The following is a 139,014-nucleotide window of genomic DNA, read 5'->3' as shown; positions in this document are numbered from 1 at the left end:
TCAGGTGGTCTCGCTGTAGCAGACTGGGATGGTATTAAGGATCCCCCCCTGTTTGAAATTAGTCAGGTAATTTTTACCGCACACACACTGCACTGAGTGTGTTGCTCTCATACAGGTCACGTCGCCTGAGTTTAACATGCAGGTAGGTGTCGCTGGCTCTTAACTATTTTCAGACATAACAAAGTTCTGCATTTATAAATCATACAGCAGATGTGATCCGTGTCAAATGTGTAACTGTAAGAAACAAATGATGAAAAATAATACTGTTGAAATTGGTGTATATAAAGTGGATATGCACAGAAAGCACTTGTGGTCATTTTCAAATCCATTCTTCAGGATTTCTCTGTGAGAGACTTTCATGGCGTGGGCAGGCAGCCAGGCTCTCTGATGTGATGCAGATGTTGCCCCGGCCTTGACCTCCTGCCCATACGATGCCGGGGCCAAAATGGCACAGGTGCCGCACCACCTTCAGTCTTGGGCAGCCGGGAGCTGCACTGTGCAGGATGTGAACGGTGCCAACTCTCATCCTTTGCTCACTTTTCTCATTATTACGAAACTCTCCCTTGATTCCTGCAATCATACACCGCTGTCCTTTTGATGATGCTAAACTAGTGTGTTTGTCCTTTTTTTTTCCCCCCTCGCCCTCCCCCACGCTATCTCTCCTTTAAAAACACTATTAATTCTCTGCCATAGTGGAGTGTTTTCCAGTGCTATTTCCTGGCCCGGTGCCTGTGCCTTGCTCTCTCTTGGCTGGGTTTGTCTGGTTGACTGCTCCACAGGAACAGACTGGCACTCTAGCTGAGGGCTCCAGGGTCTGCACACACAATCCACTAAACATGTCTCTGTGTGAGAAGCTGCACTTATTCCTAAATATGAAGAAAGACTCCAGACTTCAAAATATAAGTACATTTTATATTATTATACTTTGTAATGTGCTAATATTATGTTTAATTAACAATATTCTGTATCATTAGTAGTTGTAGTATAATCTTTGGTATTTGTAGCATAATTATAAGTGCAATATGCATCTTTCCCTTCTTTGTATTATAATATGGATGCATGCTTAAATACATGCAACACATTCCACTGACTGACAAATTGGCACATGTCGTACGAGTACAGTGCACATAAAAATGCATACAGTACACACTACATATTAAAATCACACAGTGACAGTATAAAGAACAAATTGATTCTGATGGTTGAGGGACTTCAGTGCTTAACACATTCACTCACAGGGCAAACAAACATCTGTTACATTTGTAAGGCCTATGGCCCTCCTAACCCACTGATGTTGAACCAAGCCTGCACATATGCCAGAGAAACAAATGAGGTCTCTCTCTCCTCCACTGAAGATGAAACACTGCATCACCAAAGCATGTGCATTTGTCTAATCAAGCTTTTGCCTGTGGCTACATTGAATGTAAATGAATAGGCTTGTGTGTGCCAGCCTCTATTTCTGTTCAGACTGGCTGGTGTTTGATGATGAAATGGTACGGTGAACATCAGACAGAAGGGGGCACTAGTGCTCCAGTGTTGCTCTCCTCCCCTGTGGAGCCCTCTCTTCCTCAGAGCTCCTCACAATGGGGATCTGCCTGTGGGGGGAAATGTTGCTTTTTTAGGTCTGTGAGCCCATATCCCTTAATCCCCAGCCATGATTGACAATCATGATTTAGGGTATATGGTGTCCCATTCTAATCCACGAGCAATGATTTCATTTGCATACCTTCCGTACGTGGCCTCATTTTGGAGGAAACGGCTGCCTTTGTAAGTGATACAGAAAGAGAGAGGGAGAAAGCCGAAGAGAGTGAGTGCAAGATAGAGAATAAGGAGGAGAAAGAGAATGGATGGGGGAATGTTTGTGTTTTTTTCTTCTTCTTTTTTTGCCAGAAGGAAGATGATAGCGGTCTCCATGCCCAACCAAACCTTCCCCATATATATGCCTTTCCTCTGCAGCACTTTCCCCTGACACACAGTCACACACACAATGCATGAGCATGAGCATATTCAAACTCTCAAGCACAGTCACAAGTACATTCAGAAATGTAAAGATGTATGGAGAGGCAAGAACACAGAGGAACACACAGAGATGCTCCCTCACACGATGCAAAACTAAATTGCTATTTGCTCATTTTATAACCAAGTCAGGCTTAATTATAATCATGGGAGTTTGGGAGTTACCGTATAATCTCTAGAAGGTATTAAGAATTACCCAGAGCACACCACAGTGAAAAAGAAACAAATACAAATACGTACAATTATTTCCCAGTCATAACACCCAGGGGAGTCGGAATCAAATAATGCTCAGTGTTTGGTATGCCCACAGAGACCATTCATCCTCGCTTTTATCTAGTGAGGAAGTGGAACACAAGTGAAACACTGGATAAAAGGTCAAAAGGGTCACATCTAAATGCGAAGTAAAGGTACAATGATAAAGATATACAAGGTAAAATGCATTTATTTTATCCTCAGATACAATCTAACACTGAATCATCATTTTGACTTGCGTTGGTTCAAATTAATTATATGTATCCTGTCTTTTATACTTTTTGATAATGTACATAAAGTCATTTTAAATAAAGAGTAAATATATATAAATGCAAAATTCCAACACTTTTTATTTGTAGTTGGTGGGATTGCTGTGTAAGCATTATATGTTGTTTGCAGGTTTAAGATCTCTTTATTTAATTACAGTAAATCAATACTGAATAATGAATTTGGAATTCTATATTTATGTATATATATAACTTGTAATTATATGTTATACTTTTCTGTTATTTAAAAAAAATCAGAAGCAGTTATTTGCTTTGAAATTAAAGTTTTACATTCTCAGAAGGCATTATTTAGATTCAGGGTGTGGGGTAATATTAAAATTAAAATAAATATTAATATAATTTCAGTATATTATATTTTTTCCTGACCTTTAGTAGACATCCAAAAGTTCATAAAAGATACCAAATATATTAGGTTGTATTTGGATAGAATGGTGCAGAAAATATGTAAAACATTTCAACTTGATAAAATGGTGTAGGAATACAAAAACATATGTAAAAGTATTATATATGGTATATAAACGCACTAGTGTAAATGAAAAGTTGGACTCAGGGGATACAGGGTCTGTATGAAACTGTCAGTGTTGAATAAGATGATTTTAACAACATTAAAGCTTCTCGAGGGGAAAGAAAAGCAGAAAACCTGGTTAACAGGCTGTCTATGGGGGGGTAAACCTCATGATTTAACAAAAGATTGCACTAAATGCACACATTTACATGCACACATCAATCCACACTTAAAATATTCGAATAAATATGCTGTCATTTTCAAAACAAATGTCAAATACTCCCTCCGATATGTATCTGATTTTGATTCCCCCGAGGCAACGCCCCCAAGGTTATGCTCACAACAGAAGGAAGAGATAGTGAGGGATCCTCTTCCCCCTAAGTAATCACCACCACCACCATATATTGTGCCATCCATCCATCCGTCCATCCATTCCTCCTTCTTTCCTCTCTGACTGACTGAGCCTGGTCAGGTCTCTGTGACAGAGGACTCCCCTTTGGAACAATAACAGTCTGATAATCTCCTCTTATCTCCAGTGTGTTTAGTGCCTGGTTAACAGGCTGTCTATGTGATGGGTGTCTCTCCACGCCTCCGCCATAGGGGAATGATCGTGTCATCATGAACCTGAAAAAAAAAGAAAAAGAGGAGCACTCCAGTGAAGGCTACAGTAGAGCAGAGCAGATAGGCGGAAAAAATAGAGGAAGGAAACTGAAATTAAGTAGAGAAATCTTATTGTATATTTTTGAGCAGGAGTTGCACAACAACAAATAACGTACAAGATTAATTTGGGAATTAATGGATAAATGAAATCCACAATGTGCCACAAAACTTTTCTCTTTCTCTGACAATAAATCCAGCATGGCAATGAGGGCAGGTGTGTAGACAGAGCTGTGTGTGTCTACCTGTCCTGAGTTTCCTCACCCTCTCAAACCTCTGGCTTCACCCAGCCCAGTTCTCCTCCTGGATGTCAGTGTGGGAGGTGGCGTGAGATTTGGTCACCCGAGGGTGTGAGCACTTGAGCATCGCACCCATCATCCCACCTCCATGGGCCATCCCACCCTCTCTACAATTAGCACTGTTTACCAGCCCTGGCCTAATTGATTCCCTCTCTTTATCTTTTTACCTCCTTAATTTTGTTATTAAGTGTGCGGGAGAGGCGCGAAAGCTCCTCTTTTTCCCATTTTGAGAAATTATACTCTTGTACTTGATCCAGCTAACAGGATTTTCTTAAATTACTTTATAAAAGACCATCTTTTAACTTTCTTCTTTCTCTCTCTATCCATTCATTAGCAGGTCTGCCTCAAGGCCTGCTCACATCAATTTCTTGGGTTAAAGTTACAAACTTAGGCAGCTCAGCTCGACGCTCACGGTGGTTTGCGGACGAGAGGGGGTGGCTGGGGGTGGAATGGGGACGAATTATTAATTTATGAAGTATTAGAAAAATAAAGAGATTGAATTAAGAGTATTGGTCCTCTGTTATCCAGCATGGCTAGCCTCAGGGACTTACTGTGGTGGAGGACATTATGCAAATGCTCCCCCTCTCTCTCTCATAGCCTGCTATCATCCATGCTCTCTTCCTCCCTCCCTCTTTCACCCCTTTCTCTCTCTCTCTCTCCGTCTCTTTAGCAGTCAATCTCTGCCCTCCTATAATCTTTCTCTCTCTGTTTCTGTCTCTTTAATCTTCATCAGTCAACAGAGACGGAGACAGTGTACAGAGAGTGTCTCCTCCGACTCACTATTCTCCCCTCTCTCCAAAGTGTTGGCTCCCAAAATCTACAACAGCAAAATTAAAGGTCAGGAGGAGGAGGGATCCTGCTCTCACAGTTCCTAATAAAAATCAAGGTTTTAAAGATGCTAGACAGAAACCTTTACATTCTCTATCACTTGATCAGCTGGATTCCAGGGAAGTGGGACTTGAGGCAGCTGAATCTTTACTTTACAAGCAGCTTTAAATGATATATCACGTGAAAGAGCGGCTCCACCGACTTCACACACGTCTTGAGCAGTACTACTGCACATGTGAAAAAATGTTGTATGAACCCATTTGACGCTCTAAAAGGGAGCGGTGCAAAATCTGATATACGCTGCCTCAGATGATGTCACTTGAGGCAGTGCTGGTTGAAGACTACAAGTTTGAAAATGAAAAAAAATCCGAGGGGTTGGAAAGAAGAGCGGAAAAAAGTGAGCTTTACCAGACCTCGCTAGCCTGCTCCCCATCACAGCCTGATGAATTGTGGGTAATGTTGGTGCCCGCTTTTGGCAAGGAAGAAGAATGCGTGAAATAAGAAAAAAGACAATAAATCAACAGTTATTTAAAATGGCCACTGTGAAGTTTATTACGGAAGGTAGGAAGTAGGAAGAGGGGTGGAAGGTGGATAGGCTGAGGGATGGCATGGAGAATGACGGAGGTGTTTGTTTACACATTATGACACAGAAACTAAGATGAACAAACTCCAATATTCATGTATTGCCATCATGTGTTATGTATCCATGGTCTGTGGTATTATGAAGTTAATATTTCAAAAAATTAAATACAATTGAAGCAGTAAGAATCCCAAAGATATGAACACTTACTTACACTCTCACACACACTCTTGCATACATGCCAGATACACAATCATTTACATACACACACACACACACACACACACACACACACACACACACACACACACACACACACACACACACACACACAAAGTCTGTGTCATCTGTTCTGTTGTTTTTATTCTAAATCTGTTGCAGCGATTTGTTTTTTTTTAAAACCTAAATTTAAAAGCCTAACCATGGAAGGGGCTGCAAATTATCCTCAGCTACTTATTTAACGGTCCATGTTAAATAAACTGACAAATAAAATAAATAACCACAGAGTCAGTGTATCCAAAAGAATGTGGAAGAAAAAAAAACATCAAGACGAGAAAATGACTACTAAATGCCCTCATTTTCACAATACAGCTGTAATCCAATCTCCATATCTGTCTATTGATTTTAGGATTCTCCTCAAAGTAGATGATTAAGCCAATAAAACACCACAAGATACTGAGTGTTTTCTTATTTAAGACCGGCAAGTAAAGACAGGTTAAATGCACTCATCATCCATGATCCATAAAAATCCAGATAACCTAAGCTGTCAAGCAAAACTTTGGTCAATATTGATGTTTATTCAAGAAGGCTGATGAGGCCCAAGTCCAGTTAATTAAGCCTTAATGCAAGAGGAAGAAGATGAGGAAGATGAAGAGGCAGGCTGGATGATAAGAGGAGGATGGCCAAAGGGGAGGCGGAGAGGAAGAAGAGGAGGAGAAGGAGGAGGGCAGCGAGGCATGGTGTCAGTAACAAGGCCAGTAATCTTACAGCAGGAGGGGGAGAGGTTCCCAGCAGCACCGGTGGCATCCTGCTCTCGCGGCGTACACGGCACTAGGGGTAGAACAGACAGGTTTGATGTTAGCAAATATTAGCTTTGTGCAGGACGTGGGTGTATTCTCTTTGACACGCTCATTGCATATTCAGAGACAGATGTTTCCGAGGAGGAAGAGGAGGAGGGTGGGTGGCTGAATGAAAGGCCTGAGATGGCAGAGTTGCTCTCGGAGGAGCAAGTAATTGGCCCCTCGACAGTAGCGGCGACAGAGAGAGGCACTTACACACACACACACATACATACACACACACACACACATACACCCCTTTCCCCTCGCTCATCTCCTCTGCCTCTCTTCCCAGATCTGATAAAGGTAAACGTGTAGCAAATTTGTCATTTGATGAGGGAGGATTTCCACAAACAGAGCTGACATGATGAGCCTGTGATCTGCCTGTATGAGAGTCAGCAGGGGCCCAGGCAGGCAGAGATCTCAATCCTCCCTCTGCCTCTTCCCCCCTCTCGCTCTGTGCCTCTCTCTTCCTCGCATACTGTCACACACACACACACACACACACACACACACACACACACACACACACACACACTTGGCAGTGTTCACACTGAGCTTCAGTCTCAGTAATTGCTGCCTGCCATCCATATCTTTCCCCTTCTATGTCTCTGAGTCCCTCGCTCTGCTGCTGTCTATCTCTCCTCCTCAGAGACATCCTCCTCTCCTTTTTCCCGTTTCCTCTTTTCTCCATCAAATAAAGGGCCCGGCCCTCGCCTCAGCATCACACTCAATTTCTGACTCTTTCACTTATCTCTGGGCTCCATGCCTGCAGACTGCTCAATTATCCACACTCACCTAGCTTCTACTTCTTCTTCTTCTCACCCATGCAAAGAAAAAAAAAAAAAGTCAAATATTTCCAATGCCATATTGACGAGTTAAAGGGGTTAATGGTCAAGAGCTCAGTCGTAGACATGAGCTGAGTGATACAGTTGCAACACATTCAGGTGATAACAGCCCCAGTGGAATAATACAGGGATTTATGAGCAGGTTTTAGGGGGACTGGTATCAGATGGATTCAGAGGGACTAAGTTAAATGAAGTTTAGTGGCGATGGCCCATTCAGGCTCCTCAGCCAGAATCTGACCTCCATTACCACAATCATTCTCACGACAGTAACCCCTCCATAGAGATTATGAACACATTCTTTCAAAACGATCACAAGACTCTTCTCTGACCATAAAAACACATCTTCCCCATCCCACCACACCTAATTGCTCTGCACTTCTGCAATCCTCTTCTCGGACGTGTACCCCCTCCCTCCATCCCTTTCTACTTCTTTTTCTCTCTCTTCTTTTTCTGAGTCTTTTCCTCTCCATCTGATCAGAGAAGGAGTCACTGGGTTTGAGCCTTTCCACTCAGAGGTAATGGTCCTGCCTCTGCCTAGTCCCATGACTCTAATCCTGGGACTCGGGACCCGAGCTACTGCTCTCCTCCATGCTGCCTGCTCAATGCCCCTCTGTCTCTCTCTGAACTGCCTCAGCTGAGGTTAACCCTTTACCACAATTTAAGAATGCAAATGAATAGTTTAGCTCCAATAAAGGTGACAGGGCTAAAGCAAATTCTATAGCAAATACATTAAAATTGCCATTACGGTTTATTACAACTTGGGTCTTATTTTCGTAGCACTGGTCATCATTCCTCTCTGTGATAAGAAGATTGTACAAAGTTAGAGTTCAACTTTTTGGGAAACATAGTCATTCACTTTATTGCCCAGAATTAAATGAGAACTCCACTTTCAAATGTGTATATCAAATATGAAGCTAGGGCACTCGGTTAGCTTAGCTTAGCAAAAGACTAGAAACAAGGGAAAAAGGTTAGCCTGACTTTGTCTGAAGTTGAAAAATAAATCAATAAAGTTTGCTTTTAACTGTTATATCATATTAAATTTGTGATCTAAAAAAGTGGCAACATCACTAAAAGTCTGATGTTCCAGTCCAGATGTGTTTTAAACAAACTTCCAGGTTTGTCCAGGTTGCAACCCGGCGATTGTCAAACTCATTTGGGAGAGAAAACAAAGATGAACATTAAAATTATTACCCAAACTGTCTGAACAGCCATCACAGTTTACAAACCAACTTTCAGGTAAAATGTTTGACATATTGTTCTTTCCAAGTCAAATTTTATATATACAACCCAAGATCACAAAATTGCCTCAAAGGGCTTTACAATCTATACAACATACAGCATCCTCTATCCTTACACCTTTGATTTGAGTAAAGAAAAACAGACCCCAAAAAACGCGTTGAGGAGAGAAGAAGGGAGAAACTTCAGAAAGATCCCTCTTTACCGCAGACTGACATTCACTAGTTGCCATTTATACAGAGTACAGAGAATCCAACCTTTTCTCTCCCAATACAATTTTTATACGTCAACTCAGGGTGTCCACAAATACAGAATACCAGTCCAAAACTAGTGCCCCCTTCCTCACAAATTATGTAAGCTAACATGATGCCAGGGATTGTTGCGGCAATAAAAACTTGATGGCCCTCTAGTGACCGTAGTAATTGTGGTGGGAGCAGAGGAGGAAGTTGGGTAACATAGAATTTGGAGCGAGAATACTTGACAAAACAGAGGACTTTCACACAGGAAACCATTGTTTGTTTTCCGTGTAACACCGATAGTCAAAGTCCGTGAGTCTCCCATGACTTTAACAGTGTGTTTATCTTTATAACCATGACAACAAAGATCTTCTATTCGTAAGGAAGTACTGGTGTTACTACGATATTATCCTAAACCTAACCAAGTAGTTTTTGTGCCGAAACCTAATCAAACTGTGGCTGTTCCTCAACCTTAGCCATGTGTTCGTTATTGTTACCACGACGACAAAGATCAGCCTGCTGCTGGTACGCACCTATGGGTCGTATATAAGGGTATGAACAAGAAACCTATGTGGTTGTTTAGGTTGGAGGATTGTTGGTTCCAGCGTGTCATACTGGTGCTTCACTCGTTTAGGTGATCTGATGTCTTCTGTTTCTTGCCCCAACAACTTAATTTTATAGTGACATGTTGTTAGATCTCAGCAATTAACTTGGTGAGTACAATGTTATCATAAGAGGTAGAAATAACGGCCATAACTAGGAAAATACAACCCAAGTTGTAATAAACTGGAATTATCCTTTAATACTCTAACCAGGCCTGGGGCTTGCTCTCTTATGTACATTCTTCCTGTTTATTAAAGCAGAGCATCCTGAAACATCATTAGAAAAAAAAAAAAAAAAGCTGTGCTGCCTGGGAGAGGTCTTCTGTGGAAGGGATGAGGGAGGGAGAGGACGAGGGGGGGAAGGGGGGGGGGGGGGGGGGGGGCTCAGAGGAGAGCTGAACTTTGTTAATGGAGTGTTTCTCCGTGCAAGTCACTCAGCTTTGAAAGCCAAGCCCCCCGGGTGAGGACTCTGAAGCGCAGGAATCAGACATGCACAATCAGTTCCACTCCTTAAATCTCCTTCAGAATCATATCTATTTGAGCAGCCTTTCCTTAATTTATTTCTCTATCAGTTAGTGGGTTGTGATCTGGCGAAGTGCTTCGGGAATAGGAGGCACTGCTGAATGGTGAAATGGAGAAGGTTCCTCTCTTTCTCTCTTTCTGTTTTCTGCTCCCTCGCTGATTTCCACACACACTCGTACTCCCTATCTCTCCCCCTGTGCCCTCACCATCCATTTAGGCAGCGCCTCTGACTAATTTGCCCATCACGCTTGCTGTCTGGTCCTTTACGGTTGAAGATGTTTTGACGTGTCTCTCTCGGCTCGCTTTCTCCACTGGCACTGTCTCCACTATGATTAAGAATATTCTGATAATAAGCAAATGCCAAGAGTCACCGAATGGCTGAGGAATCTGGAGTGCAACAGCGTGAGAGAGTGTGTTCCTCTGCATCAGTGGAAAAAATGTTTAGAGTGAGCAGTGCATGCACAGCATTTTCACTCAAAGCAAATGTAATCCAAACTGCAGAAAGAGAGGGCTTCTAGAGGGCAGATTCTTTATGCTGAAGATGAAAGAGACGCACACTCACAGTGTTCATTTATACCTCAGATTTCACATTTAGATCAATGACAAATAGATTCATATTTCTTATTAATTACAAGCATTTGATCACGGGAGTTTGGTGGATTTGTAAGTACCTGCATGGATGAGGGTGCCACATGCACGCACCCACGTGGCCTTTCTACAGGACCCGAGTCAACGCCTCCTGCCATCCGGTGGCTCACTCCGGAGGTCGCCCTGTTTGACTCTTCCCACAATCCCCTTGGAAAAAAGGGCGTGTTACTGACAGGAAGAATGTGCCAGGCCACCGCGGCAGCCCCCCTCGTAGCCCTCAACCCCCACAGCCCCAAACCTCCACCCACTGGACTCACCAAGTGATTAGTTGGGGATTAAAATATTTGCTGGGCAAATATCTGCTTTGGCTGTCTGACCCAACATCATAGTTCAAAGACATGGGCTTAACCAACTTTTCTCTTTACTTGACAAACCATCAAGACATCCCCGGACCACACCCAGTACACAGGCCATGAATCATTTATAACCTCCAGAGTTCAGTGAAAACGATGATAATTACTCTCGTTTAATTGTAAAACCTTGTATTTAAATAGTGAATATATTTGCTGAGTGTATTTCATATGGAGCTGAAATGCTGAGAATGCAAGCGAAGTGTTGATGGATCATGTGCCCCACTGAAACTGGTAATTAGGGGTCTAAAGAACATAAGCATGTATACTGTGGATTACTACGAACAGATTCTCAGTGGCAGCAGGAAAACACAAACCTTGTGCAGTGATGGAAGAAGTATTTAGATTTTTTTTTACTTTACCAAAAGCTTCAAAACCACAATGTAAAATACTCATCTACATGTAAAATTCTCCCGAGTTAGCAATGTTGTAAATTTCCGAAAAAGAACATCTTTGGATTTTTGCAACACTTCTAACTCGTCTGTCTTGAAGTGCCCGTCATTATTTTGTACGTTTCAATGAAAAATCGAATGGGTTATAAAAATACCTCAGCAAGATGAGACGAGAAGAGTAGCGTTGGTTGCTAGGTAACAGACATAAAAGTTGATAACCGACGTTAGATTGAGTATTTAGGATTTCCTAACCTGAGGATGAAGTAAGATAGGATAGGATAGTTAGCTAGGATTTGCTTCTGTGATGCCAAATTGGGAACAATTGTATCTTATACTCTTCTTATCTTAACTTGAGACTGATAGGAAGTTTCTGTAATACGGCCCCAAATGTCTGATGACTAAAATCTTTTATTGTAAAGTTTTATTGGTTTATTTTTGGGAGACTGTTGTCGAGATATGGGTGAGGTTTAGGCGGGTGAAGGAAACAGGGTCAGAACTGACGTCACATCTGAAGGGAGTGGTGACTGTCGCTCATTTGCCGCCAAGAGTTGCACCTGAGTTTGATTCGGGTTTGAGTGGGATCAGACACACCAAGAGAGACACGCCAAAGGCAAGACATTTTGGAGACAAAGAGACTGAGAAAATGGAGTTTGACACATGCCACCACAAACTGTGTGGTATGCACCTTTTAAACTGAAAATCCACATCGAAGATCAGACTGGACCAACAGAACAGCTCCCGTGGCTTTTTTCCGGAGCGTTTGTCTGGACCAAGTGACCTGGTCCCAGGAAATAAGACCAGTGAACAAGTGGTGGGTCAACTGCACACACAGCCCAGGTAAGAAAGGTTATATTCACCCAGGTAAGCCTGGGTCACACAGTGCAACATGCAGAGAGAGGCACCAAGCTACAGGCTGGCTAGTCTTATGAAGAAATCTCAAACCAATAGTTAGCGCAGCAGTGTAACACTCAGTTAAAATATATAGTTAAAAACCAGCAAAATTTAAAAAGCATGTCATAAAATTTGGATCAAAAGTCTGTTTTGATCTGGCAGATAATCACAGTATTGATGCATACACAAAGGGGACATGACTCCATTAACAGGCGACCAAATGAAATGGACCATTATGTTGATTAAAATGATAAATTTCTCCAGGTTTGAAAATTGCTGTAAACATTTGGAATAATGTAAGTATACAACTCAACAAAATATATGACAAAGGTTAAGTCGTTTTTAGCCATTTTAAAGTGGAAAAGTTACATATAATATCTTTAACTACTTGTACTTAATATTACTTGTCAATCATTAAAAAACCTAATATGTCTTTTACTACACAAGCATGTATTTATGACAAATTATGTGTTTTCAACAATATAATGAATGGTATTTAGCCTTTGTTCATAATGAGGAAGACTGTGGCACTGATATCAAAAAAGTACATATATATACTGTGTATATATATATATATATATATATATATATATATATATGTATATAATCACAAGTACTCAAGGAGAAAGTTATAGCTGTGTTTTCATGTACTTAAAAAAGTCTATTCTGTCTCAGGTAACTAAGCCTCAAACTGAACTGCTGGAGACACTCTGCTAAGGCAGCTAAAGCAGAAACATCTTTCTTTTTTTTCCTTTTTTTTTTTTTTTTTCAAAATTTCCACATAAAGTGCTGAATGCAGGGGAGACCAGGAGAAGTTGCCAAGTACATTATTACCCCTCGGGGCCAAACAACACGCACCCCTGAGGACTTACATCACTCAGCAAATTAAGAGCGGGCTCTGTGGCTGGGGCCGTCCACCTCAGCAGCCTCCGCCTCCCTGCTGAACAATACAACCTGCACTACCACCGCAGAGCATTCATCTCAGCTCTATGCCTGGTCTTGTTATTCCTTTATTATGAGTCCTGGCCACTAACTCAGGGGGCTAATATTGTTTTGCTTCCGACGGTCATTTGGCACTGAGTGTTCTTAATTTCTTGCGCCCCCACTCTCCATCCTACCTTTTCTTTGTGTCTCCTGAGGGTGGGGGCATACAAGGCATGTCGGCGAAATGCAAAGGTTTAATTACTTTTTGTTGAATTAATTAAGGAGGAAAAACTTGTTCTTGGGGAACAAAAGTGAGGCTGGCTGGAGGCAGTGGTCGAGAATGGGCGTGGGGCACAGGGAAAGCGTCATAGTAGCTTGGCAGCCTCAGAGGATTTAATTTAGAGTGGGTCTCCTGGAGGGCCCATCTACCGGAGCCATGGGCCCCAAATCGACCACTTGGAGGCTCTTATTGGTACCAAGCTTACAGCTATCCATCACTGTCATGCCACCCTCCGAAAACCAGGGCACACTGGGGAGAAACTGCATCAACACTTGTGGCTCTAGGAATCTAGAAGTCACTGTCTGCAGGGTGGGAGCTTTAAACCTGAAAGCTCAACACAAACCCTTTCCTGCGCCTGCGGACACTTTGCTGTGATTTTGTGAAAACAAACAATTCTCTAAGTGGGGAAAAATATAACTCTGATTTGTGATGTTACTTTGATGCATAGCCTGGAGCTGCTCCATTGACAGAAAGGAAAGTGAATTTGTTGATACATCAAATGTTTGTTTTAGTTTTCACACCCTAAGGGTGTTGGAGTTTCAGCTAGATAAATGCACTCATACCCCCCAATAAAATCTCCATGGCTACTGTCACTTCACAGATGAGGAGGAGAAGGGGAGGCCTGCTTTCTCCCCAAAACAAAAAGAAGAAACCTTATTTTTATGGTTTCAGGGCAGTTCATCAGTCAACAATCTATGAAACCTTCATGTACAAATTTTGTCTAATTCTGTCAAATTATAACTAATTCAATTGTTTTAATTTAGATCTACCACCATTAAAAGATCTTTTAATAATAATAATAATAATGATAATAATGGCAGTTGGAGGTTTCTGCATATAGGAGATATTAATGGGCATTCTGTGTGTACTAGGTTGTACTAGGTACACAAATTATACATTTAATCTGAATCTCTAATCTGTTTATTGCATAGTTTGGGGCCTTGTCCAAATCTTCCAGCCTCTCTGTTTGTCCCTTTTATCTGGATCCATTAACACATGTGTGCTCCACTGTGCCTCTACACCCTGATTTTATTTAGGAAATACTTATCTCTCTGTTTCTGAGACTTTTTTTTTTATTATTCCTGTCCCTATTTTGAACCCTTATCTGCCGAACACACCACAATGTAGATGTCCAATAAAGACATGAACCAAGAGTCTTTCAAGCACATGAGAAGATACTTAGCTTGGCAAGCAAGATAACTGCACTGTGTGTTGCAGTGTATTTGTTTTTTGTGTTTTTGTGCTTGTGGCAAAGGGGGAGGGGAAGACTGTTTGAATACTACATCCAAAGTGTGCATGACAGAAATATCACCAAATTAGATGTCTCTAATCCCTCGGGAATATGAATTAGCCTGGAATGAATCAGTCCTCAAATGAGTAGGTGTTTTGAGGAAAGAGAGGCACTGATATAACACACTGAAGCCAGTAAACAACAATCCACAATGAAAATACAAAAAGGAAAGCGAGTGAGGCTGCCAGAGGAAGATGCCAGTGAGATCTGAGACATTACATTCAGTATCACAAACAATGAGGTAGCGCCATTGTCAGCTGAGGATTTTTCGTCTCGTGTTTCTTACCTTTTGACTTAATGTATACAAAATCTTCTGAAAATATGGAACAGGTTTCTCTTTTGTTTGTTTTGTCAGTACATCTAATATACGATTTTTTTTTTTTTATCTTAGTTCCAAAGTGATATTTATAGACAAACACTGAATGGTATTTTGTCCTTTTAGAGAGAGGGACGGAACAACCTCGTGCTGTTTAAACTCCTTTGATGTTGAGAGGGGGGAAAAAATGATTTTGAGTTTTTGTGATTTATTGGAAGTGGGTTAAATGGAACTGGTGGATGTGTTCATGTCGTCACTGCCAGTGATTCAGTGATCAAAGCTACTACTTCTGCAGCCTTTGGGTTTGTCAATGTGTGTGAGCTGAAGAGCTGGTGCTGAACTAATGCCTACCATCGCCGGGGTGTAGAGTTTCTCCTACCGGGTGGCCGTACAGCCCCTTAGCTCTGTGTCGCTCTATGTGTCTGCCCACCCACAGTATGGAGGTGTTCAAATCTCCATTGGGATAAATCTGCATCTCTCTGGCCCACGGCTCCCTAGCTCTCCTTCCTCTCTCCCTGATTCTTTCTCTCACTCACACATAAACACACAAAGATCCACTCCTCCCCAGTGATGGCTGGTACGTGGTGGTGATGGCAGCCAGAGTTAGCACCACCTCTACAGATTATCCTTTTAAGAAGCTCCAAACTGTTTTGGAGGGGTAAACAAAGTGCTGTGCAATTCTTTACCTTTCTTTTCTTCTTCCCTACACTACACTTCATACACACATTCACAGACTTAAGCATCAAAACAGGGAGGTGTCCATGTTGAAATACACTGGGACTACCCTGCCAAGGTTCTGCAGCCATGCTAATGAATTGCCAATTAAAAGCAGTGTAGCGTAGCCTGTAATCTAAACGTGTGCACTTTTTTTTAGAGGCACCATCTTCCCCCTTAATCACACTATCAAGTTGTAAGATCAATAAAGCTTAGTGCTTAAGCTCTGTTTTATTTTAGGGAGGAAAATGGAGGCAGTGTACTCTGTAAATGTTCTTACTGGCACATGTGAATTTCTTTGCACTCAAATTAAGCAGGATTAAGGGATGTTGGGAGGGGGACAGAGAGGGACAGAGGGGGAGCACCGGCTTCTTCAGACCACAGCTCATGTGACAATAGCTGAGTGTGGTCAGCCAGACTATCTGTCCAGCTTTGGGCAGTCGTGGGAGCTGTATGTTTGCCCTCTGTTAGCACACAGGGAGCCGCTCACAGCAGTGACACATGCAGAAAAACAGACATTAAGTGTCTCAGTAAGGTTCTGGGCCACTGTTAGCTTCAATGGACCTTGGCAAAGATTCTCCAAGTGTCTGAAACCTACCCTGATAATCACACTGAACTGCCATTTCGCTTCACTTAACTCATTCAACCTGATTTCTGTGTTCATGTTAGCGCATTTCTTATTTAAAGAGGCATTTGCTTTTCCTTTTCCCATTAAACACAGGCACTTAAAGGTGGTATACATACGTTTTTGCTATTGCTACACAGTCACCGTTAACAGCTTGAGAGTTCAGCATCAAACTTCATTCCTCCACCAAGGGCTTAACTTTTTATCACTTCATTTATTCTACTGAAGTTAGCATGCTAACCAGCTAGCCCCGGCACATCCCATCTCGTACTTGCGATAGGGAGTCACTGTAGTGTCCAGTCTGCCCTCATTCCAGCATGAGAGGATGGAGAAGTGGCACTACCCAGGTGTATTCCAACCTCTCATCTTGTTAACGCCACAATGGCTGAAGCAAGCGACCATTATCACCACCACCACCACCATCACCTTCTCCTGGCAAAAAAAAAAAACTGTTGCTCCTTGAGGAATATTTTACAATTATTGCAGAGATACAAACAGATCTGTGATGCCATTCCCGGGGACCATTAAATCCATTTACGTCACCATCTTGAGGAACACATACACGTACAGGCTATATCCCTATAGGAATATCATAGGATTATAAAAGTAGTTACTAACTATGTCTAAAAGCTAGGCATACCCATGTTTTTTTTCTGAAGCTAAGCTAATCCTGAAAGTATATAAAGAAAAAAATGAGTACAAGGCAGCTTGAAGAATGGCTAGTGCAAGGCAACAGCTGTACATAATAGTCAGCGATGTTCAGTGTGACCAAACATTCGCTTGAGGACGCCTATAGGTTGGTGTGCTTTAAAGATGGTGGAGTATAGAATAATTTTCTGAGTAAGAGAACTTGGGGCAGTTGTGCCTCAACCAAAACAGATTAAACTCTTCAGCCAAGCCTCGTTATTACCTTCCTTCTCCCTCTTTTTCTGTCTTTCTTTCTCTTTCACACACACACATACACACACACACACACACAAACACACATCCCTTGCTCATGTTGACCGAGAGCAAATGAAAGCAGGCAGACCCAGAGAATGGATGAGGCTGCGGCCATAGTGTGAGGAGGGGAGGAGGCCCCAGTGTGCTGAAATAGCTTAGGCTCCAAAAGAAATGAGATCCAGGCACTTATTTGTCAGGGTGTCTGCCTGCTCTTTCCCCGTCTCTGCACTGTGTGAATATGCATGAGGATTTGAGAGGTATAAATAGCGGAGGTGTCCATATTGCCACTGCGTTTTCCATCAGCACAGAGAAAGGCTTTAATGGGCTTATTATGAACCGCATTACATCACCAACGGCCAATTACAAATTCCTTAAGGGAGAAGGAAAGGGAGAGCTTACTCTTGGGCAAAGTTTGTGCAGCTGACAAGTCAAATGGCTCATGTTTTGGTTAAAGCGGATGCATTTGTCCTGTAGGTACCTGCAATAGCTGTAATGTAAAACCATCTTGCTCTATTGTTTCTAGAGAAATGTTTGTTTAAGTAGCTGTTGACGTGAACGCTTGTTACATGTTGATCATAAGAATATAATAAAATGCATACCTTATGCAATGTAATAACACTCTTGTAACAAACTCTTGAATGTGTTTATAATATCTTATGTTGGTCCAGTTTTGAAATATTGATCTCAGAATTTTCTGCCTCCACCCCAATACCATAAGGATGGGTGGAATTTCATTTGTGATGTTTATACAATGACTTTCCAGGAGCAATGTCCTTTTTACTCTGGCTAACCCACAGACCTCACTGTAAACAGTTTTCAGTGGAACTACAGAAGACAGTCCCTCTCAAAACTCTTGACAGTGTGTGTCTCCGGATTAGCCAGAGTAACTGGGACACTGATTCTGGAAAGAGATGTTCTTCAATTTTTCAGATTAAAATATTTCAATGCTACATGTTCCACAAATGAAATTCCAATTACATGCATTATATTAAGGTGGCAACAGAGAGATGAATGGTGAGATATCATAAAAGCTAGGAGAACAAAACCAAAACTATCTGCCTGGTTAGATACCATTGGAGTTAAGTGACAAAATGTATGTTGTGTTGTAATTTGAGTGAACAAACTTTCCACTACAATAAAAATCTAACTATAAAAACATTAGCCTTCTTTGGCTCTGAGGGAAGTTGATGAAAATAAAGATGACTTCATCAGGGTTATCTCAGCTTGGCATGAGAAGTCAAATTTTTATCAGGAAGTCTATGTGACAGACTAGGGTTAGGGAGTTTGGAGACTGTAATGAAAGAAACAGTCCAATTGAATTATGAGAAGTGTAGGATCCTGTGATTTAGGAGCTTGACCAATACTAGAAACTAAACTAAACTTTTTTTTGCATCTGTCTCTTGCATGTCCCCTATGTTAATGGAAGCGCAATATTAAATCAATGGAATAACTTTATGAAAACTTCACAGTGAATTTGTGACATTTACATTGCATCTTGCATGCCAGTGAAAGTGTGGGCTTTAAGTGAACCTGAAGTTGCAGCGACATAACGGTATAACAGTAATGAAAAAAAGAAAATGACGGAAAGAAAGTATTTTTGTTGTTAGAGGTTTTTGAATGTGCTTCTGAATACAATCTGAATACAATCTTTGCTTATGGTGTTTAAATTTGTTTAGCAGCATGCACCCTGGCCCACTTCCACCCATAGTTCCTGTTGGGGATTCACTCAGTCAGACTTCTGCTCCACTTTCTCCTCACAGTTCTGTCTTTGACCCACTTTGATTCACTTCAGTCTCCTCAGTGTCCCATTAGAACCACCTCTGAACATGGCGACACTGGATGAAACAAAACCGAAGGAATTATGGATACATAAGTGAGAAATATTCTGTGGAGATATCCCATGGGGGAAATGAAGAGATGAGCAAGAGGTTGCCTCATCAGAGGATGGCAACTACATGGTAAACGGTGCATTCAAGGAGAGCATAGAAGGTCAGAAGCAGAAAGCTCCCTGTATGGCTGAAGAGAGTGAGTACAGCCGTGGGAGATTAACATGTGAGATACAGCCAGAGCCAGTGTAGGAGAGAAAGAGAGAGCGAGATAAGTTGAGGAGGGTGGGCGAGGAGGAGATGAAGCAGTGATCTCATGATAAGCCTGATAGAAAGAGGGCTCAGAGTTCTCTCAGGGAGCAGGTCAAGGGAGGTGGATGGATGCGGCAGACAGCACATCGAGCACCCCTGCCATCAGCGGGACCCCGGCACCGGCAGAGGGCCTGCCTCCGGGTAGGTGCCAGTGCAGATGCAGATGAACGTGCGTCGGCGAGAAACAATTGGGCAGGGGGCAGCGGGCTGGGCATGAGGGGAGGCAGATAGAAGGAGAGAGGGAGCTAGGGAGAGGGTACCATCCCCGCCGCTCTTTATCGCAGCCATTGATCGTGGCGTGTGTGCATTGATCCAAGTCGACCATCTGCTAGAGTTAGATAAGCGTGCGAGGGCCTGGGCATTGTGCTGTCACTCATGGAGTGTGCACTAAGAGAGAGAGAGAATGAGCGAGATAGAGGGTGAGCGAGATAGAGAAAAAGGGAGTGGTGATGTTGAGGAAGGAGGGGTGCTGTGGCTGCAGGGAATTATGGGGGCAGGATTAGCCTCCTCACTTGCAGGAAACAGAATTTTAAACGGCTGTCTCCTGGCTCCCTCACACAGACACATGCACACACACATACACAGCAACCCCCCCCCTGTGTCTTCTCTCCCTGCCCCCACCCTGACTCCTCACACACACTCTATTACAGTGAACTTCATCAGAGCAGCTCCGGTGTGTGTGTGTGTGTGTGTGTGTGTGTGTGTGTGTGTGTGTGTGTGTGTGTGTGTGTGTGTGTGCCCCCAGAGGCCACATGGTGGATCGTCTCAATGACTTCAGTGGCCTTGAGCTTCAGCCCTCATCTCTCGTCTACTTTCTCACTCCTCTTGCTTTGGTGGCTCCAACCGTCATAAGAAAGGGAACCCCACTTCATTGAGATGTCTCAATTCATATTCAAGTCTCATCATCGTCATCATCAAAATCGTCATGGTGACTCTTATCAGATGCCTGTGCAATACGTCTTTCAAGTTGCTTTTTTGGAGATTTCCGATACGATTTGGTTCCTAGAGATGAGTCTGAAGACATCAAATTTGGACAAAGCTTACAGCCTAGTGCAATTACTGATTACAAAGCATACAACCAATTTGTCGCATATGGAAATATACAAGTAGGTGAAATCTTCCTTAAGGACTCTGAAGTGAGATTTACATTTTCTTGATCATTTCTTAAAAATCACTTTTGATCCACCAGCAAAAAGAGTCCTTGGAAGCTACAATCCCCACTTTTTTGAGTTGTTCACATTTGGCTGCCTTTTTGTTTTACTGGCTAATCCAGCAGGATTTAGAAAGAAACAATATGGTGTATCACAGTCGGTATTTGTGTACAACGGTAAGCCCATGTGCATTCGGCTGAGTGGCACCTGTCCCCTTCCCCCTGGCTTGTAGTCTTTCTAGAAAATGGAAAATACGGAGGATTCGGGAAATATTTCGGTTACCAGGGAGACCTATAAAAGAGCAACTGCAGCAGCATCAGGGCCCGACCTGAGGGGGAGAGTGGCAGCAGAGGGAGCGTGTGTTCTCGCAGCGAAGGAGCCTACCATGCCCCCACCCTCACCCCAGAGCTCACCCTATCTTCTGTGCAACTGTCTTTAAGTCTATTCTGCTCTGTTGTTGCAACTTTTTCTTTGCTCCATTTTCCTCTTTAGAATTTGCACATTGAGGTCCAACGCACAAGACCACTGCTTTGTGGAAGGGTGGGGGTGTTTTTGATGTGAAGGCGAAAGTGGTATGGAGGGATTAGTGTGGCCGGTTGGATCATCTTACAGCCGCCGACCCCCCCCAGACTCGTGGACAATGGGGGATTAAAACTTCTCTTATTCTTCGGCCCCAAACGGCAGGATGACAAAGACAGTATTCCTCTGGGTCTTTTAACACCGGGCTGCACAGCTGAAGTTGTGGACAGGGCGGGGGTTGGGGGCCTGGGCAGGGGTCTTATACAGAAAATTAATCCTATGGAATTTTCTCCTCATTGCAAATGGAGATTTTGTAGCTTTTGCCTTGCTATCTTGGCCAGTCCCACATAACGCATCAGTGTCACTCAATAGAGGATAACAGCATCCGGTGGAGTGAATGTTTATATCTGAGGCACCCAGGGGCCAGACACAGCTGATACACATCTACATCCATGCAGCAGCACAGCTTCAAAGCCAAGGTGTCAATGGCTCATTTGGAATAGATGTGATAGATTAATTATATTTCACTTACACTGGCGTCCCACAGCACAGCTCCTTTGCAAATCACAAGGCCCAGGCAACAGTCAGCATGTCCAAGACACTGAACAGGCCTTGATTTCTTCCTCATCATTTCACATAGCAGTGCAGGACTGTTATTCTCTGCACAGGGGAGTGAAGGTGCTTCTCATCTGAAATTGACCATTAAATGCAATGTTATGTATTGTGAATCCCAGGTCATCACACAGATTGTCTGAATGTCAATCACCTGACTATTATAATCCGCCTGCCGCTCTGTGACTCCACCACACGACAACAAAAGGCTACTTCTAGGTTCAATTATGGCTGGCTCTAAAAATCACCCCGCCATCCCTGCCATCATCACATTGTATTGTTGTTGTGTTGTTGTTGGTTGGCTTTATCCCACCAGAGGAAACTCACAATGTCACTCCGCTCTCTTTCACTGATGAATGGGAAAATGTAATGTAGTCTTTGGGGGTTGACGGCGAGCAATTTCCAACAACAAATGACAAACTACCCCCTCCTCTGCCCGGGTGTGTGGCAAAATTGTTTCTCTAATAAAAAAAAAAAAATGCATCTTTTGATTGTGAGGGTGGGGATATTTTAAATATATGCATATTATCTTTCTCTCTTTCACCCTAGCCTCTCTCACACCCTCCCCCCCTCTCTCTCCCATCACCCCCCTTCCTCTCTCTCTCTCTCTTACACCCTCTTCTCCTCTCTCTGTCTCTTGCTCTCTCGCTCCCCCTCGCTCTCTTTGCAGTAAATAAAAGATTAAAATGACTGTTCTAAAAACACCGACTGGTCACCAGAAGATAATTGTTTCAGCTTTGTTTACTGTGCGTGAATGTTTTCTCCCTTTTTAGTCCTTTTTTCTTTTTCATTGTGTCCATAATTAAAATTCCTTTATTTTCAAAGTAGTTCTAAAAGAGGGAGCTAAATTGCCTTTTCTGTGTTTACGTTGTCATTGGCCCACTGTCGGGAAGGGTAGAGGAGGGGGAGGATGGGAGACAGCAGCAATGTCCTTGGGCTGGATGGAAGATCAACTTTTAGTGTATAGTAAATGGCATATAAACTACGAATGTGTGTGCGTGTATGTGTGTTGTGAGTACATGCCAGGCAAGTAAGTCAACGTGTATTTTCAAGTATATGTACATTCAGACATGAACATCTGCAGTGATCAGATATTGCAAGCTCACTTTAATGCTAAAATTTACCCCCCCCCCCCCCCAAAAAAAAAAAAAAAAATCAAATCTCACTCTGGGCTTCTGAATTAAATTCCCACCTGTCTTCTGAGGAGGTGCATGCTGGGTGGGCTAATCTAATATCTTCAAATTGGTCGTTATACACAATTGAGGTGTTGATGGATCCCAACAACAACAGTATGTAAATGTGAATGAAAATTACAAGAGCCACTCTAACACCTTATAATGAACAATGCGTCTCCTCAGAAACACACTGCACAAACACTGACCTGAAACATGCTTATCTGGCACAGGCGGCAGAAATGAATTTCCGGAAGCCTGACTCTCATGCACATTTGATGAAGCCACAGTGTATTCTCCCCTTCGCTTCCCACAACCAGGCTATAAGTCTACGCCTCCTCCTCCTCCTCCTCAAGCAATGTTAGAACTGAGAACACATTTGACGATCAGGGAACTCATTAGAAAAAGGTGACAATGAGGTTTCGCAACTCCGAATTTCCACCAGCCAATTTTACACATCTCCCTTTGCAACCCAGAGCATGGCCAAGGAGACTGACGTGGGCTGCCTCTGAATGACGACCAGACTCCTGGAGAAAGAGATCGGAGGGCCTTTTGCCCCTGGTTCAAGTCAGCGACAGCCAAGACCAACATCACATTATAAGCCCTCATATACAACTCACCCAGAGGTCCGAGACCAGGAATGTTCACGCATACATACCCTCCACACGAATACAGAAACATACAGACAGGCTCCAACATACAAGCACAGTCCCCTCACCCCTGCTTGCAGTGCTATCCCTCTTCTGCTTAGCCAGGCACCCATAATTGAATCTCAGGTTGGGATTAATTCTAGGAGCTGCACTTGACTCGGTCAAAAACAACTATTACAGGAAGGCAATGTATTTTTTTACACAGCACTTCACATTGATTAGGCAATGTGCAGCGATGAGAGATGCATTGGATTCTAGATGACTGTCATTTGCATTAAATGAGGGGTTTGCCGCATCCAGGGGAGAGGGGCTGCCTGACACCAAGCGGAACAGACTGAATAGCACTTTCCATAATGCACTGAGAGCGACACACACACACACACACACACACACACACACACACACACACACCTGCATGCACAAGTGCACACACAAACACAAGCACACACACTGGCTTTGATGCCCATATATATGACAAACACCAAACACAGTTGGTTATGTTGTATGATTGCAAGAGTTAAACTCAATAAAATCAATGAGGTGTTTTCTTCTACAGAGCACTCTAGAAATTGGCCAATGGGGTTGGCCCAAGGTTTGCAATGGAAGACGGTAGAAATCATGGACAACTCAAAGTATCTTGAGTTGTAACTCCTGTGTTGTCATTCCAAGGATGAGCTCAGTGAAACATAGTGTGATCTCAGGGGAGCTAGTGGTCCAAAGAAAACTAAGGTCTGTTTCATTGCATGGTGAAAAGAAGAAGAGAGGTGAGATGATGGAGGGAAAGGAGGGAAGGCAGAGCTGGTTTGGGGGGGGGGGTCGGGGGCGCGGGGCGGGCGGGCACGGGTGGGGACTGAAAAAGGCCCTCTTTCAGTTTTGAATGAGAGCAAGAGAACGTTTTTCTTGCCTCCTCCCGTCGTGCTGTCAAACTCGATCAGCACTGAGGAGCAGTGACGCTGCTCGCCTCCCAGACTCCCCCTCTGCACAATGGAGTCTGCGAGGACCCACCATGCATTTCACATTCAATTTAGCCCTCCCCGGGACATGGCTGTCAGGGTCAGCATCGGCGGTATGAGACAAGACTGGGGGTGGAGGCCAATGTCTTGAACTGTGGCAGGTTTCAAGGGGAGGAGGGGTGTAATGACAATGCTGATGGATTTGGGCTCATAGTCCAGAGAAGGGGTGCTGGTGTTGGTCAGGTTGGAGGGAGGTTGGCGGGGACAGAAGATCCAAGGAGAATGGACAGGAGATTTGGGGTGAAAATGGGGGTGATGGAGGGTGGCCTCTTCCCAATAATAAAAAACTCCAAAAGAAAGGTCTGGCCAGAGCCTTTATTCGATGGAGCTTATGCTGCTTTCCATGGGGTCCTCAATGGGAGCTGCGAGACTGTTACTCTGCCGAAGCCCATTAGCCAGCATTAGGAGCGTCCACGCACCCGCACAAGGAGATTTGAGACAAACCCTAAACAGCCCACAATAACCACGAGGTACAAGCCTTGAGCCTTAAGACCTCGGCTTGGCCCAAAAGGGTCTTGAATAGACGCGCCCCAAATCATGTTGTTGAACAAATCAGGTATTAAGGAGAGAGGAGTTTGTCCGAATTTACTTTCCCTAAAGACTTTAGTTAAGCTAGTTACTGCGGAGCTTTAGTTAGGCGTCGGTTGCTTGTGTGTGATTGTGCATGTGTGAGGGGCCATCATTCTTCAGACATCTTACACTATGACACCCTAAAACCCCCCTGCAACATAAACCCTTCCATCTCTACCCCCTCTCACCCTGACACGTATAAACACAGCCGCACTGAAGCCTAAATTCACCCACTCCAAACAATGGGCCGCTATTGGCAATTAAATGGCATTTGGCGATTCAGGGTGCAAGTTAATGGTATTACTGTTGCGATTCTTCTCCTGAATGGCAAAAAGGATTTTCCCTCTCCACCAATAAAGCACTACTCACTGTCTTACCAGCATTACATAGCTTACCTTGGGCTTATGATTCACGGCCTTCCGATTACCATTTGAATATTTCCTTTTTTCCGAAGCGCTGGCAGATGTAGTTTTAGGTGATGCTGGGCCTCCAGCTATTCATGAGTGAGGAGGCCGGGCTGTCGTCACCCATCGCAGGCCTGTCGGTCAAGCCGGCCAGTGCTCTCCCACAGTCTGTCACCGGACAACCACCCAGGTAGATAGGCTGCACTCTTTTGCTCACACTGCTGTCTGGATTTGTCACTCACACCCTATAGAAGCTTGACGTATCAAGAAGAACAGTGAAACACGCATCAGTAGCTTTTTACAAATACCGTAAATGCTTTCAGGTGTGATCGAAGCTTTTCAATTTGAAGAGTCTTTAAGTAAAGATAGTTATTGACTCACAGAAGCCTTTTTAATAGCCCATCACCTTTATGGTATTAAAGTTAGTCAGTTTTCCCCTCTGTTTTTTTTTTAGTGAAGACCAGTAGCAACAAGAACAAGTGGGAGAATGAGGCAGAAATAAGAGGAGGCATTTTTATTCTTCACCAGTGGTTAAATAATTTGCCTCCAATAGGACTCTCATCTCTCCCTTTCTCCACATCTCTTGTTTGTCCAGAGATCCGGTTTGGCAGGCGCCTTTTCTATGGACAAGACGCTTTGAGAGGAATATGAAAAGGCAGATTTAAAGGTGACGGCTGGTCAGAGGGGAGAGAGAGAGAGAGCCTGGTTATCACAGCTATGCGACTACATTTGGAAAGCTCCCTCCCCTTTTCACCCTTAGCTGAAATGAACAAGAGAGGAAATGCTGAAATTTAACAAAGTCACAGCGAGAAATGTCTGGTCCTAACAAAGATGAATGAAATGATGAAAGGGCCCGAAAAGCTCCAGGGAAATATCTAATGTATTTCTCTACCGCTCTATTCATTCACACATTTATTCTGGTCCGAGGCACATTCTGACAATATGTAGTGAGCCTCAAACTTTATTACAGAGCTACCGCCAAACCTCAAATGCGTGTGTGCTGAAATATAATCTCCCCACTCCAATATGGAACAAAAAATTGAGCATTTTGTTGTAGCAGCCAATTAAATAATGATTCCCACTGAAGGAGCAGGGATGATGGTAGGCCAAGGACAATACATAGGAAAGGCTTGCAGATCAGTTGAGGGTTTGTTTATAGATTTGGTTCCCACACGCACTAGAGGGGCTCCCTTAACTTGACAGACCAAACAGATCAGGCGGAGAACAGAGCAGACCCTGTCAATAGTGAGGATTATGGGAACGGCTGTTTGGCCTCCAACCATTTCGCCCGCCAGAAGACACAAGAGGGCTCCAGTTTGATTCAGTTCCACTCTTATTGTCAAGTGTCTCTGGCGCTAACAGGCCCAGGCACTAGCAGACAGACTGACAGAGATTTGGACATTGACCTACTGTAGACTGAATTGCAATGACTCGGATTGTTATTTTTTTGCCATTTTAAAATAAAAACATTTGAATGAGCTAAGCTACTATGCGCTCAAAGTCTTCAGTATCACAACATTGACTTTACATGAACCATCATCACACCGGTACACGTTTACTTCGTGTACCGGTAAGAAAAATGTATGCACCCTGCCTCCCGAGCACCCTTCGTTAAAGCTGCCTTCACCCTAATCACCAATATGTGCATTCATGGGCTGCAAAAAGATGGTGTCACGCTGGCATTGTTCTGTTCCTCTGGGACCGGACGGGTATTGCAGTGCAGTTTAAGCCATTTCAGCCACAGCTATGATCTTAATTAGCTACACCTAAAGCCCATCTCTTCCCCAGACAAGTCTAATTAAGCCCAGCGCCTTTCCCCAGCCAGAGCCCCTCTGCTGGCTAAAAGGGAACCCGCAATCTCTTGTCCAAGGATTACGACCTGGGATACATCACAAGCAATCATCTTCCCCCCACAGCCCCAAAACCCTTGGTCGCTGCCCCCCCCCATCCTTGTTTCATGAAAAGCACAATACTTTTTCCCCACTAATTTGCTGTGTGTGTATTAAACAGCCTCTTCACCCAAGTCAAAGAGGAGAATCCCTCTTACAGGAGTCTTAATAAGTCCAGGGCAGAGAGGCTAACTGTGTAGCAAAGAGCAGTCGTTCCTTTGTACATGGCAGCAGTCGCTCAAGCTAAACGGCTTGTTATTAGTAGATGGGGGGTGTAGCTTTCCTGCATTAGCTTGAGCAGTGTCTCTTGCCTTGCTTGCGAGGCTCCAACAAAGGCGTGCTTTCTTAATTGGATAGTTCCCTTAACCCTGCGAAGATCTTTGATCCTTATTGTAAACTTTCATTGTTGTCCATCAGTCTTACGGCAGCTACTGCGATTGCTTGGTCTCATCTTAGCATCCTAAACTCCTTAGTGTTAGTATCAGCTCAAGCTCTTAGCGCTGGATAAGCCCTTGCTAATGTCATAATGGTGATGATTTGGCTGAGCCCTCCGGCGTTATGTCAATTCAGCCGAGGAAAGTAAGAGCCACAATTAACAGAAAATTAGCTAAATGCTGTTGAGTGGTTCTGCGTATTTGAGGGCAGGGCGCTGACCCTAACAACCCCACACTCTGTTGCCAATCAATTATATTTCCACTGCTGCAGGCCAACTTCATGATTGTGAGCATCAGTCAATTATCCGAGTAGCTGTTAGCAATAATCTCTGGAGTTGGGATGCTTTTTGCCTCATCATCAGTTCACCATGACTATTATAGAAATGCTTTTACATTAATGAATGATGCACACTTTGGCCTCATACACATGAATATCTGTGTACGACACACACTAGAAATATATATGTAATATTAAACAAAACTGAACGTTTAATACTTCAAGGCAAACCATTTAAACATAGCAGTATTTATAGCTGCGGTATCTAAGGGCACACAGTGGAAGGTGTTACTGGCTCCACTCACAGTTGAAACTGCTGAAATGATTCTGTGCACTCCCACTTTGAAGTTCCTCAACAGACTTGTGGGTCAGACCTCCTGAGGAGAGAGAAAGACTCAATTCATCAGGGTGCAATAGAAGTGAAAGTAGAATACTCTTCATGTCCAATCACTGGAGGGGGGCCCGAGGAAGAGCGAGTGTGTGAGGCTGGAAGTGAGAGTGCTGCAGGAAAGATGGAGCACAGCAGAGCAGAGCAGAGGAGTGTGTGGGGATCTCCTGCGAGGAGGCCAGCCCTGGGTGGTTCTCACTGAAAGCCTATTTGTGGATGAAAGTGCAGCAGCCCTGGGGTCCACTCGCACAGAGAGACGAGGCCAGTGATTAAGGGGGCGCGAGGGCAGGACGGCCCTTTAATTTGGGGCTGCGGAGAGAAGGGGGGCCGGCACTGGTGTATCTGTAGCCAGACAATGGCGATTACCTTCCTCTTTATCTGGCGGAGAGGGGGCTTTGAGAGAGCAATCTGAGGAGCGGAGGAAATGGCACGACACAGGATTAGTGGCACAACAGGACGGTAAATTAAATGTTGGAGATGAAAGAATGAGGCTCTGACATGCATCAATAGAGAGCATTTGCTGCATTCTAATAACAGCAGCCGAGGAGAAATACCTGTAGAGATTAGTGTGTGTGTGTGTGTGTGTGTGTGTGTGTGTGTGTGTGTGTGTGTGTGTGTTCGAGCGCGGGCGTGCGAGTGAGTGAGTGAGTGAGTGAGTGAGTGAGTGAGAGAGAGGAAGGATACACAATCATATAAATGACTTTGGACGCCTTTTGTCATGTGACAACCCTCAGTGGGGAAGCAAACAGGAAAGGTGTGTTTGTGATCGTCAGTGTGACCCCACTAGAAAAAGCATGTGTGAGAGTCACAGTGCCAGCAGGTCAGAACTGTACAAACACAATGAATGTCAGGTGTGATTTAAATTTCCTGTTTTGTGCAGCCATCACTTCATTAAAAGGTGTCGAATGGTTGCAACTGAGCCTTTATACTTGTTAGACTTTTCTTTACTCCACACTGACGTGTCATGACCCCTGACACACTGGTAATTATTCAATAGTTGCTTAAAAGTAGCCATTATTATTCATAACATTGCAAACTGAGTGAGTTTAGTTAATAGTTATGTACAGTCGATATCTGTTCTATGAATGAGCAAATTGTAACTACAACACTTCTCTGAAAAATATATATTTTCAAAAAATGTCTTAAAAATAAGTCTCAAACAACCTGTAGTAATTTTGCTGAGGGTCATCATAAATATCCATTGTGCCATTCCTGAAGATCCACATCCTTCACAATAGGTTTAACCTGAAATGTAATGGGCTGATATTTCCGTGACTGTGCCATAAAGGACCTTAATTAAGAATGTTTTTAATCTTAGAAATAATCAATCAAAAAACTCCTCTGACAGATATTTACTGTTCTGTAGCAAGTTAAACGCACTACACAATATCTTTTTCTGGGCAACACTTTTATCCATTTTTTTCAACTGTATCAAACTTATATCTCTATATCCAATGCAACAAACTTCTCAGGAATTTGTAATGAAACATTTCAACTGTGCAAGATTATGTGAAACCCACACCTCACCTGCATATGGGAGGATCGTTACTATCAGCTGCTCAAATAACTCTACTGGAATTTAACGTTATACATCACATTTACATGAAATTATGTCATCCAGTGATATAATTCTGAGTTAGTATTCATACAGAAGTCCAATGCAGATGTCAAAACCTCCCCTCACATCTAAAAGACTGTTAGGCATACAATACCATTTCCTGGCTGCCTAATTTGAATATGAGTGTGTGAGTGTGGGTATGTCATTTATGAAGCTGGCATCTATCAATACAAATGCTGCTGTGAACCCACAGCACTTCTAGAGGGATCATCAATAAGTCCCTGTCGACTCCCACACGACAACAAACGCAGCTAAAGACGCCTACACAACACTGTACCTACACTCAGCTACACACTAAACCTGCTTTTATAGATTCCTGAGCATAACTGCTCAAATTAGTTGGTGTGTCTCAGAGTATCTGTGGATCAAAACTGCATCCAAACAAACCTATATGAGACTTGATGCAATTACGAGACTCTATTAAAAGTTCTCGCAAAAGTTTTTCCCCTTTGTGTGAGATGCAATTTAGACATTTCCAAACAAAAAGCAATATTTAAACATATTCAAGTCGTCATTAGTGGAAATCAATATGCACAAACATTCTCATTAGCGTCTAGCACAGTGACTGACAGGTATTATAGATAAAAAGTGAGAAAATCAAAACAGAGATGAATGACACAGTGACAGAGTTGCGAAGGGAAAGAAAGAGTAGAGACGAAGCGTCTGATGTGTGAGCGACAGCTGACGGGGTGTGAGAGAGAGCAGGTCCTGAATGCAGGCAGAAATGATTCAATCAAAGAGTAGCTTTATCTAGGTTATTACTACACTGAAGCAGGATGATGAAGAGGAGGTTCGCCTTAATCTCGGCCACAATGGAAGGGAACAAAGGCGTACTTACAAGCACTATCAGCCACAAATATCAAATCAGCTCTAGCTGCACCTAATCTTGCCAGACAGCGCTGTTGATTCAATGAACCTGCGGTCAGAGACATACACAGCCATATGTGCAAAGGAGGTACACACCCTGACTCGCGCACATAAACATGGTCGTTCGCACAGATAGCAGCAGTTCACTTTGCATCAGGGGAGAGCTACGCTGTGTCTCATGTTGTCATGTCCTGTCTTGATTCAAACTGTTATAATTCTGACGCAAAGCTGCATGAAACTCACAGCAGGAGGCCCATTTATTGTTTCTACTATATGGTTACACTGTCCTCAGTCTGTAAAACCTTATACTACTGTAGCTCAGACTTTTCCCTGACAAAAGGGCGCCAAAAGACCCATGACATCCTGTGTGACCTTTGAACTTCTGAACACCCTCATCCTCAGGGCCCTTGTCCACAGTAAGAGCAGTGGTGGTGGAAACGTCCTTGTTCAGGATGGCACTTGGCAGAGGGAAAAGGACACTGGCAACTTCATTATCCCACAATAACAGGCTAATTATTGTGTTTGTTAGCAACAAATCAGAGCACAACAGACTGCATGTCCCTGTCCTGTTTTGAGCATCTTAATTACTTACCCCCCCACACACACGCACTCACACACACACACACACAACCATCCCTTTCTCTGTTGCCACTGCTGCTGTTGTTATTTTGCATATAAAAGGCAACAGCTAATTGTCTGGACTATAAATATTCGGCATGCAATTAGCGTCCTGGCCTGCCTCTGCGTTGTGTTATCACCTCGCTGTTTGGTACGTGGTGCAGACCGCACACTCAATTCTCCATATCTAATGGGAGTTTGATAGCAGAACAGAACCTTTGTTTCGAAGAACAAATGACAGCGAGCGCCTCCCGGTTGTCTCGCCCATCCACTTGGCTTTGAGGAAAGAACACATCCACATCATCACTTGAGAAAGAGAGCGCTAGAAGGTTAATGCCACACTGATTATACCTGTGGAAGGTGTGCTACGTAGGCTCATGTTGTAGCAGCAGGCAAAGGAAGTGAGAAAAGACACAACAAGGTATTTGGAGTGGTAGAAATGAGATAGTTAACACAGCTCTTGGTAACAACAAAGTCAGCTCTGCTAGTGCAAGTGAAATACTGAAAAGAAACAAAAATCCCTCTGGCCTCAGGGACAAGGAACAAGAGTAAAAGCATGAGAAAGACATGAGGAGGGGCCAGGAGAAAGAGGGGTCCAAAGACCAGGGTACTCTGACACTCTCCTCCACCTCACCTAAAATCAAAGAGAGCAGGGTAGGGGAGAGGTACAGAAGAGAGACAGCGGGGGTGGACGGGTAAGAGGGCCTTCACGGATGACTGCCACCCAGTTTGAGCTGCTAAAGTGCAGACGTGAACTTCTTTCATCTCCCTTCAGGGTCACTGTCCACGAAGGGAAGGGTCCTGTCATCCTGCTCTCACTTCCCCACAGCGAGCTTCCCAGCTCCTTAAGGTTCCCACCTGACGGAGCCACGACACCCCATGAAAGCACAGCAAACACAGCAGGAGCAACATCAGGGCAAAGCTGCGAGCGGCACTGCAAGCAGCAGTGAGTTAAGGCATCACATGGTCTGAAGCAGGCCAGAGAGAGGCCGCATTCACTTCCACTGGAACGGAGCCATTAAGAAGTTTCCTTATGGTCGATTCAAAATATAGAAGAGGTCCACAGAAAGGCCCAAAAGGATGGTTGTATGGAGCACATGGAGTAAATAGGAAGACACAAAAGGCCCTGGCTAGTTGGTGGAGAAGCTGTGGATTCTGCACATTAAAGGAGCAAATGAACACAACAATTGTGATAAGTTAAAATACAAAAGAAAACTATTGAGACCACTGCCCTCCAATGAGGGGGGGGGGGGGGGGGGTCAAAAATGAATAAAGAAAGACAGAATAAAGCAGGTGGAGATTTGATGGGGAGGGGGGTGGAGAATGAGTAAGACTGACCCCCAGTCTGTGTGGCGAGGCCGACTGGAGCCTGGAGGCTCGTTAGAGGCAAGATCCTGAGGGCTCCTAATTGGGCCGGCCAGGGCCAGGCAGTTTGATAGAGAGAGGGAGACAGAGAGAGAGAGAGAGAGAGCGAGGGGAGTCAGTCTCAAGATCCGGGTTTGGAGAGGGGAAGCATGGAGGGGTGTGGGAGTTAATGGTGAAGGGGGCTTTCCAAGTCACATGAAAGTTTGTGGGGATGAATGTACCATAATTAGATTAATAAGTAGCTTAATTTATCGCAGCAGAGGATATCAGCGGCTCCACATTAGAGGCAGGCCAGAAGATTAGCCTCGATCGGCGTTTCCAAAACACGATTAGCCCCCCAGCACAAAGACCAGGCTCTTTCACAGGTTCCTACCACAAGGGCTGGGATTAGAGAAACATGTTGAATAATCAGCAGTGCCCCCGCATGCTCCTCTCAAGTCTGCACCACAGCCGGGGGTGCAGTGCAACCCTTTGCCCCCTCCCTGTCCTGCTCACAACACTTATCAATTAGACTATTACAAGGGCAATTAAAGTCAAGAGCAGCTACACTAACGCCAGGTTTGCCTGTACCACCCAGGTTCAGATACAACCCTTCCGCATGTTCACTTAATCCAGCTGTACCTGCCAATACATGAATCACCCTTTAATTATATAGAGAAAGTCATTGTATGGATAGGATTCAACCAATGGCTTTTGCCAATGAAATCAAGCCCGGTCGATTAGCATCTTGGTGTGTATATGGCCACTAAGTCATTTGGATATCCCAAGAGCCCCTGGTGACTCACAGCTTCATGGCTAATTGATTGTCCCTCCAATCTCCTCTAGAATGCCAATAAAGACCTCAGCATATGTTCGCTCCAGTCCCAGCCACCAGCCACATGCATCATGAATGCAGCGCTCTTACTAAGCTTTAGATCCCTTGATCCTCTACATCCTCCACATCCGGCCTCTTGTTTGACAAAAAAAAGTGGATGAAAAAAAAAAAAAACTGATGGGCCAAGAGCCAAGATCTTTGCAGAGTAGCCCGTCTATAGTGGAGAGGTTGCAGCTGTTTGTCATCTCCTGATATGGTCCTCAAGCAATATCTATTAGATTTATAACACAGGAAAGACTCCACCCGGGCCCACAGGAACATTTTTTAAGAAGCAGTGACACTTCACCAGTCCTTACTGTCCGGATTTGCAAATGAGGAATCACAAGGAACATGGAGAGGGAGTGGCACAGAAGAAGAATATCACGTGGGATATTTTCCACAACACAGAACCTCAGCACTTTACCACCAAAGGACCCACATTTAGAGCATCTAATGCCGCTCCTGCTGAACATAAGCTATTCTTCTCACGGTTTAGACCTCTCAGAATCATGAGATTGCAATAAAGATACCACATATCTCGCAGAATTTAATGCAGAACCAACAAGAGACTGGTGCAGATCATTGAGTGTGAACATCCAGTCATGAATATAGACATTCTTCACTTGAGCATGTTTATAAATCGCTCACTTGTCACCACCTCGTCAGGCAGACGAGTCCTATTTACCCTTGAAAAACCAGCAACTTTTACATTTCCCACTGCTGTGCCGCCACCGCAGGCCAATTATCCTGTGTGACTATGCAGCGCCATGCATTGGTGATAATGTGAGCAGAGTCAACACGTCCTACAGGCTGAGCTCGCTGGCAGGGGCTGGCCTCAGTGAGTCCCATCCCGCCCTGCCACACAGGTCACTACAGCCCTGCTCACCTCTGCTAGCCAAGCTGGAGGGAGGCTGTGGATGGATCTGTGTGTAGGAGTGTGTGTGTTTAGGTTTTTAGGTGTAGGGATCTGAACACATCACAACAACTCCAACACACACACACACACACACACACACACACACACACACACACACACACACACACACACACATACACTTTGGAAGCTACTTATCACCCATGCATTTCAGATATGCAGTTATAACACATAACTTCAGTACATATCAAAGCAACATCTGAAATGTACAGTGCTGATTCTTGTAAGTTGATTCTACAACTTTGACAGGAATTCATAACAATGACAACATACTGCAACTGAAACATGGACACTCTTTACAATTTGTAGATCTAATGTGTATTTCTGTATAATTACATTTCTGTAAATAAAAGCCTTTGTTTAAAGTGCACTCTAGCATCAGCAGTTTCTTATCCACCATCATTCCTTAACTAAACCTTTAATGCTCCAAGCTCTTTATTCCACTCTGTTATATGAATTAGTGCTTAAAGCAGAAATCAAGCTTAGTTTGACTTTTTAAATTGGTACCTTGACCTTTGAAATCCCTCAGTGGCATCAGATTGTCAAATTCAAAGGGTGGCTGGAGTTAAGGAGAGGACTTACCTAGTCGGAGCGTCACCTGAAAGGAAGAGAAGGAAGTCAGTGAGTGAACGGTAAGAAGCAGTTTAGACATACAGTATGTGCTGCGGAGAGAAAGCGAGAGCTCAGAGACCTTGATGAAACACTGGCAGTAACTTTTAAATCCTACTTTAACTGTGGCTGAAAAGAACAAAAAAAAAAAAAAACTCTTGGATGGGAATAAAGAAGTATCTTCATGTTAACATTGATAATGCACCAAGCCATGATTGCCTTTATGGACCCTGTTTGTTGCCAGCTCCACCAGCGGTCAGCCAGCTCTCTCCAAAAACCTCACCCCAGCATCACGGCCCAGCACTCTCTGCACTCTGCTTGTTAGATAGCAGCTGCTACACTCTTTCCTGGTGAAGCAATGTCTGTTGCTGAACAAACGAGGGAAAAACAAACAAACCCTGGGCTTGATCAGGCCATGTGCAGTGTGCGGCGTGTTGCGCGCCCTGCTCCGCTCCGCTAGCTACCGCGGCAGCTAGCCTTCGCCATGCACCAAATTAGAAACCCTCGCCATCAGGCAGACAGCTGGCAGCCTTCCCCCGGGAATGCCAATTAAGTTTGTAAAACATTTAGACAACAAAACTGTACAAGAGAAAAACATCCCATAGAGGCGGTCGTCCCCACAACTCCCAACAGTCCTCACTATGACCTCCACTGCCCTCCCCTTTCCCCCCCCGGCCCCCCCCACCTCCATCTGCAGCAGCCTCAGGAAACACCACCTTAGAGCATACACATGCCACAGAGAACAGCAAATATGCTCAGAGAAATACATGAATACCAAATCAAAGCCATTGATTTTGTCATGCTAATGTGTTGTTATAGCAAATTAAGAGATGATGTTTTATTAATAAGTTTTTGCCTACTCCATCAGATAAAGACTGGAAGCAGAGTCTCCTCCTAAACAGTCACATATTCACTGACAGCTCCTTAACACTGTAGTTTTGACAGTTGCAGATTCAGTAGAGGAGAATGAACAGCCATTGTTGGCTTCCTATGCCACACACAAACTAAACCATAAAGTGCAGCTTTAAACTTCAGCACTACGCATGATCAAGTGTCCAAAGTGGTAACCTGAGTTTTTGGCCTAGGGAAAAAAAAAAGAAGCTGGGTAGGGATTAGAATAATAGCTAAGTAGCTTTCTGAAAATTGAACCCTTGAGTAGGAAAGGAATATGGTGGCCTTAGGCGAAGAGTGTGACCCACGCTCTCCTACTGAATGCTCGTGCTAAGACTTGTTGTTTGTTCATCCAGGCAGCCCACTCCACAGTTGTTTCAGTGTGACACACCAGGAAGTGACAGACAGAGTGACAGCGTGAGTAACTAATTGAGACGGGATGCAAAGAAGCTCCTCTGAGCCTTAAGTACATGGAAGTGGGAGAATGCCCTCGTCTCCCGTCTCCCGTCTCCCCTCCACCCCTCCACACACACACAGAGCACTATCCCTGCTTAGGGCATCTCTATCAATGTTAATTAGCTGAGCAATGATTAATATGGAAGCTAAATGAAGTTATTTCATGTAATCAGTGTTTCCTTTGAAAGATCATTCATTATGTCAATAAAACTCTGTTTGAATTCCTTTAAGACAACATTGTTACAGCGAGAGCGGAGAGGTGACAGAGCTGAGAGACTGAAAATGAAGAAAAAACAGCGGCTATGAAGAATGCAGCCCGAAAATTATCGAGCTCCCCACACAGGCTCAATTTATTCTTTCATGACAGAGATTTTCTTTCATCGCTTTCATTTGAACTAAAATGCCCTTCTTCAGTTTCCTCCCTGACTAACACTGATTCATAAATGCTCACACAAGTAAAGTACTTGTAGCTTCATTACACCCATGTGTTTGCCAGTTTCTGCTGCAGGTGTTCTATACATTGTCACAGAGGCATAAATTTAGAATCACACAAAAACAACTACTGTAAAGTCATTATTCCAGCTGTGTATTTGCACCCAGGTCAAGCTCCACATGTATTAACAAAGCGTTAATGCAATGATAAATTTGGACCTATTTAACTGATTATACAAGTGTTTTTGCATGTTTTAGCCCATGTAACACATACATACCATGTATACTGCATGCTGTATCGTTTTAGGCTTCTTATTCCAGAAAGACGTTGTCTGGCATTTCTGTAAAGTATAAAATTACATTAATTGCATTTAAAACTGCATTAGTTAAGCAATGCATTACATTCATAACATCTGTTTTTAAAATCAGTCTGCACTCATAACTGCAATATCACACAATGACAATGTAACTGATGTAACAGACAACCTTCCGCAAGCCAGTTTCAAGTCTCTGCAAGGTGATTTTTGACACAGGTGACACGGAGAAATCAGCAGACACTGTGACCGCCTGTAGGAAGAATAAAATACTTTCAGACACCTAAAACTGTGTAACAACCTTTAAAAGATCGTCAGCAGTGAAGTAGCAAAAGTATTGGCTGCAACATATGAAACAACATTATATTGTCGTAAGGTGACATGACTATAGGAGCGGTGGCTATGAATATTTCAAAGCAGCATTAATAGATTTATGCCAGTTAAGGAACAATGTGACAGGCTGTAAACATAACAGTGACATCATATCACCTCATAAAGTTAATATGAAAGTTAATACTATTACTGTCTGCTTCCTTTGACCACTAATGGTGCACTAGCTTACAATATCTATGCAAAATCTGAAATTTAGCAACTGTATTTAAACTGTTAAAAATGACTCTCCACCTGCCTCTATGGTGATGAAGAAAGTACATGATGGGTGGAGCAAAACTTTGGCCACTGGAGGCAGTGCAGCACAAAGACTGTAAATCTAACTTTGCAGTGCTTCAGCTCTCCGTCTTGTAAATCAAGAGCAGCAATCAGTAGATTAAACTGTTGCCATTGTCAGTGTGTGTGTGTGCCTGATTTTCTCTTCCCCTCTCTCTCTCATCATCGCTGCTATCTGATGACCTCTCTCTTGCACGGATGGCACAAGAGCAGACACTGACAGCTTCATAATTCTCCTGACAAACAGCTCAGTAAATGATCACTTTGCCCCTGTGTTAACTGCCAGACTGGATGTAAAGCACTCAGACCCAGGAATGAAGCCAGAATTTAATTTCAGCTGACTGTGTGCTCCATCTAGATATACTTTTATTAAGAAATGAAAGCTGGTAATTTTAGATAGACCCAGTGTAAATGCACAGACTGCTAATGGGGTTCCATTTTAGAGAGGGCCTTTTCCTTTTTGGGCTTTTAGAATCTAATCTAGTCTATTGTCAGGATGGTCAGGGTGTCTAATCATCCTTAACCTTGCATCAGTGCCATAACCCCTTTATTTCCTTGCCCTCCAACAATTTAAACATGGTTTTAACATAATAGCGGGACTTTTAGCATCCTAGTCACTGCACCTTCTACCAGAATCACCACAACTAATGGGATCTAATCTATACAATAAGAGACATTAATATATATGCAAATCAGCTGAGGCTACATCTCTCGCAGGGGAGATAGACCGAGTTGGCATACACTTGTATCATTTCTGTCACATGTGTCACTTAGTTGTTAATTACTGTTAACATTCCTAAAATGCAAATGTGTGGTTGTGCAAATACCGCAGCACATGTATCGTTAAGTAATAACGTTCTGGGAAGAAAAGAGCCCCCCCACCCCCCACCCCCCCGAAGGTCCAGCAGTGTTGGGGGAATTTGAGGCACTGGGGGTTGAGGGTTGCAGGTCGGCTGTTCAAAGCCACTCTGTGCATTGTTGGGTAGTAGGGGATTAGGTCTCTCCAGGCTGCAGAATTTGCTTTCTAATTAAAAGGGATAAGATGTAGAAAAATAGTGAGGGGCATTACTACTGTAGAAAAGAAGGGGGTGGAAAGGAGAAATGCTGAAAAGAGGGGATAGAAGTTTGTAGTGTCACCACTGGTGTTTGATCACAAGACTAAGCAAGAGTTACCAACCTCTTGTTCTGACTCTCACTGCCCATTTTTTCCCCTCTGCACTCCAGCCTCTATCTCATTAACTCGCACACTTTGAACCTCAAAACAAAGAGAAAATAGTCATGTTATTTTTCCTTTTCACAAACTGTTGTTATGTGACATTGGCAACATGCATTAGTATTAGCTGTTAGGCTGCAGAAAGTACAATAGTCTGTTTCTGTTCCATAATAATCAGAATATTGAAAACCCTCTGCAGTATAATTAAACATTATCCCGTCTGTTACCATAATGAATACAAAGTTCACAGAGAGAACTAAAAGTAGCACTTAATTCATTGTGTGTTGTGCAAGAAACTGGGGAATTGTTGATTTCATCACGACATATACAGAACACATAAAACTCATTGACGGAAAGTAAGTACAGTGTTGTACGCAGTACAAATTTTTATTTTTATTTGTACTTTGCTTGAATACTAAACTTTTATGCTGCAAAAAAAGTTCAACATTTTGGGAAATACCCTTTTTTTTTCTAAGGAAGAGTTAGATGAGAAGATTGACAACCCTCTCCCGGACGATTTGGCTGGACAAAGGAAGGAAGACCACACACAAGTTATAACTAAAAATACATTTATTTTGCAGAACTAAAAAGGAAATCAGTCTAAACACTAAACAAAATACAGTAAAAACCAAACAACCAGGGGAGAGAGAGAGGGTCCAGAAAGTCCCTGCTATGCAGTGACTCCCAGAAACCCATAGATGTGATCCAGAGCATGTAGCTCTACACACTTTCACTGCCGCTTCAGTAGATTAGACTGCACCGAAACCTAATGGGGAAAAACTAACCAAACAGATACCTTAAACCTAAACGCTCTCCCCAAAAAAGAAAAAAAACACTATACTTGTGTGTGATACTTCCCAGATTATTAATTTTAACAAGTAGACAGATGAAACCATGCCAGAGCTCCAAATGCCTACATACTAATTAGCAATACAAACCAAACTGGGTCAAATTACCACACAGACTAAGCTTCATCTTACCAAACTACTTTATCCCGGACAAGCCCCCATTTGTCACAAACTGCCTCAATGAACGTGCCAACAAGGGAGATCACACAAAGTTATACAAAAAAAAAAGCAATTTATTATAACTAAAACATAAGACAGATAAGCAATGAGGTTTAGAAATCAGCAAGTTCAGTCATGAAAGCCGTGCATGTATGAGTGGTACATGTGCTGTGGCAGTGTTGTATGTGCAAAAGCAAAACAAATGGATGTCAGCAGATGGAAGGGAGAGAACAAGTGAACGCGTGGGCCAGCTTTTATACTCTGGAAGGCCCAGGTGAACAGCTTCAGCTGACAACCCTCTCATGCCAACCAACTGCCTCTCGATGTGGGCGAGGACAACCTCCAAGACAATGGGAGGGGCGTCCCAGGTGAGCATCGAGCTACAGCCACGAGCCAGTTATCTTATCTGAGCACAAAGACTAGAAACAAGGGGGAAACAGTCAGTCTGGTGCAAACGAAATGTGCCTTTCAGCGCCTCACTAATACACACAAGCTCACTAATTTAACACGCTGCATCTAGTTTGTTTAAATTGAACAAAAATTGACATGTAAAAAAACAATTCACTATTTACACTCCCAGCCAAGAAGTAGTCTGAAAAATAGACTCCACTTACATCTCAAGTTATCATTTTTACACTTTGACTACACAGTGCAGATTAAACAATATAGGTTCTAGCTGTTTCCCTATTTCCAGTCTTTGTGCTAGGCTTAGTCACTTAGATCCATACTGTATCTAGCATTTGGTTTTAACAGTTACAGAAAATGTTTATGATTATTCTCCTAACTTCTATGTCAGTTAGATACTGAATGCAGGACTTTTACTTGTGACAGAGATTTTTCACACTGTTGTATTGCTACTTTTTATTTATTTTTTTAAAAACCTCAATACTTCCATCGCCGCTGATAGAAATAAGACAAGATCACTGGTGAGGATTATTGGGTTAAAGTGAGGCATCTCAGAATACCAAAACACTTCATTTGAGCCACTTAACTGTATAATACTGAACCCAGGGGGCTGGTCTGTGACCCAGCATGTGTTTTTATTTAACCCTTTGCTCCAGTGTCCATCCCTCCTTCAGTCAGCATGCTGCTGTTTTGTTACCTTGTTCTCCAGCAGGGGTCCAGCTCTCCCCAGGCACCTTACAAACGAACCCTGAGTTTTTAAGCACACACAGAGGCCCAATTCTTTTCCCCCGAGCCCTGGGAGGTTAACGACATGCCAACGACATACCAGTGGAGAACAAGACCTCCGCCTCACTCCCCTCCTCTCTTGGCCAACCCCCTCACCAGCACACACGCACTGGGGTTTTGTGGTTGTTCTGCACCAGCACAAACCCCTCTAAAACCTTCAAGCCCTGGAAACTCCATCTCAAACAGAGCTCATTTCTTGGTAGTGTCTGGTTGCTGAAGCGCCCCCCCCACCACCACCTCTATTTTTACCAGGCTCCATGAAGCTCTCACCTTTTACTCCCAGGCAATCCGATCCTATTTGGAGTGTGTGACGAGGGCCATTCTCCATCACCTCACTGATCAAGAGCCCCCCTGTAAAGCGGGCCCAGGGATGAGCAGGTACAGATTTGGGGAGAAGAGGGAGTGGGGCATGTAGTGAAAGAATCTGCAGTGAGCCAAGGAGAAGATTAAACGGTGGCTAACCGTCAGTACTCCTCTCCCCCCACCTCCCTCTTCCCTCAACACTCCCTACTACTTCACTGGTGTCCTGAGGGGGAGTACCAGGGGGAGGGAGGGAGGGGAGGAAGAAAGCAGGGGGAGGCCAGTGGCACAGTGGTGGCTGAGCCATCTTGTCATCATAGCAGGACAAGCACATTCAACCGTGTCCTCTGTACCCTCCCATCTTATTCCAGACACTGTATTGCCCTCTGCTGAAATCCATCAAAACCCCTCTCTTGGCCCCTGTAGCCCCCCCCCCCCTCCTTGTTGGAAGAGTGCTCTCCGCTGGTGTCTTTTCTTTTTTAAAGGGCAGAGATGAGTCCTGGGCTCCGCAGTCTTTCCAGGCATCCAAATTAATTTGCGTCTGGGCAGCAACATAAGCAGCACGGGGCTATTTGATGAGAGTGTAGGGCAATGACATGCACTGGCAGTCATGCCTTGATCTCTTGCTTTCTTTCCTTGTCACTTTCCCCCTCACCTTAATGCCAGATTCATGCCAGCCTCATCCACATGGGTGGCACATAAACCAAGACTTGTGTTTCTAAGAGGAGTAATAACTGCTGCGCTCCGAGAAAATACTTCAAATCTCTGCTTTTGTGCATGTATCAAATATCCTTCTTAATGTAAGCTTAAATTACCAAACCACTAAAACCGCCAGCACCCCAAAAAACAAAAAAAAAAACAAAAAAAAAAAACACACCAATCATAAACTGTATTGTCCTCACAGCGAATAAAATGAGGATGCACTCCATTGAGCAATTTCTGAAAATCCCTCTGCTAATTTTCTGATCAATACCTCAAGAACAGATCGGTTTCATAATAATAAACAGACTAAGGACATCTACAAAACAGCATTCCTTTAGTTTGATAAATGTCAAAGTGAACTTAATGCAATTTGACATGCATTTGAAGTCGTGATCCAAAAAGGGGACCACAGTTAATGCCTAATTAGCGTCCCTAAATAATAAAGCAACTTAGACTAATAATTATTGCATGTACCCATTCTACCAGTTGCACTGACAATTAACCTTTCTCAACTGGTGATTCGCAATTTGAGTAAATCCTGTTATCAGTAAATATAACACATGGCACACACACACACACACATACACGTTTCAAACACCACTCAAGGAAATCTATGCAGTGTTTACGGTCGGAAAGCAGAACAACAAAACAAACAGCAGATATCCACTTTCAGTAAACACCACCCAACCACTTATACAGTATCTTCCCGGTGGCTTAGAGTGGGTGGGGAATCAACTTTAGGTGGCTGCTGTGAATGTCATTGAACTACTTGTGTTTACGCAGGCTTAATAATGCCGTGACAAGGTCTCTTTAAACACACAACGAATGCTTCTGAATGTATCAGGTCAAATTAATGCCTGGCGTTGCTGTCAAGAAATTGACAATTCAAATTTTACGGCCTAAAGAAAGGTGGGAGAATTTAAGGAGCAGCGGTGGAGAACCTCACAAAAGAAAGTGTGGCTGCTCTCTGCTGCTGCTGACCACTGTTCAAATAAGAAATGCTGCCCAGGTCTCTGATATTAGATCACTGGAGCCAGAAACACGATTACCCACAGACAAAATAAAGGTGAAAAGATTCAGGATTGAGCATTCTCCCAAAATGTCTCTCCCTCATCCCAATTTGGCAGCACTTGGCTTGTTGCCCACTCACATTGTGTGGACGGCCCTGCCACTGTTGCCATGGGGATGTGTGGACCTGCGCAGGCCCTGAAGGCAGAATGGCCTGGTGGTGAGGTGGGGGTTATCATCAGCAGCAGACTCTGCTGGGCCCCCATCCAGAGGCCTGGGTGCAGGAGGAGCTGTGAGGCAGCGGAGGTACCCCCTCCTCTCTCTCTCTCTCTCTCTCTCTCTCTCTCTCTCTGCAGGGCCTCTCTCCCCGGTGGATGCTGCCGCTGTTACGGACGCAGCAGAGGCTCTGAGATGGGGACTCAGTAGTGCAGGGCTCCAGCCTGTCCACTGGGGGTCGGCTGCCTGACTCCCATAAGCCTGGGCCAGACGGGGTGGGCTGAGGTGGGAAGGGGCCAGGCGAGGCGAGCTGGACTGTGGCCCAGTGCGGTGACTGCCTGTCTGCCCAGGCGCTGGGCCACGCTGCCACTCCTCCCTGGGCTCGTGCCCCTGCACTTGGATTTCAAAGGGATGTGACAGGGGGACTGGCTTTCCCTCTCCGTTGCAGGATCCCTGCCCCACCAACAGCTTCTCCAAAGCCCCCCCTCAAACAGCTTTCAGCCCCCACTCTCTCCCAGCCCCCAAATGCCCCTCCAACAGCTTTTCTGTTTCAGCCATGAACCCAGGCTCCCTCTCACACTGTGCCATTCCCACCACTGCTGCCTCACATTTGGGAGGAGAAGGGGGAGGTTGTGCTGCTACACTGCACCCATCTGCCCCATGTCTTTCCATGCTGTGGACCATGATGCTGCAGCATGGCTCTCTGGGCGCTGTAAAGACTTTGGCAAGTACACTGGGCCTTCAGGCACCCCTCCCTTTGTACGCTCCCTGTCCGCCACATGCACACACTGATGCACACCATCTGATTTAAAATGTACTTACACAAAAACAAGTGCATGTGATCATGCTCATGTATTGGGGAGACAGATGGTGGTTAATACAGATGGATGATTTAGACTGAAACTGAAAAATAATATTATTTCTAAATGCACTGACTTAAAATTGGTCGAGCTACCTCTGGTACACCCACTGAACCTCAAGCCATCTGAGAAAGATCTGAGTCAGATGTGGTGCCACTGTGTCTGTGTGGCAACCAGCTCATTCAGCAACTGGCCCATCATCAGTAAGCATCCTACAAAACCAAAATGACACTGACAGGCTGCGTTTCAATTGGCTGGGATCTCCTTTTCTCTCTCTCTCTCTCCCTGTCTAGGTTTCTCTCTTCATCGCTCCCCGCATGGCATTTCTCTGGCAGGTCCTCCAGTGAAATTCCTCCCCTCCTGGTCTCGGCATTCCCGCAGCCAGCCTCCCTGCCTGGGCAGAGCGGAGTGGCTGGGGCTGGGTGGGACGGCGCTCCCCCCGAGCCGGTCCCAAGCTACGGTTACGACTCCAGCCCACAACGCATTCCTCCAGCCGCTGACCAGTCCCCCCAGCAACCAGGAGAGAGGTGAAGAGAGGAGGGACGGAGGCTTAGTGGTGGTGTGTTTTATATCATCTGCTGGAGTCAGACATGAGTCTAACACTGCTAGAAATGTACATGAAACACCTTGGAGGAAACCGCTTTCATGCTCCTCACTGCACATGCTCTGATCACTTCTGTGAATAGCTCTCAGATCATCTTCAGTGATCAACTTCTTTGTGTTTTTTCTACAAAGGTTCAGTTCAATGAAAAGCCTCCTCAGTGGTTCCTTGATGCTCAACAAGGAACAAATAGAAATCTGATGTTTTGCAGCACATCAACAGACTCTACTCTCCTCCACTTCTCGGTCCTTCACAGGGATGTGATGGGGTGCATCTCGCAGTCTGTCAGTCCGGTGCTGCTTCTGGACAGCTCAAGTAGCAGTAGGACAGGAGCCGGACGGTCCCCTCCTCCGCTCCCCTCCTACTCCCCCCCCCCTCCAAGCCGAGCGAGGCGCTGTGTTTACTCTCCTAATTACAGGGGAGGGGCCGGCTGACAGGCGAGCCATCACAGATTCCCCACAGGCCCGGGGCTGGGAACGCTACAAACACCCGCCGCTGTCTCCCAAATGTGACGGCAATGTCCAACTGTCATGGGGGTGCCTTCACTGGCAAAACCCAAGGGCCCAAAGAGAGATATTAAAGACATGAGAGGAATTGGCAGAGTTGGCACTAACAGGGGGTACGCTTGAGAAGTCGAAGTGGGGAGCTGGGGGCATCGCCAAAGTGTCATTCAAAGCAAAGTGGGGTTTGGACAGGGCACAAACACTGATTTACACACACATTGCTCTCGCTCTTATCAAGCTAAGGCGGGAGAGTTACATGTACCAGACAAGAAATCCAAGCAGTGGAGTCACCAGTGGACAGTTAGTCCACTGTATGTGTCCTTCTAACTATCTGAAGTGAACAAGCTGCAGTGCGACTTTTTGCATCTAGTCAACAATTATTGGTTTTGTAAACACACAACACTGGTTTGGGAAAGCAGACATGATATTTAAAGCCCCCTTCTCAACTCAGAAAAAATGTTTTGCTCATTGTTACTTCACTCAGATGTTGCACCTTCACTGCCTTCACTCTGCAGAGTTTGACACCGGAAGGCTGTTTTCAGATCCATTTGCTAGAGGAGGAATATTTCTCTGTGAGAAGAAGATTTTGTGACATCACAGCGAGTCTTGAAGTCTGTCACGGTCCAATGTGCAGAAACACTGAGAATTGACTTTTCAGTGAAGCAGGAGACACATTTTATCTAGAGGTTAAACTTTTGAAATGAACAATATTTGCATGTTTTTAATTCTGGATTTTCATTGAGGGGAAAGGGAAAAGATGTATTTTTAAGATTCTTTAACAAAGTAATTGAACTTTATTGTGGAAAACCACAGCAGACACAAATTATTACTCAAAGCTGAGAATTTTTATGTTGTAAAATATGTCTGGAGGGGGTCTTTAAATTAGACTCATTAGATTTGCATATTACTTACAATACTTTGTTATAAATACAAAATGCTAAAACCACAGTTTTCTACTTAACTATAATAATGCAAAGTATGAAGCACTTTACAAGGCATGATGGAGAAATAAAAACAGCTTATTAATGTATGACTATGGCTTTGATAAAATACACACTTTAATAAACTGTACAGTGTGTGTGAGTGTGTGTGCATGTACACTAACCCTCCTCCCAGGGAGGTATAATCCACTAGAGGTTGTAATGCTCCAGTGCTGTTGGGGGGTCTGAGAGAATCCCTCTGGAAGCACGGTGGCTGACCCTATCACATATTCAGGTCAAATAAACAAAACAGTGTTGAGAGAAAGGTTAAAATGGGAGAATCGTCTCTTCACCGGCTCTCCCAACCAGCGGCTGAGATCGTCCTGTTCCCCGTCGGCAACACACACCTCACCCCTGAGAGGCAAGACAAGAAAACCATTTGATAAATCATGAATAGTCACAGTTGTGCAAGTGCTGTGACCATTTCTAAAATTTATTATGGGGATTACACACAAAATCACACAATGTAACATTTTCAAATGTGTTATGAATGCCTCCCAGAATCCAATTCAAATCCTAGGTTACCAAATAAGCCTGAACAAATCCCCCACATTGAGTTCTTCCTCCTTTGAAGACTTGAGAGGTCCGGTCTGCAGGGCAGGTTTTACCACGCCATGCAGACACCTCAGCACACAGAGGAGAAGGCTACTGATGGCTAGGTGAGGGGAGAGCGGGAGACGGAGAGCGGAGTGGTGGTTTGATAATGATATCAACGTAGATGTCTTTATTTGCAAATTAATCTTTAAGTAATTCTGAGACAGAAAAGAAACAGAAATGTGAGAATAAATAAACTTGGTTTAATTCTGCAGCAAAGATACTAAAATATAACAATTAACACATTAAGTTGTAAAATGAGATTTACTATGACAAACAGTTCGTGAAGTGTCCTTGTAGAAGAAGCAAGAACTATCCAGATTGTGTGGAGATGAGCTCTTCACACAGTTCATTCAGTCAGTGTTAACCTTGAGGCAGCACAGTCTTCTCCTGCCTTTTATTTGTCCTTGTCGGTTTTCTGCCAGTCTTGACTTTGCCTCCTCATTGATGATCTGAAGGCGAGTGTGTTTAATTGCGATCCGTTTGTTTGTTGGCGAACTCCTGCACAAACACAACACAAACAATTATAGTACTAATTAAAAGGCATGTCATATTAATGGCAAGAGCAAACTTGGCAAACACACACAGCCGCAGCATTTGAATTCATGGAGAGATCCGTTTGGAAAATAAACCCATAATTTCATGATCAGCACACCTTTTCATAATAAAAGCACAACCTAAAAACTAGAATCCAGGCTCATTTAACAGCAGAGCGTTTTCTATAATCATTTCGAGGAGAACTTAAACTGAATTTAGTGAATAATTGCAGAGATAAAATCCCAGATGCAGAGTGCTGCCTGGGAGCTTCTGTGTCAGTAAACTCTTCCCAAACTGACACTGAATGGGGTTTCTCCCGCTTTAATCCCTGGGGAGGGCTCTGAATGTGTTTTGATGACCTCTGGGGTCAGTTACATGTTACATTACACAAAGGTTTAGCTCCTTTGTAATAAGGGAACAGCGTGGGGAAAGCCCTCAGTTTAGACATCTTGCTCACTACGAGTGCCCCTTTTTTTTTTTTTTTTTTTGCAAAGCAGCAGCAGTGGCAATGTATCCATCAAACCTGCCAGGCTAATTAAAATACAGCTTGTGATTATCCTACTTCAGCTCATCTCTCTTTCTCTCGCTCTCACTCTCTCCCTCACACACACTCACAACCAAACACACACTCTGCGTACCTCTCCACAATAATTACTGTGTTAAATAAAGCACAGTAATTACTGTGGATGTAACCCCAGTCATTTTATCAACTTCACTTAGAGCTGTACACATGTTCCTAAATCAAATAATAAGAAATTTCAAAACATTTTTACTAAATACAATTTTCACATATTTTGGAAACAAGTGATTGTGTTTAAAAGTGTCTGGAAGGAGTAAAATAAACTAATTTTCCAGCTAATAGTTGTAATGTTGATAATAACTTTGCCGTTTCAGGATAGTAAGACAAAAAATAATCAAAGTTAATAAAAATACAACTGAAAAAAATAAATCTGATTAAAGTGACTTCTGGTTGTTTATTGCAATAAGGCAATAAGTAGTGAGGTAAATTTTAATCCCACATGCAGAGGGAAAAGCTTTTCTTGACATTACAGATTATCTGCATTTCTATATAAATTGGCTTTATTGGATTTTATTCCTTTTTGCTATCTCTTTTTTTAAAGCTCTGAATGAATTCCACCAACACATTCCCCATATTCAGCCATGCGGATATCAAACAAGGAGGGAAAGAGGCAGAAGAGAAGAGAGGAAAACTGCCTGGATAGTTAGAAGATGTATATAAATGAATATGTAAATAAGCAGCTTTAAATTCAGATAACTCAACAAACAACATCTGTGATTTGTTTTGCAAAAGGGCCAACATTAAATTCTCAGTCTGCTGCGTTTTTATCTGTTCTACTTCATTTAAAAAAAAAAATAAACATTTTTATTGATTATATAATTTGTTGATTATTTCTTATGGCTGGATAAAGTGCAGAGCAGGGAGAGAAGAGGGCAGCCTGCCTGTTAATTATCCAGTCTTGACATGGGGTACATTTTCTTTTCAAGGCTATCAAAGAGGGGTTAAACATCCAGGCCTGTGCACTTTTTTTTTTTTTTTTGAAAAGATGTATAGGCTACGCATTAACTGGTAGAAATCACAGGTTGGAGCAGGCCTGGTGAAATCCTCACCCTCAGGTTGAGTGTAGAAGAGGCGGAGATAAAAGCCGTCGTCGTCAATTAGCCGGGAGTCAGTGGGAGCGCTGCTCGCCAGAGGCGTTTAACTCCTTCTCCCTTTAAACGTCCTTTTAAGATACAAAGTCCCTGCGGAGGGCCTGGCTTTACAATTTAATAAATTATTTAGCAATTTAAACGGTGAGATCCAGCAGATAACAGCATCAGACGTCATGATTTTCCACGCAGCATTTTGAAAGTCTCGCGTTAGGTAACATTACCATGCAGCTGCTAAATATGAGGAAAAATTCACTTCTTTTTTTTTTTTTTCCAAATTATATTTTAGCAGCAGGCTGATTATTTTTGTGTTACTTTTAGATACAATAAAAGTTACAAAGGCCTGACATCTTAGGGCGTCCATGTAAAATAATATCACAGGTTTTCAAGGAGCTGCAGGTCTATGAGTTTACATTTTATATGCTGCGTTAAACGTGATGATTTTTGCATGGAGTCTGGTGGGAGAACATGAGACAGGACTAAACTGTGACCTCTGAAATGGACAGAAAGCAAACAAAAAAAAAATCAAAACACAAGAAATGATTCCCACATCCATCTGAAGATGTACTCTGACATGAATTTATTTTAGTTCACACAAAAAGGTGATTTATGTGAATTCACTCCACTTTTTCCACTATATTAGATGAGATCATTCTTTAGAGTGTTATCTGTCTGTACAGTAAATAAACATATTTTTTTTCCAACAGAAAAAACAAACAAACAGGAATACCTGAGTGTGGTGCAGCTCCTGTCCTCCAAACAGGCAAAACTTTTGCTCTATCAGATCTCAGGTCGGTTGTTAAAAGAAATCCAGGGTTATGATCCAACACAGCCGCTTCCTCTGATCGGAATCTGTCAAAAGAGATGTCACTGAGTTTGTAAAGTTGATACAGCGTGCAGTGTATCAGTGTGTGTGAGCCTCAGCAGGCTGCAGCTCTGAGTGAAAACCAGTTTCCCCCAGCAGCAGCTGTCACTGCACCTTTGACTCTGGCCTTCCACACGAGCCACGGAGAGAGGCGAATGACGATTCATAAAGCCCACGGTCTGCCTGTGTTTATAAATCTAAATCAATATTCAAATCTGTTTGAAGTGAGCGGGTGTGTCCGTGCAAGCGCGCAGTGTGTGTGTGTGTGTGTGTGTGTGTGTGTGTGTGTGTGTGTGTGTGTGTGTGTGTGTGTGTAGGTGTTCCACAAAGCCTCTTAAGATGATACATTTACCAAGCCGTGACAAAAACCCTCGGCATATTATTTTGAGATGGGCACGCAGGTTCAAAATTCAAGTGACGTAGAGGAGGCTTATTTGTCCCTTGCAGCTCGCAGGACCTCCATAAAATATCATATAAGACTAATACACTGAACCGAATGGCTTTTATAAGAATAACAATAATTATTATAATATTATTATTATTATTATATATTATAATTACACGCTATTACAATACCACAAGACAAAACCTATAAAAAGGGACCTCTCTTCTGAATTAAATGTAAAATAAAACAGGCCAACCTTGATATCCAGAAGTCTCTCATCCTCTGTCACGTCCTCTTCTTGCAGAAATCGTTTCAGCTGAAATAGGTGAAAGTCGCTCGTCTTGTCTCCAGCTGCACCACAGGCCTGTGTGTATCTGCCTTTTTCTTTCTTTTTTTTCTTCTTGCATTTATCCTCCTTCCTGAGTGTGTGCACACTGCAGGTCCGGCATAGCCTGGAAGTCCTCGGCTGCTCGGTGTCTCTCGGTGGGAATTCCCCTGGAAATATAGTGGGTGAATTTTTTTGGTGCAGGCCTGTATGAAGCTGATGGGAGCAGACTGGCTGGCTCTGTGGATGGGAGGACAGTTTTAAGGAAATAAGTCGCTCTAAATCCCCTTTTTGCGACGCGCTGGAATGTGAGAGGACGGTGCAGCCTTCACATGGAGAGCCCTGCTTTAGTCCAGGCGGGTTTTTTTTTTTTTTTTTTTTTCTTCTTACGGTCTTTTTGTCACAGATTTATTTTTTTTAACTTCCATTTACAACTCTTATTTACAACAGTACAAGCTTCACGTTTTTCTTTTTGAGATGCCTCATGAAGTAAATATGCAATTTATTTGCAATTATCTGGAACTTTTTTTAATGTTCGTCGATTAAATTTCATTTTGTTTTACAGGAAAAAACATTTTGGGTGTTTTTTAGACGTGATGCACAAGAAAAATGTTTTAAAGTATGTGTCACTAATATGCTGTAAATACATTACATTTTTATTTGCGCATATACCCCCCCCTCCCCACCTCCCCTCTCAGCCTTTAGCCTATGATATCTTTCTCTTTAATGCTTCCGTTGGATAACAGCGAGTTTTAATATAAAATGTAAGAAAAGATGAGTAGACCGACTTTAAACTCCACTTCTCGTCATCCAGCGGCGGCATACCGCTTATTTATTATCAATGTGCCCTCTCTGCGGTGGGATGGGGATGTTGTCAGTCGCCCTCTCGCTGCCATTGGCTGAGGACTGTGCGTCAAAAAAGTAGCTGGAGACATTTGTTTCCCCAGGAAAAAAAAAAAAAAAAAAAAAAAAAGAAAGAAAGAAAAAAAATCCTCCCCACCAGTGTGAGAGACGGAGACAGAGACAGACCTCAGCTCAGTCCTGCGGCTCCTATTGGCTGGCAGTTTGTACAAAATCCAACTCAAACCACTTCACTCACAACACACCAACAAATCCGAAAGGCGTACATGCAGCCTCCTCCATCCCTCCGCCGCTGTCGCACCGCTTCAAAACCTGATGCAGGCGCTCAACGTTGAACTTTTATCCGCACTGTTGCTCTGCCTCTGAACGCGACTGCTCCTGCTCCTGCTTTTGGTTGGTTTTGTGTGTTTTTATCCGCCGGGACGTCGTTGATCTGTACTGTCTTTTATTAGGCTATTTCTCCAGGAGGAAACCAAGTAGACAAAGAACTTTACACTCGTCGATACCAGGGTAAGTTTAGCGTTCACTATTATTATTATTATTTTTTTTATTATTATCATTTTATTATTATCATTATTATTATTATTATTATTATTACTCAGTATCGAAATAATCAATCGCATTAAAGTCAAATAAATCGAAAATTAGAAGTTTATAGGAAATTACACCTGTAATAAAGTCCCATTTAAAAAGCTTACAATATCATACTGTTTAAAATAGTGAGGAAAACGTGTGACCATGTCACTGCTGCTGAATTAAAAGCCACAGAGACTCAGAGAAACAGCAGTGAGAAGCTTTAGGCTGTTCAGTGACATCAAACTGCAGATGGAGGGTAAAGCGTCTTAAACTCAGCCTGTTTTACGGAGACAATAAGTGTGTGTCTCTTCACCAAACCCTCTCACACCGACATGAATCTGAAAGAGCTAAATGATGTAAATGCACATATAAAGACAATGGTAATTACAGAAGCAAACTGATGAAGTTACATCATGATGGTCTGGTGGAAACGAAGGCTGATTCAAAGCTAAATTCAAGATTCTCTGACATTATTATTATTAGTATTATTATTATTATTATTATTATTGTTATTATTGCCTTTTTCACAACTGTAGGATTCCAGGAGGTCACGTTTGACCAGTTTCAAACCTCTCACTGACTGAAGCCAGAACCCGCAACCCAGTTCACCGACTCCACGTTCAGTCGGTGAAGTTTCAGTCTAAAACGAAGCCTCATATTTTCACACAGACTTCTCCTCGGTGTAAATTTACTAACGAAATAACAGCCAGTGCAACACAAAGGGATAAATGTGGAGGCGTGAACCTGAAAGCTGCACTGGCATAAAGACAGAACATTTAGGCCTGCTATGGAAAAAATGTTTGGGGGCCTTTTCTCTCTGCTGGGTCTCCTCTGCTTCCAGGGATGAATAATTTAGAGGACAATAAACCAACACGTCATATTTAATATATATTTACTGTGTTTTAGTGACAGATTGTGTTCAAGCTCTAAATTGGGAGTTTAGCTCGATTAAATTTGCATGTAAGAATTTAATTTCTCCCCTGGAGTTTAATTTTTTTTTCTGCAAACTGCTGATGATTATTCAAGTCAGACTAAAATATATATTTATATATGTAATATGGCTGCAATTCACTCACGTCAATGTGCACATTATTGAAGCGAGAATCGCGTTTGATTTGCAGCATCATTTTTGAGAAGCCTGAAGCACTTTGGACTTTGTCGATACCAAACTGCAGCTCCAGCTACATGCCACTCGGATTATCTCGTTAATTCATCAACAGAAAAAAAAAATAGTTTATCATAATCAATTCTTGGACAGGGTAATAATTATTGAGCGGGTGTGTGCAACTGTTAGACGGGTGTGTTTTAAGTGTGACAGATTGGGATGAGGGGGTTCAAACCGTTGGATATTGAAAAAAAAAAAATGCAACTAATCAAGACGCACAGTGGGAATAACGGGTGAGTGTCACTGAGGTTGAAGTGACAGCAATCACACATTTACCAATCAGCACGTGTGTTTCTGTTTAAAGAACTAAAAAAACAATTACACGTCAGCATGTGTTATTCTTTATGGAATGAAAGTTTTATCTGCATCAAATAATCTCGTGTTTTGAAAATTAAATTTAAAATATTTTTTTACTCTAAATTGTCCTGAAAATCCACGTCAGTCTTCTTTTAAAAATGACAATAAAGATTTCTTAATGAAAATAGGTTTATCATCTTAATTCAGAAATGACTGAGAGATGATTATTTATGTAGATTGCTTTATATAATAATTTTCCAGAACATCAATTCAGTTGCTTATTTCACAATCCCAATGATTTTCTGTTTATATTCAAAGACCAAACTTTACATTAAAGACTTAATACATTAACTATATAAATATATATATATATATATATATATATATATAGAAAAGAAACAGAAACAAGGTGAAAATGAAGTGAAATGGCTCGTGTTCACTTTGGTAAGGGAGGTTTAATGAGTGTTATTTGTTTTTCACCTAAATTTAAAAAAAAAAGCCTGTTTCAGCACGTGGCAGTTAAAGGTTCTTGTATTTAATGTTATTGCAAACAGGAACCAGTGACTTTAATTGAACTTTCAAGTGACTTGTTGCAATTATAGTGGCTGTGCATTGCTTTCTGTTCGTAGGAGGGGGGGAGGAGGGGGGGGGGGGGGGTTAGAGAGGAGGACAGCTGGGGATGTTTTTTGAGGAGCGCCGTGTCTTTTGGAGAGGGCTCATTTAAGCGACAGCGCCGTGTAAACAGAGCCACTGCTGTATCTCTTTAGCAAGGTGCATTTTGATCGATGTCTTCTTTTTCTTTCTCATTTTTGGAACAGGTGTCCTGTCTCACACGGACCGCACGGCGAACAGAGGACACCCAGTGCACCTCGGGAGCTCCATCAATTTTCAAAATTTTCTCCAACTTCAGCCCTCAAACGAATATTAGCATGATGTCGTATCTAAAGCAACCACCTTACACAGTCAATGGCCTCAGCTTAACTACTTCCGGAATGGACCTTTTGCATCCATCAGTGGGCTATCCAGGTGGGTTTAAACTTTGTGAAGAATAAATGAGGAGCACTGGCAGAACATTGATGGCTTGAGGCTAAAAGCAAAATGGAGTGGGTGTGTTAGAGTGTGTTACAGCACCTATTTCAAGCTTTTTAAATCTAATAATGATTTCTGATATTTGGGATATACAGGGAAGACAAGTCATGAATGTCAATATTTTGGTTGGTCAATCAGTCAAACACACACACACACACAAACACACACACACACACACACACACACACACAAACCAAACCTCTTGCGCGGACGCAACACAACTTAGTAAAGTAGTTCTCCTCTTGTGTGATTTTATTTTTAGATGTGTCTTCCGACTGAATCATAGGCAAATTGATTTGATTTTTCTTCAAATTGCATTAAATTTTAGGCCAATTAGACTGTAAAGTACGTGAAGTGCTACAATTTGCCGAGGGCGTTTAAGTCTCAAAGGACTCGTGCGTAAATACGCAAACAACAAAAACATATATTGGGAGTTACATATCTGCTTTTGATGACTTTTAATCTTTGTACTTGCTTTTACAAATATTTTTTTTTGATACACGAGTGAAATTTTTGATTTGATTTACGTTTTTCTTTTTCTCACAGCAACGCCACGGAAGCAGAGGAGAGAAAGGACTACTTTTACGCGCGCACAGCTGGACGTTTTGGAGGCGTTGTTCGCCAAAACTCGGTATCCGGACATATTCATGCGCGAAGAGGTGGCGCTGAAAATCAATCTACCTGAGTCCCGCGTGCAGGTGAGTTAACCAGATGATCTGCCATATTTGAAAACTTGAAGAATATCGTCACATATTTTTGGAATTAATAAAAAAATCAACCGATGCTGTGCTATTTATTTATTTGTGAACCACCGCTGCAGAAGTGGAACCTCGGTTCATTTTTTTTTTTTAAACAAATGACTTTAATTGAACAGTGTACTGAAAATTTAACAAGATTGAAAACAAACATATAGCTCGAGCTCATTTACGGGGAGATAAATATTAACAAAAATAGCTCGAATTCAACTTTTCAAAGGTCTAGTTTATATCTGCACAGCAGGAAACACTCACATTAACCCGTGACCGAAGTTGAACATTTAGTCTTCCCTAAAGCAAGAGAAGTTCTGCCAGCGGGCTGAGATCACAGTGACAGATAATTGTTTCGAGAATTTGGGCAATAAAACGAGACGGATCAGTCCAGTGGTACCAAAATACTATAACTTCATTCGAGAAAAAGTCTTTATCGCGATTGAAAACAAATGCAGCCTTTTTTGTTTTGTTTTTTTTAAATAAAGAGGATATTACTTGCGGTAGTTAAATTATTGACGTGTGTTCTGCATTTTGTTGCTTTTAAACTGTAATGAAGGGATTTTCTTTTTGACTAACATGCACCAATATGTGCTTCTTCCAGGTGTGGTTTAAGAACCGGCGGGCAAAGTGTCGCCAGCAGCAGCAGCAGCAGCAGAACGGGGGCCAGAACAAGGTGCGACCTGCCAAAAAGAAAAGTTCCCCCACCAGGGAAGTGAGCTCAGAGAGCGGGGCCAGCGGCCAGTTCACGCCCCCCACCAGCACCACCACAGTCCCCGCCATCTCGACCAGCACCGCCCCAGTGTCCATCTGGAGCCCGGCGTCCATCTCTCCGCTCTCAGACCCCCTGTCTACCTCCTCCTCCTGCATGCAGAGGTCCTACCCCATGACCTACACCCAGGCCTCAGGCTACAGCCAGGGCTACGCCGGCTCGACGTCCTACTTCGGCGGCATGGACTGCGGTTCTTACCTCACTCCCATGCACCACCAGTTGTCAGGCCCGGGCTCGACACTCAGTCCGATGAGCACGAACGCGGTCACAAGCCATCTGAACCAGTCCCCGGCGTCCCTCTCCACCCAGGGCTACGGGACGTCCGGCCTGGGCTTCAACTCCACAGCAGACTGCTTGGATTATAAGGACCAAGCGGCGTCGTGGAAGCTGAACTTCAATGCCGATTGCTTGGATTATAAGGATCAAACTTCCTCGTGGAAATTCCAGGTCCTGTGAACAGAGCAATCCGCTTGTCAAGAAAAAGTGCACAAACAGTGACGATCACATCAGACACAGTGCTGCCATCCCTCAATAAAACACATCAGACTGGTTAAAATGTGAGCCGGGCTCGGCGAGGCAGGGCTCCCGGGGGCCTCGAGTGTTTTTTTTGGCATGATGGTCTCTGGTCCTCCTAGAGGAGAGGTTTAATTTATTTTAGCACTGGCAAAGAGATTTTTTTTTTCCGTTCATTCACAGGTTGTAGCCCCTCATCCATGTCTGTCAGTGCGTGCCTCTATGCGTAAAAAACACCTGTTGAGGAAACACAGAGTGAACTCTGAGAGAAAAGAACACCTCAGCCACGGAACTAATGTTTATCCAAGGACAAAACTCAAGTTCATTCTTCTGGTGAAGTGCTCGGGATGGACAGACCTCCTTTAAGCTTCTTACACAACTTTGCCGACCTGCTGGCAGAGGGACATGAGGATGGTGTGTGGACATGGATGCACTACTTTATTTAAGAAAAAAAGTGTTTATAAGGAATCAATATGTAGTTTCTAAGAGACAATCAGTGTGTGTCTTATATAAATGGTACATATGTGTTTTTTTTTTATCTGTGCTAGCCTTCGAAACTGTGATCTGTTGTATTGTATGCAATTTGTGAGCCCCCCTCGCATCAGACTCTCTGCTGTGATTTTAATAGATTTCTAACTTTTTTGAACAACGAAAGATGCTAATGGTTAAATCACCGGCATCACAAAGAGAGACGAGACTTTCCAAGCACACGGTGGTAGTAATAATAATCAAGGGTTAGCCATACTGGAAAAGACTCTCGGCTGCTGAGAGCTCCACACTTGCTCCCCTCCATTGATCTCAACACACGGTGATTGTGGATCCTTTATTGGCTCCAAAGATGGTGTGACCTCACCGCTGAAAAGACATGAATAAAGGTCCTGTGAGCTTACTCTTTCATCAAGGAACGATCTGTGTGTGCGTGCATGTGTGTGTGTGTGTGTGTGTGTGTATGTGTGTGTGTGTGTGTGTGTTGGAGAGAGAAAATGGAGAATGAACAAAGTGACAGTCAGGCAACGTGTGCAAAAGTAACTGTGGGTATTTTTTTTTTAACCTACTTGATTTATTTTGGTTGCAGGAATATTTCCATTTATTTCCATGTTAGATATTAACTTTGAAACGAAATCATTTGGTGCCATTTTCCAAACAAAGATCTCATAACACAATAAGATGACTCAATATTTTTGAGGATATTCTAGATTTAAAAATAAATGAATAATGTTAACATTTAGCTATAGGAGGGGGATTAAGAATTACACATGGATTTAATGCGAATATATGAGTGCAGCTGTTTAACATTAGGTCAATACCGTCTTAGTGAGTAGTAAACATAAATGCTTCCTCATGCATCAACACATATCGAAGCTCATCAACTATTTCAACATGGATTCAAATCAAACTGTCTTGTAATTACAGTTTTAGAGCCAAGATACATGAACTAAAACGTCTTTAAAATATGAATCAGATCTTTTAACGAAAAACAAAACGACAAACTAATGCTGCTCAGGTGGTGTTTTTTTGTTTTGTTTTTTTTTCTTGGTTTCCGGTGGTTCAGTTCAGGCAGTCTCAACAAAGAGAGTGTGCGGTTTGAGAAAGCAGTGTTTAATCCCGGCCTCCAAGAGATGTTAATCCCAATATTTTACCGGCGGGGGTTTCTCTGGGGTGCAGGGCAGCAGTGGTCCCATTCAAAGCCCACCGCATGGGCTTACATGCCTGATCCCCAAATGTGCGCTTTAATATGAAGCCTAATAATTCATCTAACAAAAAAACAAAAAAAAACACGGTAAACACACAGAAACATTTTATTAATCTATCAAGAAACCGCTCTGATTTGTTTTAATCACAAGTCGTGTACAGGACTATATGGATCTTTAAATCCTTAGGAAAAGGAGCCTACTAGAGTAAAGAAGTTTAAAAATAATAATAATAAAATAACTGCAGTATTATCTGCTGATCATTTTTGTAGTTGAAAGTGCAGCTCATCATTTCTGTAAATACGATTCTGGGTTATAAAGAAAAAAAGGGTATCAGAGAGTAAAGAGGAGAAAAACTGTTACTGCTTAAAACAACGTTGTGTGCTGTATTTTTGAACCTGAACTCCATAATATTTATGTATAATTATTATATGGGTTATCAAGTGTGTGGATGACGTTACATATCTAAAAGAAAGGCTTTATCTAGAGGGCATCCTTCTGAAATTATTTATTTCTCCTAAGGGTAATGGAGTTGTACTGTATCTCCACTGAAGTGTTACAGCATGACATGTTACAGCTTCTAAAAATACACGTGAAGAGTCAGACGGTTAGAGCTGCTTTTAAAACACGGTGCTGTTTTTTTTATTTACCTTTGTTGCTCCAACTCTCTCTGGTCCAGCGTCACCGTCAACTTGGCGACATGAGACAAAAAAAAGAAAAGAAAAGAAAAAGAAAAAAGTCAGAGCGGCTATGGGATCTGTAATGAGTCGACATGGCTCTGCAGTGGGCTAATTGTTAGAAGTCCAACATTCAATTAGCATCCTTGACATTGCCAATAATCTCTCTTTCATTGGAGTCTCCGCTAAAGGAGCAGACTAATTAAAAGCGTTGCTTGAAATAATCGAAGCGTTAAAGAGAAGAGCGACTTTGATTCCACTCCTGCCTGGACAGAGAAATAGGTGTGTGTGTGTGTGTGTGATGTTGTTCCTGCTGTGTGTGTGTGTGTGTGTGTGTGTGTGTGTGTCTGTGTGTCTGTTTTAGGAGGTTTGCCTGTAATTTTTTTTTTTGAAAGACTTAATTATACAATAGCCCCTATCCATAACTTATTCAAGGGTGAAGCAGGAATAACTGTTCAGATCCATATATACTATATTAATTTATCACTTATAATTTATAATATTCAAGAATCAGTTATGACATCGTGCAATGCAACGCCAAGTTGAACAACACGCATATACATCGCTATGGAGATAAACAATGAAACAATTGAACTTGGAAACAATGGGCTGTGCAGAAGCCTGAATATTCATGAGGTGCGTCTCCTCTCAGTGTCAACAACTCCATCCAGGATGCTGAAGTAAAGGAGGGAGAGAAAAAAAAAGTGTCTCAGACTGCAGGGTCACTTTGAAATGTCAGCTGCAGGAACAAAAAAAAAAAAAAAAAAAAAAAAAAAAAAACGACTGAGTGCATGAAGCAATGACTGACTGACACGAGGAAGTTTGAGGAGGAGAAGATAAGAGTGGGACGGGAATCATCTAGACTCCAGCAAAAGACTTTTATCGAATTTATCTGAATAAATTCGGCTGATTGAACCAATAACAGCAGCTATTCTTGAAATGCTCATCAGACCTCCATGGAAAACAACAGCCGATACAAACTTCACAACTTAATTGTGAGTATGTTATAATGTCTACCATAGAAAGTATTCATATGGGAGATGTGGCCCCTGTACAGCCGAGTCATATAAAGATGTAACAGAGTCACCAAACTTGTCAATTTGACTCTCTAGTCTAAACATTAGACTTATACACGGCTCCGATCAGTGCTCTCTGATTCAGCCAGCATCAACTCACACACAATGGCCTCGTCCCGCTTGTTATTGTAACCTTGGAGCCTCGTGTCTTCAAAGTGCACAAGTCATGAGGAGGATTAGACATCCGGCCTCCACAATACTTCATACATACAATGAGTTTTAATCAAGACCAAAGCAGTGCTAAGGAGCATATGGGACCAACAGACGCTGCATTAATCCCTCTTGGTTTTTTGTCTAACAGCGGGCTGCTCTGCGCCCCTTGTCCCCTGGTCTGGTCGCTGTCCGGTCGGTCACAAACACGAGTTCATCCTCTGCGAGCATCGGCCTGCGCAAAGTTGGTGGTTAAGGCCGCAACGCCCGCAAAAGGAGCGAGTGATTATTCACTGGGGCCTGTGGTCTGACCAGCAGTTATGAAAATGATATGTGAGTAGGTTGAACCAGCCATCTTATTTACAAAACTAAAAAAAAAAAAAAAAAAAAAAAAAAAAAAAAATCAATAGCCAATTATCGGATGGTGTGATTATGAGAGCAAGGCTATCTCATGGTTTTCCCTGCAAAAGCCTGCAGGTGTTTTCACACTAAACGAAACAATTCACTTACTGGAACTTTAAATTAACACACAAGTGTCTGTCATGAAAAGGCAAAGAAAAGTAGTCTATCATTAAAAAAAAGAGACAGACAGACAGACAGAGAGCGATTCTAAGAAGTGCCCAGGAATGTGGGGCAGTTAAAATTGCAAAAATTAATTGATGTCTCTCAGCTCTGTCATTTGGATAGAAATTATCATAGCCAACTGCTATTAGCTCTTACAACTTGTTTAATGGTGTGCATGGTGGCTGCTTTATATATACAGTATGCATGTGTATTTATTGCTAAACATTGTAATGAAAATAAAAATAAAAGCAATAACATAATGATGTGGAAAAATGTGCCAACAACTAATAAAAAACAAAAATAAATAATTTTTTAAGCTAATCCAGCAGTATCCCCTTGAAAGTGCTTATCCAGGCTTAGTCGACATTTTCTGAAATTATTTAAGTTTGTGACATCATCAATGAATTTGATAATCTTGTCAAAGATTAAATTAAAAGGGTTTTGTATAGCCTACATAATAACAGATTTAGATGTTTTAAAAAATGAAGTCTAAAGAGATTTGAAGTAAGCGCAGTAAAAAGCATGTTATTTTAATTTCTCAGACTGCTCACACAAATCCATGGATTTACAGAGATCCAAAACTGATAATGATACTAGCAGCTTGACTAGCTGGAGGTCTGATACAGCGAAGGGCCACACATTCTTTCCATGGCAGCAAGAATCAGAGAACTAACAAGTTAACCTAAAAACAAAACTCAAACTATTTCACTGTTTCCTTCATAACCTGCAGTGATTTATTCTGTTTGTCCCACGACTGGACGACTATTTCCTGTAGGAAAACACGTCCACATGAAGGGACATGTTCACACTGTGGCAACTGTAGAGACATTATTTTTTCAGCAGGGTCTTTTGCCTACATAAGTGCTCTTTAAAAAAAAAAAAAAAAAAACTGTCTCACCAAATATGCCTAAACATTTGGCTTATGATGTTCATAAGCCCCAAAGGACACAGAGGGCTTATCAGTTCATTAGCCACTTGATGGCCTATTTCAAGTTATAGTAGGTGGGAGGAGGGCGATGGATGAGGATACAACCATCCATTACTGAGGCATATTTTGTTAAGCTATTCAGAGGGGCAGGAAAAAAAAACCTTCAAACCCATAAGAAGATTACCAGATCTCAGCATATGTTAAAAAACACATTATTACTATGCTTATGGGTCGAGTTAATACCTAGTTAGTTAAAGCTCACTTAGTTAGGACTAAAGAGGCTGTCCACTTAAAAGGATATTTTTGCTGAAGAATTTATGTTTTATTGTGATGGCTTGGGCAATGCCACCACAAATGCCATAAATCAACTTTTTTTTTGCAAATGTTAGAACAAAATTACAGATATCATTAATAAACACATGTTTCATGATCATCAGTATAAACCAAATTATTGTTTGAGACAGTAAAAACATTAAAATGGTGACATTTGGTGGTAAAGTACTAAGATTGCAGGTTTTGCATTTAATGGTCCTCGGCCATTAATAAAAATCTCTTTATGAGACAAATGGAAATATTTTCATAGTGGATTATACATCGTCCTGATGGTGACGTCGCACAGACAGCAGCACGAGTAAAGGGCTGAAATATCACATGTTTAGTTGCCCTGACTGTTGACTACGCTGAAGTCCAAGAATGGAGCCTTTTGAGTTGGAGCCTTTGGAGTTTTCATTATTATTATTATTATTATTATTATTATTATAGGTTTCTGTTCTACATACACAGCATGTAGGGCCACGACTTAAGAGACATATTCTGCCATATCACAGATCAAAATCCATAGACCTACTTAATAAATATCATTTTTGCAATGAAAATATGTCAGGAAAGAAAGCACTCCTGTTGCCAAAACAGCATTTTATTCAACTCGAAATATAAGATTTTTTTTTTTGTCAGGCTGCTGCTTCCAAGGTCAAGAATGAACCTTCAAACTGAAAATATTTCTACGTGGTTTAGTCCATAAGATGTACAATACCAGAGCGTGACGTCTGAGCCAAAGAACTGATGGACATAACTCACTGTAGCACCCATCTGAAAACCCACAGAGTCCAAGCAAAGTGAGGATTTCCAGCATCAAACGTGAGTCAGAAACAATACACTATATAATAAACTTCAGTAGTGGTATTTAACATTTACATAGTCGGCTTTTGATATTCTCCTCTGGCTTAATACTTACTTTCAACTGAAATTGGGAGAAATAGCAGGAACAACTGACATTTGACATTACATGTAAGCCATGATCAAACTCCATAGTTAATGGCCTGAAACACACCTTTTGATCACAAATAGCTTACAAATTTAATGACTTCATGGTGAACGGAGCCAATTTCTCTCCATTTTCCCAGTATTCTCACCACAGGCTGCACGGTATATCAAAAACAGCGACAGTATATCTCAAAAGAGAAAAAGTAGTGCAACAATTTCGCATTAATCCCTGGCCCCATGAATTCAGCAATGTCAATGAATTAATTCATAAAAGAAAAGCCTTCTCCAGGAGTAATTCACCATTACCGAGGACATAATAAGCCAGTGATGTCTGATTTTTCTTTAGCATTTGTTTAGACTACATTAGTACATTTGGTTCCCCTGTTTCCACTAAGCCACAACCGTAGTTACCTGTGAAAGACCCACTTCTCTCCTCCTCACCAGGCCGCTGAGCCCATGAGACTCCTCATTATAACAATTAAAACAGGTGCATATGATGAGGCCTCACTGATAATTTACACCTTTCTAACAAACACTCTATCTTCTAATCTCCTGCAAACACCGTTCTCTTGTGAGACAGCGGGCCTATAGGAAGAACAAAAAATTAATTATCTGCATCCAACAGATTAGAGCTTGGAGACCCCCCCCCCCCCCCCACACACACACACACACACACACACCCACCCTCCCAGATGGACAGCAGTTAGTTAGACTGCAGTGCAGAGAGGGAGGAAAGGCAAATCAGCTCCAGAGGCAGAATCTCTTCTTTGCTTATTTCAATATTTCATTGAGTGTTATACATCAATGAACTGTTTCAGGGTGTCATCGTGCAAAAGCTAAGCCTTTTGAATTCATGGCCCGCAAGTGTATGCCTTCGTCCAACGTGCCTTGAATACATGAAAGCAGGCGTCTCCATCACACAAGTTCAAGACATACATCAACTTCTGGAAACAGCACATCCAGGGAGCTGAGCAGCACAGAAACTTTTCATAGTGGTTAAATACTGTTCGTTCAATTAAATGTCTGAGAGAATCACTCAGAGGTGGGTTTTGTCACTGGTTATAAAAATGATCCCAACACTGTTGAGCATTAAAATACAGTGGATGTCAATGAAATGACGAAGCACAGACAGAAGGCATACAGTGAGTGGTGTCTCACTTCCACACTAAGTACACATTATATACTTATCCTCATATTATACTGCTGTGTGTCATAATGCCACTCTCAGTATGCACACTGTGTCCCCTCATGTCTTTACTATTACAATCTGAGGATCCTGATTTTGTTTTTTTTACAGAGTTGGTGCGGCTGCCATCACACACCTGCGACACAGTACCTCTATATGCCGCATTACACGTTATGATCTCCTGTCCTGATGTACATTTGTCTTAATGGTAGTGGTTTCATACAAGAGAGAAGAGTCTGAAACTATAGTAACCTACAATATCGCTGGATTTGATTTGTCAAAGCTTTCTAAAGCATGATAACGATAGAAGTGTCCCATAACAACTGTCTATCAGCAGGTGAAAATGATTGAACAGCATGTGGAGAGTCATATTCATACTCTGTGAGTCACATCAAACAAACCTATAGAGCAGCACCATGTTTGTTCCCCCATTAATCTATTCCCACAAACATCTGATAATCCAAAAAGATGTCTCCCTTCTGTATTGGTCTCTTTAAAATCAGAAAATAACTTTTTGCTTAAATTTACCACTGACAGAGATGCAACACAACACACGACACAGTGCCTGAGAACACAACATGGTACGAGGCCATGAAGAGAGCCTCACATGTTATCGCACAGATGAGGTTCTGGTTTGAAAACAGAACCATCTGCATGAACACACAAACACAGCAACAGTTGCCTGTTGCAGAGATGATGCTCCCGGGCCTGAGAACCACAATGGCCATTAGGCAGAGACAAAAACTTGCCTCTCCTGCTGATGGCCAAACATTTAATATGGCTTAAGGGTTAACAATCTCCTCTAAGTGAAATCTTCCAGGGATAGTCAAATCTCTCTCTTTCTCCTTAGACGGCTAATTTGACAGTTTCAAAATCCCTCTATCCTCCATCATCTGATCAATTTTACCTCTCTTAATCCCCCTTTCCCCCCTCCACCTGTTAGTCTGGCTTTGCATGCGTGTCTCCCTCTCTCCTGAGAGCATATGGAGCAGTGGCTGACCCAGGGAGTCGTTGAGTGTGGGGACAGATGCAGCCTCTTCTCTCCCCTCCCCCTAACACCCCCCCCCCTCCCCGCCCCCCCGTCCACCCGCCACAACCAGCCCTTCCCTTCCCTCCTATCCACCTGTTTGGGTCACAGACCAGGGGGATGAGTGGCTGTGCGCGTGCCACACCAGCGGCTTGGCCACTGCTTTGTTATCCCACCCAAGACAAAAGGGTATTTAGGGAGGCCGGCTGCCTGCCCAAGGGGAACACAATGCCATGAGGCTGGCAGGCCTGTAGACTTGGGGCCGCCGATCACGTGCCCGCTTTATATGAAAGAGCGTCAGGGGGCATCTGTTGTGTGTGTGTGTGTGTGTGTGTGTGTGTGTGTGTGTGTGTGTGTGCGCGTGTGTCTCACCTGAGATATTATGCCAGACGAAGTGGCAGGAAACAAAGAAAATGACGTACGTGTGTGTGTTATGCATGTTTGTGCGAGAGAGGCAGCGGGGGGTACTTAACAACAATTGCATCCATTATAATTAAATGAGGTCTACACTTGAATACATTGTGGTCTAACCAATAACAGGTCAACTTCTGCTGCTAATTGAAATTCATACTGGACTACTTACACACTTTTATTTCATAATGTATGAATTTATCTGATTTTAAAATGCAAGAAAAATGCTACTTTATGACAATCAGTATTCAAGTGCAATATAATGAACAACAGTGTAACAGCTCAATCAAGGCCAAAATAAAAAATCCATAAAAATCCCTTAAGTACTCTAGAAAAAATTTAACATTCTATAAGCTTTCTTACAAAGAAGGTCGAAGACATTTGACCACATTTCGTCTCGGTCAGCACTTGCTACAGTCTCTGCTCACACATATCGGTTCACAGATCAATAAAACTGACCAGTTCAAGCAAGCAATGATTAGCTGCTCCCATCAGACTCCTAGTTCCCCACTGACTGTGCTGCTGTGTGATTTATGAACTCCAGTGGAGAGCAACAGTGCAGTGACACAGCAGGGGTGTTGGGGCCAGGTCGGCAAGGTTACCAAGGTCAGGTCAAGTCGAGCCTGTCCAGGCTGTGTGGATCTTGACCTCCGGGTCAACAGGGAAAATGAAGTAACATAACACACGATTCAAACTGTGACGGGCAACAAGGACGGTGGCTGGTGGTCTCTTAAAACCATGATGTCTTCTCATCTTGTTTCTGGCTTTAAACATCTCACGTGTTTAAGCTGAACTGACAACTTCTTCCACAAAGAGAATCTCTCTCTGTTGATCATGACAAACGTGACTAATATGAACAGAGACATACTCCTCTACCGAAATGCGACCATCACATACCTATAAAGGTATTAGACGACTTTAATCCTCCTTATAATGCTGCCACACAAGCTCTGAACCGTATGTAACAGGCTACCGGCTCTTTGTTTCAATAGCTTGCACTCCAACTTCCTATAATGACCAATGATGTGTTGATCCTGTGGAAGGAGTTTTAATTCTGACTGCATGTTCAGGAGGGCATTATCACATGACCACAGATGCACCATCTTATTTAATGTTTGACAAAGGGACGATCAGTAGATTTGTGTTAAAAAAAAAACATGTCTGAATGTTTCCTGTAATTACTTTTTGATTGCCTAGAGGTCCCAATTTTGTGTGTGTTGGTCTTGAATAAAGATGGTATTCCATTAAAAAAACTCCTTTTACTGCACTTATATTGTAATGTTGAAGGTTTAAAGGCAACCTGCAATCCTATTTGGTTTCTTTGGATCTCTATTAAATAAAGATTGCTTTAAAATCTAAATCAGTTTATTAAACCAGTCAAAGCTGACATGGAAAAATCAGTGTACAAAATAAAGTTGAACTGGTTTTTAAAGCATCTTTTGTGAGTGTTCTAACATTTAAGTTATACAGAAATGTGGTGCTCCTGTTATTTTGTCCACTCCTTGTATGCCTACATCTAAAAAAATATTTATTCATGTGTATGGTTTGTGTAGTCTAGACAATGTTACATCATTCTGGCAGGGGTGTTTGTATGTTATTGTGTCTATTGTGGCTTACTACAGCGTGTCATGCTCTCTCGACAGGCACGGTTACACATGGCTTGTGGCGCCCTGACCTACAACTCCCCCTCTTGTTTGTCAGCGGTTGTTTGGCCTACTTTCATAAAGACAAACACAGCCATTTGTTTTGTTTTGCATTTCCATGAAAATGGAATAAACAAATGTTAGTGAGGGGGGCGGGGGGCAGTTGGAGCAGGTTTTTTTTGTTTTTTTTTGTTTTTTTTAAATGGGGCGGTATATGGCCGAGTAGAACAACATCTAAGCACATAATAAATGGTTATTCTAGAAAAGTTATAAAAACACAAACAATAGCAAAAATATGTGAGAACATATAAGAACGAGTCGCCAACAACATGCCACCTAAAATTAAACTGTAAATTTAGGAAAGTTAACCACTATAGAATAAAATAAAGCTCTGACTAATTAAATACAAACATCTCTCTAAACATTTGTCAAAAAATCCACAAGAAAAAAATAGCTTAACATATCATTATTTTTTTTATCTCAATAGGTCCCTGACCTTCTGGACTGCAACTGAACTGTGAGTCTCAAGGCCAGCAGACCTGAATCAGCCCCTCCCTCCCCTCCTCTCTCACTCCATGGACAGTAAGGATGCTACAGTTCGTTAATGAGTCTGCTCCATAGCTCTTTAAGAGTCCTTAATTAGTGGCACACTGGCACTGGCAGGCCACAGACTGGGAGGGGCATGCTGGGAAGAGGGGGATGCACACTGGGGGAGGGGCATGAAGTCCACAAGCCCACTTTTATAAAAAATTGATGTTTTCAAAAAAGTCAAAAGGGACATCTAAGGATATCTACTCTGAATTATCAGTCCACCAAAGTGATTCAGAGAAAAATCAATTGTTTTGACACAAGGAACTTGATCAAACAAAATTGATTAGGTCTTTGAAAGGGTGTGACATGGATAGCACTCCGAGGCTAGGCAATGTACTGTAGCAAACACGTGTGATTGAAAAGCTTTAAATGGGTGTCAAACAAGCAGGGACATAATGTTTGACTTAAATTATCAGGACTCCCACAGGAGGCTTCTGGGACCGCTCCCCAGAGCCGGGTGTGTGTGTGGAATACAAACAGGGGATTCACCAGTGACCAGTGGGTCAGCGCTGGAAGAGGGACGGGTGCTGGTTGCTCCTGTGGGACTTGGCCACATTCCTACAGCAGATTTTTTAATTTGCTGGACATGACCGCGCACCCCCACCCCCCAGATACCACTTCTAACATACAGCCACAGTCGCTTTGAGTGTGTGTGTTTGCAGGGCAGGTTGAAGGGGGGGGGGGGGGTTGTAGGGTCCCAGATGGGTTAATGGGGAGTTTAGCATCAGGATTACAATGCAACAGTGTGGCTATGGATTGAGTAGTGATTACCCCAAGCTCACACTGGCTACGCCCTTCTACTGCTCACCAACTCTACCGCTGGGTGTGGTAGCATGTACAAATAAGACACTTTTGGACAAAATGATCACAAAAAATATTATACATTGACAGTTTGTCAAAAAATAATTAAAATCTCCAACATGTTTTTGACAGATGTAGAAAAAACAGATGTATACTACAAAACATGCATTCATCAAAAATTGAATGAAATAAACAGTGCTGTCCTAAAATCTCAAACTATCATTATGAGTCGCTGAGTCTATATAAGTGATAAAAAACATGCGCTGTCTCTTATGTTCATAATTGGTAATTGTGATGAAAATGAAGATGTTTAGTTATATTAATGATGTTCCTTCTCCTAGGTGTGTTTAGGCCAAAAGGGAGTCTTTGTGTTTTTTCAGCTCTTCTGTGCTCCATCCTTCTCCCTTATCCATCACCTCTCTCAGCCAGGAACACTCCACCAGGGTGCTAGACTAATCTGTTTGTCAAACGCGTGTCTTGTCTCTGCACCCTACGTACCGTCCACCGTCCACACACACAACCACCCACACAAACACACACTCCCGCACCCCCACATCCCTCCTTCTCTCCCTCCCCAGCTGCTGGCCATCACAGGTCCAGCCCCAGCACCACCAGCCAGCCCAGTGAGATTGAAATGTTAAGGGCAGGGACAACAGCTCCACTAATTAAATTCCCCAGGTTAATCCCTGCCGATCCCTTCATCGCACTCTCCAACCAGGCCCTGCAAGGAGATACGGGGCAGAGACCGGGGGAACAACAAACAAACATTCAGCATTAACAATGGGCACAAACAAAAAAAAAATCTAAACAAAAAGGGGAGGCTGGATGTGACAATGAAAAGACTGAGTCGCTGCACAGGGTGGGGGTGTTTTCAACAAGCAAATATGTGGACAAACTGTGAGGCAGGACACACAAACATCACCGGACAAACGTGCAGATTAATGCAAAGAAACTCGTGGTGCATCATCTTCACCCTATATCTTGCTTTAGATGATATGAAATCATTTTTAGAAAAAAAAAAGTAAAGCTGCAGCTGATTAAAGGCTTTTCTGAAACTATATATTAAAGCTAACCAACAACTCCGTGGTCGACAGCCTACCATGTGCCCTCACATTCCCAGGACTGTGTGGTGACCAAGTGCTCATCAGCACCAGGCTCAGACCTGTCATCATCTCAGCGTGTACAGTGACCTTATGTCTGACCCTGTGCCACTGTACTACAGAGGACAGCTGACACGCTGACCAACTACTAGCAAACTATGTGACCTTGGCAGCATCACAAGAGGCGATGCATTCCACCTCCTCACCGTATCACACAAGCAGGGCGCAGATATTACTTTGAAACTGGTCTGAGAAAAAAAACAACCCAGTTTTTTTTTTTTTTATAGAGGCTTTTATTCTAAAAGAAACCATGAATTGGCCATAAAATCATCTTCCAAAGCAAAAGACATTACATTACTTTCTCGCTACTTCTGGGGCGCAAGAAGATATCAACAAACTTGTTGAGCAAGTTTTTCTACCTTTGTAAATGTCAACACATTGTTATGTGTTAAAACACCTACATGTTCTGTTACTATGCTGAAAAATAATGACAAAGCTAAATGCTTGCCACAAGTTTTATACATCCGAGTTCTAATATTCACAGACGATGCTTGATCATAAAAACAGCACTGGAGGGAAAATGTATTATTGTAACAACTGATGTTGGGTAGTGGATGGATGCGGTGGGTGCAGGGAAGTAGATTTAAAAGGAAATGAAAAGAGCAGGTGCTTTTGTACATAGTGGGTGTGGTGTTGAGGAAGATGCGGGCGTATTACACAGTGTGGGCGTGCTGCGTCACACACACCACGCGCCTGCGTTGTGGCTTCGCTCAGAGGTGTAATGCCTGATTAGGGGATTACAGGAAAGTGCTTCTTTGCAGTTCTGTGAGAAACAATTATTAACATGTTGGTGTCTCTAATCCTGGATAAACACAGCTTTTCAAGAACAACAGCGAGTCTTTCTTCCCCCCTTTTTTTAAAAAATCCGTGTTTAAACCCCGTAGTCACTTGAACTCCAAAGCCTAACTAATACCAGCAGAGGAGACAGGCCAGTCGTGTGGAACACTGTCATTACAGAGGTTGTGCACTTGGTGGAAGACATTGCTGGCCAGCAGGCCTTCACATCAGAGGGGAAATCCAAATTTAGCTTGGGGAGAGAAAATCATTGTGTTGAGCACTGCTTGTTGAAAGGGCATTAGACTGAAACATGTTCACAGCCTGTAATCTTTTATTTGTTTGTACACTTGTCTCGTGTAATCTGCTTTCTAGTAATACAGAGACGATTTCCTAAGTCATGCTGGGGAACCAGTGGATAATATATCCAGGTGGGGTAGTAGCACAAAGACTTGACACTGCATACTACTGAATTTTAACATGTAGACAGATCTGTTAATTGTTTAAGGTGTGGGACTTGAAGCATGGCAATGTCAATTAGTCCCTTGCTTGATTAGTTTCAATTACTTTTTTACATATAAGAAGCCGCATAGCCTCTTTGGATTATTGTAGGGCTTTTACACACCTGTTCACTTTATTACAAAACGAATAATAATAGCTAAGCTGAAATGGTATCAGGCAACAACTAGTTAACATAGTAAATATCAGACCTTCTACTGACATTAAAATCCTAGTTTATGCCCCTGTAACCGCAGGCAAACGGTCATCAAACCAAACAAATTTCTTTCAGGAATCAATGAAAGTACGTATAAATAAACAAAAGAAAGAAATGCAACTCTAGTGATTCATGAACCACATGTGAGACTATTTAGTGCCAGTTTTGTGCGATGAAAGTCAAGCAGGAAGCAATCAGCACACTGCTGATGCCCAAGCCACCAATCTACCCGCACACACACATACCTGCACACACCTTAACACACACTTTATCATTTCAGTGTTGCCTGTGGCTCTGAAATACAGCACATCAAAACAACCTGCAAGTTTCATTTCCGATACCCTTGAACCTGCTGACTGGCCATATTGTCCACTAGCTGGAACTTTGAAGAGTACCTCATCTCAATCGTCTCTCCTGCTGCCACTGTGTGGTCCTGAGAAGATATGACGGACGATACCTGCACTAACGTGGCTGTTCTGAACAAATGTGTCTCATTTAGTTACCCAGCCACCCATTGATTATTTCCTATATTAATACCGATATGATTTGGTTGTGTATGATATTATTTAAATGCAAAAAAAGGTTTTCTTTTTTTTTTTCAAATATTGGGTACAACTTATTTAGAATGTGTTGTGATCGTGTCAGCACTGTTTTATTGACTTCTGAGCAAGTGGAGAAGCCTACCAGTGAGTATCACCCTGGTTCCAGTCGACTTGTTTCCACAGAAGAAGGGGGCAGGGTGAATGCAGTCCTAAAGGTGCTGGTGCGCGATGTTGAGGATGTGTTGTGCCCATCTGGCAGGGCAGGGTTTAGCCCTAATCCCAGAGCCCCTCGGCAGGGGAGCCCCAGACTGTTGATCACCGCCCCCCTGCTGGCTCCACCAAACTCCTGACCTCCTCAGCACACATACAAACAGACCCCTGCCACAAGAAAACACAAACATCTGCACATAAACTGCAGACTGCTATGAAAATTTTGCGTTTGAGGCCTTCATATTCCACTAACCTTCTCTTATCATTCTAGGTGTATGTCAATACTGGGTGAAGAGTTTTTTTTCATGTGCATTAGAGACATACAGGCATAGGTAGCGCCAGTGCACAAACACAAACAGACACTATGAAAGACAAGAAGGAAGTATGACCCCGAACAACACAGAAACATATCCACACACATGCAGAGGGCGCAGACTTGTTTTTGTGAGGCAATATGGAATAACACATTTATCACACACACAAGTAGAGACCGAGTAAATATACACACACATAATTACAAAAACATAGACAGATAGGCAAACACACAAAGACACCCAGAAGCAGTCACCCAGCCATACACACCACACACCTAACCACCGATAATCCCCTAGACACAGGAACACACACACTCACACACAAACACACTCACAGAGCATCATTATGTTTATCACTGTGAACCAGCCCACCGACACCCATCACTCTAATTCCATTTGTCTGTTTAGATTCGTTTTGCTTTAATCCTCCCTTGTTTGTGCACATCTGCAAGCACTGCAATAGTACAGACACAGCGAGATGAGAGGGAGAGAGAGACAGACAGAAAGAGACAGAAAGACAGAGAGAGGGAAAGAGAGAGAAAGAGAGAGAGAGAGAGAGAGAGAGAGAGAGAGAGAGAGAGAGAGGGAGCTCACAGGGTGCACTCTCCCTCCTGACATCCTGGTCCCTGTAGCTCCAGCAGAAGGGGCAGACAAGCGTATCTCCTTGCCCAGGGAGAAGCTCCCTGTCCCAGCCACGGAGCCGCCGCCAGGCCCGCAGGCCCCTGTAATCACTGCAAACAGTCAAACATCCAGTCACACAGGCTCTTACACCAACACAACATTACAGGCTTTTTACACAGTATTACACCACATCTTATTATCCCATTCAAGTCCCTCTATTAGCTCAATTGGATGGTGGGATTTTCATTTGTAAATTGGGGGATTTTAGATTAGCTTGTCTGTCAGCGATGAAATGCCCCCTGAGACTGTGAATTATGTGACCAATCACATATGAATCAATGCTTACACATGCCGTACTGCATGAATGGATGGTGTCAGGAAGAAGAAATGAAACAACTTTAACCTAGATTATGTACTCTATATATGCTGGATCACAGATTTTTATCAATGTAGGCAGCACAGCTGTACGGCTGCATGGTCAGATTAGATCCACCATAGTCTTTAGCTGTACTTAGGATGCTAAATAAAGGCATGTGAATCAGCCTTAATGAGTCAACAAAACGTGAATGAGACCATTTCCTATTGGCTGACAATAAGCAGTGTTAGCTTTTATACAGCATATACTATTCAGGTCTAATAGAGAATTATTAAAGAGATAAATATTAGCCGCTATACACACCTAGCAGCAACATTATGCAGAACTGACGCCGGTTGGTTGAAAGGAGGCGAATGAATTACCCCTCTTCCTCCCCAGGCCTTCCATTCAGACACGGAGAGAGAGAGAGAGAGAGGGAGGAGAGAGAGGAAAAAAGGCACCCCGAGCTAGTCAAGAGACCCGGCAAATTATGAAAATGCCTCTCTGTGTCCTAAATGGAGGCCGAGCTCTTTAATGTGGCACAAAATTAGAACCTGGGGGAGGAAGTGTGGCCTGCTTGATTGGCGAAACCCCTCCTGGCCCACTACCCTCCTTCCCTTCTCCTCCACCCCCCCCACCCCCCCTCTCTCAAAGCATACAGAGATATTATCCTGTGCCTGGTGGCGCTTTCTTGTATTGGGGAAACTGAAGGACCCCAGAGAGAGCCCAGGGGCGTCCATAAAGGTGCCTAATTTGTCAGTTTACTCCTCAATTATTTAAATAGATCTAAGAAGGGAGCGGAGAATAGGGCTTTTTCTGCCTCTTCGCAGTCAAAGCAGAGAGAGACCTTTCTCCACGGTAGCCATTTTCAATTACGCTCTGCACTGCTGTCTTTGATATACAGAAGTGCCATAGTGGAGAGGGGCTGTATCAAATAAACAAATGTGTGTACACAAGATAACAACGGGAACTTGGGGATAATATTCAGTTTGCTCTGAAGAACTCAAAGTTATTTCACATTTACGAATTTACAGATTAAAACAAACTTTACAAATATGTGCGCATACAAAGCACGGAGATGCACGGTGATGCATTTTCATGCACATTAACTAATATTTCACACATGCAAACACACATACACATGAATTTACACATGTCAGTGAGGATTAAGGTGAGGTTTGGCGAGGTGAGGCGATACAGGGGAAGGACTTATTGTCGCTCTTCCCTCTGCTCTTCCATCATTCCACACTATCAGGTTACAACCCCACCCCCCACTTTCCAATCAGCACCCCACACCCAGAAGGAGTACCAGCTTCTACTGCCTGGCAATGCCAGCTCTCAACCAGACAGACTACTGGAGGTATGCAGGGCCTGGGGCCAGAGATTACTAAGCGGTTGAAGATAGATCCTGGAAATGGAGATGTCGCATTCCCCAACCCTCTGACCTCTAATCCCTCACATATCTGCTTCCATTGTTTGGTTTGTTTTAGAGGGGTGAGGTTGTGCAGGCTAAGGAGGATGAGGATGCTGTGAAGGTGGAGGGGGTCCACACTGGGTCCTAAGGTGACCTTATCTCTCACAGGCATCTGGCGGAAGCAGGTAAAGAGCCCTCTCTACGTCTGAATGCTTTGTTGAGACCCCAGAGGAGATGAATGCTCATCTGTGCAACAACAATCACTTTCAATAAGCTCTACATCAGCAGCGATGCCAGCGCTGAGTCCAGTGGCAGTACAATAGTCTGGGTGCGCCTACAAAAGACATGAGCACCAAGACAATGGAATAGTCCGTTAAATACAGGAAAGACACTTGCAAACAGCAAAAACACTCTGTCCATTTAGACACAATAGACACAAAGCATCCCAAATACAAACATGAACACAATGAAGGTTACACTACAAACACCTGTACAAATAAACTGAGTCAACCTGCAAACATACTGTACCTGCACTGGAGACATACAAACAGTGGCTACCACACACTGAGACACACACATCATGAGTGATAGCAAACAAAAACTTGAGACAAGTCTGTCATGTCGTCATGTCAACACAGACCGTGCTAATGGGCCTAATTCTACCCAATACACATTGATGAGTTTAAAGTTAAATATTTCATCTAGCCAAAATAACAATAGTTATTAGTTAAAGGTTTCACTTTTACCGGCAAGAGTTACCGTTTCAGACAAACCTGCAACTTTGTGCACTAGAATAACAACAATCCCAAGCTAAAAATATGTGTGGAGTTTGGCAGAAGGCACTGGCAACCTTCACAAAGATGGGTGGCACCTCGTAAACATCCTTGAAACAGGTTTCTCATGCTTAGGAAAGGGATCTGCAGGCAAAGTTTTTCAGAGTGTAAGATTCTGCAAAATCTGTGGCCAGCTCAGTATATCATGCCTCTCACACCCTCTATTCTCTTCCCAAACACTAACCAACACACCCCAGCCCTCCGCCTCCCTCCACTCCAAGCCTCCATCCAGCCAGAGAGAGGAGAGGAGATAGGCCCAGTTGCTAAAGCTGTCTTTTCAGCCCCTGCTCCCGCTCGGTCTATCTGAGATACACAGCAAGCGGAGGTGTCGCTTTTCCGCTGGCATTTCGGACAGTATCTACTTATAGACGGGAGAAAAAGAGAAAAGAAAAACAGAAGGGGTATTATCAGGGAGGGATGAGAGCAGCAAAGGCATTTTGTCTTTTTATTCCCCTCCTAAGCCCTGGGCTTTGCTCCCAATCCGATTGGTCGATACGGCCAGGGATGTAAATGAAATGCAAAGAGGAATAAGGCTGGCTTCCCATCTCCAGTGTGTGCCCCCCTAAGTCCCCCGCCCCTCTTTCTCTGTCTCACTCTGTCTTGCTCTCTGGGCTGTTTATGGTGTTGTGTTTCTGTCTCCCCATTCACAGACTTGCTGCTCTCCCTGTTTCCATCTCACCCTCCTCACTTCTAGCATCCCCCCCCCCCCTTCCTCACTCCTCTCTCGCTGCATCCCTCCCCTCTCCCTGGCTGGGCTCACAGCTCTTATCTCCTCAGACGCCCCACATTCCAGCGTTGCCGTGGCTCCCTGCCTGCATCCCTGGTCACGGCGATTCCATGGGTTCCCACAATCCTCGGCAGCTTGCTGATTTAGGGTGGGCAACTGACTCTCAGAGACAGGGGAGAGGAGAGAAACAGAGGGGTTAGGGAAAGACAGGGTGAGAGGGGATGAGAGACTGAGAGGGCGGGAGACAAGACAGGGATGACAAAGGGGAGGACAGGAAGAAAGTAAAGTAAAAATAATACAGGGGCATGAGATGTAAACATGCAACAACACATGAATACGTAAGTGAAGTTAAAACATGATTTAATCCTATGTTTTTCATTTGTTTGTAATGTCAAAAAAAAACAACAAACAACAACAAATATGATCAATATTTGTTACTCAAAAGGCCTATTCCTACCGTGCAAGAAAGGGCCCAAAAATGTATTAAAATAAACAAAATCTTTATTGGAATATTTTAATCTGTTGAAAGTAGAGTGACAGTTTTCCCTTTTTTGAGAAAGCAAACCATCTGTGCTACAGCAGGTTGAATCTCATCATCCAGCCAGCTGACAGCCGCTAACCAGGCCTGCAAACAGAGGGCAGATTACATTCTGAGAAAACTACACATGCACTTACTGTCCTCCGCTTTCTAGTGGTATCTCAAACAGCAGGCTCCTTCAGCAGTGTTTTATAAAGCTTATAGCAATACACTAGTTTGACCTCTGCTTAACAAATTTCATGCCACAAGGCTTATTAACATCAGCTCCAATATTCACAAAAACTGTGTTGAACTGAGGTGTCCGATCCTGAGAACACGTCAAAGACAGGAGATTCTGGTCCATTCGTTGTGTTTGCATGCCACCTTCCCAGCAACCACAGGGCAGTAAGTCCATTTTCCTGGAAGCCGACAGACTCGCGTGTCTACGTCCGTCCCTGGAGTTTGCAGGAGTTTGTGCTTCTACGATGATCAAAGCACTTTGTTTTTCAGTGTGCTGATCTGTTTATCGACTATGTTTTATATGTAGTTCCGGCAAGGAAAGGGCTTGGGTGGAGATTTAAGCATGTTCACACACACACACACACACACACACACATAGACATGCAAACACAAATCAACACACATGCAAGCACACAAACGCACCTCTAAAAGGGTCCCTGGCATTGTGACATTTCACATTTCATTTAAATCCATGAGGGATTATAACCCTCTGGTTAGGAAGGAAGAGAGAGAAAAAAAACACTCATCCATTAGTTTTAAACATTTAAAGGACCATCTAAGATAGACTGATGGATGTAGAGAGGGGTGGGTGGGTAATTTTGGTGATGCGTAGTGAGGACTCTGTGGCACAGCACAAGTCTGTCCTAGATTAAACAGCTGCTCTAATCCCCCATTTCTGCCCCCAAATTGGGTTTCCCTCAATCTCGGCCTTGCCATCCTAATGTGAGAAAAAGAGAAGTGGAGCAGTGGCTGAGGCAAAATAATCAGCAGAGGAGGAGAAAAAAAAGAACGAGATGTAACGATAAAGCAATCGAATGGTGAGTTTAGGGGGAACACGCACAGCTTGATTGGGGTCAGTCAAGGTTTCCTGAAGTCAAGCTCTGTCCCTGGTCAACTGTAAACATTCATTCAATGAAGCATGGCTCAGTCAGAGTGCAGAGTTGTGCAGAGTTCTGTAACTAGAACTCTGCACAAACTAGATAACTAGATAACTAGAGACTAGTGCTCCTGCATCAGCACTCCCAAGTCCAGTTCCAAACCTGTAAGTCCAATTTGGCCAAGTCCATTATGCTTAACACCACTGCATCAGTCTGTGTCCTTCTGAAGCAACACCCTCGAACCATGACAAGAGGCACATTGGCTCAGACTTCGCCCTCATTGCCTCACACTTCGCCTGGGCTCACAGCACACTCTCAGTGTGCCAGCTCCATGTAGGTCTCTATGGATCTAGTCATGGGGTTTGCCCGCGGCTCTGGCGGAGCCTGTCTCTCTCTTCGAGCAGGTGAGTAACGGCAGAGCGTATGGCAGGAGCCTGGGGATCCGTCGGGTCCTTCTCTAAGTAGAGACTAAAGTGCTGGGCGCTGCAGGTCAGCAGGCTGTCTGGACTGTAGCCCCGGTGACCCGAGCGAAGCAGCCTCTCACAGGCCAGTGCCAAGTTCTTGTCCCAGTTTGGAGGGTAGTCTGAGTGGGCCTCCACAATCTCCTTATACAGCTGTCCAGAAAACACACACGAACGTATGCACAGAGAGAGACACATTAAAACAGATGTTACCGAAAACAAGAAAATGTAAAGTCACTGAATATGTCATACTTTGCCTCGTGTGGGACTTAAATCTGCACCTTTATGGTAAATGACAGTTCTGTTGCATGTTTGTTGAGGTCAGACTCACAGTGTAAGACAGCTCAAAGAGGCGAGCTTTCCCCTCTCCCTGCATCCTTTCTGCCAGGTCAAACAGAAAGAAAGCCGTCTTCATCCTGAAACAAAGCACGCAGGCTCAGGGCTAAGTGCTGGATGGATGAGCCATGCAGATCCACACTCTCAGACGCACCACTCCAATGGAGTGATTTATGTAGATGCCACCACCAAATAGAATGTACATGTAGATGCTCTACCACACAAGACTGGTTTATGGAGATGTTCTAGTGGGCTAGTATGCATTGTGACGCAGCTTTTTATCTGCACACTAAAGGATACAACCTCTCTAAAGAGGAAACCAGTGCATCCTGGAAAAAAAAGAGTGTACTGTACCTGGCTTGCCACATCTCCTCATTAGCGACACGCTCCCAGGACGCAGGATGGAAACTGTTCACACATGAAAAAAAAAAACACATTTCTTTATCTAAAGAGCTTCAGGCATTCGCTAGTGCACAGTTCCACTAACTATAAATGATTATTTGCGTGAATATATTGTTCCACTCAACTGTGCAGGTTTCGATACACTAAACATCAATGTTTGCTGCATAAACATTAAATGACTGAGCAACAATACTAGCTACCACATTAGACATGGAGTAAAATCACATCTCCCTTTTTCACTTTGTTGACTGTAAACACTTGACCTCTTCTTCAAAAGAATATTTTAGCAGGGTTCCCGAGCTAATATTTGGCTTGTGGGCATTGGCGGACACGCTTGTCGTGAGGGTGCGGGAAATAATGTCACAGTATTCAGCCGTGGATATCTGAGTGAATGAAGGGCTGCTGGCAACAGCAACAGAATATGGAGCTTTGACTAATTCCACTTTTGACACAGTTATTGACAAAACGCAATAAGAAACTCATTATTTTTCATCTTCAGTCTCATTTCAAATGGCTGAGGGCCTAATGTCTTGCTCTGGTTGAATTCCCAAAGAGCTGGATCACAGCATGGAGAACAGAGGACAACCTCACTGAGGGAAGCTTTGTGGAGTCTGTGGAAGGATGACTGAAGACCACAGAGAAATGAGAGATGCTGTTGGTGATAAAATACATGGTGATGACTAATTTGTTGAAGTTTATTTTATTCTCTGAATGAATCTTTCTAGTTTGTGAAGATCATAAGTTGGTTAAAATGTGCCAAAGGATTTAAACCCCAATAACTCACCAGTGGGACAGTGGAGCCGAACATTGTTCAAACCCATAGAACTTTATTTTAAATCTTATTGAAGTTTCCAAAGATATCAAATACGTCAGGCTGAACTTTGGTAAAATGTGTATAAAATGATGCGACATTTAGAACTTTTACATTTGATGACAAACATAACCTCAATGAGGAGCTGCAACAAGCTGATACAGAATACATATGATACTGTCAGACAGTGTGGAGTAAGATTACTTTTTTTTTTTTTTACCTGGAAGCTACTTGAAAGGAGAAAAAGAGGACCATTAGTGGCTCAAAGACAAACCTGTTCAGAGGCATAATTGTTTTTATCTGTGTTTGCACCTGTTGTGTGGCTCGCTCCAGTTGTAGATGTTGCGAGTGCGTCGAGCCCATTCTTCAGGGTGAAACCGCCTCTGAACTGGCACTAAGTAGTCACACACACCCAGGGGCCAGCGAGAGAAGCTACGTTCCCAGCTAGGGTCTCCATCAGACAGCCCAATGCAGGTGAAAACATCCCTCCTGCAGAAAAACAGATACAAACAATCAGATAGAGGCTTGCTCACATCCTCAGTTATTCTCTCCAGGTGACTGTTGATGATGAGAAACACAGGAACACCATGAAAACAAACATTTCCTCTCATCACAACATCTCCTAGCTTCCTCCAGCCTAATGCTGCTCACCAAAGGCTCGAGCCCTGTGGGTTAATCCCACAGGTCAGTGTTGCCCCACAGAGAGACAGACATGTTGGCCTGGCAAACACTGCCCCCTGGTGGCCTTGGCATTAACAGGTCTCCTGCCAGTTTCTGGGTCTCAGTTCCTCCTAGAGGAGTGAATGTGAGCAGGGAGCAGCTATAAGTCCACCAGAGACTGTTTAACCAAATCAAGTAGATTAGTCGACTTCTGCAGTTCATCAAACTCCTTTTATGGCCTCAACAGTTTTATGGGCTTATCTACTCCCTGCACTCACCGCTGTGTCGACCATCCCACTGATCTCTGCCTCATTAGATCACCCACTTGTTCATCTGGACCATTTTTCCCCTCCCAATTCACACTCTCTCGATTTTACATCCTTCTATTTATCTCTTCAGACCATCCCTTTATTCCCCGTCTGCTCTCTCTCTACTCTCTCCGGTGACTCACTGCGTGTTGTGGGACAGAAACTGCTCCAGACTGAAGGTGTCTTTCCCCTCAGGGTGGACCGGATCCCACCAGCGGCCAGGGAAGTGGACCCCAGGGTGGTGCTGCGCCAGCTTGGCCACATACCAAGTGTATGTCATCATCTAGAAAGAAGAAAGGGTACCACCAACTCTGTTGAAATCTTTGTATTCACTGTGATTAGCAGTTAAAGAATTACCACACTGAATGATGTCACGTAAAGAAAAGGATGTACTTTTTTCTTCCTTAAGAGTAAAAGTTGGAAGCTCTTGTTTTTATCTTTTATTTTTTATTACATTGCTGGCTTAAAGCCACTTATGATAGTGATGTTGATAAAGAGATATATAAACTTATGATCTACATAGTGACATATACAAAGCAGAAAGCCTACAACAGACTTTTTTTATTTTCTGTATTTTGTATAGATTTCAGTCTTTTATCACACAGCAGGTAAAAGGTACACTGCCGCTTTTCCCAGAAATATAATTTGCCAGGCAATCTTCCTTTCCTCCACAAAATCTGTCCTTTCTTTTCTTGTTTCTGTTTTGAGAATAAAGAAACCTTTTCTATGCCACCTTGCATACAATTTGTCAGCATATAACATGAAGAACAAAGAATATAAAATGTCATTACAATACACACAATTCAATAATGTCAGTTTAAATCTCTGTTCTTCAGGTTGGCCACTAATTATTTCTATTGTTATACCTATGTAACACTACTACAACTTAAGGTCAGAAGGACCTGTTCTTTGACTACTGAAATTCAAGTGCTCTTAATAAGACAAAATTCCTACATTTGATATGTATCAAATACAAAAACTTCAATGAGAACTGTCTCGACTTAACATAGACAAGACAGTGGAGAAATCAAAGCTCTGACCTCCTGGTCAACCAGGCGTACATCGGGCCGTACATCCTGGCAGTAGTATAAGTAGCGCAGGGAGTTTCCAGGCAGATCTCCTCTGGTCAGGATGATCGAGTCTGTTGGGACGGAGGCCAGAAGCTCCCTCCCGAACCGCTCCACCACACTGTTACTGCTCTGATCACACTCCCTAAGATCATCAGTACATTTGCAGTCATACTGTGTAATATCATCAAAACACAAGTTGTGTTTAGTTGCATTTAAAAAGGGGTTGAGTGCATCCTTACCCCTGCTTAGAAATGTGTGTGATGTGTGCAGCTGTGTGCGTGTGTGTGTGTGTGTGCACGAGTGTTTGTAGGTACGCTTTCAAGGTGCTCTGAGGGTAAGTTGTCAGTGCCCCCGCCCCTTCCCCTCTGCGGAGCGCTCTGGCTGCCTATCTAATCATGGGGAGACAGGTGTGATGGGTCTGACAGCACAGGCCATGCTCTCCCCTTGATCAAAGCCGCTCAGTGATGGCTGTCTGGCACTCCCCAGCACTACGCTGGTGTAATCTGCCTTCTCGGACAGCTAACATCTCAGACTGAGCTCTGTGAGTGGAATCTATGTGCTAACCGTGCCTCTCTTTAGCCCCTACCATGGGGTGAGCAGAGAAAAACCTGACATGCGGAGTTCAGACCTTCGGTATGAAGCACAGAGGAGAAACAAATCGGGTTGACTCAGGGAAAACTTATGCAGGGGGATTTTAGAAGAAACTAGAATGAAAGGGGAGTTTTTATTTCACTTTAACTTTACTATACAGAAGTACTTAGAAGTCACTTTGGACACATTCGGCTCCAGTGTACTTATAGCAACAGCAAGACTCCGAAAATAAAACTGATTCCACAGATAGATGCACAGCGATTCAACAGAATTGGACTGATCTAAAACAACAGCAGCTTGACACAAAAACACTATTAGAGCTTGGAATCACTGATAGACTGTGCATGTACAATTGAATGCGGCTACAATTGCTATGGAAGAAAAGCATCACTGATGGTATCGGGTATTGAATATATGCCAAGCTCTGTCAGAGGAACGGATACGTGAAAAAAACAGCAATAGAAGACAACACTGAAGATCCTGCATGACTGATGTGTGACAATTTGTTTTTAATTATTCTGTGTGCATTTTTAGTCAAGTTCATTGATCTACTGTGATCACAATTATTGTTGTGGTATTTGATTTGATAATTGTCCACAAAGTGTGTGTTACAAAACAAGGTAATTTAACTGCAACCCATTGTAATCACTGATTCATTTGAAACGCAGTGCGTTGTTGAGCAAAACAATAAAAAAAAAAAAAAACACACAGTATTGTAACTTTGTTACTGCAACTGACTGCAATGCTCACCTGTGATTGGTGTGCACCATATGTGCCAGCAGAGCCATAGTGAGGACCCAGCCTGTGGTCTTCCACACCCCCCCACGTCCCAGCCTCCTCTCCAGCTCAGTGTGAGCCTGGCTCAAGCCGAGGCCTGCCAGCACACACACTGCAGCATCACTCTGGAGCCAGAAACGCTCAACCTGCAGGAAGTGAGTGTACGCATGTACACACACAAACAAAAACACACACACACACACACACAAACAAAAACACACACACACACACAAACAAAAACACACACACACACACACACACACACACACACACACACACACACACACACACACACCAGTGTTTCCTGTAGGTTTTTGTTGTTTTTTGATTCTAAGTCCAGACCTGGGTTCACTAATGCACCTGTTCCAGGATCAGCGTAAGTACTACTGTTCAAGTGCTCTTGTTTCACCCTCCTCTACACACGGACCCATTAATAGAAAATTATGCTGTAATGTCTACTGTAACTCAATCTTTAAGAAGCCTTCTTGACCACTGCAGATACATGATAATAACAGCAAACAGTTTGGCTAAGAGAGGATGGCAGAATGAGTTCAAGTCTCACAACTCACCACTCCAAGCAGTAGGGGTCTGCTGATGTCCAGGTTGGCTCTCCAAGCAAAAAACAGTGAGTAGACCACCAGCATGGCAGTCAACAGCCAGGACACTGAGCGACATGTCCTAGGACAGGAAAGGACATGAGACCACTTATTATTTATGTACAAATATTGTTCTAAATTCGAATGAATATTGTTGTATAAACTCTAGATATATTTCCCTAATGTATATCTAGTCTAAAGTACTATTTTGTCTGTTTACTCTGTAAAAATATACTTGTTTTGAATAAAATATTGCAGGGTTGGAGAGCCCAAGAGCAAATGTATATGCCAGCCAGCTAAGAGGTGCATGATTGATTTTCTAATGCAGACTGAGTCATAATGAGCTGGTGCCAACTGCTGAATCACAAACTCATTACAGTACAGCTGTAAAATGTACTTATACACTAAAAAGAAAACACGTTACCCTTACGGCAAAAACAAATCATCATCTGAACCTGAAGAACTCTTTCAAGCCAGAGAATATGACTTCTGCTTTTTCCTGCCAAGAGACTGATTTGATGGTTTTAAGTGCCTGGTCACTGACACACACTATCGAGCTTTCTATCAAAGTTGTGTCACATCATGCACAATAAATTCAGATTTTTGAGTAATAAACTTACAAACAGTTTCTCTCACTAATTTAATACTGGTAAATCAGCATTTGCATGTTTTTATTATGGCATCCTATAAAATGACCTTGCTCTTTTTCATCTGTGTGTGTGTATATAGCCAAGATGATCAAAGTTCACCCCAGGAGAGGGGGAAACAGGGGGGTGGCCGATGCCCTACAGAGCCCCAGGGCTTCACTAGGCTTTATCAGCTCCACCCGACAGACCCCAGCAAAGGCGCCACTGTAATAAATTACTGGATCACATTGCCACTCTGCCACATACAGATACATGGAAGCATAGATTTACTTGTACACACCAACATGTTTTTGAAAATCCAAAACACACATCACCCCCTCTTGATTTGAATGTAGAGCGTCACGACAGCTTGACAGTAAGGTGCCTCAGTGTTTTTTTGTATTCTTTTTTCTAAGATCAGCATTTTGTCAGTGGTTTTGTTCCCTTCTTTTACTCCAGGGGATTAGATTTTTTGGGTGAAGTGGCTGCTGAGATGTGTGTGACAGAGTATGGTGTTTTGCATGCGGGCGTCTCCATCATCCTACCTGTTCCATGAGGAGAGGAGCAGGCCTATTCCTGCCAGTACCAAAACAGGAAGTGAAAGGTCCGCAAGGCAGTGGTCCATCTGGGCCCTGCACACACAAACACCCATATAAACATATATGATGGACACCAAAGGCAAGCTGAATTATCCACCCTGCTACTGAAGTCAAGGACACCAATTATTAAATGCCCTCCATCCCCTATCAAAACAAACTCCTTGGACTGTGCGTTCCTCCTTTCAATCGGATTGACAGATACGAATGACTGTGTCATCCACCCCCCGCTGCCCCATCCTCTCCTCACAGCGCCTGTCAGTCAGAGAGCGCTTGCTCAGAGAGAGAGATAGTTTCCTGCCTCTTCCTTAATACCCATCTCTATTTGACAGCTTATTGAGTCTCTATATCTCCCAATGTACACTATGTGTGAATGTGCTCATGAGCGTGTGTTTGTGAGTGTGTGTGTCAGCTTCTCCAGTGGGTTTACGTCTCCAGTGCGATATGCCTGTCATGTTCGCCTCTCTTCCCCATCTTGAAGGTGTGCTTGTCCATCAAGCAGCAGGGGTGATGGGAAGGGGTGGGTGCCTGGCAGAGGGGGGGCTAGTAGTGGGGGGTCTTAAGACGCACATACACCCCCATCCCGTCAGCTGGAGAAAGATACCGGGAGTGGGATGACTGCGGTGGTGGTGGTGGTGGTAGTGGTGGTGGAAGTGGGGAGCAGGGGAGGGAATCGGGTGGAGGAGGTGGGGGGTGCTGGAGTGGAAAAATACAATTTCTCCAGCTCTGTTGCAGTGTCTGTCATCACAGCTTGTCACGCTTAAACACCAGAGCTGAGTGATCATTTCAAACTGCTGGAGAAACAGAACACAGCGATTTGGCCCTCTAAGCAGGTTCAGTTCTGCTTTGATGGGAGAGAGAGAGTGGAATGGGAAGAACAAAAGCTGCTGGGGAGAGGAGAGAGGGAGAAAACGAGAACGGCTGCAGAAATGACTCTGGGGTTCTCAGAAGAGACTGATGTGTCTGTGGTTTAACCTGTGTAAAACACCAGAACCAGCACAAAGTGCATTTGGGTCCTCCATCTCTAGAACCATGTGCTTCAGATCAAATCCATCCAGTTTTCTCCACTGTTTCTTCCCAACTTTATTTTAGAATGTACTTAAGTAAAGACAAAACACACTGGACTGTTGGTTAGATGGAACAGGCAAATGGATGATGTGACTTTGGGTTCTGGACAATTTTGATGGACATTTTTAACAATTCTTTTGGCGTTTTTATAGACTGAACAATTACTCAATTACCTGATGAAATACAGTGGTAAATAAATTAATCAAGTAATCAAGTTGTTTTTGTGTTTCAATTTTTTAAGCAATTTAGTCTAAAGGAAAGGTAAAAAAAAATCTGCCACAGAAACTTACTGTAACATTGTGGTCAAGCTCACAAGGCTCTCGGTCTTTGCCTGGAAACAAGGAAGGAAAGGAAACAAGCTAAAAACATCTGGATGCAAGATAAAATAGGAGCACATATACAGATGAAGTCTAAAAATAGCAGGGTAGGCAGCACATACCAGACTGAAGGTGCCGTATTCAGCCCTCAGCAGGTGGGTCAGCAGGCCTGACATGGTGGTCTGATCTCCCCAGCTCCAGCGGGCTGTGTTGAGGTAGGAAGAGATGGGCAGGTAGATGTACGGCAGGAAACCAGCGAGGAAACATATTCCCAGAGACACAAGGCCACGCAAAGACAGCTCCTGCCAAGAATCACATGGGAGACAAACTTAATGTCTCAATGTTCCCGAAAATGGAAGTCAAACATTTTGAAATATTGCTGCTACATAAAGTAACTGGGAATTCAATATAAAGTTTGACATATGCCTACACTGTAGATGTGATGGTAACAAGACCGAGGAGACTAATGAAAACCAACTCTACATTCAAAATCATCCTCTCTCCTACTATGATGTCTTAAAGCGTAATGCTAACATTACACCATCTGAGTTCATCGGGGACCTGCTCTCAAACCTCTCAGAAAACCAAGTGGTTCTCCGACCTCTTTATGGTAAAAGAAAAATATTAATAATAATAATAATAATAATAATAATAATAATAATAATAATAATAATAATAATAATAATAATAATAATAATAAAGACTTTTGGATATTTAAAAAAGTTTTTTTCAGAGATCTATCTATATATCTGTCAGAATAATTGCTCCCAGGTTCTTGGATAAACCCTTTCCACTTATACTACGAGAGGTTTTCAGAAGTTACTTAATTTCTACTTTACTCTCAAATGTACGATCTATAAATGTTGACTGAACACAGCTGGACATTTGAGAAACAAATTTTCTTGTCTGTCTTGGGATTTAAATTTTCTTCCATGTGAGCTTTGATTCATGAAAGCCCAGGGCTTACCTTATGAGAGTAGAGTCGGTGAAGGACCCAGGGAATGACAACTAGTATATACAGCACCAGGGTGTGTTGGTTACAGAGGCCCAAGCCACAGCATAGCGCTCCCCAATGTGAAATCTGTCAAGGGCAAGCAGTTCAGTATAGTAATGTGAGTTCAATGTGAAATTATCTTAACAAGACATCTGACATCAGAGAAAAATTTGCATGTTGCACTAGATTACCTTCCTCCTTTGCGTTGCATTTTCAGCACAGTGAAAGCTGGCGATCAGGAAGAAGAGCAGACCGACAAAAAGGTTGTTGAGGGTGAAGACCTCTGCCACCATGGACCACTGCCAGCTCAGCCTGGACACAGCAAACAGCCCTCCTGCCAGTACTGCTCCAGGGCCAGGACCTGCCAACCTGACAGCGAGGGAGAAGAGGCCAACATTGTCATACACAATTTAGGAAACACCTGTGCTCAACTTGCCACGCAAACCCAGGAATATCTGGGAAATCATAAATCTGGTTCAAACCAAACTGAGGAATCGGGCGGCCCGGAGGAAGGGTCAGGCACTGACATTGGCACTTGTTTTATCTTTGGTGACATGTATACATTTTTCACTATAGGCTTGCTGCAACCGTCAACAATTATTTCACCAACTAAACTAAAATTAATCTGAAAAAATATCTTAAAATATTCAAATTTAACAATTCTGGCCTCACTGTTTGCTCTTAGTCAGTTCGAAGGGCTACAGAACTCTTAGTGTTTTTTTCTGTATTTTATTTGGCGTAACTTACTCTGCACTGACACAAAAAAGGCAAAACAACAAAGTCAGCAGCTTCACACAAAATTAAAATTCTGCAGTCAAAAAAGGCACCACTTCCCTCAGACTAATTTGGGGACCCATTATAATCTCTCTACGACCCAAGTTTGCTTCTCGGACAAGACCTTGAAAAACACTCTCAGTGAATTGGGGCAATTCACATATCATGAGAAGTCCCTCCCCAGCAGCCGGTTGATCTCGAGCAGACTGGCACAGAAACCACCGTGGTAGAGATAGCACTTTATCCTCAGCTTCTTAAATATAATGTGTGCACAAAAGTTTTCCCCTTCCTCCTCTCCTGTACTGTCTCCATCTCCTTTGCGGTAATTGAAGCAAACTTGGGATAATCTGTCATACGCTAAGACCCACCACTTACTAAAATGAGAGACAGAGGGGGAGAGAGAGAGGGGCGACAAATGATGGCGAGAAGGGAAAGAAAAGAAAAATAGTGCAGAGAAGTGTGCGTTAAAGGGGTGAGACAGTGTGCGGGATGAAGGATGAAATATAGAAAAAGGAAGAAAAAAGTTCAAGAAGAGAGAGGGGAAAAAAGAGAAAAGAAAAAAAAAAAAAGCAGCCCAGTCCCCGGCATGCTGGCTCTGAAATATGAGCAGGCTCGACAATTAGGGAAGTCAGGCAGTATGGCCCTTTCCGCCATTGTGTGGAGTGGCTTAGAGTCCTCATCAGCCTATCAGCTAACTGACAGGCAGAGAGCTGCTCTATTCAGCACCGCAGATACAAGCTGCAGGCCAAACGGCTGCCAGGTCCCTTATGACCCCACAATCCCTTGCCGGTGACAGCTTCAAGCTCCATAGCAAATTAGGCGCTCTCACATTACAATCGCAGAAGACAGATTCCATTAACGGTATCTGAAATTGAGTAGAGAGCAGGCCCGTTATCAGACCTGACTCATAAGCACCGCCATTAATCACAAGGCATGATACCATTTATACATTTCCAGCTCTCTGCCTGCCGCTGTGATAGTCAGCCACAAAAGGCCTGATGAGACTTAGGCTAGGGGAACAATGGAGCTTTCTGAGGAAAGCGCGGTAAATCAGGAAAAAAAGGAGAGGGAGAGCGAGAGAAGGGTAGAAAAAAAAAACTCTTGCTTGCTGACTACTTCCCCCTTTTTTTCTTGGGTTTTCTCTCTTCTACTCTCCACTATTTTTCCTCAGTGTTCAGTATAAGGCAAGCTTGGTGGATGAGTATGTATATGTGTGTGTGCACTTAAAGGGGGTGGGGGTGGGGGGGCGAACTGTGTTGATGGGGCGTCTAGGAGTGGGTCTTAATAAGAGATAGCAGCGCCTTTCTCACTGCACCGCTCCAGGAATTAGTTGTAACTTGAAGGAAGGATGAAGAAGGGTGCGGAGTGGGGGGGCAGATGGGGACTTTTGTTGAGGTGCAGGGACCCTCCACACCCATAATTTTACCTCCCTGCATGACAATTAACCCGTGGCTCATACACCTAGCAGGGGGGCTGGTTTGGGGGTAGCACAGGGTTCAGAACAGTCGTGGGGGTCCACAGTTGGGTTATTACACCAAGTCTTTTCCTGCTTCTGAAAGCCCCGTCTGATAGCCAGGCAGTACTCGTCACATATTCAGACACACACACACGCACGCACGCACACACATTCCTGTTCTTCGACTTCTTTATTCTCCCTGAGTGCCTGACAAATCTCTCTGTTAGAGCTTGTCAGTCTGTAAGAGCCCAGTGATGTGTGTACAGTGCGGGCTGTAAATGACCTGTCTGTCTGCGTGGGACCACCTGGGTCCCAGTCAGCCTCTCAGCCTCTCCACAGCTCATTCTCCAGGCTGGCTGCTCCCAGGGCACGCAGATAAAGCAGGACACATCCTGACACCAGTGTGGCCGTGTTCCCTGTTATCACAACTCAATGCGGTGCAGGATGCTGCTGTGCTGAAATGTTGTGGCTCAATGACAATGGCCTGGTTGAGACATGGCAGGAGAATAATACGGCTGACAACGAGACTGTTCTACCCTGAATTGATTCAACCTGCCAAAATGTCTACGTCATCACTTGGGTAATTAACTGAATGACAAATATGATGCATTGAGTCTGGAATGAAACACAAGCTTGGAAGTAATGTAAGCGGTTGAAAAACAAAATCACTAATAAATCTTTTTTTTTTTTTTTTTAGCTAAAAATGATACAGACGGAATGAAAATGATTAAATAGTAAAAATCAGCAAATCTGCACAGGTTCAAAGGGAGAGATCAAAGGTAAATAAAAAAATTATAAATGACAAAGATATAACAGACTGTGGTGAGCAATGTCCCCTTCAAGGACACAACAAAAGCTGTGTATAATCACTTTGAAGTGTCAAAATGGGACCTGCCTCATTTACCCCCTCAGTTCTACAGTATGGGCCAGAGATGTGCCAGCACCAGTCGTCTGTGCTAAATAACAGCACACAAAAAGCCTACACCAGCACTCTGCACTGAATGAGGCTTCACAATGGAGCTGGCCAAGGGAGCCACTGTCACACACCACCCCGGGGAACAGACAATACCACAGCTGTGCCATCGCGGATCAGCGCTGCTCTGTTCTCTAACCGAGTGGTGGTTTGGGGAAGCAGCGCTGGAAAAGAATCACACATTCCTGAAGAGGGTAGAGAGCCCGAGAGAGGAGGTGGCCTGCTCGGGCTGAGGCTTAGGTTTCCAGCTGGCCCTCACTGACACCCCAGGGCTCTCCTCTGGCCAGGACACCAGGCAGGGTACTTAGTAGCTATTATATGACAGTGGTAAGTGTCTGATGAATTGCTTTGAAATTTCAAAGCCAAGTGGAAACTGATATACAAATTTAAGCTTTTAAATGATATGGTATGTGTATGTGTCAAGAAATCAAATACCCTTTTATAATTCTATAAAGTGTTTTAAAACTAGTCAGTGTATGTCTAAGGGCAGTTTTCGGTATTATAATTTATTGTCTTTCTGTGTGAAGACAGTAAGATCATATCATGTTATCATTTTACAAAGTTCTGCTGTTTTAAAGGGGTAAATCACCAATTTTACACATTAAGTTGAGTTTATCTGTGATACTGTTCAGCCTGTGAGAACTAAAGCTATCCAAAGTTCAAAAACTGACCCTGGTGACATCATCCATGGCTTGGGTTTGGAGACAACACATTTTTAGCAGAAAGCCTGTGTTACAAACTGGGGGCACAGAGTTTGAAAGACATGGACATTTACCAGGTTTAACGAAAGATGCCACTGAGTTGTATTATAGTAAATGTAGGATCCAGTGTTTTCAGGGCTTGACCTATACTTCAGACTAAAAGTCAGGATATCTTGGCCTCTGCGGCTTAGATTTAGTCAATTCTTGTCTATTCTAAATTTATCCCTTGTAAGTCGTCCCGACTTTTTGGAAGTGCAATATTAAACTAGTGGAGTCCCCCTTTAAATTGATCATTTTAAGGAAAGGAAATTATATTATTAAGGTTTTTATTTTATATGTGTGAGGAGCACGACAGTGGAACCTATATTGTTGCATTGGTTAGTTTATGTGTAATATAGCAGAAATTTCCCATATTGTGCTACATAATGATATCAGGAAAAAAAATCGAACTAATATTTTATGGATATATTATTGATATCATTATGTACATCATATTATATATTCTGGACATATTCTGCTTTTCTAACTGACTGTAATACCCAGTGAAAGTCTACTTGTTTGGTCATTTATAAAAATTATTTGTTGTGAAATTACCCTCCAAAAGAACAAATGGTCATCACCAGATTATCGTCACATTTTTGATACTGAAGTAAGAAAAATATATTTTTTTAATTTTTCTAGTATTGCCCAGCCCTAATCCCTTTTTCTATGCGATTATAAAAACAGTATATTTGAATATTAGTTGTCACAGCCTAATTTCCAGCCAATCACCAAACCAGGCACTTCTCTCTCTTTCTTGCCTCATCCGGTGTGTGTTGAGGAGGCTGACTGCTTGCACAGAGGGTAAATAAGGGACCCAGCTCTGCCGCTTAGACACCCCTCCTCCAGGAGAGCGCTCCAGTGCTCCAAGTGCGTGTAAAATTAATCACCACAATTCTGCTCAAACAATGCAGCCACTGACATGACAATTTCTCCCAGAATGCCATCTTAATCTCCACCCAACACACAAAAATTACAGGAAGAGGGAAAAAAAAAAACAATTTAGAAAAATCCTGTGTTTATGCAATTCACTGAATGCCATTTTTATTGCTCCTTTTTCCAACAAAGTCATTAGGCACACACCACTGATATATAAATGTTGCTGTATAGATTCCATTAACTAATTCTGGGTGAATTGTAATTGCCGAGTCTGATCCGTCTCCGTGCCTGGTGCCTTATTAAGACTGCCTGTGGTGGGTGAGGAATGTAATATTGACGTCCGAGGCAGACACAATCTCGGGCCCACGGGCGAAAGGAATATTAAACTGGTACTGTATTCTGCTGTCTATCTAGCCCTCCTCCCTCCTCCTCTCTATCCCTATCCCGTAGCCAGTAATGAGGAAATAACATCTTCATTAGACATCTGTTTAACTGTATTAGAGGATGAGTCCTGGGGGAACCATTGGTCATGCTGAGGATGGGGGGAGTAAAGGAGGTCTGTTGGACTACAATATGAAGGATGAGATACTGCAAAAGTGGAACAAAAGGTCCAGAGATTGGGGCCTTTTTTAACAGACAAACCTAAAATTGCCCTCTGTATTTTCAGAAGAAAACAGGGATGGGTGTATTTTCTATTGCCACTTGGGAAGAAGATTTTATCCGACCATAGCAGATGTGAGAGGGAGGGGCAGGCTTGCCACCTACAGGGAGAGGTGAGAACGTTATCCAACAAAACAACTCTATTCAGCTGTTTCCAAGATATCACAACTTCCACTCAAGATGTCTAGAAAAGAAAAGAAAATGACACAAATGGTTGCCAAAAAAAAAAACAAAAAAAAAAAACAATCCCCCTACACATTGCTCCTGACATGATCCCAACAAAATACACGCAACTCCACCCCTGTGGAAAAACAACCCACCTGAGCGAGGAGGGAAAGCGCCATCAGGACCATATGGTGGAGGTCCTTATAAGGAGATGGGGACGTAGCACAAGGCAGGGGATGGCACCACGCCCACCCTCCGGTCCACTGAGGTATCAGCTGTGCCACATGGGCCAGCTCTTGGTGGAAGAGCCTCGCGCAGGTGTGCTTTTTCTTTCGAGGGCCGCCAGGGAAGGGAGAGGCCAGACATGTTTGGTGTGATTCAACAGTGCTGTTATGTAATCATGTGATCAAACAAAAAGTGCTGATGACTGAGCGTTGCGAGGTTGTTTTTCTGCTCTGATGGCTGTCAGCACACTAACGTGTCTGCTCCTGGTTTCTCAGGATAAGCCCAGGAATGGAGAGAGATTCCTCTCAGGTAGCAGAGATTCAGAGCAGCTTTAGCAGATAAACTGTGAAACGAGAGAGCGCAGAATACCAAGCTGTCTGGATTATCCCGCTATGAAGGGTGCATTCCTCTAGAGATTCGTGGCTGAGGCCTGTAGCATTCCACGGGCCAAATGTTTCTTTCTGTGAACCTCCAAGTGCAATCGATAGTAATTATCATTACGTCCACCATCCTCAAAGGCTTGTCAGGCCATGGTGTGAAAACATAACAAGACATGCAATTTGGCCATCAAACCATATGATCAAGCCAAGAGAACTGTAATTGACAAATCAAAGGGAGGCTAAGTGCTACATTTAAACTTACGCAAGAGAGAGAAGTGGCTTCCAAGCCTATCAACTTACATTCCCCCACATTAAACACGGCAATCTGGCCGACTAATTTAAATTGATACATCAAAGGCTTGCCATGTTGGGTATATTCCAGATGAATTTCAAGGTCTACAATTTACTATTTGAGAGAAACTGCCTTCAAGTACCCGTATTAACTTCACTACATTTTGCCATCTGAAAATAATCACACAAAGCGATGATTTGTTTGGGGGAAAAAGTCTACTTCTCAGCTGATACAAACCCAAAAATAAGAAGTAGTGAAAAAGTTTATGAGGGCCTCAAAGGGACAGAAACAACAGAAGACATTTCAGAACTTCATTTTGTTCGGAAAAGACAGAGGAAACTGGTGTCACTACAAGGACAGAGCAGGTATGAACGGGTGTCAACTGGTCAGTTTTGGCATTTCATCTGAGGGAAAGGCTTGGCCAGAGAGTCCCTGCAGGGCCGTGGCCAGACATCTATGCCAATCTTCTCGGTATGGTCAAAGCACCCAATGCCCTCCATGCCAGAAGCGAGAGGGACGTCTTGACCATCCGGAACCCCCATCCCCCACCTCCCCAATCCCCCACCCCCTCATATTCTGCCCTTTTCAGTAACCCCTCACCAGGCAGAGTCTGCCAGCTGATCCACAGCCACAAGCTCATCCCAAACTAGGCCCTGAAAAGATAACGACTAAAACCTTTTATGCTTATTTTTCAAATTGAAAGCATAGATTATATGTTCATACTTAAGAGCTTATATGGTGTGACTGTGGTCTGGCTGAAGTCCTCACTACCCATCAACCCTTGTTGGGGGATGGGTGGGGTTGGAGGTCCTCATAATGACTTTTTACTTGAACATAATCCAAAATTGGATCTAAATCCCCAGAGATTACAAAAAGGGCTACAGTTAACATGCACACCGGGAGCCAAATATCACCCAGACTGCATGGATATTTTCTGGCCTCAAAATAACTGCCTGTAAATGTCTGGCCAAGAGCTGAGTCCAATCCCGCAATTCACTGGTAACTCATCAAATGCATTAAGACTAGGGGGATGTAGGGATACACAGCCGGAAAACCCCAAAGAGGCACAGTATTCTTTCCCTTTGTCCTTTCTTATTCTTTTCCTCTCACCTGTCCTGGGCAGAGTGGTTGAAGCTGGCAGATTTTGATTCACCTTTGAAGAACAGAAAGGCACGACAGGGTCTGAGGCTGATGCAGTCTGGGCTTAAGGCCAGTCCCCTGGAGAGCATTTCCTTCCCAGCTCCTGCCCTACTCCAGCAGGGCTGACCCTGTACCCTGACCTACTACAGACCACCTGCCACATACATTGGCCAGGCACACAGAAAGTAGGCCCAGTACTGATCACCTGGGATCACACACAACTTCATTTTCACCTGCTTTCCCCCCACTATCACTGGGACCTCACAGCCTGCCATGGTCTACAGCAGGTAGAAATTACATCATATTCAACAATTCCTATTCTGGAAGAGTAAATCAGAAGCATATGACATGCTTGGAAATGCCCCAGTATGCATAAACACTGACAAAAAGGAAAAATGTTGACACTAAGCTGCCATCAACAATGCAATGTGGAAAATCACTAAGATCAGCAAAAGGGTGATGTAAGGTAGTCCAGCCAACCATGCGAGATAAACACACATACAAAGAGGGAAAGGGTAAAATACTCCTTACATGATGGGGTCAGCAGCAGGCGAAACTGCAGGGTGGTAGATGGCAATGCAGAGACCGTAAACTGTGCTCATGACTGAGTGAGGGGAGAGGTGGTTAAAGAGAGGGGAGAGGGAGGAGCGGAGTTAGTGATCCTGTTCCTCTAAGACCCAGGAGGCAAGAAGGGGGAGATTAGAAATCGTGCCATGTCAGGATTGGGAGCATGCTGGGCAGTGGGGGAGCAGGAGAACAGGGACGCCGGGGTGGGTGCTGGAGGGTACGATAATTGTGATATACATACACACACACGCACTCTCACAACGGGTGGCTGATGGGTAAACAGGCAGGGCAGGGTGGTGGGAGAGAGGAGGGCGGCTGGGCCCTGCTCCTGAATACTGAACAGAGGATCAGGGACGTCACTGCCTGTCCACCAGGACCCAAAAATACCACCCCCTGTTCCAGACAGCATCAAGACGCAAAAAGTCAGTAGGGAAATGTTTAAAGGGGCCCTTCTCTCAAAAATTCCTATTGTAACTTCCCTTGAATATTTGACTTTTACTCTACAGACTGATGCGTGTGTTAGTCACCAGAAGGCTCTTCTGCTGAAGGGGGAGGGCTACTTTGTACTTCCCTGAAATCTGAGTTTGAGACATGCAAATACAAGCATGACTTTGTGACATAAATCTGTAGAAGACAATCATGAAAGAACTAATCCACAAAAATGCTCTCTTTGGGGATTAGTTTTACTCCTCATACATTCACTTAAATCAAAGCACAGCAATGGCAGGACAGAAGAACACAAACACATCAATATATTGTGAAAAAACATATTATATTATATATATTATATTTTCTTGTGCCTACCTGCAGACAGTTATGCAGAGGGCACCACAAGCTGCAGCCCCCAACAGGCTACCCATCAGGTTGACGCTGTGGGCTACAGAGAGTGATGGCAGGACACACATAGCCAGGCGAGCTAGCAGGGTGAAGAGAGGGTATCCTGGAGGATGAGCCACCTAAACACACAATGACAAAGCCAGTGACCCAAATCCATTCACGCAAGAGGCTATGAGAGAACAGCACATAAAGCAGGTAATGTTTTATCGAAGATGTGCTTGATGTGCTCTGCAGGAGGCCGAGATGGTGGACGTGCACATGTGGTACGTTGTTTTGCAAAGATATGGGAGAAATGAAAAGTACTAGAGACAGAAGAATACAAAGCTAGAAAAATAATATAAGAGGTGACCACTGAGCAAGATTAAAACAGATGGTGATAAAGAGCAGTAAAAAATCAGTTTTTAAATCAGTGGCCTTTTGTGATTAAGTTGCAAATCTAGTTGCTCCTCTGCCTCCTGTAGACGCCAGTAGAGGCATGCTGTAGAGCTACAGCAACAGTGAAGAGTGAGGCTCATCCCGCCCAGACTGACCGCAAACTGACTCTGCTATGATACCAGAGCCCTCCTCTCCCTCTCTTCTTCCCTCTTCTCACTTCTTTTCCTCTGGCCTCTTCCCAAGGACAGTGCAGCTCCCTAGAGCCTGTGATAGAGCACGTGGTGCTCGCCACCCCCGGCCCCCAAACCACCTCCAAGCCGCAGTCATTCTCGCCTGGGGGATCTCAGCAATCACAGCAATTAGCCGCTAAGTCTCCTCCACCCAGATAAGGGCTCAGTCATTAAACACAGACTCATTCCCTGGCACTGATAACACAAGCCATGCGGGCAGGGAGAAGGGGCAGCTCTTCAAATGAACACAGAGCTGAAAGGTGAGAGTGTGACTACCTCACCGGTCACCTCAAACACAGCAAAAGCTCTTTGGTTACAGTATAATAACTTCGCCCAAATCTGAGAGAGGGGTGGAGGATGGAATGTGTAGGTCAGGAGAAGAGAAGAAGTGAAGCAGAGAACGAGAGAAAGAAAAGGATAGCAACTCAGCAGTTGCTGACGGTTTAGTGAACTAAGTAGCATTGTCAGACAGGTAGGTAACTCTACTATAGGAACATGAGCATGTTGAAGAAGGACTGTGTGGCCAACAGGAGTGGACAGATATGCAGTTATAGGACAGCTGAGGGACAAAGGCCACAGGGAGCAAGGGGAAGCAGAACTCTAGAGCTCTGGGGATCAGAAGGGGGGGCCAGCAGCCTGGGGCCCAGGGACGGCCTGCAAGGCCCTGGGGAGGCCTGAAAGGCAGACAGGCAGGCCACACGGACTGCAGCACTAACAGCAGGATTACTGGCATAGTGACACCGACACAGCCTCCCTAAAAGGATCACAGCGGCGTAATAAACTTTATTAAATAATAAAACTTATTATAACTGTTAACCCGATTTAGTTCATTCTTCGCGGCTTACACACACACACAAAAAAGAGGGGTGGATATAATAAGCCTTATACCGTACATAAGGCAAAGCCTACAAAAGCCATCGCCTTACCATTGACTTTAATTGGATTTGAAAAACGGGTTGCAAATTATAGCATTCTCTATTTGCAACTTAGTAAAATAAGTGTATAGAAAAGAAGGGGGGAAAACCTGTGGACTGAAAGTAAATTAATCTGCTTTCTGCCCATGCTTAATTAAACTTCCTTAATGCTTATAAAAGTTAATGAGTGAATTGATTAAACAATACGGCTAATACTTACCCCCAGCTCACAAGCAGTGGTGATCAGCTCTCCTGTGGAAGAGAATAGGGGAGGAAATTAATGTAAACCCAATAATTATTATTAAGAGACAAGTCTGCTCCCAAAGTTTTCCCAAATCAAATACTTGCACTGGGGTTTTGCATTAATTTGCCAGGATCAAAACCTGCAAATCTTCCCAGTGTGACATTTCCTAAGCGGCACGCTCATTCTCTTCATCTCTCGCTTCTCCCCTGATGCCTCCCTCCCCTTCTCCAGCACATACACACAGATATAAACACACACACACAAACCATTAGACTCCCTCTCCAATGCTCTGTCACACAAAGACACACATATGCTGATCTGAGAATAATGCTTCCAGTCCCATCCTCCCCATGCATCAGGGTCCTTTCCCTTCCTTTTTCTTCTGCTGTTCTACGTGCTTCTCTCTTGCTCCCACACTCCCAGTGTCTCAATGTCTCGTTTAGTCCGTTGGGCACAAACAGAAAGGCAACGTTGGTGACAGTCACAGAATGAGGTAAGCTGTAAAAATAAGAGCCGGTTGCACAATTTTTTGACAAGCTCTGTGTGAGGCACAGCACAAAGTGAAAAGAAAACCCCTAAAAGCTGTTTCAGGAAGCTTTAATGTATCTGGGCACAAACCCATTTGTGCCAGAATATACCCAGAGCGTTTCAAATTATACTGATTTCTCACCCAATGTTTGCATCTCCCACTCATGAAAATTGAAATTTGGTTCAGATTAAATGACATTGATAAATGTTTGGGTTCAAGACAGCTCCCTCTACTGGTACTAGGTGGGTAGTCACCTCCTCTATCCAGTACAGCCAATGAAACTGTGGCCTTTTCCTGCATCAACATTGACAGGATAATCAGTCTATTACTTCACCAGCATCCAAACTATGTAGAATACCTAGTAAATTAATTGAACACTACATAAAGTATAAGAAAAAAAATACATTAAAAGGTTAAAGTTTTTTAAGTTTTCTTAAATAAGGTTCAAATGAATCAATCTGCAGTGTTACACATCAGACTGGCTCAGAGCAAATCGAACAACATTAGCAACAGCAACAGAATATAGCTGCTTATTTTAAATCGAAGAAACTGCAAGTGTTTTTCCATATTAAAAATAAACAAATAAAAACTTACATTTGAAGAGCAAGAACATGGGCCATGAAGCCGTACCAACCGTTATAGAACACAGAGGCTGAATTTCAGGTGGCATTGGCTGCTTCGTGTGTTTTGCAACCTTGCCGATACAGTGAATTACGATGCCTAAATTTCTGCCACATGAGGAGCCCTAACTCTTATCAGTCTAATGGACCATGAAGTCAGAACTCCTCCACCTGCACAGCTTAAATGTTTTCACAGCTCCATTTCACCTGGCATGAGCCGCCAGCTACCTGCCATCATTTTACATCACACTTTCTCATCCTTCATCGGTTTCTCAATTTCACTCATTTTCCCTCAGTAGTGGCACACTTTTACACCATTCAACATGGAAACTCAAACTAATACTGAGCCAAAACATCCATCTCAGTGCCACAGAGATGGAGTTCTGCAGCCCCAATACTAAAAATGGAAAATATTGACTCAACGGGGTAGCAGCACGGGTGCCAAGAGTCTTTGTGATAGTGGAGCATGGGCACCCACACCAGTCTTCCCATAATCCCCATCATTTCCACACTCCACATTCCTAGACAACAGCGTACCCGCGGGGCTGCGCTCATGCCTCTCCAGGGCACATCACACCTAAAGAGATTAGGACACAGAGACGGAGACCTGGAGAATTCAGAAGGGTGTTCAGCTGGCACTATCAGAGCGGGCATCCTGCACCGTCCCTAAACACTGTGGAGAAGGGGCTGGCCATTTTTTCAAAGGCCCCGTTCGCTAGACAGCAGCACAACCAGCAGGGCTACTCAGCGCTCCAATTGCCTGCTCTCTCCTCGTCTCTGCTCACTCATATCTGGCCGAGCTTTTCATATGCTTTCATTCTGCAAAATGTGCATTCCTCTCCGCAGCAACTTGTATGCCACAGCAGTGCAAACCTAACAAGCAGAGCCTTCATGCCCTCAAGTCCACATTTACAAGTTTGTAACCTTGCTATCACTTCTAAACACTGTTTGTAATTGTGCAAGGCATTCCTTCATAAACTGCATTACAAGAATGTTGGAAAACACATTGGCCTACCACATAGGAAGGTACTGAGTGAAATACATGTGGGTCCACTGTTGAGCCTTGTTACAGAAAAGTGCAAATTAAATTTATGCATACACATATAATTTGAATTTAAACAAACAAGATGGATTATTTTGTGAGTCAGGGGCTGTCAACAATGCTTTGTCATTACAAATGGTGTCTATATTTCCCACCATAGAAGTGCAGTCAGTAAAAGAAATAATGCTCTACTATATTTCTCCTCGTGGCTTGGATGGAGCATTCTTGCAGATGTGTAACAGGGTAAAAATTTGGACAAGGTAAACTTTCTAATAACTTTATGAGCAACAACAGTTTTTTGATAATCATCATAGCATAATCTCTATGTTGATATATCAAATATACAATTAAGTCTTTAAAATTATGTTAAATTTATGCTAATCCAGTGGGTGAAATCTCTGTTTTTCATCATTAAAAGCCCTCTCACATACTTTCTAGTGCCACAGAATTCCATCTAAAACATAGAATGTATCTATGCACTGTCGCCAACATTTAAAGACAATTTGACAGTCACACTAATAAAGACAATAAAAAACATAAAACAATAAAATAAACACAAAATAATTCTCAAATCATGAGCAATTCAGTTATGAAAATTTGAAACATTTTAGTGCTGTTTGTTCTATTTATAAGACATTTACTCTCAAATTAATTTACTGTAAAAGCCAAATGCAGAGTTGTTTACATTATGTTCTGCCTTCAACAAACAGTGCTGCTGTTTGAGCTATTGGCGCCCTTTCATTGACTTGATCAAATTTGGGATTATTGAGTAAATTAAAAAGTCTCCCTAACTGAATTTTTGAGTTTGTGGGTTTTAGTACGTTGTGTTCCTGAAAACTTCTTGTGTATCATGTTGGTAGAAGTTTGGATTTTTCATCTGATGTACAGCAGCCTACCTGCAGCACCACGGACAGCACCAGTAAAGCTGCAGCAGCTACATCACCAAGGCGCCACACGATTGGCTGCCCGGCAACACAACAAAGCCACATGATCAGAGAAGCATTTAGCTATAGCGGGCTAGCACCAACCTGAGTCTCCACCGGGGACAGTCCTCTGGACACAGGGCACATACAAAGCCGTGACACAAGCGACCGTAGCACCAGTCAGAATCCAGCTGGTCCTTTTCTCCGCGGACATTTTTATTCCTGGATAAACACAGATAGTTTTCAAACAACAGCTAGCTAATGTCGACTAACTAGCGAGCTAACGTCACAAGCATCCATACATTTCTGGCTGTAGAGTGTCAGCAGGACTCGGTAGCAACCAGTTACCTGAAAATCGATGTCAGACTACAGCTTCAACGAAGTCAATGGGCCAACTCTTAAGTCTTAAGTTTGCGGTTTCGTGTATGCTGGCTTGAGAGTTAGCTAAATTGACACGTTTCTTTTCCCGGGAAAGTAGCAACACCGAATTCTCGCCGACGAGCAAAACTCGCGATACTACCGGACGCGCCACTCTTCAAAGTTAGACTGAAGTGGTTGTGATTTATTTGTTTGTACAATGATTACTGGATATAACAGTTTAGGTGAGATGCGGCGGTGGAAGTCGACTGTTTTTTTCCTCGGACGTGTTACCTGCGAAAACTGTACTTCCTTGTTTAGTCACTGTGATTCAGGAATGAAGCGTTGAGATTTCTCTCGTCACCTCTGTTCACGTGACAGACTGGGGGAGGGTTTATAACTACTTTCTGCGACGCTCAAGCAAAACGATTTCTGTGAAAAATCAACTGAAAACAATAACGATAAAAGCCTGTTCATTTGTTTCATGTTTGTGCTTCTTTATCTTAATTTTTATACACTTGTATCTTGCAGGTTTGTTTTTCAAGCGTGTGCTCGAGTTTAAAAAGTATCTACAGACATAATAATATAGCTACTAATACATTTTGTCAGCTGTTGTTTGCAAAGTCAAAATGAACTTACAATCTTAAGAGAAATGTAAATTTGAACGTTTCCTATTATATATTTTATTATGACAGCAAAACCCCTGCTGAGGTTTATGTGATACGATCAAAAGCTGTAGAACTACTAAATGGACGTTGTGATGAGATATTTTGTGGTCAGCTACTGTTTCTGAGGTCAAGAGTGAACTTACAGTCTTAATTATAAAATATTTATGTCTGCGTCCCTCATTTTACCATGTGTCATTTCACATACAAACTATGAACCATTAAAGGAGAGAAAGTAGTCTTTGACTTCTGCACAGCAGGTCTCGCTCAAGTTAGAAAACCTGACTCAATGGCACAGCCGCCACTTCCTTCATTTCTGGGTTAAGGCTTGGTCTTAAATGTGTTTCATTCTATCCACCATTGTTCTGTCTCAGATGCAGCCGAAACCTGTTTTCCCAGTGGGCTGTGCTGTTGAAGAATCAGGTGAGTGATGCTCAATGCATTACAAGGGGTTCAATTCAGAGGGCCAGCTTAAGAGTGTTGACATTCCAGGTAAACCCAAACTCAAACATAGCTGCCTGCCTTATCCGATTTGGAGCCTTTAAAAAAAAAAAAAAAAAAAAAAATGCCATAGTCACCACAGCCCTCTTAAACCTCCCAGGAGTTGAAGTATGATGGATGGATTTGTCTGAAATTCCTAATAGATGTTTTATTGTGACCAGCTTTTCCTAAAAAAAACAAATAAAGAGCAATTTTATTGTACTCTGCCTGTCTAAAGAGACATTTTAAGTTCCCTCTGAAAATTACATTTAGATCCCGTAGTAAGAGTAATACTATTTTATTTAAACATTATCATTGTAGAGCTTACCTGATGCTCATATACCATAAATTGTAGCAGAAAAGCACTAGATTATAACTGAAACAAGATACATGCACTCATAAATGTCTCACAAGTGTCCATATTTCACAGGTTGATAGGTGACTGTAATAAAGAAATTGCCCTATTGAACTGATAATAATCCCAGCCCACTATAAATGAGTCTGATCCCTCAGTAAATTGAGCCCTTGGTGAGGTGGAGTGGTGTCAGCACCTAGCCAACTCTCAGATGGCTCTCTAATCCTCGCTTCCCTCTCACCACCACCCTCGCCGTCTAATCAGTCTTGAACACACACATAACGCTCACACCCATCTGACACACACACACACACACACACACACACACACACACACACACATACACACACCCAAGTACTCACCCTTCCTCACACTCGGGCTCAGCCATCTCTTCAGTGTGATGTCACTGCTAATCCACGCTTGGTTATCCGCTGGGCTGCAGTGCTGGCAGAGGGATATGGGGAGGAGATGCAGTGAATTTGGGGAGGTGGAGGGAGGTGGCGGGGGGGGGTAATCAGGCACGTCATAAAGTCTTCTCTCTAAAACTACCACTTCCATTTCCCCGCACCACACAGAAAACCAAAGTCTTGAGCCCAGACAAACTGTACAGCATACACACACACATACACAAATGCTCAATGGAGTTTTAATATGAGCACATATTCTAGCTCTGATAGGAGAAATAAAACACAGCTGCAAGCATATTGACAGAGGCCTGTGGCTCCCATTCGAGGCAGGGGGATCATTAGAGAGTCTGCTGGATTAAGCACATCCTCCAAGCCTCCCCCCTCTACCCCATGCATCCAGAAAATGCAAGGCCCTTTTATTGACAGCTTGTCCAAAAAGGGGAATTACCCACATGGTTGAGGCCCTCGTTCCATATGGCACCAGGCTATTAACAAACATTAGTTGACTGTAACAGCAGTGGTATTAAATTCATTATCTTTTCAGATTATATGTGAGGTGTGTGATTTTGTGTATGTGTGTTTGTGCGTGAATGGTGCCACAGTGCATGTACACACACTTAGTATGTGCCAGTGTGTGTGATTAGGGAGTTCTAATGTTCCAGCTCTGGGGATTTGTAGCATGAGATAAGAAAGGGCATTAATGGTGAATTGTGATGGTCCAACAGAGCAAAACTGTTGTTTCAAATGTGTGTATGGTTCCTTTGCTGAGTCTGTTTTACAGGAACAATCTACATATTGTCTCGCTTTTTTTTTTTTTTTTTGCAGATTTTTTTTGAACTCACAAATACAAACAGGACAGCCATGCATGAGCAAGTGGCTTATGAGACCACTGAGTGAAATTCAATCTATTTGATTTTGTATTTTCCTCACTTACCACATATCTGTTTTAATCTTACCTTAAGCATCCTTGAAATGAGGTGTAATCCAGTTAAGCCCTTTTGAATCTGCTTCACAGCCATATTGCACCCGTTCATCGTCACATAAACATTCTCACCACTAAACAGCTGCTTGCTGACAGTGTCCACAAGCCAAAATGTGCATACTGTAGATGCTAACAGATCAAAAGCTCTGCATTTGTGCAAGTGTGAAGCAGGCAGTGCAAAAGAACAACAGTGCTTGACTGATTTTCAGTGGATTAATAAAGGTTCAAACAATAAAATGAAAATATGACTGTACAAGAGTGTAGGCACATTATGATACGGCTGTGAAAATAATCATTTAGATTTGCAAATGTGGTTCTACTGGAGCTAATGACAATGAAGTTTGGGATGTTTTGTGTCATAAGCTTGTTCATAGCCAAGTCACTCTGGGGATCCACTACATTCTATCATGCAAAAATGTCACCCTGTCCTCTAACTCAGAAAAACATGGAGCAATATTCAGGACAAAAACTGCGGAGCGAAAGCTGCAAGACGCATGAAGAGTGTTTGCATTAATATTCCAAACCTTGGATCAAATGCTAGGCCATTGGAAGTCAACAAAACAAGCCAATTTTCTTGCATTTTCTATAAAAACGTACATGTAGAGAGGCCTTGAACCAGTGAATAAGTCTTCAGAGAGATTAATTCTCCTCTGTGATCCTGTTCTCATTACAAGAAGCAGGGGACTCAAACACACGTAATAACAAGGCTGACTGCTGTTCCTTTGTAACATGTGGCTACCTAAATGATCCTAAATAAGATAGATGACAAGGATAAAGCAAATCATAATCGGCATTTTGCACAATGGAACATAATAGTCTGTAGAGAACAAGGGACAACATACAGAGCTCCTGTTTCCATCGCCTGGAGCAGCACACCTAGTCGAGAGCAATTAAAATGAGAGGATTCAATTTTGTCAAACACCAGGAACCTAAGATAAATCTTGTATCTCATCTTCCAGCGGAGGACACTGCCTCGCACCAGTGCTATCATGTTTGTTATGGTATTTTTAAGAAACAGCTGGCTACTGAACAGAGTTGGTAAAACAACACCCTCCCCCAAATGACGCTAATCCCAGTCATTTCAGTGCGAGACCCAGGGGTGAGGGAGAGGGAGAATCGGGTGAGACTGTGAATAAAAGACGGTCTCAGACTGGAAATTTAGACAGAGAGCAGGAGGGGGGAAGAGCAAGACAGCACGTCGCTGCATGGTTTCCATGTGGGAGCAATCCACTTACTTGAACTGATAAAGATTTAATTAACACAAGACTGCAATTACTCCATAATTAAAGTAATTTGTCCCCTTGTTTGGATGAGTAGGCAAGACGCCACATGTGCCTCTGTAAGAGCAGATGAGAGAACGAGGGCATGAGGGGCTCAAAGAGGTAGACTCTGTCCCACTTTAATGTTTGAATTTAATGCTTGATTTTCCAAACCTATTTTCCCCTCATATGTTCTAATAAAATATTTGTATCAGCTTCTCTTTAGCCTGTGTTTATTTGCCTTTTATTTGACAACTCATTTGTTATTCATTGAGAAAGTAATAAGCTGAGTAGGCTGAGTACAAAGTATCATCAAGAGCCACATGAAATAGTAAATAGGCCTGATATAATCGTAATCCTCTTCAAACTGCACTGCATACAGCTTTGAATTGTGTAATGTTACTGCCACAAACCTTGCTCAAAGCTAAGGCAGAAAAATACCAAGAAAAAGTGTGATGATTTCATTTGTCAAGATCAAACTGCTAAAAGTGTGTGTTAGTCCTGTGTGAGGTGTTTGACCTTGGGCCTGGATAAAGAAATGTAGACCCAACCTAAAGCAAAATATCAGTGCAGTCTGTGTGTCTAAGTGAGGAAAACAGTCTCCCTATCAAATAGTGACAAACCACACAATACAGAAATAGTGAGGAATTAACAGCAGCGTCCAACATGCGCCAACGTGACATGACTGTCCAATGTGTCGGGAGATAAATAAAGAAGAACACTGCTAAGTTTACTATACTAAAAAACCAGGGAGACAAATGTGTCTTGTTGTATGTGCTGTTCCTTTATTTACGTGAGCAGAAGAGCACTATCTGCCATTTACAGATGATGATCTGCATATAATTTACCCCAGTGGCACGCTGGGTAATTGAGGTAAATATCACAGCCTTCAACTTGCCAGTTAAGGTGTCCTGCTGATAGTTTGGCACACAGCCCGCAGCCACCTGTGGCATTTCACATGTTAGGTCTCAGGGCAGACAGGACGCAAAGAAACACATAAAACTTAGAATGAACCCTTTAAATGCAGCTAGTTGAAGGCAACAGCTGGGTTACAGTCAACTATTGGACATCCAATATAAATAAATAACACATTTTATTCCAATATAATGTGTGTTGTTGTCAGGTCTAGCTCACTCACACAGCAGACTGTAGTCCTCCAACTGAGCTTAAGAACCAGCTGTAATAGAGTAAATACTGACAGCAACCAGCCAGCACCATTATTTTGAAGTTTTGCCAGTAATTCTCAAATAATAATATTATTGCACCATTATGACTCTGCAGGTAACTGTCTTTTTATGCTATTAATTTTGTGAAAGACACATTACTCCTTAAAGGGGAGCTTCACTGATTTTACACAGGTGGCTTTACACTGAGGAGTACTGCTCAGCTAGTGATAACAGTGCTGCTAAGTTGCATTATGGGAATTTTAGGATTCTGTGTTTTTGGAGCCTGTGTTATTCTGTAGGAGTTAAAGGTCAGGGTATCAGGGTATTTTGATTATCCTTTTAGTCTCTTGTGAATCTCCAACTTTATAGAAGTGCAGTACTAAAGTGTACATCATTAACATATGATCTCTCCACACTTCACTTACTCCATAAGGAAGTTGTCAGGCCAAATGACATAGCTGCACATCTGATGTGTCATTTTCCAGATCTGTCCAGATTCAGTGAACAAGATATGGAATTTTTTAAGGGATGATCATTGGCTGTGTTCCCCCTATACTGCTTTGATCCTGCAGGGTGGGTCTTGGGTTGGGCAGCCACACTGAGGCTGTCAGGAGCCTGAAAACATCATCTCCCTCTCGACTTCTGTTTAGTAGCATAGCCTCAGCTAAATAACCTGTTATTTATCCAAACACAAACTTTCCAGTATAAATATGAACGCAGCTGAAATATGATCCTGCGAAATTAAGTTCTGTGGCTGTGTAAAGGGTTCTCTGTTAGAGGTTAATTAGGATCAGAAAGGTGATAATAGAGTACTATGGTTCATGTCAATCTATTACAAAGCTCAGCATCAGCATAGCACATGAACATTAGTTTCTCATCCAGGAAGCTGGTTCAAGAAAAAAAAAAAAAATTGTATCATTGCACTTTATTTGCATAACCCTGCCCTGCTTAAGGCAGGGGAGCCACCGAGCGATCTCAAAATTAGCATGCTGTCACCTTCAGTGTCTTTTCTGTCATTCAGAAAAACAGGCAAGTGTGCAGACATATGAACCCATCTCACATCTACTGCAGAAATGTTAATTAGGAAGCATGGCATCCCACAGCTCCATTCCTCTCCAAACGCCTAACTGACATGTTATGTATTTAAATCCCTTTCATGTGCCCTTATTATAGAGGAGATGAAGTCACATGCAAGTGATGGAAATTGTCATCATCATCGTATAATATTTTTTGCATCTACAGAAAAATAAAAGCTAAAAATTGCTCACAACTGTGCATATTTATCAGGCATGTTTTATGTACGATGCCTGGATTTAAATAAATCTGGAAATAAATCTAAGAACAGTATAATTAATTTTAAAATATGCAAAAACAAAGACATATGGAATGCAGAAGATAAATGTCTAACTTTAAATATATAGCCTACATACATCTCCTCTGGTAGCCTAATTGCACATACAGAGGATTTTCACAGGGGCATATATACTGTACACGCATGTCAATTTAGTTAATTCAATTTATCTCATTTCAGATGTATTTGGGATGTATTTATACTTTAGTCTTTTCCATTAAAAAAAACCATCAAACTTCCATTTCTTTGCTCTGTGTTTTTGGCTTTTGATTGCCGCAGGCACAGAGGTTTAGTGCCCGTAGTGCCAACATCTCTATTGTTGAGGAAATAGTGCCCTCCTGTGGCTTCAAAGGGAAACTACACCTTGCTCAGAACACCAGGGAACGTTACTCATGCTATCATTTCTTATGGTAAATATTAAGATGAGGTTGATAAGATAGAACATGAAATGTGAATAAAATAGACTTCAAGAAAACTCTTCCCCTTATCTAAAAGAAAAAATAATGTGTTTGATAGAGCTATCAATATTCAGGGCCATTTTGGCGACCAAGATAGAAGAGCAATGCTCATACAGAGGAATGATGAAACACATATGTAACTGTGATTAAACATTACAGCTGCTGTGTTGTGTGAACACAGCGGAGACATCTGGAGTTCAAAGGCAGTAGATGAATAAAAAGGAGCAAATTCTTATCAACTGCACATACCTTTTTAAAAATCAGTGGATCATTTTGAAATTGCCTCAGTGTCCCAGAACATTACCGACAAGTGTAAATTTTTACCAGACTGTCAGGCCTGAAATCAGAGAGACAACCAACTCACTCTAGCATATTTTTAAAAAATATTTTTATTCTTTGCAAAAGAGGCATTGGGAGCATCAGTGCGTTCTATGGCTTGTGTACAGAGTTCCTGTAGGAGACAAAATCATAGAACAAGCCCTTGGGTGAACTGAGGGCCCCACCCATGTTTACCAAGGAGGAATGTTTGAGGCAGCTACTCTGCAGCTGTTACAGAACACGGTCTGAAGCAACGGGCACAGTGTTTGAGCTGAAAGTGTTTGAAAGGAATGCTACTGTACAGTATGCGGCTTGGTACTTGACCCTGCGCGGCAGTTACATAAAATCTGAGGAAATCAAGTGATCCGGAAATGCTCTGTGGTATGAGCGAAGCGTAATGCTGCTGATACTTTTTAAGAATGCAAAGTATGTTTCTCTTAGGAAGGAACCAAAAACAAAAATACTCCAGCAGTCCACCACTGCTGTTGAGATTTTATCTTTGTTGTGAAGTCTAGGAGCCCTTAATCATGGTGGATTCTGCCCCTCAGCAATACCTCTGAATTTTATTCATCATACTTGGAAGAACATTTGAATGCTATAATAGAAACATGACTGTCAACATCTCATCATTTTAATGCTCACTACTGTAATTGATAAAGTATCGGCAGAATGAATGCCTTTGACTACTTGATGTAGTCAATGGGCACAGTCTGGCAGGCTAACATCACAGAAGAATGCACATATTCGTCCCCGATTCTTTAGTTTCAATTCATCTGCTACTTTGTTGTGGACAACTTGACTCATCCACATACAATAGAACTTACCAAATTTGGCATTGGGTATGATAATATCATTATTCCCATGGAGCTGGTGCGTGCAACTGAACAGCCTTGACTGTAATCCAGAGCTGTCAACACTCCACCATAGCAGCAGTTTGGGTTTACATCTTGCATGTGGAGAGAAAACAGCTCCTCCTTATATTTGGTATAATCTCTGGATGCTGCTGAGACTGTGCCCAGGTTTGAGAGCGTATAAATCATTGGATCTGACCCAGCATGGGATAAAGCTAACAACAGTGCAGACTGAATACAGTACATGTGTGGGGTAGGGACATAGCAAGCTAGCAGGCTAGCAAGCAGGTGTGGTTATGGCATAAGGTTGTACAGTCCCAATGTTAGTCTTTCACTGCAAATAGGCCTTACCTGTACCTTTAACACCAATGAGAAAGAGTTGTATAATTGAAGCACCACCAGTGAGGAGAGTCAATGTGTTTCAGTACATTCATTGTCACACCCTGCGAGCTTGGTTTATTTCCTGTGTTCTCTCTGGTAGCGGTTTGGGTGGTGGGCGAGATCATGGAGAGGGGATTGGGGTGAAATGATGTAGGGTGATGAAGACAAGAGCCCAAGGGCACCCACACAGTCCAACCCGCACACACAATCACACATGTACGCACATACTCACAAACATTCTCACACACATATTATTTATGCAGGAGAAAAATATATTAACATTTGCATTACAAAAAAGTACAAGGGCCTCAGTGTAGTAAAATACCTCTTCTGTCAGATAAAAACGTGGAGAAGAATCCATGTGGGTTGTCATTTCCTTATGTCTTCTGTATGGAAAACTAACTCTCTCTTTGCCTTCAACAAAATAGCTTTTCTCATTTATGAAAAATATTCCCACAGTTAATGAAAAATACCCCCCCACCCCCTTTAAAGTTTGTTCAGCAAATGGAAGCCATCTCTGGAGAGCTACATGATCTAGATGCCATTAGCGGTTAAGGCCAAGAGGCCAATGGGGAACACTTAACTAGTTAGCCATTAGATCGCAAGTTTCTCTTGGCTTCTCCCAGCCAACAGTCCAGCTGTCTGGCTCTGTAAAAACTTTGTCTCAGACCCTCCAGGAACTAGCCTATAAAACCTTCCCCCATTTTCCCCCAACAGACCCAACTACACCTGCTCACTATTATCTGGTTCAGTTTGATTCATGAGTAAAAACGATTCATTCCTCCTACAACCTTAATCCTACGGCCCTCTGATGGAAAACCAGCAGGCATTGTAGTTTAAACAGCTCAGTGCTGGAGCCCTGTTTAAAGCGGTTGGTTGGCAGGACAGCTGAAACAGTATTTCAGTCTGGCAGAGCCAGGGATCTGTGGTCCAGTGTGCTCCACATCTCAGTATCCCACAGTGGCCATCCAAACAGCCACAAGAGGCCCTGAACAATCTGTAATGGCTCTCTGTTGTGTAGAATCCACAGCATATGACCAGAAGTTGAGAAGACTTACTCCTTTCCACAGCTGGCTTACATGAACAAAAGAAAGCACAAAATAATCTGAACAGTTTCACAGCATGTTGGCATTCCTGTCTAATCTTCTCTGCCAGAGCAGGACCCTTCAGCTCAGTCCACCGGGCCCTGGAAGATTAGCTTGGAACAGCCCTGAGTGAGGCTGAGCTGGGTGGCACAGAAGGGGCAGGCGGCGTGGAAGGCGTGGGTGCCATGGGGCAGAGGGATCTCCGCCCAGTACTTGACTGACTTCTCTGAACACACGTGTCCACATGGCACAAAGGCGTGTGTGGGTGCACCTGTGTCCACGTAGAAGGCCGGCTCACAGCCCAGCCACAGTGGTACATAGGGCCCCACCACCCGGCACATGGGACACTCTCGCTGAGTGTTGGGCTCCTGCTCCGAACGGTGGCCCCAGTTGTGGTAACCGTGCACGTGGCCACACGCCAAATACACCCAAGGCTGCTTGTCCTCCAGGGAGGAGAGGGCGCGGCTGCGTTGCATGCTTGGGAAGGCAAGGGTGTTGAGACCTACAGGACACTGGGGCCGTGCTGCGTTGATCTCCTGCCTGAGAGCCTCCAGGTGCTTTTGGGTGGGAGTGTGAAAGAGGCCTTCTGCTGTACGCCACAGCAAAGTAGCTCCACAAAGATCCACCAAGGAGCCATCCTGCAGTATATTACTCTCATTCTCCACCTGCAGGTGGTGATGTAGCAGAGACAGATTTAGTTCAACTTCGCAATAAAAACAAAGAATGCTTATGCCACTCATGTGATCATCATCATCGTAACAGGATGTGTGACTTGAGAAACATGTGCTTCAGTTATGTCACAGTATATGTAGTCTCTGTGTTTGAAGATACTGACCAGTTTGCCTGGGGTCTGTGCTGAGCGAGTCTCTCTTAGTGTATAAACATCACCACAAACAGAGATTTCTCTCCATACGCCGGGCTTGGACTCTTCTGTGAATCCACCCCTGGGGTGCATTACCAGCACGCCATTGGTTGTTAGGCCGTCCATGTGACCGTCAGGGTTTTTCCATTTTGCAGCTTTTTCCTGTAGGCAACACAGAGCACAGATGATGATGCAAACTGATGTGCTGTGTCGCATTCAACTTTTTTTGCATAACATTACAAATAACAGAATTTGCATTTGTTTATGTGGTTACAAAGACAGAAGACATCAGTGTAGATAAAGATACTGTATATCTACCATTGTACACTAACTAGTAATTACCCCTAGGAAGATGTTTTTGGAGGAGTCAAACCCGGCTGCATAGATGCGAGCAGTGTAGGGGGGGTTGCGCTCACAGACAACTCGGCAGGCAAAACGGGAGATGGTGCTCTGTGTGATGGGAGTCTCCTCTCCCTCCTGGCCTCCTGCTACTGTGTCAGTCACCACAAAGTCGATGGGACTCTCTGTGGAACGCCCAATCTACAAAACACAGTAATTTTATTACTCAATCATTAAATTAATCAATCATGCTATATTGTTGGTCTTTTGTGACCCTGTGTCAGTGAATTGGCATGAACATGGACACTAGCAGTGGTTTCTTTTTAATTCCCTGCAGACATTTAAACTGTGAACTGTTCTGCTTCCTGGCAGTTCAGCCTTTTGCCAGTGTGTGGCGGTTTGACATTTGAATGATACTGCAACAGATCTTGTTGCTGTGTGTGTGTGTGTGTGTGTGTGTGTGTGTGTGTGTGTGTGTGTGTGTGTGTGTGTGTTAAAAAATGCTGAGACACGATACACTTTGGTACACAGAGTTCAGTACAGCAGCATGTTGTTGTTATATCGGTACATCTCTGAAGAGAATCCAAGTTTCTATTCTTTTTTTGTTCAAAAAGAATATTTCAGGCTTATTTTACACAGACCACAGAGCTCAGCAGTGAAAAATGTCCAAACATTCCTCAAGCTGAACAAACAGAGGTAAAAATAAGCATTTCCCCCCTTTCATTTCCTCATTTTTAAAATCCCAAATTGTCCTGAAGTCCTATTTTTTGAATGGTTACCCTTCTCTGCCAGGTCTTAGTGTCCATTTATTCAATATTATTTAAAAGACACATGGACACAATACAGGCCTACATATGATGCACGTGCTGCAGTGCTGACTTCCCTGTGGTCATCATCTTCTTGCTGTACATTCAGATTAATGCTACAGACAGAACAGTTGACAGTACACACACAGGGCACATGCAATCCCTGGTGGAGGATAAGGTTCAAGAGGGGAAAAGATAAGAAAATGTGTATATATTTGGACCACATAGTGGTTAGTACAATAAATCAAATGTAGAGGAGCCAATAGGATGTTCAAAAAGAGTAACACATGCAATCCTCTTTACATGCAACAGTGACATTAAACTGGCTTTTACCTGAAACATGTCTGTGTCTTTATCATGGCTGTACTCCACCACTACCGTCTGGTTCCTGGACAGCGTGTAGGAGATGCTATGTTGGCCTTTACAATTCACAGCCTGAAATATAACAAACACATCAATATATTACAGCACATGAAATACATATAATCTGGATGACAGAAGTATGAGCACAAACACAAGTGTTTTGTTGTTTTGTGTCATAATGATGTCAGGAGAAATGATGTCTCAGTTTGTGGCTTTAACACCGGATGTGAGAGAGCCAGAGGTTCGCAAACAGGAGCTATGCTACCAAATGCCTTGTGCAATCACTGAATGATTGCTGAGCCTACTCTTAACCCAACCCAACCCGACTATTAAAATGCATTGTGTTCAACTGATGAGTCAGATCCTAACAGTCTACGACAGCTATAGTGTTTTTAGAAGAAAATGTATATTTGTCCTTATTTTAATCCTGTTACTTAAAACTAAAAACTCCCAGGCTTTTTATCATGGTGAATTTTGTTACTGTGTTTTTTACAACATAAGCTAAAGCAAGACCTCTTGTGACTTTTTCCATAATTTCCTCATGAAATTACCAAAAAGATCTGTGGCAGGAATTTCTGGAAGAGGAACAGAGAAGAGCGCGTAAAGTCACACTCCCGTGACAGTGACCATAAACTGCCCAGTGGCCTCAGTTAACACAAGCTCGTCTACCAGCTGAGCTGCCTCAGTCACTGTAGTGAGGAAGGGTGGGTTAAAGCCACACAGGCCCAGCTCCCATCAACACTTTACCACATGCCACTATCATCCCACTCTAATCTGCAAACTCCATTTTCCAAACACCCCCCCTTTCCCTCTCTTTGTCACGTGCAGGAGGGAAACAGTGAGAGAGAAAGTGGGTCATCAGCGCTGCCACACTCTGCTAAAACATCAGAGACAGACGGGGACAAATGTCATCATCACATGCAGTCTTGTCTCGACTGCACTGCTACCAACAAATGGTGCCCCACCTGTTCAACGGCTAAAAGAAGTCTCTACACACTCCAAACAGAAAGCTATATTTTTATAGGCACAACACCACACCCCCAAAATTTCACACACACACCCTCCCTGAGTTGAAGGAGTAAAAATAAAAACACCATCATGGGCCAACCATCCCCCAAAAGAAAGCCAATGCAAGCAATCACATGCACAAATGAAGTAATTGAGATCAAGTGGCGAGATGAGAAAGCAGGGGCAGGATTTGAATAGGAGGCTGGCAGTGGCAGCATGGGAGCTTCTCATTATCTGTCATGAACACCAGAGTGTGCACAGACACGTGAGCTTTTCCTCTCAGCTTCTCAGCGACAGAGTATTCTCAGTTCATTTGTATGAGACTGCAACACTGTGAGGGAACAGGAGTAGGCTGGTGGGGACTGCCAGAGAATATAAAATAATATAAAAAAGAAAGCTCTCCTCAAATCAAGCACACCATCCTGCTTGTTCCATGAGGAATTGCTATTTTTGACCATGTGTACAGCTGGAAGCCTACTGCGACAACTTCCTCCTCAGTTCACCCTCCTAATCCCAGGCCTGGTAGCACGGTGGCAGAGAGGAACAGTGTTAAAAAGGGGAAGATGGTCACAGCAGTTCCTATCTCTAAAACAGTCTGTCACTAACTGTTAAAATGGCATACTTTGCTCAGTTTAGCTGTGCCGTAAAGACCAGTGCAACATGGTTTGCGAAACAACTTGTAGTTGTGAAACAGCAGGAACATTGAGCTCAAACTCGAATGGAGCGATGCACAGTCTATGTGATGAAAAAGCCCCAGTCACAGAAAAATCCTCTAAGCAGATATCAGGAGTCAAGTTCCACAAGGTGAGTGTAACCTGAAACAGAGTGCCTTTGGCCAGCAAGCTAAACTCTCTACAAATGTCTGAAATACTGGCCTCCAAGAGGTGCAGAGGTAAGCAGGTCCTCCAGCTTGTTTAGCAGTTTTGCTTGGGAACCAAAGGCAGGAATGCAGGGAGGCAGACATGTTAAACTGGATGGGGCAGTTTCTGGCAGGCACTCTGGTGCAGAGAAAAAGCTATGGGGCTTGGCTTGGAACTGCAATTGTAAGGGAAATGTCAACATTAAGGTCTGCCAACAATAATGTAAAGGGGCTTTCTGCGTGTTCTATAAGCTACTGAATAAAAAAAAAAAAAAAAAAAACATGGTGCTGCTCTGAAAAAGTCAGTTTTGGTTTTGAGGATCTAAAATCTGCTCAGTTCAATAACAATATGAATTCAAAATGACCTTAATGCATTGACAAAATTACTCTTCACTCACTGTTTCAGTTATTTCTTTACATGTTTGTATACATTTTGTCTAAATTATACATCAAAAGACAAGCAGAAATGACTTAATTCCCACGGAGAGTCTCTTTATTAAATCACTCATTCATCTTTCGATCTGTTCTGTACCTTGCTGGCCTGGGGTGTGTTGAGGATGTGCACAGTGCTCGGCTTTACACCATTGGCTTTGGTCCTCCTGTATAGCGCAAATCTGCTTTTCCGTCTACCCCGATCTCCATTGGGCAGAGAGCCATTGTACCTGTCACAGAGGGGGATGGGGTGCAGGGAAAGAACAGCAAATTCACTTTAATTTTATTATTTTTTTTTACAAAAATGCAAACAGTTTTTGTAGCTGCAAAAAAGATGTGTCTAATGAGATTTACAGGCAAAATTCTTGTAATCATATAACAAGTAAACATGGAGAATTAAAAACATTCATGCGTTTTGAAAAGGAGCTTTGCCACGCATTACATCACTGGCAATCTAATGCACCCTATTAGCAGTCTAAGCGTTACCTTGGATAATGTCTCTTATTACATAATGCACTCTGGTGCTTGTGATTTCAGTGAGCTAGCTCTGTGTAAACGGCAGCTGTTCTTTTGCTCTGTGTTCCAAGCAGGAACAGGTTTTAAGATGCACGTCAGGTCTGCTATCACTTTGGGCACGCGTGCAGTCTGGGTGGAGAACTGGCTCACATGACTGAAACACATTCTCTCAACGCTGAATTTTATACACTGATACAGACAGCTCTAAGATCTCAATTTCAAAGCCTCGGCTCCACCAGAGAAGCATCTAAGAGCCTTCTCAGTGCTAGATTCTACTTCTGCCCTTCAGTCTGCTGTGAGGCACCTAGCCTAGGCTGCTCCTTGTGAATGAGGAAGCCCCTTCCGGTAGGACTGGTCCTCTCCCCATCCACCAGCTGGTTCCTACAGCTGGGACACCCCATGCTCTACTCCCATCCAACACACAGACCTTCTGTCACTCCCATGTAACCACAGTATGCTGAACAGACACTTTACAAAACGGAAATAAATCTATTTAAAGCCTCCGGTTTGTACAGCAGTGCATTTCATGAGGGAAAGAACTCAACCAATCACTGCATAATCTGACATTTCTACTCTTTGTTGCAACACAAATGCAACGGTAGCAACAAGAGCCTCCTTCTGCTCCTCCCCACCCTACCTCCCTCCAAAGCTAGTCCACCTGTCCCATGTCTCCACACGGCTGGCCAGGCATGGAAACACATGGACCCAGTCAGCACAGTGCACAAAGCTGGCCTGTAGGACAAGCCACCCACAGAGACCTAGAAAGGCACTGGATGATACTGTGGACAGAACTACAACTAATACATTGTAGTGGATAGATAACTGTTATACTGTCTTAAAATGTTTAAATTATCCATATAGTCTTCAGGTTTTACTTCCAATGTTGATTATTGTAGAATAGTTATTTTCTTTTACATGTTACTTTTAAAAGAGATCTACTCTGGTAACAAGTGTAAAACAGAAAGCACATCAAAATTAAAGAACAACTAAATGTTAAATTTACTCCTATGGTGTTTATTAACCAGAGCTTATAAACATGTTGATAATCTTGAGCCTGAAAGAGATCCATATGGGATAGAAATATTGATTATCTCTCATTAAAAAACACACTTTAAAGCTAATTTAACAGTGTGCTGCTGACTCTATATTCCAATTTTATTAAGCTTGTCCTAGAAACTCCCCATCTAAATAAAGAGCAGCTACAGTAGGCCTACATATTGTTCAGATTTCTATTTAGTTGAGTGGGCCTATCAGCTGGATACCTGTGCCTGGATGTCTCACATACAGCACACAATCAGATGATATGCAGCTTAGCATTTTTGCCATGCTGAATTCTAACTGCTGAATATAACCATGGCTCTCTGAGCAATGGCACACATGCCTTCTATTATTCATCATTACATTGAGGAACAATATTCTGTCATCCAGGAACCACTACCGTCACATTAGCTAGGACAGGCTCTTTAAAGCTGTGCTCCAAATAATTGTGATCGCTTTCCCTTTTGACCTGTGCCAGACAGACAGCGGATTTACCTTCCAATACTTTGGAGCAGGGATTAGAAGACTCTGGCGTATCACCTATCCTCCAGGGTTGCATTAAGGAGCCAACAGCACCTCCTACCTCTTATGCTAACATGAAAGGATAGTGTTCGCAGGATGAGATATGCTGAGTTGTTATAACACTCATTAGCATGACACAGAGGCAGGGTGGCCTAAAGGGGTCACACAAGGTGCCACAGGGGTCAAATAATGCTGCAAACAAGACTGCAGGCTATTAGTGTTTCATATAGGTCAATTTAAACTGTACAAATTCATGTCCAGTGCATCCACACTACATGGGAGACAGCCAGATGGCAGAGTGAGCAAGGACAGTATCAGTCAACTAACTCAGAATCAAGCTGCTGTGGCCTCAAGTATCCATCTGACTGATTTGACCTTGCACAAGACACTGAACCACACATGCTCCACCTACACTCGGACCTTGAGAAAGGCAAAAGAATCACACTTCTCCTTGGAAGAATAAAGGAAAAATCAGTGCCAGTTTGTACCAAAGATGTCTCCAAGTAGATTTGCACACTTCCTTTACCGAACGTTTCTTGAGAGAGAAATGTACAAAGTTCAATCAATAGGCCCAGTCTCTCCATCCACAATGGACAGAGGAAGCTGAGGAGAGGCAAAGGCTGGGTCCTGATCAATCCATCCTTTCATTTCCAGGATACCCACACAGCCGCCGCCGCCCCCCCCCTTTTCACTGACCAGCACCAAGCCAATCCGCCCAGGCAGAGATGGGGGGCAGCCATGCAAGTAATAAGAGCCACCTCGGTCGTGGCAACAAACCACTGAGGGAACTGCTGCTCAAACAAGCTTTGTTCCATGCTGTCAGCTATCTTGTCTACCATCAGTTTTATCAATGGGATGTGATGACATGGCAGTGATTATACACCCATCACATCTGATTCAAATATGTGTCTTTATGTCAAGAGAGAGAACAAAAGCATCAGCTTCAAACATGCCACATGTTCAGCCCGGGGTAATAAGCAGTCAGCACTTTTCGACCCTTATAATAAGCAGTATGACTGTAATTGTATGGGTGGAGGGCAAGGGACAAAACCACACTAAACCAGGCTCTGTATATTATCTTCATTAGCATCTTTTTTCAAGTGCTTTAAACAAACACTATATACATGTGCTACCAGCAGCACAGATACCTAAAAATGTTTCTTTTTAAGTTTAATAACTTTCAAAAGAATTTCAGTGCTGTCCAAACTCCAATCACTGATGCCACAGCAGGTGTTTATCATCATCTGTTGCAGCTGCTGCCCTTGACAGTTTATCAATATATACATGATTGTTTACAATGATAACTGGCTGCAGCTTTTCCTGAACAAATCCAGAAAAAAACACAGTAGTGGCTTTGAAATAGTTCTGACGTAAACAAAGAAAAAGCCCCACAAGTATTTACTTGGTGGCAGGATGAGACATGTGTACTAATGCCTTTTTTCCTTTTGTTTTTTTACTTCAGCAGATTAAGGCTGAGTATTGTTTGAAATTTTGTGATAACAGTGATATGATATGATAGTTTCAGTAGCAATGCCAAACCCTCTGAAACCTTTTCGAGAAGAATAAGTGTTTTTGCCTTTTTTTTTTTTTAGAACAAAAGAAGCCAAAGTGCTCACATATTGAATAATGTCTAAACATAGTACAAGAACTTTGCCAAGTGGTTTGCAAAATTTGAATCAGGATCTTTTATGAAATTTCAGTACTTCACAGTATATTCGAAACAAATAATCGATTCATCCATCGACAGAGAATTAATAGGTACTTACAATCAATGTGATCAATAGTTTTTCTTTCTGGTAAAAACAACTTTCATTGGTTACAGCTTCTCAGTTGTTAAAGTTTTCTGTTTTTCTGTTTCACTAAACTGATTCTCTTTGGAATTTTGACTGTTGGTTGCACAAAAACAAGCAATTTGAAGACTTCATTCTGGTCTTCAGTAAACTGTAAGTTATTTTTCAGACATTTTGGGGCCAGATGTTTAATAGAGATAGTAATTTTTAGACTAATTAATAATGAAAATAATCGTTAGTGGCAGTGCTATTTGACTGTTTTCAATACTCTGTGCTATGGACACATTTTGTTTGGTACCAAAAAAGTATTGAGGTTTGATACATAGCCTTTTAAAAGATTATTGGCAGAACTTTCAGGACCAAGATTCCAATGGTGTTTTGATATAAAATACTCAAATCTGTGACAAAAAATACAGTCAGGTTTACTGATATAAACAAAGACGTACAGAAATAAAACACAACTAAATTATCCACCAGTGCTTGTTGCAATCACTACCTTACAGAAAAGTTACCTTGACTAAAAAGTCTTTGAAAGAAAACTGCCCTTACAAAGAGCTTTCAATCTTTGATAGAGACTATTGTAAGGTAATGTGACAACACAAAACCCGGGGAGACAATATACATTTGTCCACAAACTGTACCATACCATCTATACTGTGGTAGCTATTATCTAGGGTTGCATCAGGCCATTGTGGGCATTATTGTAAATCAATGTACAGCACTGTTTTCTGGCAATAGTTTGATATAAATTTGAATGTGAATGTGATTAAGTGCCTTGATTTTGGAAGTGTTTGGTTTGCTAAACTAGCCAAGAACAGATATGTCATGTTAAGTCATTTTATCCATGAACAGTTTCCCATTTTAGTATTATGTGACAATTCACATATATTGTTATAGAGGATTTTATCCATATCCCCCACTTATGGGCTGATACTGCAAAATCCTGGTAACAGTTAAGGTCCCCTAACTGACCACGTGACCAGCAGACATTAGATGAACATTAAGAAATCAAGACTTTTGTTGGGATAAGCAAGGTGTGATTTCAAACTATTTAATGCAACAATCATGTCAGTCAAATCTAGCTTCTTGGAAAAAACACAAACCTAAGCCTGGTAGTGCATGTGAGCCACACAATATAAGTTGTATGTTATACAGATGTAAGGTTGTGTGGTCTGAGCTACAGATAGTTTTGAAAAAGGGAAGAACCCTGGGGGCTGGGGGAGGGGGCCATTACCACTTCCGAATTCCTTAAACCCCATGAATCCAACTTTAAGGTAGGAAGGAGTGCCCCGGTCAGAGCTGCTGAGTATGAGATTCATTTCACCCGAGTTACTAAAGTTGTCCTGAACGTATCTATTCCATGGACATCAGCATGTTCAGATGGGCCGAGCCAGCTGTTTTATTGCCGGTTAGTAGGTAATGAAACATCGCCACCGACTCGGCAAAACGAAAATGTACATATTTTTGATTGCGCACGTGTCTGATTTGTGGAGTAACGTGAGCGAGTGAATTTCTCAACTGGGCTTTACGTATTTTACTCATATATCTATAGGTTTGTTTATGCATAACAAAATATTTGGCTTAAATAAACACAAGGTATTGCTAATTCTCACATTTTTTAGAACTTACGGTCGCGTAGCTAAGTTAGCTGCTGGTGCCCTGTTGAGAAACTTCCTCAAGATAAATACTCGCCATCACGTCCACTGTGAAAGTGTCCAGAGTAAAAATATCCCAAAATGAATATCACAATGGCTCAACTTACCCCAGCACCACCAGCTCCCCGTATTTCACTGGGTCTTTGGACGGGGCGCAGTGCTCCTCTTGGCTTGACGAAAACATGAGGCTTCTGGCTTCACTGTGTATCGTTAGCTATACAGTAATAACAGCGGCTCAAAAATCACGAGGAATTCCCTTCAAAAAACACGACACGCTCTCATTTCATATTGTATATCCAGCGGCATACGTCGGTGTGCCCTAAGGAATCCAGTTTTCTATAAATAAACTGGTCTCAAACTTCTTTACCGTGACATGGCAAAAATGTAACTTACTTGGCGGTTGAATCCGCTCTGAAGCAGATACAAAAACAGCGAGGAGCAGGGCCGGAATGTACCATTCTCTTGTTCTTTACTTTGTGTAGGGGGGTACTTCACCTTGCGTGAGTTTAAGGTTGTGTTTCTGACAAAACTATGTTGTATAAAGTTATTTAAAGTTATTCACTATATCAAGTGAAAATATGTCGCGCTTAATTTATTCCAAAGAAAACAAAACTATTGAACTCAGAGAACAACTCTCTTCTTGTACCACCTCACATGGTTCATGGATCGCACCTTGTGTTATGTAAACAAAGAGTACAATCTGGGAATTCTTAAAGGGATCATACTTTTCCTGATATGTTTTCAAAGTTTCCAGCCTCCTATATCTGACAAGATTAAGGTTGTACACACTTTTTAGTCGTAACATCCTCCTCATATACACATTACAGGACACAGTTCTGTTTCAACAAACAGTTTTAGGAATCACATCATTTTATTGGATATGACTACAGTGTATAAAGTTACACAGTCAGCCTACATAAGGTGGGGCAGTAATAGTGGGAAACACATGGGAAAAATAATCATCCTGGTACATTTCCTGATTGGGATAATTTGGAGAGTGCAAGGATAGTGAAATCAGATTTGCTCATGTTGGTGACCCCCCTGGGCCGTTTCAAGGGCTTTATTTTATTATGACTTTACTGCAGTTGGCTAATGCATGTGATTGATTATGCAACCTAATGACATCACTATTTATCAGCAAGCCTGGAAGTTTTATTTCATCGATCATTTTTGACAATGTCATGCTGTTGTCAAGCTTCCCTTTTTCATCTCTCCTTTTGCATAAAGTTGGTTGCAACCCTCCATACATATGCTTATTTTTTCTGTAATATCTTCTCATGTGAGATGCACCTCAATCTAATAATAATAATGTCTAGTCATTAAATGGTAACTGAAATCACTTCTTTTGAGAAGGACTCACAGACTTTCTAATGTAACCAAATGTCCACACCGTATGTGAAGATGTCAAGAACTTCTCAACCTCCAATATCCCACAAGTCCAGTTGTTCTCACACCTTTCTGATGAATGTGCCACTTCTCCACTTTTGTCTGGCAGTCTCATCAACACTTTACTGCTTCTGTCTTGTTTTCACAAGAATCTACATGGATGGAGGTGAGGTGCCCTCACTGCTTCGGGCCCCTTCAGAGGTCCTGTTGCCTCTGCAATTATGGCCCTCTATTTGAACTGGTGTTCAGTTTCAAAGTGTAATAACGCCTGACATAAAAATAAAAGGTAGAGGGTGTCACTGGGGCCCATGGAGGTACTTCCCTCCCTGCTCTCCATTTTACAACTTAAACTCTGCAGTACAATAATAAAACATTGATGTATTTTTTCATTTGTAAGCAACGCAAATCAGATTAATCCACGGCATTTGTTAGTTCTGTTCATAGCTGCACATACTTGTCCATTAATAGTACAGAGGAGTGAACTCCAGCTTCTTCAGCAGTTGTGCACAGGGATCAAGCTGCATTAGGCCTTTAACTACAGGCCTAGGGGCTGGCCTTAAAGCTGTGGGTATAATGAATGTTTACTGCTCTTTTGTGTCACTGTCTCTTTCCGCTTTGCTTTCATCCACTAGGCATTGTCTGTGTAAAAGAGCACTACAGTCTTTTCTGTGTCTGTTTGACTCACCCTTGCATATAAACACACACACAGTAGAGTTGGGGGGTGGGGATCAAAGACTCTCTAGCACATACCACACTGATGGAGAGCAGATGCAGGGAGTGGGCTGCTTTGCTGAAGTTGTGCTGGCCTAGTGTTAGTGCAAATCTATGTTTAGGAGGAGTCAAATGTTACCAGGCAAGAAGCATGCAGAGCAGAAGCCGAATGCAACAAGTTAAATTGCGCAATTGAGACTAATAGTGTGAGCAATGGTGACATAGGAAAGACAAAGCCCCTATTAACTTCCTCACTGCTCTTTGCCAGACTTAACACATTGGTCACGAGACTGTCTATAAGTGTTTAACACAGTAACCTCACACAGATTTATCTTAGGTTTCTCCCACAACCTGTTTTGTCATTTACCCCCATAGGATGACGTGTCAGGTTTTTCCGAGAAACAAACAGCTTGTTAATTTTATTCAGAGGGATCACATTTAAATCCAAGATTGAGTAATATGACTCAGACACTTTACAGGGGACTGTGTACATATGGTACAGCACTCTCCAGCAACAGGCTGTAAAAGGCGCTCCCTTTGTGAGCCAGTTACTGATGAATATGTTGAAGATGCAGTGCTGCCTGTTTCGTCGCGAGGTTTCCATGAAGGTAAAAGCCAGATCTCCATCAGCTGACTGCAGCATGACAGTGTGGGAGAATGCGAGGAATGTGCTGATCCCATGTTGCTCGCGCCCCTGACCTAACCCCCCCCACCCCCACCCCCCGGCCAGCACAACAGCCCTGTTGTTTTAAAGGCCTTTTAACATGCAAAAGATGAGAGCAAGAGGTTTCTGTCCAGATACCCAAATTCAAGTCAGGTCGAGTGAAACAGAACCTGTATTTGTCCTTTAATTATTATAGAAAGCTAAAGATACATCTAAAACAGTAAGAAGAAAAATCACACTTTAGCACATCTATGCATCTTTGCCATACATGTGCTAATGTACTTTAATGGCTCCCAATATATTTTCATAATCTTTAACTCAGTGTCAATTGGTCAAATGTTTTCCCAACATTACAATCAAGGCAGGAGTTGTCCTTTGGATCATTTCATCTACCATTTATTTTCACTTCCTTTCATATCACATCTTACTGATGGGAAATGTTTTGTAAAATCTCATGGAGGAGGTGAGAAAAGAGTCTATTCTGAGGGATTATACATCATGTTACCGTGACAGGAAACTGATCACACCCCAAATGTTCTATAATTGAGGCTGCACAGTGTCAGCTTCTCTACCGTCATACAAAACACTTACAACTACAACTAAAAAATAACACCACTGCATGACAAACATGTGTATTGTGTACAGGGAAGTCAGATGAATATTTTGCCGAGCAGAATATACCTGCCAGCAAAAGCCACACGAGCAGAAGCTTTGTAATCTCCCTGTGCACATTCAGGCAGTTCAAGGCTAAATCAATTTGAAATTTCAACCAAGGTTTTGTGCTGCCCCACAGTGGTAGGGAGAAAGATGTGCAGTGGAAGAAAAAGAATCAACACAGGACCCTGGGCAGATTTATCAAGCATCCCTTTTATTAACATCACCTGTTACAAAAAGAACAAAATCTTCAGTGTTAATGAACTTAGCAATAATATAGCGAGTGTTGATTACAGATGATATGGGACGCTTATTCCTAGAGTAGTTGCAGTAGGATTTAAAAACCTCTACACTGTTGACCTGGACTTCTCCCACAGCCAGGGTCACAGACTCCCTTCTCTCTGGAGCTGCAGTACAGACTTGACTATAATTTGTCCATGCATCTCCATAGTTACAGTCACGCAGTGACCCATCTGATATGCTGAGACCCCTACTGATCTCCCTTCTCCCACCCAATACTGAGCCAAGGTATACATGGAGCTATGAATTCATGAATGCACAATGATGCACAGGTTGTGATAGTTTTCTGATCATGAGGCAAACAGATCAACAACATAGTGTATTTCAGCAGGTCCTAACTGGTACATTTAAACAATACATATCTTTAAGTTAAGAAAAAAAAAAAAAAGGACTGAAAACCCAAAGTTTGTTTAGTTAAGTTGGAAATTTGTATCACTGCCCCCTCGAGACAAATAACAACAAAAACTACTGCAGAATTCAAAAAGGATTTCATTGAAAAATACAGGTGTTTTAAACAGGAATGGTTGCCACGCAGTTTAAATTATGCTGGATATCATCTTTAAGTTTAGAATAAAAATTAACCGGCGATGTTACTGAAGAAGAGGAATGTGGTGGGAGTGGAGTAGTGTGTGTTTTGGTACAGTGTCTGGAGTGTTTGGAATTAACAGTAACCTCTGCCTTCTCCCTTGTTGCCAACAGTGAGTCTGGGAGTTGTTTGCCAGCGCCTTGGCCAGAGTCAGTTGGAGGCTGCCTACAGTACAGGTGAGGTGACAGAGGTTGGGAGGGAGGAGGTGGTTGGGTGTGACCGTATGGTGTAATGGTGGTAGTGATGAGACCAAAGGTCAAAGGTGGTCTCTATAGTGCAGTCAGAGTGGCTGCATGTGGGGGGGGGGCTATCCTCCTCTCACTATACCTTGGGCAGATCTTTGTCAGCCTCCTGGAAGAAATCACAAATGTTAAAAGTTCAGACTGCACATTTTAATACACTGCTTCAAGTGGAAATACAGGACTTTGATACTATGTTTATTGGGTGGTAAGAACAGCATAGTAATAAGCCTTACCCCTTCCTGTCCCTTGGCGAGTTGCCGGCTGACGGCTTGTAGCAGCTGCTGCAGTTCTCTGACTGTTTGGTTTAGTCCTGCAGTCATCTTCTCTTTTCTGTCAATCTCCTCCTGTAAGAGACGGAGCGACTGGTTTTAGAGTTCAATGTAACCACCTAATAACCATACATGCAAAGACATAAACCACCATCTGTTACAGCACCCAAAATGCCCCAGACTCTCACTCTCTGTGATGAAAGACTGCTGTTCTCTATCAGGTCATCGGCATTGTCCGCCACTTTGGAGAGCTCCCCCTGGATTAGATCAAGAGACTGCTGGGCCTGTGCGAAGGACCGGAAAGTTCCACTTGTTAACAATTTGGCCTGGAGTTGGACCCATATCAGAAGTGTTGTGTAATAAAATATAAATTATTACCTTATACAAATCACCAGCCACCCGTTGCCTCTCGTTCTCTTCCACCTCCAGCTTGGACAGAGTCTCAGTGAGCTGGGTTTTCAGCTAGAATCAAAACAGACACTCAACACCAGTTCTGCAGCACACAACAGCCTCCCAATAGCATGTTTTCATTCATAATTGCATGAACACAAGGTCACTTATTAAAAACCTCTGGCCAACACGGTTTACATTTAATTCCTACATAAAAATGCTCAATATTTGCACACATTTAACAGTTTTCACTTGTCCTACTTAGGCCATGATCAAACCAAAAATAGCACTGTGTAAAAGAGTACCAGTGGCTGCGTTGTTGGCATGTTGCTACAGGTACTGGTGAGAAGATGAATCATTATCCAGGAAGTCTAGTTTGAGTAATACATTTGTGCTTGAGTCTTATCAGATGCCGTGACAATGAACAGCCGTTTATGATACTTTGATTATACAAATCTGGAAAGTCATCATCACTGCAGTCATTTTTTCCTGTCTCCATGATTGAACAATAAACAATATGATTAAGTCATCACTCACCTTACAAAGTAACCTGCCGGGAATGTACCCTTGTACATTGTACAAGTATACCTGATTGGCCAATGCATTGTTGCCAACAACGCAGCAATATGTATTATTTGTTTCTTTTTGCTGGAGCCCTCACTGAAGTTTATAAGGAAGTTGCATTTTTGACAGTGCTACTGTGGGTCTTATTGCAGCCAACAAATGTAAAAACTGACAGCTAACACCTAATGAAGACCACTGAAAGATCTCCAGTCACATCATGGCAAGACAAAGACAATGAAACAAAACACAGACAAGCTTTGTGTGAATGCAGAAAAGGGAAAGACAATGTGCAGTTCAAGGTGAGGAGTAAAATTATAGCTGATGATGGACAAATGGAGCATTTTTATTTTGCCCTCTGCAGAAGGAGAAAAAATTGACTAGTAAGCCATTTGTTAGATGGCAGTGAGGTGAAGTGGAGCACCAGTGCAGAGAGAGAAGAGTTAGTCTTGTAAGTACCACTGTGTGTGAAGGTGAGTCATCATCCACAACCTTTAATTTTTGCTACAGTCCCAATTTGTCTCCTTCACATGACTCCATGTTTACAGAGGTTATAGATGATGACCCACTATTGCAGAAGATGGGGAACCCCGTCCTGTGGCAGTCAGTGTAGAGCGACTGCTGAGTGCAATAGGGATAGGTTTAAAAAAAAGGAGCTCTATCTCTAGAGGGTGAGCAACTCTTACCAAATTCAGCTCCTCATTCTGTCTGATAGCCTCTGTATATGAGCCATCAAGTCTGGTCTGCAATTCAGTCAACAGATCTTTGAGCTGAAATTAAGTTTGAGATGATGCGTTTAATGGGAGTCTGCGGGAGTCAGTCCAGGACAGCTCTACTAGCACACAGTCTACGTAGTGATATAAGCTGATCAGGCCATGAGGCATCTACAAAAAGTGGATCCCTCCTCACAATATTCAGCAGAGTCATGTAGTGATAAATAAGGCACATGATCCTGTTGTGCATGGCTGTATATTACCAAAGGTCATCAATTAAGTTAGTCTGGTAAGTGGTGTAACTAAGTTATTGCTAGAGCTGACTATGTGAAGCATGTGTACCTTTTGTTTAACAATACTTCATGTTTGTGTTGTGTGAATTTGATACAACCCCAAATAAACAGTGTCCAGGATGTCGTGAAAAAAAACAAACATGAAAACAGAAACACACATGAATGTGTAAATCATACACAACGGAGCTCATCCTTTTGCCACAGGAGGATGAATGCTGTGACATGACTGAGGATCACAAGCAACATAGGGTGAACAAGTCCAGTTTCTGCTCACCTCTCTGACCTCCGTCACATAGGTGGCACTCTCACGCTCCGCCCTCTCCAGCTCAGACTCCAAATGCTGCTTTTCTCTTCTCAGCTAAACATAAGACAAACACAAGTTAAAACCACAGCGTTTTGAGTTTGATGTACAATAAGTGTGAGAAGAAATGTGGGTGTTAGTTTGAGGACCAACATTTTCCATATCTGCTCCATCAGTTAGTCTCTCAATCTCTTGCTCCATAGCTGTGACTTTCTGGCTCATCTAATGAAACAGAAAAAAAGAAGAATGATGAAACTGCACACAGTGAACAATATATCACCTTAGTGATCTGGTATTTGACCTGCTCAACCTGAATACATACCTCTCTGAGCTCTCCCTGCGATACCTCCAGCTTCACTCTCCAGCGAGACTCCTCCTGCTCTACACTGCTCTGGAGGCGCTGCAGGATACCCTCCTGTGGACGCAGCAGGAATGACAGCTCAGTTTGGCAAGAGATATAGTAGCACTGCGCAACCCTGAATGTTACACAAAAACCTCATCTCACCGTCTCTGCCAAAACCTTCTTGTACGTCTCACAGTCTTTCTGTAGGATCCTTTGGGTTTCTTCAGCTTCTTTAAGCTTCTCAGCCAGTCCCTAGTAAGAGAATAGTATTTGTTGATACCCTCAATTTAAAGAAGGAATAAGGTTCGACTTTACATTTCTACTTTATTTACCTCAGAGTCCCCTGCTGCAGGGGCAAACTGTGCAGCTGAGTTTTCAGCTACTGCCCTCTCAAATCTGTGGAGCCAATCCTGATGGTTCTAGGAGAAAAAAGTAAAGAGAAATGTCAGTGAAACATCACCACCAAGCTCGACAGCACAAAGAAGGGTATTCAAACACAATTTGCGTGGAGTTAAAAATCCAATACTGCCCATACCTGTTCAGTGGGCAGAGGCACATGGGGCAGTAGTCTGTGCAGAACATCTCGACACTCGGTCTGAGACATTGCCAGTGCTGTTTGGTTCTCCTACAAGGTGATGGGAGTGGGAAAAGTGGAAAACAAACAAACAAAAAAAAAAAAACATACGGAAAGATTGAGCACCGATTGTTCAAATGATTTAGTCACTTCGAAGACAAGGTCCAGTGATCATGTGATCTGACATGACCACATCCTTTTCTTCTTCCTCATTTTAATCTGAATAATCCTGTTTTAAACCAGTCATCATCAATTCATCCATCAGGCTGCTCCAATCAATGTCACAGGAATGATTTATTTAGCATTTTAAATTATAACTGTAGGGCACAAGGATAAACACTGTCTCACTCCCACATCCAATTAGCCTAAGCAAACATCAGCATCTTTCAATAGGCCACACCTACACCAAGTGTCTGCAAGTGCAGATTCAGAGCATATCACAATCCTCCTTGATCCACAAGTATATCAATCTGCTTTTCATGAAACTGCACAAAGTACCTTGAAACTCTTCAATGAATAAAAAGGTAGCTATCAGTCCTCCTACAATAGGCCAGCATCATGCACTGTCACTCTGAGGCCTGAAGGGAGAACGTATGCCAGACACTAGCCAGCTGGCACTCTAACCACTATTCACATTAACACACTGTGTCACAAGGCACTGAGACAGACGAGTGTGGAGTTGAATACAAGCAACCAGAATTCACTGACAGTACACAACAGCTGCCAAGGAACTCCCTGGCTCAGCTCTGAGAAGGTGCTTTCTACTGTACTCAGATGGCAGAAGAGCAGCTGCTGTGCTGATGGTTCAGCATGTACCCTTCCCTAATCTAGGGGGAGGACGGCCAAAATATACACACGTCACTGCAACTGTTAATAGAACAGCTATCTGGTAACCCAATCTATGTCTACTCGAAGAGACCTGCAAGAAATATAGTGAAGATTTTGTTTAACATTTAGTTACACTCGGAACAAAGATGTTTCAGCTGTGAATACAGAGCATTGAGAAACATTAGGACACTGCTGCATTTCCATGAAAAATTTTGAATGATTATACATCCTTTAAAAAGAATAAATTGCAGTGAAATCGAAATGAGTTCAACAGAATTTCATTGACTGATTAACTGGTGAAATTGACAGTATGGATGTCACAAAGCAGAATGGGAAAAAACATGCTAGAAATGAGTCACATGACAAAAAGACAGGAAGCTGCAAAATGATTACCATGAATCGCAATCTAATGATATCTAGTGAAATAATTTCTAGGTCACTGCACACTCATTTCCAAGCATCAGCCTGAGCTTTAGGCAGCGAGAAATCTTTTATTTTTCAGAGCTTCAAGCAAAAGTATATCTGCTGAAAAAAATATTTGTTAAGTTAATAAAGTCTGAGATTCCAGAGGGGAGTAGCGTAGTTCAACAGCTCAGCAGACAGCCAATTGAGAACTGAAGGCCAAAAACAAAGGGGAAGGGCGAGAGTGAGGTAAATGAGTATGCAGCTTTGTTCTGGATGATGGTGGAAAATAAATCTCACTGGGTCAATTATGGCAAAAACAGCATTTTTGGGGGGGATGCATCAGATTGGAACTAGAGTGAAACAGACTGAGGTGGGGTGTCGAACCTTGACAGTTTTGCTGAGTTTCCCTTGAAGCATGGACTCGGTGGCTGACAGAGCTTCCATTGCACTCCAGTTTTTCTCCCGAAGCTCCTGTTTTGGTCAGTTCCAGAGAGATACTACTTTCAGTTCAGCCTCAGGGAAAATGCATTCAGTGACCCTCAAATACAGACTTGTAGAGTAACAGAACAAACCGAACGCATTTCTCATTACAAAATGACTACACTCTGCTTTTCAGCCATACTCCAACTGCTAAAAATAAGTATGAGCAAATCGCCTCCAGAGTCCCAGTCTCACACCTCGTGTGGGTAAAATCAGCATGCACAGTACGCAAGATATGTATAGTAACAATGTTCTGTGAGTACCTTCTATTCAAATGAAAGTAATGCTGTCTAAAGACATACATAAGATACAAAAATGAAAAAACAAATTCCACATAAATAAGCTTTTCAAATCAATTATGCCTCTCAAAAATAAAAGGTAGGCGAGTTTCTAATGCTCTGAATCACTCACAAGCACAGACAAGCTTGCTGAAACAGTCATGGCCAACGGCAAGCATAACAAGAGTAGGCTGGAAGCCCTGTTATGCAATGCTCGGCTTAAGCAATCCAAATCAAAATAGACATCAGTACTGATGTGTAAAATCATGCAACAAACACAACCTTAGCTAAAGAAATCTTTCCATTTGGTTTTAAAATATCTGTTTAAAAAGGACAAAAAGCAAAACAAGTGAGACTAAGTGGCACTGGACAACAGGGAGTATGGATGTATGCAGTGTATAACTCCAGTGTGACGGGAGTGTTTTGTGGTACCACACAAAGGAGGGATGATGTCTCGCAGGGCTTGACCAGAGCAGTCACTGGTATTATATAGTTCAGGTCATCACTGCAGGAAACCTACATTGTTCTTCTTCCTATGAAGCTCCAGGGAGTCCCTCAGCTCAGCCAGCTCACCCTGCAGATCTGAGACCTGCTTCTCCTTCTCTGACAACCTGCTAGGCGACAACATAACCACTTGTTATGAACATGATTGTGTAGTTAAGTATCCTTTAAACTAAAAATGTTTAAAAAAATATTATATGTTATGATATTGGCATCCCACATTACTCACGCTGCAAGAAGCTCTGGGCTTGGCACTGCTGTGTGTGACTGCTATTTGAGGAGGGGGGAAAAACACTCAATTTAATCTAGGACTGAAAGAGAATTTTACAAAAGACTGAAAGATCAAAATTTAGGAACAATTCAAGCGTTAACAGTTCTACCTGCAAAATCACATTCTTAATTAGGAGTACATTTCCTCCAACCAAATTTGTTCTTTTATGCTTAAAAATTTTTCATAGTTGGGCAAATCTTCCTGATTTAAGCAATAAATGTGTCACTCTTGGACTTTGTAGCGAGCATTTTTTTGAAACACTTCCTCACCTGTTGGTGTATCTGCTCCATCTTCTCACTCATCTGCTTAGCCCGTGCCTCCAGCTCAGCCTGCAGCATCTGGATCTCCTGGTCCTTCGCCACTAGCCTGTGGGTCAGATTTGCTCATCATTAGTCCGTTTTGAAAGGGCTACCTTGGAGGACTGCAAGGTGATCTGTTGTGTTAACTCACTGAGCCTGGAGTTCTTGGAGCTGGGTACCAGAGCTGGTCAGCTCTTCTGGGGTCTCCTTCTGCCTCAGCTGTTCCATGTCTGCCTGCAGGGCAAACAACTGCTGCTGCAGAGACTGAGAGACAAAAACGGCTTCAGACAAGAGTTCAAAGTAGGACACAACAACACAAACAATAAGAACAGTATTTGTGGTTTCCTGAAATGTGCAAACCCAGTATTTCAGTGATACAGAAGAGCCCACACCTCAACGGTCTTCTCTCTGGCGGAGCTGCTGTCTTGTGCTGCCTGTAGACTTTCCTCCATTGATTTTAGCTTCACATCTTTCTCTTGGATCCTACAAAGCACAGTGAGACAAGGGTTCATTACACAGAACTGTTTCAATTCACACGGAATCTGCCGATATTTGCATATATAATGATGGCCACTACAAGGACACATTTAACAATGCACAGCCACTGGTGCCAGCGAGAATCCGATAAAAGTTTTTATTACTATCAAGAGTGTGCCTAGGGAGTGTCCTGGAGTGCCAGGAGGGATTAGTTTTGATATGGTATTAGTACAGAATGTAGTAACCTACGGTTTCAAAACATATAATTATGACTTGCATCAGCTCCATTTCATCTCAGCCAGTTGGCGAAGCTGCTGCCACTGAATGATTAGAGCTGCTGACACTAGATTTAGATATTTTTATCTACATGTGTGTTGCGTTTTTGTGTGTTGTGGACAGTGGTGGGTGAACATAAGACTTTGTACTACTATATTATCATGATGATTCATACACACTAGTGTCAACTTGATTGATCTTACTTGCTCTGGAGTTCCTCCACTATTGACTCTGATGAGGCCTGTGATTCGGATGAAAGGAAATGTAAAACAAATCAATTTGGAATAAAGTGCAAAACTCAAGAAATCCATTTTAATACAAATTTTAGAACAGCTCACCTGTTCTACTGTCTTTTTCTGAAGGCCCTCTACTTCTTGTTTTAGTGCCTCGTTCTCTTCTCTTACAGCCTACATCAGGGAAAAAAATGAATTAAAGACTTTTTTCCATCAGGGGTTTTGATTACAAGGCAGGCAGTGAAATGCAGAGTCACTTAAGAGGATGCTGATGTCAGTCAAATGTGGGTCTGCGTGTGAGCCAACTTGTTTCAAGATTTGCTACCGTTGGCTGGTCCTTTTTCATCCCACAGAAAACAGATACCTTGAGCTCTTCCTCCTTGTTGGCCACTTCAATCAGCCCCTTCTCCAGGAGGCTCTCTACGGTTTTCATGTTCTCCTCCTTCTCCCGGACACTGGGTAGGAGGCAATGTTTTATAAAAGGTCATTATCAGTAACAAAACTAACCAGCTAGTATATTCAAAACATGTTCCACTTTACACACACACCTCTTCTGGAACTGGTCCAAAGCCAGCTGGGAAGCAGTCTGCATGGGGAGAGTCAAAGGCAAATAGACAGAGAGGGTGTGTGTCAAACAGAATAAACTAATTTGAATCTTCTATAAGATATACAGTATGTATAGTTAAGGTACATAGCTAACCTGATCAGAAATCTGTGCCTGCAGATTCTGAACCTCTGCCTTCAGTGACATGTTCTCATTATGTAAGGCCTGTGGAGGAGAGAACACAGAGGCAGGAGGGAGAGTCAACATTTATTATGCCAAGACAATACAGGATTTGACAGACTGTGAAACAGTTTGAACAATGACAGAGCACTCAATTCAGTCTTTTGTTTATGAAACCATGAAACAAATGATATCAATTTGGCATCTGCAAATGTGCATCAACATGCCCTCTTTCCAGCAGAGCGGTGTACATGGTTTTCAATCCATACTCCTGTTCAGCACAGTGAGAGGCCTGGAACATTTTCACCAAATTCCAGCAGACTAATGAACCAATGCAATGTTAGTATAAGAAGCTATAGATGAAACGCTCTTATGACTATACCTGCATGTTAGTTTCTCTACTGGCCCCACTGCTCCTCTCAGCATTTAGAGAATCCTCCAAACTCTTCCTCTGCAACTCCTTTTCAGCCAGTCTGGACAGAGCAGGGGGACAATTTGGAGAACACATGAAAAAAAACATAGCACACTACAATAAATGCAATGATTATATCTGAAAAGGGAACAGTTTTTCTTACAGCTTCTGTAGCTCCTCAATGTGGGAGACATGGGTGACCTAAATGAGAAGAAAAGATCTCATTAGTCTACCCACAGTTATGGAGGTGGGCATCTTATTATGATTTAACATTTGATAACTGAGGTTGAACAATATACCTGTGAAGAAATCTGGGCTTGCAGGCTCTCATTCTGGACTTGTAGTGTCTCACTCTGGACCTGAAGACCTTTGTTTTCATTCATAAGTTCCTGTTAAAAATAGACTGCGTTAGCGAATACAAGAAGTCAGTGTTGCTCTGCTTCATAGAGAAATTCACTCTTCAGAGAACTAAAATGCATTTGAAGAATCCATCAGTGTTATACAATGTGACTCTCAATCCAGCTCCATTCAATAAAAGTCTGAATAAGGTGATTAAATACATTGAATTAGGCAAAAACGTAATGGAAATTTTAATGACGATTTTGAGTATGTGATGTTGTGGTGGCTCACCTGAACCTGGGCCTGCAGCGAGTCGTCAGGCATACTGTGCTTGGACATCTCCATAAGCTCCATCACTCTCTGCTCCACCCGCTCCTTGGAGACCATGGCTTCGGTCAAGCTGCTGTGTAGGGTCTGGATCTCCTTGTTCTTGCTGTTCATCTCTGTCTCGGCTGCCAACAGCTGGCTGTGGAGCTCTGCACACACACACAGGCACACACAGGCACACATAGACACACACAGACACACACAGACACATGATGCTGAATGAAACCTGACCCTTTTTCAGAAGGTCACATTTTAGCGTGATCTCATGTTTTATCACCTTGGTTAGAGGCCTGAAGCTTCTCTCTTTCAGCGTTGACATTGTGGAGGAAGTTCTGCAGCTCTTCCCATCGACGCTTAGAATCCTGCAGCTGGGCCTTGGGATCGAGAGAGATGTGCAATTTATTGAACACTTTACTCCCACTCATTATACTAGCGCACAAGTGCTTATAAAATATTAGCGCAAGTGGCTTAAAAGGAATTTGAACCCTAAACTTGGTAATGTTAGACCCACACTGGACTTGTTGAAGTACTGAGATAACAAATTACATCTTCAATAACAGGTCAAGGATGGAGTCTGATTTGTATAAAGGCCACCAGAATTTAAACAAGCCTGTGAATCTCTAGTCATTTTTTTTTATCCGAAAGAATTCAAACACAGCTTGATGTCTGTTTAAGTGAATGGTAAGTTTAAATTGCAAAATATCTTGTGGATATCGTTTCATTGACTTTTCAAGGCTGGGCAACTCTCAACTCTCGGCATTCCTCTCATGTTCTTTGCCGAGGCTCATCTGTGTCGAGCCAGCAACTTAAGATTTCCATCTTTGATCACGGTCAATGAAAAGACAGGAAAGCCTGATCTGGGTGTCTAGCAGGAAAGTGTTGTTTATACACAGCACAAAGCCTCAAACATTCCAGCTTCCAAAGCCAACACAATCCTCTCACCCTCCCCAGGACTTCCACTACAACCTCCTCCCATTTCCCTGGTAAGAGAGCCACACCCGCTATCCAGATTTGAAGCTGTGTGATATGCCCAGGTTTTGCAGCACAGTTCATTTTTGTCAAGGCTGAGGAAACTAAAGCAGAGGCTAAATAAACACATTGTACATCTGGATTAGCGTACCTCCAGCTGGGACACGTTCTGCTTGTAGCTGACCTCCAGTGACTTCCTCTGGTGCTCCTCCTGCTGCAGCTTGCTGTTGTTGTCTGCCAGCTCTTTCATCAGACCGGCGTACTCAGAACGTAGCTTGTTCAGCTCCGCTGAATTCCTATAAAGTAACACACACATACAAGCACAAAAGGCTGTTGTGAAAATAGTTGATGGGGTTTTATTGGAAGAAGCTGTTGATGAATTAGATTACAAATAGTCTGTAAAGGGCATTTTAACATTGTGTAACATGCAGATGGATATGTTAGGATAGGAAGTCTGATCTAGTGTAGTTAATGTATTGTGGCACTGACTTGCTCTCCATCTGGTTGGTGGCAGAGCTGACTGCGTCCCTCAGGATGCCGTTCTCCTGCTGCAGTCGAGTGATCTGGCTTTCCAGCTGCTCCCTCACCTGCTGGAACTACACATAAACAGTAAGATTCAGTCTCCATGCAAAGAAAAACACTGAAAGGTACATGTGCCTTCACAATTTTTTTTTTAAACAATTGAATTCATCTCAGTACTAACAAATCAAAACCCTCACCTTTATCTGCATGGTCTGGAGCTCCTGGTAGGTGCTCTGTGTCTTGGCCTGCATGCTCCCCATCTCTTTCTCCATGGCTGCACGTTGCTCCCTCATCATGGCTTCCACACGTCCTGTCTTTTGCTTCTCCACCTGAAGCTCCTGCAGCACACAGGCAACATAGCATGTAAGCACTTTACTGTAAGCAAGAGAATGATTACTGATGTATGAAAAATAAGCTTGAAAATAAATCATTAAGCATATTGTGTACTTAATTAGGTAGAACATAGAAATCTAGACCTGGCTGAGCTGTTTCACTTTGTCCTTGGCAATGGAGGCCTCCTCCTGAAGAGTTGTCAGGAGCCGTTCTCGTTCCTGGGCAGCTGGGTCAGGCCTGGCTGCAGACTGGTGGTGAGAGACAGACAATTCAAAATGACGCCATTGCACATCCAACTACAAATACCAGGTCTCCTGCCAAATGTAAATAGTGTGAAATGCCACTTGTCACAAACACCTAATTCAAATTTGTCACTTATTCATCTCTCACTTTGTGCCAGGCATCCAAGGCATTAGGACTCTTCTCTCGGAGGAGGGCCATCACACTGACAGCCTCGGCTTCTGACAGAGCCAGGCTGGACAGACCAGACAGCAGCTCCTTCAGCTTCACCTCTGTGTTCTCTGTTGAGAACACACAATAGATAGAAGATGGAGTTTTGCAGATTATCATTTGGCTGGACCGTAGTTTGGGACTGAAAAAAATAGCAAAGGACTGTATCAGAATTGTCTTTCCCTCTTACCTTTGTCAGTCTCATTCTTCTGTTTCTTGCCAGACCCTTTGGACGGTACATCGTCGTTGTGAGCTGCCTGGTGGTTGGCAGAAGCTGCAGAGTCAGCCAGAACATGGCCTTCATCTACTGGATTTGAGAAAAACTGGTTGGTTACAAAGTGAAAAGTCCAGGCATCAGTTTGAGCACATGTTCTGAGATTTTAAAGATATTGATGGGACCACTATGTTATCATTACCAGGCTCCGTCTTTTGCTTCTTAGCAGAGTTCTTCTTCTTGCCAGTGGTAACACTTGGGGCTGCACCATCCAGAACTTTGATTTCAGCTACAAGGGGAGCGTCCTTCTTCACTGGTGCTGGAGCCTGCTCCTGTTTAACCTCTGGCTGCTGGTCATCCACTGGAAAATCAAGGGGGGGAATAC

General features: G+C 42.9%; 4 protein-coding genes across 11 annotated transcripts in view; 1 reads left to right on the top strand and 3 right to left on the bottom strand.

The window, feature by feature from the left end:
• The first annotated feature begins 54,917 nt into the window (after window positions 1-54,917).
• On the top strand, window positions 54,918-57,141 carry LOC111225914 (homeobox protein OTX2). Of its 2 annotated transcripts, none has more exons than XM_022750959.1 (3): window positions 54,918-55,019; window positions 55,629-55,780; window positions 56,433-57,141. In XM_022750959.1, exons 1-3 carry the CDS (start codon window positions 54,923-54,925, stop codon window positions 57,054-57,056), a joined length of 873 nt encoding a protein of 290 aa, XP_022606680.1. In that variant the 5' UTR covers window positions 54,918-54,922; the 3' UTR covers window positions 57,057-57,141. The 2 variants fall into 2 exon arrangements, with proteins under 2 accessions (XP_022606680.1, XP_022606679.1); XM_022750958.1 differs by having other exon boundaries at window positions 54,918-55,041; window positions 55,627-55,780.
• A 20,128-nt stretch (window positions 57,142-77,269) lies between these two features.
• tmem260 (transmembrane protein 260) lies at window positions 77,270-102,455 on the bottom strand. The gene is made up of 17 exons (XM_022750878.1): window positions 102,348-102,455; window positions 102,105-102,221; window positions 98,862-98,893; window positions 97,090-97,241; window positions 88,226-88,403; window positions 88,008-88,121; window positions 87,163-87,342; window positions 87,014-87,054; window positions 85,605-85,691; window positions 84,407-84,515; window positions 83,811-83,983; window positions 82,440-82,611; window positions 81,543-81,682; window positions 80,744-80,920; window positions 79,573-79,626; window positions 79,214-79,298; window positions 77,270-79,035 (listed from the first exon to the last, which is right to left on the bottom strand). The coding sequence occupies exons 2-17, from the start codon at window positions 102,211-102,213 to the stop codon at window positions 78,775-78,777; spliced, it is 2,064 nt and encodes a 687-aa protein (XP_022606599.1). The 5' UTR covers window positions 102,214-102,221; window positions 102,348-102,455; the 3' UTR covers window positions 77,270-78,774.
• A 7,395-nt stretch (window positions 102,456-109,850) lies between these two features.
• LOC111226027 (E3 ubiquitin-protein ligase pellino homolog 2) lies at window positions 109,851-122,716 on the bottom strand. The gene is made up of 6 exons (XM_022751103.1): window positions 122,412-122,716; window positions 116,884-117,013; window positions 114,455-114,556; window positions 113,319-113,516; window positions 112,950-113,138; window positions 109,851-112,779 (listed from the first exon to the last, which is right to left on the bottom strand). The coding sequence occupies exons 1-6, from the start codon at window positions 122,486-122,488 to the stop codon at window positions 112,201-112,203; spliced, it is 1,275 nt and encodes a 424-aa protein (XP_022606824.1). The 5' UTR covers window positions 122,489-122,716; the 3' UTR covers window positions 109,851-112,200.
• Window positions 122,717-125,912: 3,196 nt separating this feature from the next.
• ktn1 (kinectin 1) overlaps window positions 125,913-139,014 on the bottom strand; it is an 18,713-nt gene continuing 5,611 nt past the window's right edge. Inside the window, exons 3-36 of one of the 7 annotated variants that reach the window (XM_022750271.1) lie at window positions 138,832-138,990; window positions 138,606-138,722; window positions 138,356-138,486; window positions 138,109-138,213; window positions 137,830-137,970; window positions 137,600-137,706; window positions 137,262-137,406; window positions 136,419-136,515; window positions 136,106-136,290; window positions 135,775-135,864; window positions 135,639-135,676; window positions 135,446-135,536; window positions 135,040-135,108; window positions 134,888-134,925; window positions 134,704-134,794; window positions 134,445-134,513; window positions 134,310-134,347; window positions 133,746-133,836; window positions 133,505-133,617; window positions 133,324-133,420; window positions 133,013-133,053; window positions 132,803-132,896; window positions 131,909-131,995; window positions 130,253-130,342; window positions 130,050-130,136; window positions 129,880-129,969; window positions 129,697-129,789; window positions 129,528-129,596; window positions 129,348-129,431; window positions 128,754-128,837; window positions 127,495-127,578; window positions 127,305-127,400; window positions 127,081-127,191; window positions 125,913-126,956 (exon numbers count right to left, since the gene is read on the bottom strand). In XM_022750271.1, the coding sequence (XP_022605992.1) occupies window positions 126,927-126,956; window positions 127,081-127,191; window positions 127,305-127,400; window positions 127,495-127,578; window positions 128,754-128,837; window positions 129,348-129,431; window positions 129,528-129,596; window positions 129,697-129,789; window positions 129,880-129,969; window positions 130,050-130,136; window positions 130,253-130,342; window positions 131,909-131,995; window positions 132,803-132,896; window positions 133,013-133,053; window positions 133,324-133,420; window positions 133,505-133,617; window positions 133,746-133,836; window positions 134,310-134,347; window positions 134,445-134,513; window positions 134,704-134,794; window positions 134,888-134,925; window positions 135,040-135,108; window positions 135,446-135,536; window positions 135,639-135,676; window positions 135,775-135,864; window positions 136,106-136,290; window positions 136,419-136,515; window positions 137,262-137,406; window positions 137,600-137,706; window positions 137,830-137,970; window positions 138,109-138,213; window positions 138,356-138,486; window positions 138,606-138,722; window positions 138,832-138,990 (3,152 nt within the window). In that variant the 3' untranslated portion in view covers window positions 125,913-126,926. The remainder of the gene's footprint in view (window positions 126,957-127,080; window positions 127,192-127,304; window positions 127,401-127,494; window positions 127,579-128,753; window positions 128,838-129,347; window positions 129,432-129,527; window positions 129,597-129,696; window positions 129,790-129,879; window positions 129,970-130,049; window positions 130,137-130,252; window positions 130,343-131,908; window positions 131,996-132,802; window positions 132,897-133,012; window positions 133,054-133,323; window positions 133,421-133,504; window positions 133,618-133,745; window positions 133,837-134,309; window positions 134,348-134,444; window positions 134,514-134,703; window positions 134,795-134,887; window positions 134,926-135,039; window positions 135,109-135,445; window positions 135,537-135,638; window positions 135,677-135,774; window positions 135,865-136,105; window positions 136,291-136,418; window positions 136,516-137,261; window positions 137,407-137,599; window positions 137,707-137,829; window positions 137,971-138,108; window positions 138,214-138,355; window positions 138,487-138,605; window positions 138,723-138,831; window positions 138,991-139,014) is intronic. The other 6 variants (XM_022750272.1, XM_022750273.1, XM_022750274.1 and 3 more) reach the window with 6 other exon arrangements.

The sequence above is a fragment of the Seriola dumerili genome, unplaced genomic scaffold, assembly GCF_002260705.1.
Source record: "Seriola dumerili isolate Sdu_G_001 unplaced genomic scaffold, Sdu_1.0 BDQW01000149.1, whole genome shotgun sequence".
In the NCBI taxonomy this organism is placed as follows: Eukaryota; Metazoa; Chordata; class Actinopteri; order Carangiformes; family Carangidae; genus Seriola; species Seriola dumerili.
The sequence above is the reverse complement of the archived record's forward strand: the minus strand, read 5'-3'. Positions and strand labels throughout refer to the sequence as shown.

Bases quoted from the DNA above. Each gene is read 5' to 3' on its own strand.
- LOC111225914 (XM_022750958.1), top strand. From the start codon at position 54,923: ATGATGTCGTATCTAAAGCAACCACCTTACACAGTCAATGGCCTCAGC. The intron at 55,042-55,626 runs ATAAATGAGGAG...TCTTTTTCTCAC, and splicing joins GGGTTTAAACTTTGTGAAGA to AGCAACGCCACGGAAGCAGA. The intron at 55,781-56,432 runs GTGAGTTAACCA...TGCTTCTTCCAG, and splicing joins TACCTGAGTCCCGCGTGCAG to GTGTGGTTTAAGAACCGGCG.
- tmem260 (XM_022750878.1), bottom strand. From the start codon at position 102,213: ATGTCCGCGGAGAAAAGGACCAGCTGGATTCTGACTGGTGCTACGGTC. The intron at 83,984-84,406 runs GTGAGTTGTGAG...CACTTCCTGCAG, and splicing joins GACCCCTACTGCTTGGAGTG to GTTGAGCGTTTCTGGCTCCA. The intron at 79,627-80,743 runs GTGCAAACACAG...ATGTGTGAACAG, and splicing joins TGGAGCGAGCCACACAACAG to TTTCCATCCTGCGTCCTGGG.
- LOC111226027 (XM_022751103.1), bottom strand. From the start codon at position 122,488: ATGTTTTCGTCAAGCCAAGAGGAGCACTGCGCCCCGTCCAAAGACCCA. The intron at 113,517-114,454 runs GTAAAAGCCAGT...TGTGTTTTGTAG, and splicing joins AAGACACAGACATGTTTCAG to ATTGGGCGTTCCACAGAGAG. The intron at 112,780-112,949 runs GTCAGTATCTTC...CACCACCTGCAG, and splicing joins CACAGACCCCAGGCAAACTG to GTGGAGAATGAGAGTAATAT.